The sequence below is a fragment of the Bufo gargarizans genome, chromosome 3 (genome assembly GCF_014858855.1).
Source record: "Bufo gargarizans isolate SCDJY-AF-19 chromosome 3, ASM1485885v1, whole genome shotgun sequence".
Taxonomy (NCBI): domain Eukaryota; kingdom Metazoa; phylum Chordata; class Amphibia; order Anura; family Bufonidae; genus Bufo; species Bufo gargarizans.
The window spans coordinates 609,912,395-610,056,573 of NC_058082.1; the positions used below are offsets into that span (position 1 = coordinate 609,912,395).

Below are 144,179 nucleotides of genomic sequence, written 5' to 3' on the forward strand. Positions count from 1 at the left end.
ACACAATGCAAGTACAGCAACCAATCGTTCCCGCCCCCTAGAGGACCAGAAGGGAGACTGCGACACAGAACAGATACAACACATCCCCACAATGCATCATGGTTTCCTCCTCTCTGTCCCAGAGACAACCGAAGGCAATCCAATTATCTCTCAGGACAAAGGGAGATCACCAATACACATGTGAAGACAACAGGACAGACATCACCATTTAAACACACAATGTCACACCCCCACAGCAAACACAGACATTTAACATATCCCCAGATAGCTCAAGTCTGAGTGCATATCATTAGATGAATGGCACTCAGAATACACGAATACAACAATATTAGCTATCTGGGTACCCTCACATAACATACAATTTAACCGAACGCATAATAACAATACAAAACAAAATACAATTCCACAGACAGATTTAAGCTGTGCAGCTGGTCTGTCTTCTCCTTTAAAGTTACTATGGGCCATAATCCTGAGGCAAGAGGCTTTTAAACAGCCCTCTCCAAAACCCAGTGGCGAGGTTGGTTTCGCCACACATCTCCCCCCCCCCCCCAGGGAAGACTAACCAGATACCTGACCTCACGCCGGTCGGTACCTGAGTTAGTCTGGCAGCCCACCCACAACCCAATACTGGACCTGTTGAATCTTAGGGCCTGGCTCTGTTCTGTATGTCCCCAGCTGTTGAGTGGGCATCTGCTACTCCTTGCTTTGTGGTTCTCCAGCTTGGAGCTGTAGGTACTTGGTGTCACAACCAGACAGCTGAGAAGCTCTGACAGAGGCCTTTCAGAACCTCCCCCTTGAGTTCTGTGTTGTGGTATTCAGCTCCTCCTCTCATTAGCGTCTCTCAGCTGTTATGTGTTGGACTAATTGTTTCCCTTTAAATTCTTCCCCAGAATGCTTTTCTGGGCGGCTTATATTTCTTCCTGGAGTATGTGTGCTTGCCCATCTGGTTCTCCTCTCCTCCACAAAGTTAAGTGTTACACTGTTATCTGTTATTTTCTGTTTGCTGGATCCCAGGTGACCCTGACTCCCTCCGTATCTTGTGTAGGGAGCCGGTGGTCGTGTCCCCTCACTATTGTAGGGTGCTCAGGGCTTTATAGTCAAGGTTCGTGGATATGCATACCTCCACCATTCAGATCTATGCATAGGCTGAGCAGCCAGGGAAAGTGCCAGGTCTTCTACAGGGGTCTCCCTTTCGTTCCTTAGCTTTTGGATCCAGCGAGACATTTATGCATGTTGTTTTGCCTTGTTACCTGTACACATTCCGTGACACTTGGTGGGCAGAGGCCGACTGCGCTCTGCCCAGATGCCAGCTCTTCCGCTGGGGATGCCTGTGGGAAGTCAGTCTCTGGACAAGAGGATAGGGGAGGGCAGAGGCCGACTGCGCTCTGCCCTGATGCCAGCTCTTCCGCTGGGAAGGGATCAGTGGGTATTGCAGGCTCATCCCCTGCCCCCAGAACTCGGTTGGGAAGTAGCTGGGAAGGGTAGGGCTCGCTTACCTCCTCCTCCTGGTATCCCTGCGGAGATGGCTGGAGATCTGGTTGTTGGAGGGGGAAACCGACTGTCTCCTCTTTGGCTAAACAGCCCTGTTGCTGGGGGACAGGACCGACTGTCCCTACCCCCTGTGCTGTGAGTGCAGAGACCACGGTCCCATCTGCACAGTTGTGGGGCTTACTGTCTCCCCCTGGTGCGTTAAGCTGCCGCTGGGGAATGGAGACTAGGCTCCCAGTTCCCAACAAATCCTGCTGCTGCTGGGGGACAGGACCGACTGTCTCTGCCCCCTGTAACTCCGCCTGCCGCTGGGGAATGGAGACTCGGCTCCCAATTCCCTGTACATCACACGGCCGCTGGGGAATGGAGACTAGGCTCCCAATTCCCAAAAAATCATGCTGCTGCTGGGGGGCAGGAACAACTACCTCTGCCCCCTGTAACTCAGCCTGCCGCTGGGGAGGGAGGCTGCTGCTCTCCCCTCCCTGCACTTCACACTGCCGCTGGGGAATGGAGACTGGGCTCCCTCTGTCCCACAACTGTAACTTCCGATGGAGGTCCACCCAACGTGGCAGCTGACCGTCACCTTCTGCCCGGTATAGTAGGGTCTTGAACACTAGACTCCTCACGAACTTCACGGATTTCTCAGCTGGATTGGGTCCGAAGAAGTTCAGCCGCCACCACATCATACGGTCAAATTCCTCAACAGAGTATCTGTACTCCACTGCTGGTTCCATCCTGGTGCTTTTAGGGTCGCTGTACTGAGACATGCGTTGCCCTTAAGTTGTAAAATCCAAAGAAATGGTGTCTCCTGTAGCTGACCTTCTGGCTGTAGGAACGATCCCACTGCTGCCACCAATGTAACGGACCGTTTCAGCAGACAAGGGGTTAAAATCTGTTTAGGCGATATGCCCCTTTCTGAGAGACAGGCACAGCTACTGCAGAACACCAACCTCCCGAACTGGATACAAAATAGCACTCCAAACTGGAATCTCGCGGATAGCTGCCAGCAGACGAACAGGAAAAGCATACAATCGGCTTACACTCCTGGCAATCAGTCTCTAACAGCATAAAGGGAATCCCCCCAATAACGAGACAAGGCTCCGTGTTGAGGGTCAAGCAGTGCTCTGACTGTACTTCAGGTACAGCCCCTTTTATTCATAAAAACAAACATAGTACTGCCCACAGGGTTTTGAAATCCCACCAATCAATATCTTACAACACACAATGCAAGTACAGCAACCAATCGTTCCCGCCCCCTAGAGGACCAGAAGGGAGACTGCGACACAGAACAGATACAACACATCCCCACAATGCATCATGGTTTCCTCCTCTCTGTGCCAGAGACAACCGAAGGCAATCCAATTATCTCTCAGGACAAAGGGAGATCACCAATACACATGTGGAGACAACAGGACAGACATCACCATTTAAACACACAATGTCACACCCCCACAGCAAACACAGACATTTAACATATCCCCAGATAGCTCAAGTCTGAGTGCATATCATTAGGTGAATGGCACTCAGAATACACGAATACAACAATATTAGCTATCTGGGTACCCTCACATAACATACAATTTAACCGAACGCATAATAACAATACAAAACAAAATACAATTCCACAGACAGATTTAAGCTGTGCGGCCGGTCTGTCTTCTCCTTTAAAGTTACTATGGGCCATAATCCTGAGGCAAGAGGCTTTTAAACAGCCCTCTCCAAAACCCAGTGGCGAGGTTGGTTTCGCCACATGGAATATTGGTAGGCCCTTGCACTTTTTATGTTTAAAAGGTCTTTCAGTTGTCGTCTCAGAGCTCTCAGCTCTTCCTGGGAATGGAGTAGAGTGGACTGCTTTTGTACAATATTCAATAGCTGATATTTGACCCAATAGGGAGTTGAGTTTCTTTTGGCGTTCTTTCTAAATTTTAGAACCTAATGCTATCAGTTCACCGCGGATGAAGGCCTTGTGTGCCTCCCACATGATGGTTTGTGAGCTGACAGCTTGTGAATTTTCTTGGAAGTAGAGGGCTAATTTCTGAGTGACGGATGATACATGTGTGTCTGAGTCCAGAATGGTCTTGTTTAGGCGCCATGTCCATTCTCTTTTAGGGAGATTAGCAAAGGTGAGTGAGGACAATACTGGGGCATGGTCTGAGATGGTTATGGGCCCAATTTCTGCACTATTTAACATGTCCACACAGTGTATTGGAATTAAGATATAATCTAGTCTTTGGAAGGAATTGTGTGGGATTGAGTAGAACGTGAAGTCCTTCTCTGTAGCGTGGGATGTTCTCCAGGTATCTAGTAGTCGGAAGTCCCTAAGGATCTTCTGCAGCCCTCCCAATGATGTGGTACCCTTAGAAGTGTCTAGGTTTGGATTCAGGGATACATTAAGGTCGCCCCCAATTATCCTGATCCCTTCTGCAAACTCATTGAATCTGGAGAGGGTTTTTTTCAGCCATAAATGTTGTCTGGAATATGGTGCATATAGACCTGCTAAAGATACTAATAACTCGCCCACTTTTCCCTTCACAAATATATATCTGCCTTCAGGGTCATATTGTGCAACCACCAGAACAAATGGGACTTTTTTTTACTAATTGCTACACTGACTCCTCCAGAAGCTGAACTATAGGTGCTATGGTACCACTGAGAGTAGCTTGAGTTAGAAAGGGTAGGAACTTTTCCGGACTTAAAGTGAGTTTCTTGTATAAAACATATATCACTTTTGGCTTTGGTGTAATAGTCTGTGATCGTTTTTGGGGGGTATTCAGTCCCCTGACATTGAAAGTAGTTATGTTTAACTCAGACATATATATCCTTCTCATGTACATATGCTTCTTAAAGGACATGCAAGAGAGCCAGGTAAACGTTATCGCAATAGCGACATGAACACAACATAAAGTAAGTACATAACAGATTAATGATAACATATTTTCAGTAGAAGTAAACCCCTGTGATGGGGTGCGTATGTATTTGGTGGGGGGGGGGGGGGGGGTGTAGGTGGCTGTAAGATTACAAACTAACCTAGGCCCCTACCCCCACACCACTTATATCTAAAGGCTAGCTTTTTATGCGAAATATAACACTATAACTGGATAAAATTGCATCTAGGTCAGTAAGACTGGTTGAGTATGGTTAGGATCCTTCCAAGACTGTTTCATATAAGGCAAGTACGACCCTTACGCTGGGTTCAGACCTGAGCGTACTTGAACGTACGCTCTGTATGCGCGATTGTACAGGAGTTTGCAATCGCGCATACAGAGACAAGCGAACGCCCATTGTCGCACGTTCCCGCTAAAGTCTATGTACGGGAACGCGCGACAAGACGCCCCAAAGAAGCTCATGTACTTCTTGGGGCGTCGGGCGTTTTACAGCGCGATCGTACGAGCTGTAAAACGATCGGGTAAGAACCATTCCCATAGGGAATCATTGGTTCTTGCCTGTTGAGCGTTTTACAAAGCGTAGGAACGCGCTGTAAAACGCTCAGGTCTGAACCCAGCGTTACCCCAGGCCCTGAGCCAGCATTAGCATGCCAGATAGCCCACAGGCAGGCGGTAATGTGCACTTATTGCCCTCTGTCCCTAGCATCCCGCCTCCCCCTCTAACTAACACAGGGTGCTGTGGACATTTAATATTGCTCTTATAAGAGATATTCCACTAGGGGGCGGTGAATCTCTAATGTTAATAGAGGCTATATAGTGAACCACACACTAGAAGCCTGGTTAATGGTATCAGGCCCCTCTTTCTATCAGGACAAGGAGTTATGGATAGTCTCCCATAATGGTTAAGCTCCATGTGATACTTATCAGTCCTGACTTCTGTTGATGGAGGATTTCTGTTTGGAGGCGGATTTCCATGGATCTTGGATTGGAAGTTGAGGAAGTCCCGAGATTGACAAGTCCACAGGGAGCCAGGAATCATTAGGAAGCTGTTGCACCTCCAGGATCTTCCATGCAGCAGCTAGGTCTTTCGGCGACCGGATCATGCAGCAACGACCATTTTAATTAAAAGAAAGTCCAAATGGATACAGCCATCTGTATAGAATCTTGCTGTTTCTTAGAATGTCGGTGAAAGGCTTTAGGATCCTTCTTTTTGCTAACGTAGAAGGGGCTATTTCCTGGAAAAGAGTCACTGGTGAGGTACTGTACGTGAGTTCCCTTTTCTTGCGGGCTGCTTGCAGGATGGCCTCTGTGTCTTTAAAACTAAGGAGACCGCATACAATGTCCCTGGGTGGTTCATCTTTCTTGGGGGCAGGGTGCAGAGAGCGATGAATCCTCTCTATGACCACTTTTGCAGCTCTATCATCCCCCAGAAGGTCACAGAACAGTCTCATAGCTGCTGGTTCCAGCTCCTCATAGGTAACAGACTTAGCCACCCCTTTAAACCTTATATTTTTCCGCCTGTTTCTGTTCTCTTGATCCTCTATCATGGGGAACGCATTGTTCAATGAGGATATTTGCGCGTCCAAGACATGTGACATGGCGGCGCTGTGTGCCACTACTTGACTGTGAGCGTTTTCTAGATGTTCTACCCTACTGCCCATGGCGCGCATTTCATGTTTGAATTCTCGTACCTCTTGTATCAGCGGGGCTAGTGTCCGAGATAGTGTTTCTTTGAAGAAGGTCTTGGCGAGGATTCCGCTGTCCGCAGAGGACGACCTCTCCTCCTGTGAGTGTATACTGTCACTGGCTTCTCCTTCCTCTCCATCTGACTCCCGCTCTGAGAGCCGGGACACCATCTTGGCTGGCCCGACTGGGGACAGACTTGCCTTCTTATTCAGGAATCTGTCCATGTCCACCTGGTTTTTCTTCTGTCTAGGGGTCTCAGAAGGGTACCCATCTCTTTCAATTTTACGAGTATTTGCTGGCAGAAGCTGAGAAGTGCGGGGTTTAAGGGAGAGAGCTCTCACTCAAGCTGCCGTCCTGTTCAGCGGTTAGGCTCCGCCCCCCTATGGGGGAGATTTATCATACTGGTGTACAGAAGAACTGACTTCGTTGCCCATAGCAACCAGATTCCACCTTTCATTGTTCGGAGCTCTTTTGGAAAATAAAAGGTGGAATCTGCCTTTTCCTTTACAATAGTTTTGATACATATGTACAGCAGCATGGAATGAATGGCTCTTTAATAATAAATAATAATAAATAATAATAAATCTCCCCCTATGTGTTTTCAGATTTAACCCACTGCCTTCTATGGGCTAAAAACAGGACCAATCTGGACCCGTTGCTTATTGTAAAAAACTGCATGTGCATAAAACACAGAAATGGGAACAGAACTATTTAAAAATGTACTGGCAATTTTTTTTTTCAATTTTAAAAGTTACATTATTACAGATCTGTATTACAAAAGTGTGAATGAGCCTAATAACGGAGGAGAACATGGTGCTGTACGGAGAAAACATATGGAGAAAAGACCTCAACACCCAACTTTTAAGATCCCGGCACATTTTAATCACCAGTATTACTGCACTGGTTTATAAGGAGAAGACAATATCCAAGAACAATGATAAACACATACAGGCATAAAACAATATAATGCCAGTGCCGGACATCCTGGGGTAAAGAAATTAGGATCTGGGAGCTCCCTGCTTTACCTGAAGACAACTCATTCCAACCAATACTAAAAACAAAAAAATAATCTAAAATATATAGAAAATAAACCATTTACAGTCAAACTGTCAGTACAACAACTTTGGATGCCAGCATGTGCATGCCAGTGGTAATTTGTGTCTAGGCACAGGCCGATCAGGGTGCTGCCACACTTGGGCTTTTATTACATAATGACACAATATTTGTGTGTAAGTGTAAAGGCCTCTTTCACATGAGCGAGTTTTACGTCCGGATGCGAAACGGCTAGCAAACACTCAGCATCCGGACAGAATTCTGACCCATTCATTACAATGGTTCGGTGCACATGAGCGTCATTTAATCACTGATCGCCTCTGCATTCAGGAATAAATCGCAGCATATTCTGTTGTGCATAGAAGCGCCATAGAAGTGATTGCACACTCTAGGAAAAAGCACCAGCCTATCCCACAGTCCTGGCCACCGCTTTTTCCTATATTGTGCAAGCACGACCAACATTAATGGATTGCAGGGTGGTCATAACCATGGAAACAAGCAGTGTATAATGTGATGGAAAAATGAATCCAGCCAGCAAAGGAAGCAATATGGACAATCACAATACATTAGTAAGTGCCTTGTATTAACTTTCTCTACATAATAAATGCTATTTGCTGAAGTGAGACAACCCCTTTAAATATTATGGGATCCAGTGGAGATCCGGTCAAAAATGCTGAGTTTCGGCCGGACACAAACTGCTGGATTGCTCAGGTGACTGGATCTCTGTGCGGCAAATCTGAAAATAACCTTACTTACATATTGAGTCAGTCTGGGCATTGAGCTGTGGGCCTCTCACCAGAATATTAAAGGAACAGATCACACAGCTCCAACAAGAAAGAATTAGGAAATAGACGCTGAAAAGTCACAACTGATAAAATAGACTGCAATGCTAAATAATATTAAAACGTGTATGCCGCTTATGAATAAAATGCCATACCTGTGGTGGATACATTCTCTTTCATCAAACCATTAAACTTTCTTAATGAATCAGCTTTGCTTTACTAGTATAGATATTTTTTGTCAAATTTGGCAGGAAACCCACTTAAAGTGGTATTCTCATCTGAGACAATGGGGGCATATTGCTCGGATATACCCCCACTGTCTGATATGTGGGACCTGCACCTAACGATATGTCCCCATTGTCTCAGATCAGAAAACCCCTTTAAAATGGTTTCACAGCGGCTGTGGGTTGGGGGACCCTGATTCTAGAGGTGGGACCTGCATCCATCTGACATTTATGGCATATTCTGTGGGATGGCAACAGGTCCACGAGCAGGAAAAAAGATAAAACCAAACTGCATCCTTCATGCCTACAAGAAAAAGCTGCAACTAAAATGTGATGTGTGAACCTTCCCCAAGACGGCAAACTATACGAGAATAACCAGCAATACTGTATAGAGCAGAGACAAGGATGTTCCATAGAACAATGGGAGGTAATTGTTTGACCGGTGTGGAGCCAACTGTTCGGACCCCCGCAGATCATGAGAACAAAGGTCCTGTGCCCTTTATATAATGATATAATGTTATACCATATTGTTTGGATATGCCATAATCATTTTGGCTGGCTCGACCTCTACATGGTCTGGGAATGAAGGAGCAGTGCAGGAAACAAACAGATAGCTCCATTCATGCAAACTGCACTGTGGTGGGTTTCAGCTCTGCTGTGCCATGAAAATCAGTGGGGCCACAACATTTAAAGGGGCTGGCCCATCTCGCTAGGACATGCCATCAATTTCTGATAGGTGCAGGGCCCAGAGGTGGGTCCAGAACCTCTCTCTAGAACGGAGCCTGCAAAGTGAAGGAGATCGGACCGCGCTGGCCACCTTTTAATCTCTATGGGAATGCCAAAAATAGCAGCCCGCTCTCCTTCACTTTGCAGGCTGTGTTCTAGAGATAGGTCCTAGAGGTAGGGTCTACACCTATCAGACATTGATGGCGTATCCTTGCGATATGCCACAAATGTATGAGATGGGCCAACTTCTTTAACTATTACTGGAGCCGCTTCATTCTGACGACCTGTGGAGGTCCTGGCTGTCATCAAGTGATGGCATATCCCAGTGCAGTATTCAGCAACCTCCGCTACTCCAGCTATTGTGAAACTACATCCCCCAGCATGTACTGCACTCTGCTGTGAAGTGAATGTAGCAATCTGGGAGTTGTAGTTTCACAACATCTTTTGTGCCCCTGGTATAGTGACATGCAATGCTTACTATTATGCTGTGGTCATATCTCCATCGAAGCCTCCGTCAGCAGACTTCTGGGAAAGAACAGCACTGCATGAGGCGCTACACTTCACGTCAAAATGGCACAGTGTACACAACTCGCACAGGTTTATGTTTGTGCATAATCTATACCAACCACACGTCTTAGGCTACTTTCACACTAGCGTTCGTCGGTCCGCTCGTGAGCTCCGTTTAAAGGAGCTCACGAGCGGACCCGAACGCCTCCGTCCAGCCCTGATGCAGTCTGAATGGATGCGGATCCGCTCAGACTGCATCAGTCTGGCGGCGTTCAGCCTCCGCTCCGCTCGCCTCCGCACGGACAGGCGGACAGCTGAACGCTGCTTGCAGCGTTCGGGTGTCCGCCTGGCCGTGCGGAGGCGTGCGGATCCGTTCAGACTTACAATGTAAGTCAATGGGAACGGATCCGCTTGAAGATGTTACCATATGGCTCAATCTTCAAGCGGATCCGTCCCCCATTGACTTTACATTGAAAGTCTGAACGGATCCGCGCAGGCTACTTGCGCACTTGCGAAATTTTTTAAAGTTATTAATGCAGACGGATCTGTACTGAACGGAGCCTCCGTCTGCATTAATATGATCGGATCCGTTCAGAACGGATCCGATCAAGCGCAAGTGTGAAAGTAGCCTTAACTGACCTGAAGGGGTTTCCCAATTCTACACACTTATGGCATATCTAGAGGATAAATGTCTGAAAGGTGCAGGTCCCATCTCTGGGACTATCTCCAGAACAGAGCTCATCTAATCGCCATCTCGCTGTGAACGGAGAGGTAGAGGCGCATTCACAGAGCCACACATATGCAGCCATCTCTCCATTCATTCAGTGGCTAAAAGGCGAGTGAGGACTTGCACCTATCAGACATGTATGAATTACCCTGTGGACAGGCCATAAACGTATAATATGATAAAACCTCTTTAATTACATTTTTTGGAACGCAACATTTTTGTACTTTCTAACAGCAAAGAATAAATCTGCAAAAAATAAGTTGTGCAAAAGGAAACCCACTGGTTACACAGCCAACCAGATGCTGCCCTCATGCATGTCCCTTATCAGCTATACTATCCGGCCACATTCAGGGGTTCAGCTGTAGTACATCTCCAGTTCTTTGCTGTGTAAGGTTATGGCAGGCAATCGTTGCGACTCTTCGCAGGTTAATGAGTTCTGTCCTAGGATTTTAAGGTCCACATTTTTAATCTTCCAGTTTTTACCAACTGGACAGCTGACTAATCCAAAAATCTGTTCAAATATTCCCAACCAGACGTTGTCTCTGTGGATGGTTCCGGCCACTGCCACCACCACAGGCCCATGAGGAGAAGACACACATTTTAAACCTCCGCTATCAATGTTGGGGTTAAATATGAGTCTCTCCTCTCGTGTAAGCGCAAGAAGACGCAGACTTGCCATCTGAGACCCGTAGTGCTCCTCTGCGGCCTGCTCGGCTGCTCTGTACGCCAGCTTCAGTACAGCATTCTCCCAGAAGTGCTGAGGGCCCCAGTCGCCCTTCTCTGGCCTAAGGGATGGATTCTGAGAATTCAGCAGAGGGTAAAACCAATTGCAAAACTGTTCACCGAGCAACTGACAATTTAGGGTCCCGGGTTCAGATTGTTCTTTCTCGACCTGAAAACATGAATAAAATCAATAAATCCATACATTTCAGGTTCAGCGGCCTGACCATAATCACAATTTACTTAAATTCTATTTACCTTAACAGTTAATGGGGATGTCCCATCACATACATACTTGGGGTGATTAGATAAAAGAATGATATGCTCTGCCTTCTCGGTGAGTGGTCCGATTACTGGATCAGAGCGACTGAAGCTCTAGTAAAGCGCAGCAACCCCTTATAGCTTCATTCTAAAAATGGTAACGCACGTCCTCACCTAAATGGAGCCGTGGTATGAGGCGAGGTGCAACGCCTGCTTGACTGTAGTTGCTCATGCTTCGGGGGGAATTTTTTTAATTTTTTTTTTAATCACTGCATTGTAATAATTTTTAGCTAATGAAAACATTTTTTTAAATTGGTCTTTATTTACATTTTTCAATATCTGCAGATGGTCTGTTTTACATTAAAGGGGTTCTCCAGTAATTAAGAAAATGAAAATACTTAAATATTACTTTATTATAAATATATTCTCAAAAAACTTTCATTATTTATAATGGCTCATTTTGTCTGGGGAGCAATCAGGGGAAACAAAATGGCCGCTGTCCCATTATTTCACACAAAACCTGTCCTGATCACACATGAGGACAAGTTACTTTACAACACTGAGGTAAAGAGCTGCCTCGTCCTCCTCCTCCGCTCTACTTGCCAGGGATTATGATCCTGAATACAGATAAGAACTTTAGCTGAATCTCAGGGGAATTTAGTTCATGAGGAGACATGAAGTACAAAGAGGACGGACAGGACAGACTGTGGTAAAGGTGACTGCATACAAGTGTTGTTGCTCATTGGCCACACCTCACTCTCCTCTCATGTCTCATCATCTCCACTCCCACAGAGATTCACCTGTATTAAGGATCATGATTGCTGACAAGCAGAGCAGAGAGGGGGATGAGGAAGCACTACGGCTCCTTGTGGTGAAGTAACTTGTCCTGCTGTGTGATTTGGACAGGTTTTGTGTGTACTCATAGGACGGCGGCCATTTTATTTCTCCTAATGATTGTTCCCTAGACAAAACAAAACATTCTAAGTAATGAAAGGTATTTGTGAATATATTTATTATAAAATAATATTTAAGTATTTTCATTTTTTTTAATTCCGGGAGAACCCCTTTAAGTCTGGTCAGACAGCAGCTTTGAAGGTTCGATGTATAGCCCTTATCTCTGATCTCCTGACAGATCATAATCACTTAATTAAGCCATATCCTAATTGATTAGCTAAAATGAGTGTTTATGAGCTGACAGGAGTTCAAAGATAAGGGCTACACAATGTGCCCTCAAAGCTCCTGCAGACAGCCTGCAGCTATGCTGAAATAAGGCTGTAGAAAAAAAAAATAACTTTTAATAAAGAGCAATTGAAAAAAAATTATGAATATTTTTTCACAGAATATGGATGTGAATGGGTCTCCCCTTTGCTTCATATGGACATTTACAGTGTTGTAGTATGGATTTTTATTAACGTGTTATTTGTCATTTTCTCTTACTGTTTCTTTTACCTTGATGAATAAACAGTATTGGGAAAACGTATTGGAGACCTCATGACATAATGCATCTGTAACGGTTCAGTTTTGGGTTCTCCACTGGGGACATTAGTGATGTTTTAGGGTCATCGTTGAGAGTTTTATGACTACACTTTCTTGTCTTGTTAGGTGTGTCCTTGATAACTGTTGTTGCGCACTTTAGGATATTTCAGTTTGTCCTCTCTAGTGCCTTTAACCATCATTGTGTGGTTTGATGGGGAATTTATTTTTACAGATGACGATGTACACAATAACCTTTAGTTTAGTACAGAGTTTATATTCTTTACCTCTACAAGCAACATGCCTGATCAATTTAAATATTGGTTTATTTTTCAACTGAAAAATTTGCATGTTGCAGATGTGCAGGTAATATGTATACATTGCTGCAGAGCTGTGGTGAGAATCGTGGAGGAGAACTTCTTCTGTGTCCTCACCATAATAGTACATGCGTGCCAGCACACACATTTCTCAATAATAGCCCTTTGTCAAAGGCTTAAAGGGGTGATCCATGAATGGATTATGATGACCTATACTCAGGATAGGTCATCATTATTAGATCAGGAGGGGTCGGAGTCCTGGACCTGCAGCCGACCAGCTGTTTCAGGGAGTCGCCACGCTCAAGGGAGCTCTGGTGAGCACAGCCAGCTCCTCTCCAAGCATAGAACATAGTACAGCGACTAGGTAACATGACATGGCCTAGAAAGAGGCCGCAGCACTCAGGGAGCTCCAGTCTTTTCTAAAACCTGAACGGCGGGGGTCCATTGGTGTCGGATCCAAGCCATTCTGATATGATGACCTAGGTCAGGGGTAGGCAACCTCCGGCTCCCAGCTGTTGTGAAACTACAATTCCCAGCATGCTCCATTCATTTCTATGAGAGTTCTTAGAAGAGCAGAGCAAGTATGCATACTGGGAGTTGTAGTTTCACAACAACTGGGAGCCGGAGGTTGCCTACCCCTGACCTAGGTCATCAATTTTAATTGCCGGATAACCTCTTTAAGAAACGGGATGTTTGAGAATCAGCTGAGGTTTTTTTTTTTTTTTTTTACCCTTGTCCAGGTGACAACAAATCATTTGAAAGGCTTTTCCAGGATTTAAAAAAATAAATAAAACAAAGACACACACACTGCTGCTGTGCTCCCATCTGTATAAATGGAACGTCACCACTGATGCCAGCGATTGGTTGCAGTGGTCACATGAACATGTGAAATAATAGCATAAAATTAATTAGGGGAATACAGGTTTGTTTGTTTTTTATTCATTTTATACAGTCCTCTGCTCTGGACTAAAGTCGAAAGATCTTGAAAAACCACTGTAACGTACACCAACCATTAAAGACAAAGTAAGACTGAAACTGAATATTAATTAGTGGTTTATTTTTTAACCCCCCACTCTCCCATACTTCTCTCCCAGCAGATCCGTGTATTTAGCTGCCCTGTGCTCTCCGGTAGAGTTGTTGCGATACCATTTTTTTGATTCGGTTTCGATACCATGAAAAAGTATTGCGATACTCGATACCATTCGATACCACGCGAAAAAAATAAACAAAAAAAGCCACGTGCATTCCTCATTTTTAAAAATGGCGAATCGCGCAGTTTTTTTTTTATTTTTTCTGTTCCGGCATTCACCACCTAGATTTTTTTAATATATTTTAATAGTTTGGACTTTTCTGACGTGGCGATGTAATATGTTTATTATTTATATATTTTATATGTGAAATTGGGAAAAGGGGGTGATTTATACTTCATATTTTAGTGTTTTTTGTTTGTTTTTTTTACACTTTTTATTTAATAACTATTTCCCCCTTCGGGGCTAGAACCTGGGATCTTTCATCCCTTTTCCTATTCAGCCTGATAGATCTCTATCAGGGTGAATAGGACTTCACACTGTCCCTGCTGCTCTGTGCCTTGTGCACACAGCATCAGGGATGTTACCATGGCAACCAGGGCTTCTGTAGCGTCCTGGCTGCCATGGTAACCGATCGGAGCCCCAGGCTTACACAGCTGGGGCTCCGATCAGAAGCTGCCACTGCACCACTGCACCACCAATGGCTAAAAACCACAAACATGGCTGAGGATCTGGTGGATATGCTGTGGACCCCCTTTTACTGAAGCGCTGCGGATTTTCCATTTTGATTTGCATACAAAAATATGCAGCTGATTATAGTAGGAGAAAGTAAGATTTATGCAAAGCCATCTGCATACATTTTTCAATCCACAGCCTGTCCATTTCTGACAGGATTGTTGCAGATTTTTCTCCATTAGAAGGGGTGGCACGTCACTAGGATATACAACCAATGTCCTCTGGAACGGGACCCCCAAAGAGAACTAGAGCGCACTGCGCGGCGTGCTCTCCGCTCTCTTCTGTGGGAGATCCAAGAACAGCAGAGTGCTCCAAGCATGCCCATCTCCTCCGTTCACCTCTATAGGACTGCCGGAAATATTTTCGGAACTTCCACAGAAGTGAATCGAGGGTGGCTGCACCTGTCCGCTTCGCTTTCGTTCATTTTGTGAGCCCCGTTTTAGAAGTAGGTGGCATATCCTCAGCAATCCTAAAATGTTTCACATTTTGCTGAATTACCCATGCAGCCACAGCAAAAGTCCTAAATAAATAAAAATAGCTATACTGCCCTCCCTTCATCCCATGCCAGTCTCTGTACAACCTGATTTCCTGAGAGGACATTGCAGACAGCCTGGTTATACAAAGACTGGCACAGGACCTGGTACAGTATGTCAGGTAGTGACAGAGGAGGGGTATACTGCTTCATGTTCACCAGGAGCTGGAGCCGAAACCCAAAAGCAAATCTGCTCAATTTCCGCTGCTTTGGGCGCACTCAAGGGTAAGTCTGCTGTGAATCTTACTGCATTTCTGCAGCGAAACCCATGGAAACCGGCAGCAAAACCCACCGCTGATTTTACCATTTGCGCTGCAAAGTGTGAAATTCACAGCAGGGGGAGAGGGGCGGAGGAGGGGCGGCAATGAGAAGAGAGGGGCGGCAATGAGAAGAGAGGGGCGGCAATGAGAAGAGAGGGGCGGAGGAGGGGCGGGCGCACTGCGCCACCAATGATAGGATTATTTCCACACAGAGCGGTGCCCAGCGATGCCCCAGCACTCACCATTAGTCCTGGGCGCCGCTCCGTTCGCCTGCAGTGCTCCATTACTGTCTCCTCTCCTGCTCCACATGCTGCTGATTACTATCGGAGCGATGGGAGGAGACATCAGCTTCACTAGTCGGCGTTCCTTCTCCCTGGCTGTAGCGCTGTCCAATCGCAGCGCAGGGAGAAGGAACTCCCACTAGTGAAGCTGATGTCTCCTCCCATCGCTCAGATAGTAATCAGCAGCATGTGGAGCAGGAGAGGAGACAGTAATGGGGCACTGCAGGCGAACAGAGCGGCGCCCAGGAATAATGGTGAGTGCTGGGGCATCGCTGGGCGCCGCTTTGTGTGGAAATAATCCTATCATTTCGATACCCGCAACAACCCTACTCTCCGGACTGGCAAGATCTTCTGTCCATTACCACTGCTCACCTTTACATCTGGAGAAGCTGGATGTCGGACACTGGGACCTCTCCAGTGATCTAGTGCACATTGGATGAGCTGATTCTTCTCATTTGACGGCAGCACGTTGACATTCTCTGCAGCAAGATACTTAAAAATGGCGCTGCGGTGAACCTTTCTCCTTTTCAGTAGCTCTTCTGCACTTTTACTATATGTAACAATCGCATCGAAGGCTTCTAGAAAGAAGAGAGATGCAGACACTTATTCTCCTTTACTTATCATGGTCCTTCAGTCTGTTTTCTGGCATCAAAAGTCACAATTGTTTCCCCAGGTCTCGTTTGCACATAAACTTTTTGGTTTTTAGGCCTCTCACTGAACTTTTTTTTTTTTTTTTTAATAAGAAGAGTGGGCGGACTTAAAGGGAGGCAATGTGGCAGCCCCAGAGATTTACTAGAATTTACATCAGAAATGTATGTAAATTATAGTGCAAAGCTACGCAAAGATTTGCTTTCCTGATGTAAGGACTACCAGAAAATGAGCTGAACAGGCCTGCACCTTTTAAAATGGTTGTATGCCCCCCTCCCCCTCAAAAAAAATCAAATAAAATTATTGACTCCAGGAATTTGCTTAAGTTTCAAAAAAATATATATAAAAAAAAAATACTTTCACCTTTCAAAATCTACTCTATTTTAGTGCAAGGGGTCCTGTTCACCTGTTTTTGGTATTCACTGGACCCAGTGGTGACATCCCATCCCTGGGGCCGGTGTGGTGCTGTTTTTTTGAAAGATGCAGCCATCTATTCTAGTCCTGGACATTTAAAGTGTAACTGCCATTTCACTACCAAAAATTTAATCCCTAAGGCTACTTTCACACTAGCGTTCGATCGGATCCGTTCTGAACGGATCCGATCATAATAATGCAGACGGAGGCTCCGTTCAGTACGGATCCGTCTGCATTATTTTAGCATAAAAACAGCTAAGTGTGAAAATAGCCTCGTACGGATCCGTCCAGACTTTCAATGTAAAGTCAATGGGGGACGGATCCGCCTGAAGATTGAGCCATATTGTGGCATCTTCAAACGGATCCGTCCCCATTGACTTACATTGTAAGTCTGGACGGATCCGCACGGCCAGGCGGACACCCGAACGCTGCAAGCAGCGTTCAGCTGTCCGCCTGGCCGTGCGGAGGCGAGCGGAGCGGAGGCTGAACGCCGCCAGACTGATGCAGTCTGAGCGGATCCTCTCCATTCAGACTGCATCAGGGCTGGACGGCTGCGTTCGGGTCCGCTCGTGAGCCCCTTCAAACGGAGCTCACGAGCGGACAGCCGAACGCTAGTGTGAAAGTAGCCTTACATACGTGATGCTGAAGGGAAGATATCCATGAAGCTTTATTTTTCTGTTAATTTTAACTTGTCTGATGTCTGTAGTCAACCCTTAGCAGCCCTATTTTTCTGTGCCTCTATTTCAGCATCTTCCTAAGATGGCCTCTGCTGCACTTCCTGTGGTGATCTTTGCCATGTCCTTGAGGCCATCCTGTATTTCCCTCACTTCCCCCACTACCCCAGAGCAGTGTGTATCCTCTCACATACAGCTAACTAGAGACAGACAAGACCAATCAGAATGCAGATAACCTCCCCCACTACCCCAGAGCAGTGTGTATCCTCTCACATACAGCTAACCAAAGACAAGCCCTGCATTACATGAAATCAGTAAGCATTTGTTTTAGCCTCTTAACGCAAAATGCCGTGCATGTACGGCGGGGGATGCATTGCCAGAATGGGAATGTAAAGTAATAACAATTGTAGGAGGTATCACTATCTGTTTTAATAGCAGAGAAATAGAAATTTGGAAAGTTGCACATTTTTCAAACTTTTTGGTAAATTTTATCTTAGAATGGCTTGGATAAGTAAAAGCGTTTTAAAGTTATCACCACATAAAGTGACATGTCAGATTTGCAAAAATCGGACTGGTCCTTAAGGTGAAAAATGGCCTGGTCCATAAGGGGTTAATAGTCATCTGTAAGCTCTGCAGCTGCTCCCTCATTCTCCTCCACACTGGCAGGGAGGGGGCTGCTTTAGCTGCTCATATCTCTGGTTTGGTACCAGCTACAGATATTATTGCTTTGTACTGTCTGAAAGCCAACATTCCAAGCTTTCAGACAATACCAGAACAACGGCAATATACTCAGTACAGGGGAAGATATCACTGATAGAAGTTAGGATGCTGTGAATGCAGCTGAAAGTGAAAGTAAAAGCAGATTTTACCCGCGAATATTTCCAACAATTTCTAACAGTGATTTCTCACTCTGTTGCTTGGACTTTAGCTGTCATTCTGGTCTTGTCCGACAGCCTGGACAACAGTTGCATGTTTCTAGCTGCTACTAATCAGGTGATAGCAGCATCTAAAGCAGCACCCCTCCCCCCTGCACTTTCTGCCCGAGACCATGCACTCAGGGCTGAGCTCTTCCGCCCCGTGCTCTCCTCAGCACCCGGGGCTGAGCTCCTCCTCCCCGCTTTCCCCCTAGCACCCGGGGCTGAGCTCCTCCTCCCCGCTTTCCCCCTAGCACCCGGGGCTGAGCTCCTCCTCCCCGCTTTCCCCCTAGCACCCGGGGCTGAGCTCCTCCTCCCCGCTTTCCCCCTAGCACCCGGGGCTGAGCTCCTCCTCCCCGCTTTCCCCCTAGCACCCGGGGCTGAGCTCCTCCTCCCCGCTTTCCCCCTAGCACCCGGGGCTGAGCTCCTCCTCCCCGCTTTCCCCCTAGCACCCGGGGCTGAGCTCCTCCTCCCCGCTTTCCCCCTAGCACCCGGGGCTGAGCTCCTCCTCCCCGCTTTCCCCCTAGCACCCGGGGCTGAGCTCCTCCTCCCCGTGCTCTCCCCAGCACCCGGGGCTGAGCTCCTCCTCCCCGTGCTCTCCCCAGCACCCGGGGCTGAGCTCCTCCTCCCCGTGCTCTCCCCAGCACCCGGGGCTGAGCTCCTCCTCCCCGTGCTCTCCCCAGCACCCGGGGCTGAGCTCCTCCTCCCCGTGCTCTCCCCAGCACCCGGGGCTGAGCTCCTCCTCCCCGTGCTCTCCCCAGCACCCGGGGCTGAGCTCCTCCTCCCCGTGCTCTCCCCAGCACTCGGGGCTGAGCTCCTCCTCCCTGTGCTCTCCCCAGCACTCAGGGCTGAGCTCCTTCTCCCCGTACTCTCCCCAGCACTCAGGGCTGAGCTCCTCCTCCCCGTGCTCTCCCCAGCACTCACGGCTGAGCTCCTCCCGTCTCTTGTTTATAATACAGAGAAGACAGCTGCACATGACAATGTTGTGAGAAGAGGCTGCAGAATAGGAAAGTAGCATGCATTTCTGGGAGTTATCAGGTAAAACTGAAAATGCTAAATCTTTAAGAACATGATAAAGTTTTAAGCACAAAAGCACTTATACAGCAAGGTGTACTATACCATTAGGGTATAAAAAATTAAAACGGCAGTTACACTTTAACAAATACCTCAGAAAACCAGATAAAAAGGGGGGCTGAGCGCGAAACCAAGAACGGACGCTATACAATGTACGGTGCTGTGCTTGGTGAGATGCGAGAAGGCTGCGGAGCTCACAGGAGCGCCCAGAAGTTGTACCTCCATCGATCAGATAAAAAAAAATAAAAAAATCTCAGTAAACTCTTTAAATGTTAAGGGCTGAGCTCAGGCAGAGACAATTCACCTGGTTTGCTGAAAATTTCACAGCCATCATATTGTGTGTTGTACCTACAAGTGGCATCAACGCAGGGATCGGCTACCTCCGGGACTCCAGCTGTTGTAAAACAATTGCTCAGTTGTGTTAAGAAATCCCATAGAAATGAGTGGTGCATGCTGGGAGTTGTAGTTTCACAGTCGCTAGAGTGTGGAGGTTGCTGATCCTTGCATTAGTGGGTTGAGCTGCACTAAGTATGCTGGGCAGGCATGGGTTGATATGGCAGTGTCTTACTACATGTGTGCAGTGTGACAACGCTGCTATATCAAGGTCCAGTAAGGCCAGGCTGGGATATGCCGTGGCGATCAGAGGGCCACACTGCGTCCAGTGTCAGCTGGCTGCAGGCATAGGGCCTGAATATAATGGACTAAGGGGGAGACTGATCATCTCCCTGGCTCCTGAAAATGATAATTACACTTACCGGTAATTTGATTTTCAAGGGTCTGCCTCCCAGAACAGGAAACCCACAGGTATAAAAAAGGAGGAGCCTCTCCCTTCCTTGGTTTTCAGAGATGAGAAGCCTTCAGTAATGCAATCAAAAGGCGTAAAGTGAAAAAATGGTGGTTCTTTTTATTAAAAAGATCCACCATTTTTTCACTTTACGCCTGGAGTGCTGCCTCATCCTTTTGAATCTATATCTACAACTAGTCGTTGGAGCCTACGGCTGTGAGGATCTTTGCATTTGCACCCTTATCTTTGGTCTTGTGCTGCTGTGTATATTTTTTGTTTGCTATACATTTTATTTTAATTTTTTTGCACACCTCGTGACCATACGCAAGAACGGTCAACAAAACCTAAGTAAAAAAGGGTGGGAAATTTAGCGGTGCTGTCATGGACTTTTGAAAATCTAATTACCGGTAAGTGTAATTATAATTTTTTTTTCCTATCGTCCATAACAGCATCATGAGAGATGCCAGAGAAAAACTAGGGTGAGAAAACGGCCTGGAGAACCTTACAACCAAAGGACAAGTCAGAAGAAGAAGAAAGGTCCAATCTATAGTGGTTATAGAAGGTCAATGGAGATGACCAAGTTGCAGCTTTGAAGATGTCCTGGACTGAAGCTTCTGCTCTCTCTGCCCAAGTCGCCGCCACTCTGAGCCGACCATCCTCGGGGAACCGGCTTCTGCATGGAAACATAATCTAAACAGATAGCCTGCCTTATCCACCTGGCTAAGGAACTTTTGCTAGCCGATTTCCCTTTATTAGGCCCTGCAAACTGTATAAACAAAGAGGATGCCCTCCTCCACTCCTTGGTAGCCTCTAAATAAGCCAGCACACGTTTCCTAACATCTAAATGATAGAGCTCAGCTTCCTTAGGGTGATCAGAAAAGGAAGGGAGAAACACTTCCTGGCCCCTTGTGAAAATCTGAGACTACCTTGGGGAGAAATGCTGGATTGGGGCAAAGACAAATACTATCCTCCTGAATGGACATATAAGGAGGGTTTAGCTTGCATTTCACCTTCTCTCCTGGATGATGTGATGGCCACTAAAAATACACATTTTAATGTTAGGATCTTGATGAAGACTTCAGAGAGGGGTTCAAAATGAGCTTTAACCAAACCATGAAGAACCAGGCCCAGGTCCCAAGGAGGGACTCTTACTATCCTGGCCAGGGTATTTCTAGCAACAGCCTCACAAAATCTAACAAATCAGAGAATGCGCAGCTAGACTAGAATCAAACAAGACACTCAGGGCCGAAATCAGAATCTTTAAAGTACTTAAAGGGTTGTCCAAGTTATATTTATTGATTACCTATCCTCCAGGATAGGTCATCAATATCAAATTGGCTGGGGTCCCACACCCGGCACCCCCGCCGATCAGCTGTTTGAAGAAAAGGTGTGCGCCGTGCAGGAGTAATTACACCCAAGCCGTCCCATTCATTTCAATGGTACGGATCGCTCCTATACAAGTGTATGGGAACGATCCGTCCCATTGAAATGAATGGGATGGTTAGGTGTAATTACACCTGCTCAGCGCTGCAGATGCAACGGCGAGAAGGTAAACAGTGAAGAGGAGGCGGCGCTGGCACAGCGCGCGCCTTCTCTTCAGACAGCTGATTGGCCAGGATGTCAATCTGATATTGATGACCTATCCTAAGGATAGGTCATCAATAAATATAACTTGGACAACCCCTTTAAGGCCAACCCTTTATCTAAACCCCTCTGGAGAAACTCTAAAATCCTAGGGACGCTAAGCTGACAGAAAGGAGAAGGAGGAATCCCTAAAAACTTTAAGAAAACCGACCATATTCTAGTATATATGCCTGTACCAAAGAATAAATATTTATTTGATTACATAGACACATGATAAAAAATACATAAATACGATGCCATGGACAGGATAAATGGGAGAAGGGTGTTTTTATTATGTTGGCGTTCTGTCTCCTCCCCTTTTGTGATGCGTGCGCGCGTCATCCGGCACCACACGCCATTACCGCCCGATCAGGTGACTTGGTCACGTGAGGTGGGCGTGCCGGCGGGAGGCCGATGTGTTTGTGCCGGCTGTTTCGCGCGCCAACCAGCATGCACACCTGGGGACGAGTAAGTACTGACCTTTCATTGGCTCAGAGAGGCCTTAAATATTAGATTCACAGTGATGGCGTTACCCCCTGATGAAGGCACGCCGAAACACGCGTTGGGGTAGCGCCATCCTGGTTTGTTCCACACACGGTCTGTTTTAGGTGAGCTGTAGTCGCAGTCTTTACCCCCACGGTTTCTGGACTTTGGTGTTTCACTACACCTGGTCTTTATTTATTTACTTGGTTTGTTGTTTACCTTTTATTATTATTTTTTAGCTTTTTTGCTCAACATACCATGTTTCATTGCCGTGTTGGTCTTTAGCTGACCTTTCACTCATTTATATACTTTTGGATGTACTTTGTTCATAGGTTGGTTATTGTACCCAACATTCTCCTATGACCTCCATATACCCATATACATTTTTGACCTGTGTGCTCTCCCAGGGTGGCGCCTTCCTTTCCTTCCCCTTCTCCCATTTATCCTGTCTATGGCATCATATTTATGTATTTTGTATCATGTGTCTATGTAATCAAATAAATATTTATTCTTTGGTACGCTGAGCTCCATTTCTCTTGTGTTTTCGCTATTGTTCTCGGGAGCTTGTACCGAGTTACCCTCCACGGGTGCCCCCTGTGGCCATATTGGGTGGGCACTGTCCCTCTCGTTTCCTCAGGACACCCGGGGTCATTTTTGTTTTCTATATATGCCTGTAGTCACTTCCTTCCTACTTTTTAATAAGGTAAAGACTACCGACCCCGATGGCCCCTTCCGGATCAACAGCGACCTCTCAAAAACCAAGCCGTCAAGTGAAGGCTCCTGACTGGGGGATGTATTACTGGGCCCTGATACAAGAGAGCCGCAATCTCCGGAAGGACCCATGGCTCCTTGACCAACAGTAGTCTTAACCAGATGAACCACGCTCAACGGGGCATCAAGATCACCAAAGCTCTGTCTTCCCTTACTTTGTTCAACACTTTGGGATTTAATTGTAACGGAGGGTATGTGAACAGAAGACCCCTGCCCCAGGGCTGAAGGAAGGCATCTACTGCTGTGGGCAAAACCCCAGGACAAAGAGAAAAGAACCTTTCCACCTTCCTGTTGCTTCCTGTAGCAAGGAGGTCTATGTCTGGAAACCCCCACAGGCTTACTATCGTGGCAAATATGTCCTGATTCAAGGACCATTCCCTCTCATCTAGTCTGTTCCGACTCAGGTAGTGTGCTTTCCAGTTGTCTACACCTCTGATATGCAGGGCTGATAGTGACTCTCCCTTTCAACAAGGGAAATATTTGACTGGTAATTCCCATCAACTCTTTGGATCAGGTTCTCCCCTGATAATTTAAGTAGGCCACCATGGAACCATTGTGGGACAAAACCTTTAAATGTCGGTTCTGAAGCCAAGGCAGAATCTCCTGCAGAGTCCTCAGAGCTGCTGTCCATTCCTTTGCATTGGAAGAAATCTCCCAATCTGCACTGTCCCAGGATCTCTGAAAAATCCTGTTCGATGGACTAGCGTCTGTAGTGACTACTAAAGGGTCTATCACCTTCCACAGGACCCCCTGATCTAAATTCTCCTGCACCAGCCACCATTCCAGCGATCAACGGTCTTCTTGGAGATGAGATTTTTTGCAAATCTGACCAGTGTCACTTTAAGTGCTGATAACTTTAAAACGCTTTGACTTAACCAGGCCATTCTGAGAATGTTTTTTCGTCACATATTGTACTTCATGACACTGGTAAAATGAAGTAAAAAAAATAAATAAATATTTTGCATAAAAAAAAATACCTAATTTACCAAGAATATGGAAAAATTTGCAAATTTCAAAGTTTCAGTTTCTCTACTTCTGTAATACATAGTAATACCCCCAAAAATTGTGATGACTTTACATTCCCTATATGTCTACTTCATGTTTGAATTTTTTTGGGAATGATATATTGAATTTTTTGGGGATGTTACAAGGCTTAGAAGTTTAGAAGCAAATCCTGAAATTTTTCAGAAATTTACAAAAAAAAACAATTTTTAGGGACCACTACAGGTCTGAAGTCTATTTGCGAGGCTTACATAATAGAAACCACCCAAAAATGACCCCATTCTATAAACCACATGCCTCAAGGTATTCAAAACTGATTTTACAAACTTCGTTAACCCTTTAGGTGTTGCACAAGAGGAGTTATTGGCAAATGGGGATGAAATTTGAGCATTTAATTTTTTTGTCTAATTTTTTATTTTAACCAATTTTTTCCACTAACAAAGCAAGGGTTAACAGCCAAACAAGACTGTATCTTTATTACCCTGACTCTGCCGTTTACAGAAACACCCCATATGTGGCCGTAAACTACTGTACGGCCACACAGCGGGGCGTAGAGTGAAAAGTGCGCTGTTTGGTTTTTGGAAGGCAGATTTTCCTGGACTGGTTTTTTGACACCATGTCCCATTTGAAGCCCCCCTGATGCACCCCTAGAGTAGAAACTCCATAAAAGTGACCCCATCTAAGAAACTACACCCCTCAAGGTATTCAAAACTGATTTTACAAACTTTGTTAACCCTTTAGGTGTTGCACAAGATTTAATGGAAAATAGAGATACAATTTCAAAATTTCACATTTTTGGCAGATTTTCCATTTTAATATTTTTTTTCCAGTTACAAAGCAAGGGTTAACAGCCAAACAAAACTCATTATTTATGGCCCTGATTCTGTAGTTTACAGAAACACCCCATATGTGGTCGTAAACTGCTGTATGGGCACACAGCAGGGCGCAGAAGGAAAGGAATGCCATACGGTTTTTGGAAGGCAGATTTTGCTGGACTGTTTTTTTTTTACACCATGTCCCATTTGAAGCCCCCCTGATGCACCCCTAGAGTAGAAACTCCCAAAAAGTTACCCCATTTTAGAAACTATGGGATAGGGTGGCAGTTTTGTCGGTACTAGTTTAGGGTACATATGATTTTTGGTTGCTCTATATTACACTTTTTTTTTGTTATTTACTACATTCATCTGACAGGTTAGATCATGTGGTAATTTTATAGAGCAGGTTGTCACGGACACGGCGATACCCAATATGTATACAATTTTTTTTTATTTATGTAAGTTTTACACAATGATTTCATTTTTAAAACAAAAAAAATGTTTTAGTGTCTCCATAGTCTAAGAGCCATAGTTTTTTTCAGTTTTTGGGCGATTATCTTTAGTAGGGGCTCATTTTTTGCGGGATGAGATGGCCGTTTGATGGTCACTATTTTTTGGGTGCATATGACTTTTTGATCGCTTGCTATTTCACTTTTTGTGATGTAAGATGACAAAAAATGGCTTTTTTTACACCGTTTTTATTTTTTTACGATGGTCACCTGAGGGGTTAGGTCATGTGATATTTTTATAGAGCCAGTCGATACGGACGCGGCGATACCTAATATGTATACTTTTTTTTTTATGTAAGTTTTAAACAATGATTTCTCAGTTTTTTCAGTTTTTGGGCGATTATCTTGGGTAGGGTATGATTTTTGCGGGATGAGATGACGGTTTGATTGTTACAATTTTGGCGTACATGCGACTTTTTTGATCACTTTTATTACCTTTTTTGGGAAGTAAGGTGGGCAAAATGTCAATTTCATCATAGTTTTTTATTTTTTATTTTTATGGCGTTCACCGTTCGGGTAAAGTAACATAACAGTTTTATAGATCAGGTCGTTACGGACGCGGCGATACCAAACATGTGTAGGGAATTTATTTTATTTTTAATCAGTGATAAATGTGTTTTTTGATTTTTACCTTTTTTTTTTACCCAGACCCACTTGGTTCTTGAAGATCCAGTGGGTCTGATGTCTGTATAATACAGTCACTATATAGTGTTTTGTACTGTATTTTACTTACACTTTGTCTGAACAGATATATGCCTTTAGCACAGATCTGTTCAGCACCATGGACAGCAGAATGCCTGAGAAGGCGTCCTGTTGCCATGGAAACCTTCCCGTCTGCTCAGTTGTGGCCACAACTGCGCAGACGGGGAAGGGTGAGGAGGGGGGCTCCCTCCCTCTGTCACCCCATCCTGACCAGGGGCTGCAAAGGCACAGCAGCCCCCCGATGGGAGAGTGAGGGAGCTCCCGACTGTTAACCTCTGCTCTTCCATACCGCGGTCCGTAGTATGGAAAGGGTTAAACGGCTGACATCGCATCACAGATGTCAGCCATTTATACCAGGGTGTCAGCAATGTGCCGACACCCTGGTATACCCACTGGCCACCAACGATTATTCAAGGGGAGGCGGGCGGGGATCGCGATCCCGCCTGCCGCACCGCCTCCAACCCCCCCCCCCTGCACCTCCCGCCGCCATAAAATCATTGAGGGGTGCAGGGGGGTGAAACATATATATTTTAGGCATATTAAAGTTTCTGATCCCCGCGATCAGAAACTGCAGAAAGCGCATGAAACCGCAGGTCTGAATTGACCTGCGGTTTGTTGCGATCGTTGACATGGGGGGGTCCCCCGCAAATTTAGCAGAGGGTCATGTGTCCTTAAGGGGTTAAAAACAATTCATAAATCAATCATTGTAAAGAAGAACTATTACAGATCTGACTGTTTCCATCTTGAACTTTCTGTATTTCAGAAATTTGTTCAAACCCTTTAAACTTATAATCGTCCTGTAATCCCCGTTTGGCTTCTTCACAAGAAAGAGATTGGAATAATAGCCCAACCCTTCTTCTCCAGGAGGGCAAGCAATAAGAGCACCCTTTCTTAACAACGCATCCATCTATCTTTCTAGTGCCCCTTGTGTATTCTGAGCCATCTCTGAAATAAGAGAAATTTCTGGCGGGAGAGAGCTGAACTCCAACTTGAACCCCTCTTTCAGAGAGGTTAAAGGGATTCTGTCACCAGTTTTTTGCCCCTCCATTTAAAAATATGGTTATGTTCAGGGAGCTTTAGTGATTCCTAATGTGGTCTTATAACTGAAGTCTGTAGGCTCATTTTGTCTAAAAAACTTTATAACTAACCTGTCATTCATCCAACTAAGGTGCCCAAGGGGATGTGCATGTCTTCCAGATGCCGCCCGCACCCGCCGCCGTTCGTGCCCTGCTCCTCCTTTTCTGACATCAGCGCCGCCTCAGAATCCTTTGTTACGCCTCCGGCTCTCCCTCACTCCCCCCTCCTTCTTCTCTAACATCTCGCGCGTGCGCACAGGCTGGCGCCAGTGTTCAGGTCATCGGGAGGTTGAGCGAAGTGCCGGCGCATTCGCACTTCGCTCCATGAAGCCGAACGGAGAAGTCCGCACAGGCGCATCAGGCACAGGCCTGTGCGCACGCGCGAGATGTTAGAGAAGAAGGAGGGGGGAGTGAGGGCATCTAACTTCCTTAGATGCCCATGGATAAACTACTCCCCTGTTAGGCCCCTTTCACACGAGCGAGTTTTCCGCGCGGGTGCAATGCGTGATGTGAACGCATTGCACCCGCACTGAATCCGGACCCATTTATTTCTATGGGGCTGTGCACATGAGCGGTGAATTTCACGCATCACTTGTGCGTTGCGTGAAAATCGCAGCATGTTCTATATTCTGTGTTGTTCACGCAACGCAGGCCCCATAGAAATGAATGGGGCTGCGTGAAAATCGCAAGCCTCCGCAAGCAAGTGCCGATGCGGTGCGATTTTCACGCACGGTTGCTAGGAGACGATCGGGATGGGGACCCGATCATTATTATTTTCCCTTATAACATGGTTAGAAGGGAAAATAATAGCATTCTTAATACAGAATGCATAGTACAATAGGGCTGGAGGGGTTAAAAAATATATATAATATAACTCACCTTAATACACTTTATCGCGCAGCCGGCATCTCTTCTGTCTTCTTTGCTTTGCACAGGAAAAGGAACTTTGATGACGTCACTCCGGTCATCACATGGTCCGTCATCACATGGTCCGTCACCATGGTAAAAGATCATGTGATGGACCATGTGATGAGCGCAGTGGCGTCATCAAAGGTCCTATTCCTCAAAGAAGAAGACAGAAGAGATGCCGGCTGCACGAACAAGTGGATTAAGGTGAGTTACATTATTTTTTATTTTTAACCCCTCCAGCCCTATTGTACTATGCATTCTGTATTCAGAATGCTATTATTTTCCCTTATAACCATGTTATAAGGGGAAATAATACAATCTACACAACCTTGAACACAAACCTGAACTTCTGTAAAGAAGTTCGGGTCTGGGTACCACATTCAGTTTTTTATCACGCGCGTGCAAAACACATTGCACCCGTGCGATAAAAACTGAACAACGGAACGCAATCACAGTCAAAACTGACTGCAATTGCGTACCTACTCGCGGGTTTGCCGCAATGCACCGGGACACATCCGGACACGCTCGTCTGCAAGGGGCCTTAGGGCCATACCTGTAGGATCCACTTCCTAGGACAGGAAACCACTGAGGAAGGGAGAGGCACCTACTATTTTTTTTTTATACCTGTGGGTTTCCTGTGCTGGGAGGTGGACCCTCTCTCATGGTGCTGTCATGGACGATAGGGAAAAAGTGGCATTAACAAGGTTGCAAACTATGCGACTTTTTAACTGCAACTTTGTAAAAAAAAAAAAAACAGTCACATCTCTCGGATTTTATGCTGCCCTCACCACTTTCCCTAAAGAGGACAGGAAGGGGGCCTGACAAGCAGCCATAGTATATGGGGGGGGGGGGGGGGGGGGAGGCCGCACTGGCCACCAATGAATGTAATACAGGGGAGGGAGGGAGGCCGCACTGGCCACCAATGAATTGAAAACTAGGGGGGGGGGGGTCTGCCCCCACCTGCCTGGCAGCACCTGATCTCTTACAGGGGGCTATGATACGCACAATTAACCCCTCAGGTGCAGCACCTGAGGGGTTAATTGTGCGGATCACAGCGCTGCCAGGCAGCAGGGGGCAGTCACGTACACAGTTCTTAGTATATTCTAACTTGAAGCGTTCCCATCACCATGGGAACGCCTCTGTGTTAGAATATACTGTCGGATCTGAGTTTTCACGAAGTGAAAACTCAGCTCTGAAAAAGCTTTTATCTGCGATCCGTCTGTGTGAAAGTAGCCTACGGACGCGGATCACTGACAAGGATGACAATCTTGTGTGTATCAGTGTTTTTTTCACGGACACATTGACTTGTATGGGTCCGCGAACCGTTGTCCGTCGAAAAAATAGGACAGGTCCTATTTTTTTGACGGACAGGAAACACGGATCACGGACGCGGATGAACAACGGTGCATTTTCAGAGTTTTCAACGGACCCATTGAATGTCAATGGGTCCACAGAAAACGGAACGGACAAGGATGCACACAACGGTCGTGTGCATGAGGCCTAAGGCGCACCTCTAGCAGCAGGTACAGGTCTCATGCACATGATTGTGCTCTGAAAACAAGGATGCGGTCGAGGTGCCGTCTGCTTTTTACTGAGGACCCACTGACTTGAAAGAGTTCATGGCCTGCATTTTACAGACACATTTCATCTTTCTGCAGACGGACACAGATGCAGGAAGCAGACGGGGGTCCATGTGCTTTCCCCATCCATACGTCCTTTCGGCACGGGGCGGTGGCTCAGTGGTTAGCACTAGTTACTCGCAGCGCTGGGGTCCTGGGTTTGAATCCAATAAAGGACAACATCTGCATGGAGTCTGTATTTTCTCCCTGTGTTTGCATTAATTTCCTCCCACACTCCAAAGACATACTGACAGAGAACTTAGAATATGACCCCCATTGGGGGCAGCAAGTGATGTCTGTAAAGTGCTGCAGAATACATAAGTGCGAAAAATAAATAAATGTCCTATAGGCCCCATGCACAGGTATGCCCCTCAGATGCAACACAGCATTATTTTAATTCTGGGGGGCACTAATGGAGGGCATTATTAATTCTGGGGGGAATTAATATTATTTTAAGTCGCTGTCATACAGTGGCTCCAAGGGAACCTGTCATTATGTTCTGACATAAAAAAACAAAATGTACCTTAAAGGGGTTGTCCGGGTTCAGAGCTGAACCCGGACATATCCCCATTTTCACCCCGGCAGCCCCCCTGACAGGAGCATCTAATGCTCTGATGTGCTCCCTTGCCTTGCGCAGGGCACAGGCTCTTCTGTTTGCAATAACACACTGCCAGGCAGAGGCTTCCGCCCGGCAGTGTGTTCGGTGACGTCACCGGCTCTGATGGGCGTGCTTTAGCGCTGCCCTAGCCGATTTACTAAAGCTCGCCCATCAGAGCCGGTGACGTCACCAGGCTTCCTGGCAGCTCCATGGAGAGCCCAGTACGTAACCGGATCTCCAAAAAATGCCTCTGCAAAGGAGAGCATCAGAACATGAACTTCTCCGATGCTCAAATCAGGGGGGCTGCCGGGGTGAAAATGGAGGTATGTCCGGGTTCAGCTCTGAACCTGGACAACCCCATTAATACTTGTTTACCCTGATAGTTCCCAGCGATCGATCCATAATCTTAGCAGGACTAACCTGTCCTATTTTATCGCCATTTAACGCTTTCCTGCCTTTTATGCTAATTAACAGAAGAGTCATATCTTATAGGGTTGTTGCGGGTATCGAAATTTCGATACCCAATCGATACTTTTGTCCCGGTATCGATACGATACCGGGATTTCAGTTTTTTCGATACTGGGCTGCACTTCTGCGCAGTCTAGTATCTCTGAACATGAGCGCGCTGCTATCGGCGCGCTCATGTTCTCTCAGCAGCACAGGGAGAAGGAAGCTGTCCTCCTCCTCCTCCTCCTCCTCCCTCCCCCCTGTGCTGCTGCCACCAATGAGAAGAGAGGGGCGGAGGAGGGGCGGGCGCACTGCGCCACCAATGATAGGACTATTCCCACACAGAGCGGCGCCCAGCGATGTCCCAGCACTCACCATTATTCCTGGGCGCCGCTCCGTTCGCCCGCAGTGCCCCATTACTGTCTCCTCTCCTGCTCCACATGCTGCCGATTACTATCTAATATCTTACATGCTTGACCAGAGAGGAGCCATATTTTCTCAGAGTCAAGCTCCTCAGCTCCGCCTAAGAAACGACCCTATAGATAAAATCTCACGCATGCGCAGTATTCATTTTGGGCAGAACTATGTTGCGTAAGGATACACTAAGCAAGTGCGCATTTGTGCATGATTGGGGACAAGATTACAAGCAGTGAGGGCAGACATTGTCTGTCAAAGTCTAGGGGGAGGGGAATAGGCTATGATGGTGAGGAATTATTTATGCTAATGAGCATACCGCCGGGAAATCGTTATATGGCGATAAAATAGGACAGGTTAGTCCTGAGATTATGGATCAATCACTGGGAACTATCAGGGTAAACAAGCATAAGGCTACTTTCACACTAGCGCTTGATCGGATCCGATCATATTAATGCAGACGGAGGCTCCGTTCAGTACGGATCCGTCTGCATTAATAACTTAGAAAATTTTCTAAGTGCGCAAGATGCCTGAGCGGATCCGTTCAGACTTTCAATGTAAAGTCAATGGGGGACGGATCCGCTTGAAGATTGAGCCATATGGTGACCTCTTCAAGCGGATCCGTTCCCATTGACTTACATTGTAAGTCTGGACGGATCCGCACGGCCAGGCGGACAGCTGTCCGTGCGGAGGCGAGCGGAGGCTGAACGCCGCCAGACTGATGCAGTCTGAGCGGATCCGCTCCATTCAGACTGCATCAGGGCTGGACGGAGGCGTTCGGGTCCGCTCGTGAGCTCCTTCAAACGGAGCTCACGAGCGGACCGACGAACGCTAGTGTGAAACTAGCCTTAAAGAGGACCTCTCACCTCTCCTGACACGTCAGTTTAATAGCTTCATGCGTTTCCCATGTAATAACAATTCTGGAGCATCTATTCTTATGGCTTTATGGTGTACAATTCCTTTATTATTTCTACTAGAAGTTATGAATGAACTGCTATTAGCCTTCAGTAAGGGAACAGAGGGGGGTAACCAGTTGGGGGGGTGTACTTGCACAGACTCATTTTATCCAATCAGTGCTACCATTTTCAGACTGTGCAGGTACACCCCCCAACTGGTTACCCCCCTCTGTTCCCTTACTGAAGGCTAATAGCAATTCATTCAGAACTTCTAATAGAAATAATAAAGGAATGGCACAACATAGAGACATAAGAATAGATGCTCCAGAATGGTTATTACATGGGGATACATGAAGCTATTAAACAGACATGTCAAGAGCGGTGACAGGTCCATTTGGTTCTATATTTTAAAGGGGTTCTGCAGTTTTTTTTAACTGATGATTAGAGATGAGCGAACTTCTGTTTTAAGTTCGGCGTCTAAAGTTCGGGTTAGGAATAGCGGAGAATCCCGATCTGGAACCGGATATGGATTCCGACTTCCGTTGTGGTCCGTGGTAGCGGAATCAATAATGGCCGATTATTGATTCCGCTACCACGGACCACAACGGAAGTCGGAATCCATATCCGGTTCCAGATCGGGATTCTCCGCTATTCCTAACCCGAACTTTAGACGCCGAACTTAAAACAGAAGTTCGCTCATCTCTACTGATGATCTATCCTCTGGCTGCTGCCTTCTCAAACAGCTGATCGGCGGGTGTCCCGGGTGTCGGACCCCAGCCGATCAGATGCTGATGATCTATCCAGAGGATAGATCATCAGTTTAAACAAACTGCAGAACCCCTTTAACGCCACATGTTTAGCCACGCCCCACAACCACACCCCCTTTGGGGGGGGGGGGGTAACCCTAGGGTACACAGGGATTGCTAGTGATGCACTTGCCTGCCACCTACATGTGAAGATCACACATCACTAGTGCCATCACAGGCTTCTACACGGGCGCTATTAGGTCATGCTGGGACCAGTAGTCCGGCATGAGGCGCTCACCTTCTCTGCTGAACACATGGATCAGGCGGTTGGTGACAGTCTCGGCTACAGAGAACAGGTCGTCGGTGTCCAGCTGAGCCAGCAGCCGCCTGCAGCCCTCCCTCTCCGGGGCGCTCAGACCCGCCATGGCCGCGGCTCTGTTCCACCCGGTAACACTTTTGAAAGGACCTAAAACTTCCGTTCTGGGGACTGACAGCTGAGAACGAAACTAACCAGGACAAGGGCGCCACTTCCGGCTGCGTCACTGTCACGTGATCGGACGTCACCTGTGCGGCGGGACGTTCAGGGGCGGAGCTGGATGCTTGTAGACGCCAATACCTTCTAAACAGCTGAAGTGGCTCCTTACTGTCCCCTACAGTAATCATGGCGCAGGGGAGGGGGTCACGTGAGGGGGAGATGCCACGCACAATAGTGTATCCTAAGTCAGGACTGGGCGAAAGCATTTTGGTGCTGTAGGCCGATAAGGGACACTGCACCCTCCTCCCAAGCCTTAAAATGTGATTGGGTCAACTCATAGTAGAGAAGAGGCCATTGGGAACACTGCAGGCTGTCTATGGAAGTGAATGGGTTAACAGGCACATTTCTGAGTCACAGGGGTGGACTGGGAACTTTAAGTGGCCCCATGTTGTAGGCAGGCCAGCAATAAGGAAGTGCAGCACAAAATACCGCCCCAGCAGAACCAAACACAGTGCAGCACAAAATACCGCCCAGCAGAACCAAACACACAGTGCAGCACAAAATACCGCCCCAGCAGAACCAAACACTGCAGCACAAAATACTGCCCCAGCAGAACCAAACACACAGTGCAGCACAAAATACCGCCCCAGCAGAACCAAACACTGCAGCACAAAATACTGCCCCAGCAGAACCAAACACACAGTGCAGCACAAAATACCGCCCCAGCAGAACCAAACACACAGTGCGGCACAAAATACCGCCCCAGCAGAACCAAACACACAGTGCGGCACAAAATACCGCCCCAGCAGAACCAAACAGTGCAGCACAAAATACCGCCCCAGCAGAACCAAACACAGTGCAGCACAAAATGCTGCCCCAGCAGAACCAAACACAGTGCAGCACAAAATACCGCCCAGCAGAACCAAACACACAGTGCAGCACAAAATACTGCCCCAGCAGAACCAAACACAGTGCAGCACAAAATACCGCCCAGCAGAACCAAACACAGTGCAGCACAAAATACCGCCCAGCAGAACCAAACACAGTGCAGCACAAAATACTGCCCCAGCAGAACCAAACACAGTGCAGCACAAAATACCGCCCAGCAGAACCAAACACACAGTGCAGCACAAAATACCGCCCCAGCAGAACCAAACACACAGTGCGGCACAAAATACTGCCCCAGCAGAACCAAACACACAGTGCGGCACAAAATACTGCCCCAGCAGAACCAAACACACAGTGCGGCACAAAATACCGCCCAGCAGAACCAAACACACAGTGCGGCACAAAATACCGCCCCAGCAGAACCAAAAACACACAGTGCAGCACAAAATACCCCCTAGCAGAACCAAACACAGTGCAGCACAAAATACCGCCCCAGCAGAACCAAACACACAGTGCAGCACAAAATACCGCCCAGCAGAACCAAACACACAGTGCAGCACAAAATACCCCCAGCAGAACCAAACACACAGTGCAGCACAAAATACCGCCCCAGCAGAACCAAACACACAGTGCAGCCCCTACAGTCAACTCTCCTGGGAACAGCGATGCAGGGGAAGGCAGGAGGGCACTGGCATACTTGATAACTGTCCCAAATTGTCCCTGATTTTCCGAGAGTCCCGGCAAATTTGTGCTGCTCTAGACCAAAATAGGCAGGGCTAAGGCTACTTTCACACTTGCTGTAGCAGGGTCCGGCAGGCTGGTCTGGCGGGGGAACAGCCTCCTGGATCCATGCTAACACTAGCCCACCGTGCCAACCGAAGTCCGCTCAGGCCCCATTCACTATAATGGTGGCGGGTCTGACAAAAACTACAGCATGCTGCGGTTTTTGTCCGGCCACCTCTTGGCTTCTTTGCGTGCTGCGGATGGACCTCTGGCCCGTCCACATTATAGTGAATGGGGCTGGAGCGGACTTCCGGCGGCACGGTTAGCACAGATCCGCAAGTGTGAAAGTAGCTTTACAAAACCTGTCTGTTTCCAGATGGATTTAGGGCATTACTAGGGGTGGATTATGTGTCCTGAATTTACCAATTGAAATGTTGGTAAGTATGCACTGGACAGGTACATAAGTACCAGAGCTCCTAGCATTAATTACTACAGATCACTATGTGCTGACCGGTGGCCATGAGGAGGGCTTGGGCGGCCCCCCAGGAGATTTCCCGGTAGGGTAGGTGGCCAGTCCGCCCTTGCTGAGCCACGTACCCAGTGTCCAGGAGCTGCCTCCTCAGGCCCCTCCGCTGTGTGTGCCCCAATCACTTGTATGTGAGGTTGCCACCTTTTCTAACATAAGATAGCAGCTAAGTTTACATGGCTAAAAAGTGGGTGGCAAAAATGATGGCATATCGCTATTGGTCACCTAGGGACCCACTGCTCTCTAGAGAACGGGGCCCCCTAAGTGAAGGAGACCACAGCACACATGTGCGGCATGCTCTTCATTTATGTCTCTGGGAGTTCTGAAGTCAGCTGAGGAAGCGTGCGCTGTTATTTCTGAAACCCTCATAGTGGTGATGGGGCTGTGCATGCTGCTCTCTATTCACTGTAGGTGGTACATTCTGTAGATAGAAGCAAATCCCAGATATTTGACTTATACTAGCGATAAACTTCAATCTCTGAGGTGAGAATACCCCTTCAATACTGGGTGTTATATGACACCAATCATTTGATCATATTTTGAGTTTTGAGCCTTTTTTTTCAATTGTTTTTTAAATAAAATACAGTTGAAAATGATGCACCAGCCTCCAGTGATGGCCCGCGAACACATGCGAGCTGCCATCTTAACTCCCAAGTCCGGCGATGCACAGGTAAGCCCTTACCTGTGCTTTTGCCGCGAGCCGGTCTGAAATCAAATGCAGTCACCGGGGGGGGGGGCTTTGAGAGCCATTACAGCTATGCCCCTAGTGCTCATTACTCTCCCCCTTCCCCTTTGATTGACAGGGGTAATAGCTGTTGACTTCAGTCCACCCCAGAAGTGAAGGTGCTGACGGCTTCACACACAGCGGTGGAGCACGGCTGGTAGCAGGTTGGAAAGGTAAGTGTTTTCTTCTTCCTGCACAGCGCTCGCTCCACCCTGCAGAGGATCCATTGCCACCAATGATTGCATGTATACACAGGCGAGTCACATTATTATGACCAGAGTAACCTCCGTGTGCAGCACTGACAACAGCTAGACAGGCTGGGAGTGACTCAAGGTGACAGGTTGTCACGGGTATCTGAGGCCATGCTGACTGCAGTGCCTCACACAGCTGCTGGAGGGGGCATGGGGGGAGGATCCAGAGTGAACATGACGATCAAGGTGGTCCCACAGATGCTCAATTGGGTTCAGGTCTGGGGAATTAAGGGGCCAGGGTAGTAATTGGACGTCTTGGTCGTGCTTTTCCAACCCATATCAGACATTTCTGGCAGTGTGACGTGTCGCATTGTCTTGCTAGAACATTCCAACTGCTTAAGGGAAGACAAGCCTGTATGGGTGTACGTGATCTGCAAGGATGGATTGCCACCAAAACGAAAGCCATTTCTGCCGATGCAACTTTGTTAGCAGGGATGCAGTGACCATCCGTTTGCTTTAGAGCCCCATACACAGTAGGATTCACTGATCGGTTGCCTTAGACACATGTCCGGTAGCCCCCTGGTTCATTTTTGCAGTGAGCTGCTCCACTGTACTGTGTCGGTGCTTTCTGAGCCACCTTTTTAATTTTTCAATTAGTCGACGACTACTAGTTGCCCTCTTTTAACATATGTTAATTATACATAAAACCTAACTTTTATAATTGGTCACTAAAAGTATCTTCTTGGACCATTGTTAGTGGTATTCAAACTCTCAGTTGTGTTCCCTCTGTGTCAGGCCTCATGCACACAACAGTGTTTTTTCACTGTCAGTGATTTGGCGTCAGTGGTCCGTGTCCGATTTTGCTTCAGTTGTGTTTCCTTGTGTCTTCCTTTTTTTTTGTCTGACAGGGGGAAAAAAAAGGAAGAATTACTACAAAATATTTCCCCCCCTCCCCCCCGTCTGTTTCTCCATCCTCTCAGCCCTAATCTTGACCATCAATATGCTTCTGTCGCTATATATCTTCGCTGGCGCCCTACCCTATACTGGATTGATTTTTCAACTCCATCATGTTGAATACACCACCTCTGTATTATTTTAACTTAATTAGACTTGCCTGGTTACTTACAGGGCTCATATAGCGGTGGGTACCACTATGTATGCGCTCCTTATACCGGTTACCCTGTCTGGTTTTAACCCGGAAGTGGCTCTTCCGGCATGCGTTCCACGCTGGCACGCACGCTTAACGCCGGCCACATAGCATCTGCGGCTCACATACCGGATATCCGCCCGGCAGCGTCCTGACTATGTTCCTCTGGCGTGCGTCCCAGTGTGGAACGCACTTACAATGGCGATTATTCAGTAGCAGCTGTAGATGGAGGCGGTTCACCTAGGCGGTGGGTTGGGTATTTAAAGGGCGGGGCGGTTTTCATTACTGTTGCTCCAGACCCTCTTCCCATTAGTGTCGGCACCATGTGAGTACCCACTTCACTGATTTCTTGCTTTCTGAACAGTCCGTTTACGGGTTTATCACTACAGCCTCATTGTATTCCCAGGTACTTTTTGGGTTGGTAGCTCTGCACCATAGGAGCTTTACCCTGCAAGATCTCTTCATACTGGGAGTGAATGTCAGGTATTGTAGTATATCTGTACTTCTATTCCCTAGCATTGAGGGGCTAACTTAATATTATGATAATGGTGATTATTCTGTCTCTTACAGTTATACCCATCATGGTTTGGGGTCATTATCTTTGATGCCCTTTTATGAGCACCTTCACAATTCATCTTTTTGTGATAGTGGCACTCTCTGTGTCTCCAGGTATTCATTTATTTATTTAGAACTGGATGTGCACTTTCATGGCCTCTTTCCCAGATTTATTATTATTATTTTTGTTTTCATCTATGTCCTTATTCCCTGTAGAGACGTGTATCTTGCATTCACGCATCTTATTCCATCGCCTACCTCATTACCCAGTGACTGTATGTACTCCACCATCTGGCTCCGATGTATCGATCCCTGTCTATCATTTTTTTCTGGGTCTGGTGTCTTTCCGTAATTTTCCAAACGCAAGTATAAATTACGCATTATTATTAGACGGGGCCTACTGTATCCATTAGTTGGGCTTCTTATATGTCGTATATCTACCTCGTATTACCCCCTGATGATCCCACTCTGTGGGTGAAACGCGTCGGGGTCGATTTTGCATCTTCTGTACATCATTTAATTATCTCATCTATGTCTTTCTGTGCGTGTGTTCTGTCTGCGTATTTTTAATCACTAGGTGGACCCTGTACCTCCTGGCAACCGGTCACGAGGGCTGTATACTGTGGACACCTCTTTGATTCTATTTTTGTGTTTGTGTTTTTGTGCTAGTCATCCGTCGGGGGGGCCACTTCGACACTAGTATCTTTCCACCTGTCACCTTATCAGGGTCAGACAGGAGATTGAGGCTAGGTACGAGGACAGGGAGTCCCCACCACTAGGAGACGTCCCTGGGCATAGGACCAGATCAGGGTAATAGTGGCAGGGACATCCTCCCCACCACTCACCCAGTATGTCCTATTTCTCCGTGGCCCACCCGATTGACTATGTAGAGGTTTAGTTTTCTCATTAAATTTAGTTATTTTATCCTTTAATAGGGTACTATTGCTGGACTTTTTGTTTTCTCTATTATTACCCTTATTCTTCATAATATCGATATCATTTTTGCTGGACTTTTGTAGAAAAAAAAAGGAAGGTTAATGAAAAGTGTAATTTTATTGCATCAAGGTCTTGTAGAAAAAAAACGGACGCGGACACGGGTGAGATTCCAGTTGTGCATCCGTTTGAAGGACCCATTGACTTGAATGGGTCCGTCCTCCGTTTTCCACTGACAAGAATAGGACAGGTTATATTTTATTGACGGACTGGAATTACGGATCACGGACGCGGAGAAAAAACTGAGTACTATAATTTTTTTTTCAGAGCTCCATAGAAATGAATGTGACCTCCGCTAAACTGTGAAAAATGACGGAACGGACGCGGATGCACACAACGGTCATGTGCATGAGGCTTTACAGTGTATCTGTGCAGCACTGTTGTTAAAGCTGGTCTTAAAGGGAACCTGTCACCTATTTTGACCATATAAAACTGTTAACATAGCAATGTGCAATAAAGTACCTTCATTCCAGCATGTGTCTTCTTTCTTTTATTCAACTTTTCATTCAGATGAAAAAGTGATTTTTCTGATATGCAAATGAAGTCTCAAGGTGCCCAGAGGGGCATTATTCCTCTCCTCTAGTGCCCAGTAACGGCCCCCTGCAGTGCCCAGCCCGCCTTTGTTCCAAGCCCAGCACGCCTCCTAAGAAATAAATGTCCTCCCACGAGCCGAACGGCGCCGCCCCCTCCACTACGTCATGTAATTTATTCACTGCACCGTCCTTGCTTCCTCCTCTCTTGGCCTCCGAAATCCTGCGCAGGCACAGTATCGCTGACTGCCTGCGCCTGTACGATACTCCTGCTCCTGAGGGCAACAGCGCTCTGATTACGTCACTGGGCTCTGCGCATGCCCAGTGACACTATTGAGGCTGTTGCCCTCTGGAGCAGGAGTATCATACAGGCGCAGGCAGTCAGCGATACTGTGCCTGCGCAGGATTTCGGAGGCCAAGAGAGGAGGAAGCAAGGACGGTGCAGTGAATAAATTACATGACGTAGTGGAGGGGGCGGCGCCGTTCGGCTCCAATGTGGGAGGACATTTATTTCTTAGGAGGCGTGCTGGGCTTAGGAGAAAGGCGGGCTGGAGGAGAGGAATAACGCCCCTCTGGGCACCTTGAGACTTCATTTGCATATGAGAAAAATCGCTTTTTCATCTAAATGAAAAGTTTAATAAAAGAAAGAAGACACATGCTGGAATGAAGGTACTTTATTGCACATTGCTATGTTAACAGTTTTATATGGTCAAAATAGGTGACAAATTCCCTTTAACCACCTCCCGACCGCTGTACGCAGATATGCGTCCGGGAGGTGGTTGCTTTACTCCTCCTGGACGCATATACGCGTCATCTCGCGAGACGCGAGATTTCCTGTGAACGCGCGCACACAGGCGCGCGCGCTCACAGGAACGGAAGGTAAGCGAGTGGATCTCCAGCCTGCCAGGTATATATACCCCTAACAGGTATATTAGACGCTGTTTTCATAACAGCGTCTAATATACCTCCTACCTGGTCCTCTGGTGGTCCCTTTTGTTAGGATCGACCACCAGAGGACACAAGTAGGTCAGTAAAGTCGCACCAAACACTACACTACACTACACCCCCCCCCCGTCACTTATTAACCCTTTATGAACCCCTGATCACCAATAATCACCCCATATAAACTCCCTGATCACCCCCCTGTCATTGATCACCCCCCTGTCATTGATCACCCCCCTGTCAGGCTCCGTTCAGACGTCCGTATGATTTTTACGGATACATGGATCGGATCCGCAAAACACATGCGGACGTCTGAATGGAGCCTTACAGGGGGGTGATCAATGACAGGCGGGTGATCACCCATATACACTCCGTGATCACCCCCCTGTCATTGATCACCCCCCTGTCATTGATCACCCCCCTGTAAGGCTCCATTCAGACGTCCGCATGTGTTTTGTGGATCCGATCCATGTATCCATGGATCCGTAAAAATCATGCGGACGTCTGAATGGAGCCTTACAGGGGGGGTGATCAGTGATAGGGGGGTGATCACCCTGATCACCCCCTGTCATTGATCACCCCCCTGTAAGGCTCCATTCAGACGTCCGCATGTGTTTTGTGGATCCGATCCATGTATCCATGGATCCGTAAAAATCATGCGGACGTCTGAATGGAGCCTTACAGGGGGGGTGATCAGTGACAGGGGGGTGATCAGGGAGTCTATATGGGTGATCACCCCCCTGTCATTGATCACCCCCCTGTCATTGATCACCCCCCTGTAAGGCTCCATTCAGACGTCCGCATGTGTTTTGCGGATCCGATCCATGGATCCGTAAAAATTATACGGACGTCTGAATGAAGCCTTACCAGGGGGGTGATCAATGACAGGGGGGTGATCAGGGAGTCTATATGGGTGATAACCCCCCTGTCATTGATCACCCCCCTGTCATTGATCACCCCCCCTGTAAGGCTCCATTCAGACATTTTTTTGGCCCAAGTTAGCGGAAATTTTTTGTTTGTTTTTGTTTTTTCTTACAAAGTCTCATATTCCACTAACTTGTGTCAAAAAATAAAATCTCACATGAACTCACCATACCCCTCACGGAATCCAAATGCGTAACATTTTTAGACATTTATATTCCAGACTTCTCACGCTTTAGGGCCCCTAAAAAGCCAGGGCAGTATAAATACCCCACATGTGACCCCATTTCGGAAAGAAGACACCCCAAGGTATTCGCTGAGGGGCATATTGAGTCCATGAAAGATTGAAATTTTTGTCCTAAGTTAGCGGAAAGTGAGACTTTGTGAGAAAAAAACAAAAAAAATCAATATCCGCTAACTTATGCAAAAAAAAAAAAAATTCTAGGAACTCGCCAGACCCCTCATTGAATACCTTGGGGTGTCTTCTTTCCAAAGTGGGGTCACATGTGGGGTATTTATACTGCCCAGGCTTTTTAGGGGCCCGAAAGTGTGAGAAGAAGTCTGGGATCCAAATGTCTAAAAATGCCCTCCTAAAAGGAATTTGGGCCCCTTTGCGCATCTAGGCTGCAAAAAAGTGTCACACATCTGGTATCGCCGTACTCAGGAGAAGTTGGGGAATGTGTTTTGGGGTGTCATTTTACATATACCCATGCTGGGTGAGAGAAATATCTTGGCAAAAGACAACTTTTCCAATTTTTTTATACAAAGTTGGCATTTGACCAAGATATTTTTCTCACCCAGCATGGGTATATGTAAAATGACACCCCAAAACACATTCCCCAACTTCTCCTGAGTACGGCGATACCAGATGTGTGACACTTTTTTGCAGCCAAGGTGGGCAAAGGGGCACATATTCCAAAGTGCACCTTTCGGATTTCACCGGTCATTTTTTACACATTTCGATTGCAAAGTTCTTCTCACACATTTGGGCCCCTAAATTGCCAGGGCAGTATAACTACCCCACAAGTGACCCCATTTTGGAAAGAAGACACCCCAAGGTATTCCGTGAGGGGCATGGCGAGTTCCTACAATTTTTTATTTTTTGTCGCAAGTTAGTGGAATATGAGACTTTGTAAGAAAAAAATAAAAATAAAAAATCATCATCATTTTCCGCTAACTTGTGACAAAAAATAAAAAGTTCTATGAACTCACTATGCCCCTCAGCGAATACCTTAGGGTGTCTACTTTCCGAAATGGGGTCATTTGTGGGGTGTTTCTACTGTCTGGGCATTGTAGAACCTCAGGAAACATGACAGGTGCTCAGAAAGTCAGAGCTGCTTCAAAAAGCGGAAATTCACATTTTTGTACCATAGTTTGTAAACGCTATAACTTTTACCCAAACCATTTTTTTTTTGCCCAAACATTTTTTTTTTATCAAAGACATGTAGAACTATAAAGTTAGCGAAAAATTTATATATGGATGTCGGTTTTTTTTGCAAAATTTTACAGCTGAAAGTGAAAAATGTCATTTTTTTGCAAAAAAATCGTTACATTTCGATTAATAACAAAAAAAGTAAAAATGTCAGCAGCAATAAAATACCACCCAATGAAAGCTCTATTAGTGAGAAGAAAAGGAGGTAAAATTCATTTGGGTGGTAAGTTGCATGACCGAGCGATAAACGGTGAAAGGAGTGTAGTGCCGAAGTGTAAAAAGTGCTCTGGTCATGAAGGGGGTTTCAGCTAGCGGGGCTGAAGTGGTTAAGGGGAACCTGTCACCTGTACTGTGCTACCCTCACTGAGTGTTTCTAAATATTCATTGTGTTACCCTAAACATATAAATTACACTTTTAATTTAATTTGCAGACGAATTCAATAAGTATTATGCATTTTTGTACTTCCTGCCTTTTATGCAAATTAACATTAAAAGAGTCATATCTTACTTGTGTAACCAGGGAAGAGTCATATTTTCAAGCTCCGACTCATCTCAGGTTAATTTGCATATGTATCAAATCGTTTTTTTTTACACAATAAAAGCACACAGAGCTATGGGGACTGGGTATTGCGGATGTGCTAGCGGTGATCTAGCAGCCCATGTCCTCAGCTCTATACATCAAATCCAGGTGACAGGTTCCCTTTCAGCAGACCTCCAAGTTCTCTCCTGGTGCTCCAAATCAAGGTACCCCAAGGGGTTAATATCCACGCATGGCTGAGAGACTAGAAGCTGACACATAGCTGGTCAAGGTAATCTCTACATTTATTACAATAAGTAAAACAGTTATTCACCTTCAGGGAGACGGGTCTTCCTGAGGCACATGCCATAATTTCATTGGCTTAAAGGGTTTCTGTCACCAGGATTAAACCTATTAAACTGCCTGACATTAGCGATGTGCACCCTAACTAGCCTATTCTTATGCTTATGACTGCGCCCCTTACCGTCCCGTTCAGTATTCGGCGCAGTAAGTGAAGGATGCTCGCTGGCCGCTGGCTTCCTCACTGCGCCTGCGCTTAATACAGCCGGCATTGCAGAGAAAAGGGAGGAGAGAGCTGTGACATCGCTGGATCCTTCTATGTGGTAAGTATTTGCCTAATTGGCCAGTGCTTTATTCCCACTGATACCACCAATGATCAAGGGGCATTAGAGGAATAAATATTTTATACAAAAAACGTTCTACCAAAAATAATTTAGGACCACTATATCACCAACGAATCAAATTCATTTGGCCACCAGATTATATACAGTACAGACCAAAAGTTTGGGCACACCTTCTCATTCAAAGAGTTTTCTTTATTTTCATGACTATGAAAATTGTAGATTCACACTGAAGGCATCAAAACTATGAATTAACACATGTGGAATTATATACATAACAAAAAAGTGTGATAAACAACTGAAAATATGTCATATTCTAGGGTCTTCAAAGTAGCCACCTTTTGCTTTGATTACTGCTTTGCACACTCTTGGCATTCTCTTGATGAGCTTCAAGAGGTAGTCACCTGAAATGGTCTTCCAACAGTCTTGAAGGAGTTCCCAGAGATGCTTAGCACTTGTTGGCCCTTTTGCCTTCACTCTGCGGTCCAGCTCACCCCAAACCATTTCGATTGGGTTCAGGTCTGGTGACTGTGAAGGCCAGGTCATCTAACGCAGCACCCCATTACTCTCCTTCATGGTCAAATAGCCCTTACACAGCCTGGAGGTGTGTTGGCGTCATTGTCCTGTTGAAAAATAAATGATGGTCCAACTAAACGCAAACCGGATGGAATAGCATGCCGCTGCAAGATGCTGTGGTAGCCATGCTGGTTCAGTATGCCTTCAATTTTGAATAAATCCCCAACAGTGTCACCAGCAAAGCACCCCCACATCATCACACCTCCTCCTCCATGCTTCACGGTGGGAACCAGGCATGTAGAGTCCATCCATTCACCTTTTCTGCGTCGCACAAAGACACAGTGGTTGGAACCAAAGATCTCAAATTTGGACTTTTCAGACCAAAGCACAGATTTCCACTGGTCTAATGTCCATTCCTTGTGTTCTTTAGCCCAAACAAGTCTCTTCTGCTTGTTGCCTGTCCTTAGCAGTGGTTTCCTAGCGGATATTCTACCATGAAGGCCTGATTCACACAGTCTCCTCTTAACAGTTGTTCTAGAGATGTGTCTGCTGCTAGAACTCTGTGTGGCATTGACCTGGTCTCTAATCTGAGCTGCTGTTAACCTGCGATTTCTGAGGCTGGTGACTCGGGTTGAACTTATCCTCCGCAGCAGAGATGACTCTTGGTCTTCCTTTCCTGGGGCGGTCCGCATGTGAGCCAGTTTCTTTGTAGCGCTTGATGGTTTTTGTGACTGCACTTGGGGACACTTTCAAAGTTTTCGCAATTTTTCGGACTGACTGACCTTCATTTCTTAAAGTAATGATGGCCACTTGTTTTTCTTTACTTAGCTGCTTTTTTCTTGCCATAATACAAATTCTAACCGTCTATTCAGTAGGACTATCAGCTGTGTATCCACCTGACTTCTCCACAACGCAACTGATGGTCCCAACCCCATTTATAAGGCAAGAAATACTACTTATTAAACCTGACAGGGCACACCTGTGAAGTGAAAACCATTTCAGGTGACTACTTCTTGAAGTTCATCAAGAGAATGCCAAGAGTGTGCAAAGCAATAATCAAAGCAAAAGGTGGCTACGTTGAAGAACCTAGAATATGACATATTTTCAGTTGTTTCACACTTTTTTGTTATGTATATAATTCCACATGTGTTAATTCATAAGTTTTGATGCCTTCAGTGTGAATCTACAATTTTCATAGCTATGAAAATAAAGAAAACTCTTTGAATGAGAAGGAGTGTCCAAACATTTGGTCTGTACTGTGTGTATATATATCAAAAGTAGGGCAGCACTCCTTTGCCAACTGTAAAGTGGGTGCCAGCGGTAACCCCTAGATTCTGGGTGGTAGACAAGTCGTAAAAATCCACGGCACTCCTTAAGGCCTCATGCACACGACCGTTGTGTGCATCCTCGTCCGTTGTTCCGTTTTTTCCATGATTTTCTGCGGACCCATTGTGTCACGGCGGGCGTGCACTCAGACTCACAGATAACCCACCAACCAGGCTCTGGGTGAGAGACAGGGGAAGGGTCACCTCCCAGCTAATCCCTGACGTCTTTCCCTGCACTGCTCAGCCTACATGCAGACCTTTATGGTAGGTATGATGTGTCCCCGTGCCTGGGCTGAAAACACCCTAAATTCCCTGAGATGGTGAAGAGGGGAAATAGGAGCAGCCTGCTCGCACAGAACCTGCATGGGAGAGATAACACAAAACAACCAAACTTGAAATCACACTTATCTTTTTGAGCTGAAACAGACAACCTTCCTTCCTAGCTTCCAAGACCACAATGATTCCTTTAATCCGCTCAGAGCACTGGGATGGTTTGCTATTTAAACTAATGACCCCATCCAGTGCACCTGATGAGAGGCGGATCCAGCATGGCTCCAAAACAAACACTAAACTCGTGCTGCTATCCTAGCTGACCTCCGCACATCGTCAGAGTGCGGCATGACACATTGACTTTCAATGGGTCCGTTGAAAACTCGGAAAATGCACCGTTGTTCATCCGCGTCCGTGATCCGCGTTTCCTGTCTGGTAAAAAAATAAGACCTGTCCTATTTTTTTTGGGCGGACAACGGTTCACAGACCCATTCAAGTCAATGGGTCCGTGAAAAAACACGGATGCACACAAGATTGTCATCCGCGTCAGTGATCCGTGTCCGTAGGCTACTTTCATACAGACGGATCCGAAGATCCGTCTGCATAAAAGGTTTTTCAGAGCTGAGTTTTCAGTTTGTGAAAACTCAGATCCGACAGTATATTCTAACACAGAGGCGTTCCCATAGTGATGGGGACGCTTCAAGTTAGAATATACTACGAACTGTGTACATGACTGCCCCCTGCTGCCTGGCAGCACCCGATCTCCTACAGGGGGCTGTGATCCGCACAATTAACCCCTCAGGTGCGGCACCTGAGGGGTTAATTGAGCGTTTCATAGCCCCCTGTAAGAGATCAGGGGCTGCCAGGCAGCAGGGGGCAGACCCCACTCCCTCCCCAGTTTTAAATTCATTGGTGGCCAGTGCGGCCCTCCCTCCCTCCCGCTACTGTATTAATTTCATTGGTGGCCAGTGCGGCCCCCCCCGGACCCCCTTTCTCCCTCTACTGTATTAATTTCATTGGTGGCCAGTGCGGCGATACAAATGTCTGTGCTGCAGCAGGGGAGGGAGAGGTGTGTCCCCTCCCTGTTCCTCTGATAGGCTGCCAGCACTAGGCCGGCAGTCTATCAGAGACCGGTGCAGGCGGCGCAATGAAGTCATTGCGTCGCCTGAGCCAGCGAAGACACAATACTGGCACATAAGGGCGGCTACTGGCACAGACATAAGGGGGACTACTGGCACATGATAGGGGGGCTACTGGCACATAAGGGGGACTACTGGCACATAAGAGGGGCTACTGACACATAAGGGGGACTACTGGCACATAAGAGGGGCTACTGGCACATGATAGGAGGCTACTGGCACATAAGGGGGGGCTACTGGCACATAAGGGGGGGCTACTGGCACATAAGGGGGGCTACTGGCACATAGGGGGGGCTACTGGCACATAAGGGGGGCTACTGGCACTTGATAGGGGGGGCACTCTGGCTACTGGCACATGATGGTGGGGGCTCTTATTAGTGGCACATGATAGGGGGCATCTATGGGGGCTCTTATTACTGGCACATGATTGGGGGTATCTATGGGGGCACATCTTACTGGCACATGATTGGGGGGCACTTATTACTGGCACATTATTGGGTGGCACTATAGGGGCATCTACTGAGGCTACAAAGAAGGGGTATTTTATATGGGGGGCTCTGTATTGGGGCATTTTATACTGGGACACATTATTGTATGTACTAGGGGGAGAGGAGTACTATGGGGTCATCTACGGGGGCACTGAGAAGGGGTATTTTATATTGGCACATTATGGGAACATTAACATTAGCTCAACTGTGGGGGCATTACAAGGGGGTATGTTTTGCACATTATAAGGATAATTATTTCTACTGGGGGGGGGGGTCATTATGGTGGGCTTTATTACTCCCCCATGGTATGACCCCCTAGTAGCAGCACCAACCTCTCCCTGCTCTGCTATCCCTCTGCCCCTTCTCCAAATCCTTATTATGAAATCTTTCTCATTAGGATAAAGCACAACATCAGCATGTTGAAGTGGCGTCCGAGATCCCCAAGGACCAAGCCAAGTAACTGTAAGTTTTCATGTGAAATATGTTCATGTTATACACATATAGCATGCACTGTGCCCCACAATATACAGTATACCTCTACACTGTGCCACACAATATACAGTATACCTCTACACTGTGCCACACAATGTACAGTATACCGCTACACTGTGCCACACAATATACAGTATACCGCTACACTGTGCCATACAATATACAGTATACCGCTACACTGTGCCATACAATATACAGTATACCGCTACACTGTGCCATACAATATACAGTATACCTCTACACTGTGCCACACAATATACAGTATACCTCTACATTGTGCCCCACAATATACAGTATACCTCTACACTGTGCCACACAATATACAGTATACCGCTACACTGTGCCACACAATATACAGTATACCTCTACACTGTGCCACACAATATACAGTATACCGCTACACTGTGCCACACAATATACAGTATACCGCTACACTGTGCCACACAATATACAGTATACCTCTACACTGTGCCACACAATATACAGTATACCTCTACACTGTGCCACACAATGTACAGTATACCGCTACACTGTGCCACACAATGTACAGTATACCGCTACACTGTGCCACACAATGTACAGTATACCGCTACACTGCCACACAATATACAGTATACCTCTACACTGTGCCCCACAATATACAGTATACCTCTACACTGTGCCCCACAATATACAGTATACCTCTACACTGTGCCCCACAATATACAGTATACCGCTACACTGTGCCCCACAATATACAGTATACCGCTACACTGTGCCCCACAATATACAGTATACCGCTACACTGTGCCCCACAATGTACAGTATACCGCTACACTGTGCCCCACAATGTACAGTATACCGCTACACTGTGCCCCACAATGTACAGTATACCGCTACACTGTGCCACACAATGTACAGTATACCGCTACACTGTGCCACACAATGTACAGTATACCGCTACACTGTGCCACACAATGTACAGTATACCGCTACACTGTGCCACACAATGTACAGTATACCGCTACACTGTGCCACACAATGTACAGTATACCGCTACACTGTGCCACACAATGTACAGTATACCGCTACACTGTGCCACACAATGTACAGTATACCGCTACACTGTGCCACACAATGTACAGTATACCGCTACACTGTGCCACACAATGTACAGTATACCGCTACACTGTGCCACACAATGTACAGTATACCGCTACACTGTGCCACACAATGTACAGTATACCGCTACACTGTGTAGGGTTATACTGTTTATTGTACCATCATGGCACAGGGGTTATATTGTCCGGCATGGTGTAACCTCCATACATTTATGTACAGTATACAGTAATCCGCCTTGCCATCTATGCGATGAATCTGGTTTTATATGTTACTTAGTTTTTGTACATTTACTTGCGTGTGCTAGTTGAGACCTGCTGTGATTGGGTTTTAGTTAGTTATTAAATGCTAACATGACAGTTTTTTGGTTTTGCGCATTATTGATGATTGTATTTCATGACTACTCTTCTAAGGGTATTGCCTTCCTTTATACTGCAGTTCTCCTGTACCACTCTGCCTGTGACTTTTAGCAGTTTAAGCAGTGATTTAGGATTTTCTTTTGCTCTCAATAAATATTGTGTTGAGCATAAAAAAAAAAAAAAATATCGTGAGACGCAGGGGCGTAGCTAAAGGTTCACGGGCCCTGGTGCAAGAGTTCAGCTTGGGCCCCCCTTTCCTCAGTGTTTTGTGGCCAGGGAAGCACATAGGCTTCGTGCTTCCTGAGGCAAAAAATTGAAATGCCCCCCCCATGCCAAATTTATGGCCTAACCCCTTCCCTCCAGCCAGAGGTGTAACTTGACCAGCATGCACTTTCTATAATACTGGCGTCTTCTTTTTGGGCCCCCTCAGGCTCCTGGGCCCGGTAGCGACTGCTACCTCTGCACCCCCTATACCTACGCCCCTGGTGAGACGGTTGCAAGTACTATTCTGATATGATTTCATCGAGCAGTTTTGATAGGGGAGGGGGGGGGTTGACACTCGCCCCGAGAGAAATTTTACCTAGAAACTGCACTGAGCGCAGCAATACGTGAGGGCTTCCAACTGGCCTTTTTCAGCAGGTTAATGCTCACCCGCACAGCAAGGGTTTCCCAGGAATGTTTCTGCTACATTATAACACTTCCTTAGCCTGTCCGGTCGCCAGATTTATTGCCAATAGAGCATTTATGGCACCAGCTAGGATGACAGCTTCATCAACCTGCAAGTGTGCAGGTTCTACTGACCCAGCAGCAACATCTGGGGCAAAAGTGCTGCAGGATACTACAGAACCTGTATGCCTCCATGTCCAACCGTATCTCATCTTGTATCCAAGCTACAGGTGTCCAGCAGGTACTAGAGGCTCCTTTCTGTTGTATAGTTTTCCACAATAAACTTATTTTTTGCTCTAATAATGTAATCACTTATATCTTCCATCATTACGTTTACACATAGAAAGTTTCATTCAGTTCCAACAACGTCTTGGTGTGTAATTTTTTTGTCCATGAGTGTATATTAGATATCCTCTCAGCAATAATCCTTACTGTTATTACTATAGTGTCTGCAAATAGGTTTCTCCCAGGGAACCATCTCCATAGCGCCACCTTCTGGAAGTGTCAAAGTCAGACTATAAAACTATATGATGAACTGTCTCGTCCCTTTCCCAATATCAGGGTTATTGAAGGCCTTCCGCACATTTCTAGATGATGAGCTATTCCCTCCTGACAAGGTAAAAGTGACTATTAATGATTATCCCATGGAAAGTGCTAGTGAAAATGTCTTAAAAACATTGGTGAAAGCCAGAAAGTCTATATTGTGCAATACCAGTAAAGATTTAAAAGGATTGTGTCACCTCAGCAAGTGGCATTCATCATGTGTAGAGAAATGTAATACAAGGCACTTACTAATGTATTGTGATTGTCCATATTGCCTCCTTTGCTGGCGGGATTGATTTTTCCATCACATTATACACGGTTCGTATCCAGGAGTTATTTCCACCGCTGCTACCACCCGAGTTCAGTTCCAAGTTTGAAAGTGGTTTTCCACTTTAAAAATATACTACCGAAGTTATTGAACGAAGTCTCGTGCGACTTCGCGAATAACTAACTAGGGCTTATCGGAGCCCATACATTTTAATACTGTATGGAGACAGATCCGAAGTATTGAACGAAGAGACTTCAGATGTAGCATCCGAAATTCGCTTCGCTCAACACTAGTCCCGGCTACCAGAGAGTCTGGCACTTTTTCCTCTAGTGTGGAAGTATGGTCACCGCTGCTGGTGCAGAGTGGTCATAACAATATTTTTGTGTCTTGTATTAACTTTCTCTAATTATAAATGCATTTTTCTGAAGTGAGACAACCGCTTTAATCATGGCCATAAGAGAGATTGCCTTAATTATCTTAAAAGGTCTAAAATAAGGTAAAAAAATATACTAAATAAGTGGCGTAATGCTATAAGGAAGCTGTGTGCTAAAGGTATAGCCATAAAGAAAAAGAAGCGCATAGTGAATCAGTCTGGCAGCCTTAGGCCCCTTTCACACGAGCGAGTTTTCCGCGCGGGTGCAATGTGTGATGTGAACGCATAGCACCAGCACTGAATCTTTACCCATTCATTTCAATGGGTCTGTGTACATGAGCGTTTTTTTCATGCATCAGTTCTGCGTTGCGTAAAAAAGCAGTATGTTCTATATTATGTAACTGTTATGAGACGCACAGGAGTGAGTGGGGCCACAGAAGGAGGTGCTTACAGTAAAAAAGGATTCGCCCCTCCTTTACAAGAAAAACAATATAAAACAGTATACTGGGCACTCGCACTATAGGTAGAACCATAAAATAGAATAGAAACAATATTAATAATTAATATTGTTTCTATTCTATTTTATGGTTCTACCTATAGTGCGAGTGCCCAGTATACTGTTTTATAATGTTCTATATTATGCATTTTTCACGCAGCCCTGGCCCCAGAGAAGTGAATGGGGCTTCAGTGAAACACACATTGCATCTGGAAGCAAGTGCAGATGCAATGCGTTTTTCACTGATGGTTGCCAAGAGATGTTTGTAAAATGTCAGTTTTTTATCACGCGCGTAAAAAAACGCATCAAAACGCATTGCACCCGCGTGGAAAAAACTGAACAACTGAACACAATTGCAGACAAAACTGACTTAACTTGTTTGCAAAATGGTGCGAGTTTCACTGAACGCACCCTGAACGCATCCAGAGCTAATCTGTCACGCTTATAGGCCCGCTCTTGAGCTTTGCAATTCTATTAATAACAAGACTTAGGCCCCTTGCACACGAACGTGTCCGGATGCGTCCCGGTGCATTGCGGCAAACCCGCGCGAGTAGGAACGCAATTGCAGTCAGTTTTGACTGCGATTGCGTTCCGATGTTCTTTTTTTTTTTTGCTTAAATCTTTTTTATTTCGATTTCGTACAATAAATACATCCATAGCAAAACATTATCCCAACAGTACATAAGAAAAATTATTAACAAATAGTAATTACTATTCATCTTTCATTTCTATTTTATTTATTTTTTTCTTTCCTTCACCCCATTCCCGACCACCTCCCAACGCCCACCCTCCCATTTCCCCCCACGTGGAGAGAGAGAGAGAGAGAGAAAAAAATAAAAAAAAAATAAAATAAAGTACCCAATTTTTCCAGACCTGGTCGAGATTTGGGAATTTTTTAGTATAATTCTTCGTCCCACTTTCTTCTTTAATTAACTTGTCTATTGTTTCCCTCCACTGTTCCACCGTCGGTGGGTCTACCTTTATCCATTTCCTAAGTATCAGGATTCTGGCCTGAAATAATACTTTATTCAAAACCAATCGTATATTTTTATTCAATTTCAAATGTTCGGTTGCCCCTAAAATACAAATTACTGGGTCATTTGGTACTCGGACCTTCAGTAACAAAAACACAGTTTCCATAATTTCTGTCCAGTATCTATGAAGCTTGGGACACCTCCAGAAACAGTGTATCAAATCAGCTCTCTCCTCCCAACATTTTAAACATTTATCTGTTGGTCTCACTCCCATTCTTTTTAACATCCATGGAGAACGATGTAGTCTATGTATTATAAAAAATTGTGAGATCTTGTGCGAACCCCTATCCGAAATTGTCGCGTAATTTCTAAGGGCATCACTCCATTTTTCCTCCGTGAAGGAATCTAAGTCTTTCTGCCATTTCTTCACGGCAAGCATTGTAATTATTTTTCTTTTTTCCTCCATCAAGATCTTATATCTCTTTGCAGTTATTCCACCTCCTTCCCCTGCTGCAATAAACTTGTCCAACATATCTGATGTTTCCCTTCGGTACCTATCCCCCTGTACCACTATCCGCAATGCATTCCTAAGCTGGAAGTATTTAAACAAGTCCCTATGGGGGATCCCAAATTCCGACACCATTATATTGAAGTCCTTCAGCTTATCTCCCTCGAAAATCTGTTCTAGGTATTTCACTCCTTTTTTTTTTCTCCCAATCTATATAATCTCTTATTGTTTCCAATTCCTTTAAATTAAGATTTTTCCATATCGGTGTATATTTCAAAAACCCTTTAATCTCCATGTTCAGTGTTCCGATGTTCAGTTTTTATCACGCGGGTGCAATGTGTTTTGCACGCGTCTGATAAAAAACCGACTGTGGTACCCAGACCCGAACTTCTTGACAGAAGTTCAGGTTTGGGTTAGTTGTAGTGTAGATTGTATTATTTCCCCTTATAACATGGTTATAAGGGAAAATAATAGCATTCTGAATGCAGAATGCATAGTACAATAGCGCTGGAGGGGTTAAAAAAAATTAAATAAAAATGTAACTCACCTCAATCCACTTGTTCACGCAGCTGGCATCTCTTCTGTCTTCATCTGTGAGCAATAGGACCTTTGATGACGTCACTGTGTTCATCACATGGTCCATCACATGTTCCATCACCATGGTGATGGATCATGTGATAAGCGTAGTGACGTCATCAAAGTGGATTAAGGTGAGTTAAATTATTTTTTTATATTTTTTTAACCCCTCCAGCGCTATTGTACTATGCATTCTGTATTCAGAATGCTATTATTTTCCCTTATAGCCATGTTATAAGGGGAAATAATAATGATCGGGTCCCCATCCCGATCGTCACCTAGCAACCGTGCGTAAAAATCGCACCACATCTGCACTTGCTTGCGGATGCTTGCGATTTTCACTCAACCCTATTCATTTATATGGGGCCTGCGTTACGTGAAAAACGCACAAAGAGGAACATGCTGCGATTTTCACGCAACGCACAAGTGATGCGTGAAAATCACCGCTCGTGTGCACAGCTCCATAGAAATGAATGGGTCAGGATTCAGCGCGGGTGCAATGCGTTCAACTCACGCATCTCATCCGCGTGGAATACTCACCCCTGTGAAAGGGGCCTTAGGCCTCTTTCACACGAGCGTGATGGATTTGCTCCAGATGCGTTCAGGGTGCGTTCAGTGAAACTCGCACTATTTTGCAAGCAAGTTCAGTCAGTTTTGTCTGTGATTGCGTTCAGTTGTTCAGTTTTTTCCGCGCGGGTGCAATGCGTTTTGATGCAAAAGAACTGGCGACATTAAACCTTGTTATGCCTCCTATACCTGACCATCAACAATTGTCAAGTACTGTACCTGATATAGCTGACGCGATCTGTGAGGCTATCAACCCACGATTTAAAAAAATGCTGAAGGCTAATGTCATTCCCGGGTCTAACATGCTAGACTTGATACAAAATACAACACAAAGTCACGGCGCAGTCAAGAAGTATACTGAACGGATGGGACAGTCCACTACTAGAGATTCTGGACGGCTTAAAGGCTATGTACACGTTTGGGGCAGTTTTTTTAAAAATTATTACATTGTACTCATTTTGAGCTAAAAAGCTTTTTTTGAATAGTTTTTTTATTAAAAATATGGCATCCTTTTTTCTGTACATAGCTGAGATGCTCTACTAGCAACCTCTGGATTTTCTGTCTTTTCCGTCAGACCAGGATCAGATGGACTCCTTATCTTTGGTCTCTGACAGTATAAACACTTATTATAGCTCAGTTCTTATCTTACTGATAAGAATGTGTGTTTATGACCTCTTAGTAGTTTAGAGATAAGGTTTATTAGAAAGTGAAAGCACCAGTCACATAGCTAGAAAAACTGTTAACCCTTTGTGACAGAACAGATCTATATTTTTAATAAAGGCCAGTTGAAAAAATGATTTTTAGCCAAAAATGAGTAACATGCAATCATAAAAAAAAGCCTCTGAAGTTGTACATAGCCTTCAAAAATGGATTTGAATCAACCTTTTGCTACAGCCTCCCCGCAGCACAGAATTCATGCTTTTCCCAACCACAGCTCCCACATAATCAAGCGTACTGCCTAAAAAACGTCTTTACCGCTATTACAAACTGCCCGGTTCCTTTCTTTCAGTATAATACTGTTATATACATATATGAAGGGGCATACATAGAAATCAAAGGGGCCCCATAGCAATAAAAAAAAGTGGGCCCCCCCCCCCACCTACTGTAAGTATAAAATATTGAGTGTCAGCAGTTTCTTCTCCCGTTGTGCACGTGGCCACAGAATAGCAGCCTGGTTAAACATCCAAGAAAAGAAGACCACAGTATTGCAGGTTTAAGTCAAATATATTAAACAGCTTTATTCAAAAAGGTACATCCATCACATGATGCAACGTTTCAGCATAAAAACACCTTTGTCAAGCAGTCAAAGGTATTTTTTGCTGTCGAAACGTTGCTTCATGTGATGGATATAACTTTTTAAATAAAGCTTTTAATATTTTTTACTTAACTCTGTAATACAGTGGTCTTATTTTCTTGTATGTGTATATACACTGCCTGTCCCCCAAAAAGTCGCCACCAAAAAAAAAAGATTCTCAATGGGGTTAAGGTCTGGACTCTGGGGTGGCCGATCCATGTGAGAAAATGATGTCTCATGCTCCCTGAACCACTCTTTCACAATTTGAGCCAGATGAATCCTGGCATTGTCATCTTGGAATATGTCTGTGCCATCAGGAAAGAACAAATCCATTGATGGAATAACCTGGTCATTCAGTATGTTCAGGTAGTCAGCTGAGCACATACTTGGAGCACATACTGTTGCTGAACCTAGACCTGACCAACTGCAGCAAGCCCAGATCATAGCACTGCCCCCACAGGCTTGTACAGTAGGCACTAGGCATGATGGGTGCATCACTTCATCTGCCTCTCTTCTTACCCTGATGCGCCCATCACTCTGGAACAGGGTAAATCTAGACTCATCAGACCACATGACCTTCTTCCATTGCTCCAGAGTCCAATCTTTATGCTCCCTAGCAAATTGAAGCTTTTTTTCTGGTTTGCCTCACTGATTAGTGGTTTTCTTCCGGCTACACAGCTGTTCAGTCCCAATCCTTTGAGTTCCCTTTGCATTGTGCGTGTGGAAATGCTCTTACTTTCACTATTAAACATAGCCCTGAGTTCTACTGTTGTTTTTCTTCGATTTGATTTCACCAAATGTTTACAGATGAAACTCGAAAAATTAGGATATCGTGCAAAGTTAATTTATTTCAGTAATCCAACTTAAAAGGTGAAACGAGATAGACTCATTACATGCAAGGTGAGATATTTCAAGCCTTTATTTGTTATAATTTGGATGCTTACAGCTTAAGAAACCCAAAAGTCACAATTTTGAGGTCCCCTTTGCTCAGGGGATATGGATTAATTAGCTGACTAAAGTCTGACACTTTGAGCCTAGAATATTGAACCTTTTCACAAAATTCTAATTTTAAGCTGCATTAATGCAATTCCTTTAAATTTGCATTACTGAAATAAATGGACTTTTGCACGATATTCAAATTTTTCGAGTTTCACCTGTAAGTGATCGCCGATCACGATCATTCAGGATTTTTTTCCCGCCACATTTCTTCCTCGAATACGCTGGGTCGCCACTATCCTTCCAATTTTTAATAATGTGTTGGACAGTTCTTAACCCAATTTTAGTAGATTCTGCAATCTCCTTAGATGTTTTCTCTGCTTAATGCAGCAAATGATTTGACCCTTCTCAAACAGACTAACATCTTTTCCACGACCACGAGATGTGTCTTTCGACATGGTTGTTTAAGAAGGAACTCATTGCACCAGTTGGGGTTAAATAACTTGTTGCCAGCTGTAAGATAATCGCCCATGCAGTAATTATCCAATAGGAGGCTCATAACTATTTGCTGAGTTAAAGGGAGTCTGTCAGCAGATTTACCCCTTTTTAACAGTTGCCATTATGCTGTAGCCGCAAAACAGACGATTAACACAGTACCTTGATACGCTTTGGTGGACTTTTAAATCTGCCAAAAACGAACTTTGATGAGGGCTCGCAAGTGCCCAGGGCGGAGTCCACCGTGTTGGAGCCCAGGCAGCTCTGCCTCTTCGGCTCTTATCCCCGCCCAGCCTCCTCCTCTGCTCGCCTATCTGTTGTCTCTCCCCCTCAGCGAGATCCCGCGCCGATGCGATAACTTCCTTGGCCGGGGCATGCGCACTGCAATGCCCATTGCTGACACGGCATCGCAGTAGCTTATGCGCATGCCCCGACCAAGGAAGTCATCGCGTCGGCGCGGGATCTCGCTGAGGGGGAGAGACAACAGATAGGCGAGCAGAGGAGGAGGCTGGGCGGGGATAAGAGCCGAAGAGGCAGAGCTGCCTGGGCTCCAACACGGTGGACTCCGCCCTGGGCACTTGCGAGCCCTCATCAAAGTTCGTTTTTGGCAGATTTAAAAGTCCACCAAAGCGTATCAAGGTACTGTGTTAATCGTCTGTTTTGCGGCTACAGCATAATGGCAACTGTTAAAAAGGGGTAAATCTGCTGACAGACTCCCTTTAAATCCAGGTGGCGACTTTTTTTTGGGACAGGCAGTGTATGTACTGCTATTTATAATATCCTAACAAAAGTTTGTAGAAAGATTATTGTGTGTTGTTTTAGCCGCATTTATCACTTGTGTTTGTTGGTATTCGCTAAATAATTTTACAATTAAAATGATTCAATAAAGCCCTTTGAATATATAAATATCGTTTGATCGGTGTCTTTGTACGTATTTGGTAATTAACCTCACAGGGACTGTGGTTACACCAGGGGCGGACTGGGAACTTAAAGTGGCCCTGGAAAAAAATAAAATAAAAGTGGCCTATGTAATGGCGTCCAAATTGACAGAAGGTGGGTAACACAAGTAGGAGCGGTCAGCAATGTCATAGCACAAAATACCGTCCCATCAGAACTACATAACACACTGACGTAATATATTGCCCTAAAAGCTGTCCATCTATGAGCAGGGGGCATAGGGAGTGAGATGAATTCAGGAGGGCATGTGTGGTCTCTAGCCGGGTACATGAGCACCAACAGCAGAGGAGTGCTTGGGCAGCCCCCAGGGCATCGGCCCACCAGGAAATTTCCCTGTAAGGTCTATGGCCAATCCACCCCTGGGTTACACTACCAGGCTGTTTGATGGGACAGCTATACAGCAGTCATGATACGGCATGTCTAAGTAGCTGACACATGACACCATTCTACTTCTTGGCACGCTGCCCCCTTGCCTGAGGGCATAGTACACTCCCACAGATGTGCTAATCTGATTCTCTAAGCTCCATTCAGTCTGTCAGTTCAAGTGAAAGCACCCCATGATATAGCCTGCACTCTGTGCTTAATGGTGTATAAAAATTATATTAGTAAAAGTGTATTAGTGCGGTATATAAATCACCTATTATGTGTATAGGGTTGGGGGGATAGGGAGGCCTCCTTGTTAGGCCCCTTTCACACAAGCGAGTATTCTGCATGATGCGAACGCATTGCACCCGCACGGAATCCGGACCCATTCATTTCAATGAGTCTGTGCACATGAGCGTCGGTTTTCATGCTTCACTTGTGAGTTGCGTGAAAATCGCAGCATGTTCTATATTTAGCGATTTTTCACGCAACGTTGGCCCCATAGAAGTGAATAGGGGCTGTGTGAAAATCACATCGCTTCTGCAAGCAAGTGCGGATGCGATGCGTTTGTCACTAATGGTTGCTAAGAGATGTTTGTAAACAGTTTTTTATCACGCACGTGCAAAACGCATTAAATCGCATTTAAAATCGCAGACAAAACTGAATGAACTTGGTTGTGAAATCACACATTTTTCACTGAACGCATCCGCAACGCGTCCGGACCTAATCCACGCATGCTCTTCTGCAAGGGGCCTTAGCTGTACGGCTAGGGCTAGAGACCAAGGTGGGGGGGGGGGAGGCTCCTGTCAATTTCAATTAGGACACGATTCTCTAATCGACTAATCTGACGCTGTGATCCGGATGCTGTTAAATGTCTGGGTCAGGTCATTAATAAAACAGCAATTCAGCGCAGAGGGGTGATAAGATGGTCGAGTTTCATGTACTCACTCCCGGGGGGGAAAAAAGCCCCCATATGTGGCAGAGGGCAAGTATGCTCTGACTGATGGGGGAAGATTACACGCACAAAAGTCCATGTTAGGTTTCAGCCACATCTGTATCAGAAGATCCGTCAGCTTTCTTGTCCACTAATATGTTGGGTTCCTCGCAGCCATTTTAAATCAATCATCAGTCTGACTGGTCCTTATGATGCTGTTAGTTTGGGTTCTCAGACCCCCTGTAGGATGAGATTCGTAGCCAGAAGTGTGCCTGTAAGGCCTCATGCATTTGACCATTGATGTTTTGCAGTCCACAAATTGCATATCCGCAAAACAGATACTGCCCTTGTGCGTTCCGCATTTTGCGGAACGGAAGGCCCATAATTGAACAGTCCTATTCTTGTCCGTAATGTGGATGATAAAGCAGACACAGAACGAACGGGGATTGATTTCCATTTTTTTGCGGCCCCAATACGTTTGTCATGAGCTCTATCTCATGATATTGACTTAAAGCAGTGCTATATGATGAGGCAGCCATTTCCTCCAGTGGCCAGGTCTGCCATGCTCCCAAACTGTGACAGATACTATTTAAAAAAAGTCTAAAACCGAAATTTTAATTATTTGGATGTCCTATACCAGGGATCAGCAACCTCCGGCATTCCAGCTGTTCTGAAACTCCAAATTCCAGCATGCTCTATTCACTTCTATGGGAGAAACAAGAACAGCCAAGCAAGTGTGCATGCTGGGAGTTGTAGTTTCACAGCAGCTGGAGTGCCGAAGGTTGCTGACCCGTTCTATACTTAAAGGGTTTCTGTCACCTGAACAATGGGTATTAACCTGGCTGACATTAGTGATGTGCTAATGTCAGCTGAACATAACTATATTAGTCTCATGTCACTATATGCCACCGTTATTATGAAAAACAAAACTTTTATAATATGCAAATGAGCCTCTAGGTGCACCTGCTGCTAGAAGCTCCGTTCACTTACCTCTTTTCACGCCCTTCTACACTTGATTGACAGGGCCAGGCAGCGTTGGTCTCCTGTCTGCCGGGGAATTCTTGCGCCTGCGCCCTCCTGTTCAGTGCAGGCGCAGTGAGGGAAGGACGTTCACCGACAGCCTCACTGCGCTTAATACGTCGCAGTGAGGAAACTGGCTGCTGGCGAAAGTCCTTCCCTCACTGCGAGATTTCCCCCAGGACTTGGACCCCGCTGATCTGATATTGATGACCTATCCTGGGCATCAAAATCTAACAAATTCTATAGAAATCCTAATGATATACGTATTTGGTTCTAAAAAAAACATGAACTAATTTGCATAATTTTTCACATGGAGCCTGAATATTAGTCTCCACTCACCCGCTGGGTCACCCCCTGAGCTGCCTCCAAAATGAGCATTCGCTGGATACATGATCCATTGTCACTCATGTCTGGATGAATGAGTCTTACATAGGCCGTTGAGATAAATATAAAATATTTTATTCGATTCAATCTTCAAGGCGGTACACACCAAAATTACATGGCACATTATTTATTTTTTTGTTGCTAAAATGTAAAAGTGAACATTTTTTCTGGACTTGAATTATACACATTTAACACTCCACAAGAAATCTTAGTAAAAACGTGAAAGCTGGTAAAGTCCTATTGTTTAAGGCCAAATTTAGTCCCGGGTGGCAGGGAGGAGATGGTTGTGTCTTCTTGTGCAAGTTTTCACCAGGCACCTATGGAACAAAGAGGGAACATATTAATTATTAATGAGCATCACAGTTGATAGGTCTTGTATATATTTGATTTTAAGTTGGATTTAAAACAACTTTCGGGAACTCTAATAAATTTAAACCAGTATATTTGTTAACCAGGCTGGAGAGGATTTCAGTTCTGGCGCACGGACAGAAGATGCTACAAAATGTATTAAACAGGTTGTCCAACGAAAAATATTCTAGTTTTCAAACCAGCTCCTGGATCTGAATACTTTTGTAATTTCATGTACCTTATCTTTCGCCCCATAAGACGCAGTTCCCCCCCCCCCCCAAAGTGGGGGAAAAATGCCGCCGTGTCTTATGGGGCGAATACTAACAAAACGCTTCATTAGTACCGGAAGACCGGGAAGCGGTGAAGGATCTGTACTCACTGCTTCCTGGTCCTCCACTCGGCTGTCTGCTGTGCACCATGTGACCTCACTGTGCGCAGCCTTCACAGCTGACAGCCGAGAACCAGGAAGAAGAGAGAGAGCGCTGGTGGTGAGGAGCGGAGGCGTCCAGGAGCAGGGGAGGTAAGTTATTTTTTTTGCGCTGATGGCTGACATGGGGGCATAATGGCTGACAAGGGGGGGCTGATCTGATTAACATTGGGGGTCTGTTTAGGGCTGTGAGCTGAGGTGTAATGGAAAATATTTCCTTATTCTACTCCTCTAAAACCTAGGTGTGTCTTATGGGGCGCTGCGTCTTATAAGGCGAAATTTTGCACAGCCACCAAGTTATTCAAGAAAATGTATCTGTATAGCGCCACCTGCTGTTTGTTCTTTTTCTTATTTCTTTGGCCGCACATGCTCAGTTTCATTCTTCAACTGCCTCCTGAGCTGTGATAGGGAGAGCTGAGGCACGCCCCCTGAGATGTGATAGGGAGAGCTGAGACACACCCCCTGAGATGTGATAGGGAGAGCTGAGACACACCCCCTGAGATGTGATAGGGAGAGCTGAGACACGCCCCCTGAGCTGCAGCAGAAAATACACTCCTCTTGAGCTTCCAGCTTGATATAAATACATGTGGAGATCTCTGGATCGATGTGAGGAACAGGGCTGGTTCTAGCTTTGTTAGAAAGAGGTTGTCATAGACTATATAATGTCCGATTTTTATTTTTTACATTAGTCATGGGATAACCCCTATAAAAAGGACCCATATTCCTCCGGCAAGGTTTTTACTGGCATCTGGTACTGCAGCCCAGCCCATGGACAAGAGTATTCCAGTTAAGTGGATAGAGGATAATGACTAGTGGAACACCAATTCTGAGAACAGGGTTCCCTTTCCCCATGAGAAATGGAGCATGCACCCTGCCGCTCCATTCCTTTTCTATGTTGGAGATAGCCTGGGCTATCTACGGCAGTCGCACAGAGAACCTGCCATCAAATTTTATGCTGAACTCACAGGGGACAACATAAAGCAGTGACAGATGCGCTGGTTTCAGCAGTGTATCATGAGTAGGGGTGAGCGAATCGAGCTATGGATCCAAGATCCGAAGTCGATTCGTTACCTAACTTTGTTTTAATGCTGTACAGAGCCAACTTTGCATTTTTGTATTAAAATATTTGTTAAAGCCGTAGAATCGAAGGCTGAAGTTATTCACCGAAGTCTCACGCGACTTCGAACTTAACGAATTTTGTCTCCATGATGTACATACATGCACAGACAGGTCTCCGTACAGCATTAAAACGAAGTTTGGGAACTAATGGACCGGATCTTGGATCCAAAGCTCGATTCGCTCACCCCTACTCATAAGCTAAAAGTAAATGGTTGCCGAGAACCTGCATCAATCATTGCAGCCCAGGTCTGGAAAAGGAGTCAGATCTACTTGAGAAGAGTCAATAATTCATAAGCTCCTGCTCTTCGTCCATCTGCTGATGATTAACAGTCTTCTAAGGGTCCATTCACACATCCGTGTGTGTTTTGCGGATCTGCAAAACACGGAAACCGGCAATGTTTGTACCGCATTTTGCGGACCGCACATTGCCGGCACTAATAGAATATGCAGACAAGAATAGGACGTTCTATTTTTTTCGGGAAACTGAATTGCTGACCTGGAAGTGAAATGAATGGGTCCGCAATTCGGAACAAAATTGCAGACGTGTGAATGGAGCCTTACTTTTCTCCCCGCTGATCACCTGTTTGAAGAGAAGGCAGCATTCATACGACCGCTGCCCTCTCTTCTCTGTATACCTGCTCGTCGCAGTAATTGCAGTGGTGACCAGTGTAACTACAAGCATGGGTCCCTATTCCTATATAAAAGGGACAGCTCCGTCTGTTCGAGTAAATACCACAAAGCCATCCTATAGAAGTGAATGGGGCCGCCATACTAATTACACCTGCTTACCAGTGCGGCGAGCAGGTAATCAGGGCAGAGAAGGCAGCACCCGTATGAGTGCTACCGTCTCTTCCAATAGCTGATCGGCTGGGTTGCCGGGAGTTGGACTCCTTACGATCTGATATTGATGACCTATCAAGAGGACAACCCCTTTTAAAGGGAACCTGTCATCCCCTTTTAACATCCTAACTGTTTTTGCCCCAGTCCAGCTCTAGAAGTGGGAAAAGTACCTAACCGGAGGGCTGCTATCTTCTGAATGGTAGCAGCTAGAAACATGCAACTGGTCTAGTTTGAAAGCTGACATTCCAGGCATACCAGAATGACAGTAATACGTTCAATACAAGGGAAGATATTAATGATAGAAATTGGGATGCTGTGAATGCAGCTGAAATTGAAAGTAAAAGCAGATTTTACCCGAGATGATTCCCGACTATTTCTAACAGTGATTTCTCATTCTGTTGCTTGGACTTTCACTGTCATTGTATGAAAGCCTGGATTGTCAGCTTCCAAACAAGACCAGTTGCATGTTTCTAGCTGCTACCATTCAGGAGATAGCAGCATCTAAAGAAGTCCTCCCCCCTCCAGTTAGCTACTTTTCCCATTGCCCGAGCTGGACACGGGCAAAACAGTTAGGAGGTTAAAGGAGCGGCAGCAGTGTTTGCTCACCTGATACTCCATTTGGGAAGGGGAATTGGTCCCCCACTTTCAGGATTGGCAGGGATTCCAGTGGTACTACCCCAACCGATTTGTTATCCTTTATCCAGTATACAGGAAATAACTTGTAACTGGAACATCTTTTTAAGGCTATAATGACTTACTGTGTTTGGGTTACCTCAGAGGTATATTTCATAAGCATCCACCGACAGCTCCAACTGTATAAAAATATTAAGCTACACAGTATACGATTTTCTATATTTTTTACTTTGCCCCTTCTTTTGGACATATAGAATGCATTACCCTCCTCAACACCAAGGTTTCTGAGGTAAGCCTTTAGTTAGATATCCCCGGCAAAACGTCTAGATCCAGCATTCCCGGATGCTACCCGATACCTGCCGGCCCCGTTAACTATGATGGGGACTGGGGGAGATCCTGCCACGACCCAGCAAACAAGCCAAGAATCTGAAGAATTTCAGCATTTTGCGACCGGATCTTTACTGGTCTCCATTATAGTTAATGGGGATGGACGGAATTCTGTCCGTGCTCGGTAGCGACCGTCAAACTAAGATGTGAAACAGGCCTAAGAATGTGAAGTGGGGGCTCCTTGGGAATGAATACATATTTCATGTTCATTTACACAGCTAGATGGAGCAGGCGATTATCGGGAAGAAGCCGTTCCATCTCAATTTCCTGCTCGTCAGTGTTGGTGAATAGCTGCATTTACACACAGCGATCACCTCCACTTTATGGGGACGAGTTATGGTTGCTTGATCTCAGATTCATTGTTTCTGGGCAGAAGCTCACCATTTACACAGCACGATCTGCTGCCCAGAATCAGTGATTGAGGTATCCGCAAGAAAGATTGTTAAACTGAAGGTTTTCCACGCACATTCAATCAGTTTTATCTGCAAGTGTGTTCAGTGTATATGTTTTTTTCCGTCCACATTGTATTCAGATTGCATGAGTTTTTCACGTGAGTGAAGAAATGCTGAAAAACAATCTACAGCTCTCAGCAAATATCAGTGAAAACCGCATTGCATCCGGATACTTTGTTTTTAATGCAAGCCCCATTCAGTTCTATAGAGTCAGGGCTGTGAGAAAAACGCACAATATAGAACTTGCTGAGATTACTCCATGTGTGAAAAATGGGCCAAGCTGCTCTGGCAGGCTGTTCTGGTAGAAAAACAGGCTGCCGGAGTTCATTGCATTCAGCATAGCTGGAAATTGCCGGAGCACCTACAGGCGCCATTTACTATTTTGCGTAACGCACACGGCCAGCCCTATGATAGAAATGACTATAATCGTGGACAAGAATAGGACATATTTTATATTTTTTTTTTAGGGCCGTGGAATGGAACTAAGTGTGTGGACAGCACACGGTGGCCCCATTGAAATTAATGGGTCCGCAACCATTCCACAAAATAACGGAGCGGATGCAAACCCAGAAATACGCTTGTGTGAATGGACCCTAACGGTTACTTGGATTTTCAGAGTATAAGGACAACCTCTCCCATGGTTCTTGGTGACCATCTTAAGGCAGCCATCACAATAAAGACATTTATGGCATACCGCCAACTCGGCCATTTACTATAATAGACAGACATAATGGGGCAGATTTACTATTGAAAAGGTGTCCATGTTCTGGGGTATTTTGCACTATAACACTGGCGTGGCATGCTTTGCATCACATTTACTAACTGTTTTACACTCTTTTCTAAGCAGTTTACACCTTGTTTCACAAGGGGAAAGGGGTGTGGAGTTGCGAGAAAAGGGGGCATGGCCTAAATAAAGCTCTGCGCACCAAAAATTTGGCACCTTTTTGTAGTAAAACTAAGTTATAGATGGTGAAAACTTACACTAGACATTTCTTAGCGCACAGATAATTTTTTTTGGGTACCTAGACAAAATTCTGGTGCATGATTAAATTTTTGTCACACAAATAGAACTTGTATCGTAAATTTGGCACAGGATTTACGATACTATAAATTTTGTTAGGAAAATTAACTATTCTGACTGCGCAAATTTCTGATGTTTATGATTGTTATAACAATTTTTTAATTTTCATGTAGAACATGAGATTGAAGAGGCAAAAGGAAGTTTCACGTCTGGGGAGTTACGGGCAGTCATGAAGTTTTTGTTTCTCCAGGGAAAGGAGATTCAGACCGAGGACACTTCTCCCCTAGTGTTTGTGACATCTTAGTGTGAATGTCCTTTGCAGACTTTCCCTGGAGAAACAAAAACTTAATGACGGCCCGTAACTCCACAGACGTGAAACTTCCTTTTGCCTCTTCCATCTCAGGTTCTGCCTGAAATTAAAGAAAGTTAAAACAATCATGTACCAAATTCATTTTTCAATTCCACTCGGAAGGGGGAAAAGCCATGAACGTCTCAGCATCCCTATAATATATATTTATATATTGTGACACAGTGAGAGGTTTGGTCTGGGAAAACTGGTATTTTCCTCCCAGCATGTGCTGCTGGGCTGATTTACATCCAGGTGAGGTCAAATGCCGGTCCGGGTTTTAGCAGCACCTGGCTGTCCTTAAATAGGAAGCTGGGCTCAGCCAGGTCTCTGTGGGATCTGGAAGCCTCGTGTCTGGATGATGTTTGGCATGAAAACAGGTTGGTGCTGCTGTCAGCAAGGACTCTGAGGCAGAATTGCCACATTGTGTGAATTACCACCAACACTGCAAAGTGACTTTTTGTTTGAATATGACTTTGTTTTGTCACTTGCCAAAAGTGTGAATAAAACACTGAACTGTTTTGATCCAAAGAACTTGTTGTCTCTATACTGCGTCCGCTAATCCTGTCTACCAGAGCGAAACTCCACAATTAGTGGAGGATGCAGGCAGGTGCAGTGAGGCTGGCGTGAAGGTCGAAATATTTTTGTTTTTCCGGGCACAGTTGTATGTCTTACATCAAACCAGCGACATTACAACCAGTGTCTCTCGACAAAATGGATGTTGTCGTGAAAGCCCTCGTGGAGGCTAACCTGCAACAGTGGGAGGCTAATAAGCAACAGCAGGAAACAAACCAGCTGCTGTAACATGTGAAGCTTTACAAGCAGCAGGAGCATCCCAGAGCGTCCACAATGCCCGGAAAAGTGGTCCATACGGCGATCCCTAAGATGACCCCCCCTTCGGACGACGTTGAGACCTATCTGGCGGTGTTCGAGTTGCTGGCTGTGAGGGAGATACTACCCGAGATCAGTGGGCTGAGGTTGTCACTTCCTGGCATCCAGGCCTCAGCAGGTATTTTTAAACTTACCAGATGATCAAGCGGCTGATTACACGACAGTAAAGGGTGAAATTCTGGCAAGACTGGGGTGAATGTGTTGGTCCGGGCCCAACCGATGCATCAGTGGGAGTTTAAGGCCTCTTTCACACGGGCGTCCTGGATTTGCTGCGTGTGCATTGCGGGAAAACTGTGCGAGTAAGCATGCAATTTCAGTCAGTTTTGACTGCGATTGCGGTCCAATGTTTAGTTTGTTTTGCACGCGCGTGAGAAAAAAAACTGAATGTGGTACCCAGACACGAACTCAGACTTCTTCACTCAAGTTCGGGTTTGGGTTAAGTGTTCTATTCATTTTATTATTTTTCCCAATAACATGGTTATAAGGGAAAATAATAGCATTCTTAATACAGAATGCTTAGTAAAATGTGCCTTGAGGGGTTAAAAAAAAATTTACTCACCTTATCCAATTGATTGCGCATCTGGCATCATCTTCTTGCTTCTTCGATCAGGACCTGCAAAATGACGTAATCGCGCTCAACACGTGGTGAGCACTGTGACGTCAGCGCAGGTCCTGCTGAATGAAGATAGAAGATTTCTATGTGGTGAGCGCGATGTCATCAAAAGGTCCTTTTGCAGGTCCTGAAAGAAGCAAGAAGACTATGCCAGTCGCGCGAAGAGGATAAGGTGAGTAATTTATTTTTATTTTTTTAAACCCCTCAAGGCACATTTTAGTAAGTATTCTGTATTAAGAATGCTATTATTTTCCCTTATAGCCATGTTATAAGGGAAAATAATACAGTGAATACACTTTAATGGGGTCCGGGGTTGCTTTCATCCCTATAATCTCCTAGCAACCATGCGTGAAAATCGCACCACATCTGCACTTGCTTGCGATTTTCACGCAGATTCATTCATTTCTATGGGGCCTGCGTTGCGTGAAAAACTATAGAACATGCTGCAATTTTCACACAACGCACAAGTGATGCACCCGCATGGAATTCTCACCCATGTTAAAGGGGCCTTACCCGGCTGAACCAACGAGACCTCAGTATTATGATAAGTTACACAGGTTGCAAAAATGGCTGCAGCCTGACGTGCTGAGTTCCACTGCTATGCTAAACCGTCTTTTGGCTGATGTATTCTGGAGGGCTTTGCCATACCCTCTCCAGCACTGGATCAGCCAGGTGTCTCCTAGTAATGCCCTTAAGATGGTCGACCTGGTGAAGCGCTATGAGGCTACCAGGACTCTACAGGGGGTTCTTTTGGGAAGGAGCAGTCAAACCCCGGAAATCTCCACCCCAGACCCAGCGACTGGTGCCAGCAAAACCCACTGGGATATACCCCCTACAGACCTAGCTCCGATAGTGTGCTGGCAGTGTCAGGAGCCTGGCCACATAAGGGCCAACTGTCCCCATCGGGGCGAACCAATGGATACTAACTATGGCTACCGCCACTCCTCGTTTGCCAGGAAGCTGTGTGCAACAGATACCCCAGAAAATATAGATAATAGCCACCTGTGCCAGGTGGAAGTGGGAAACACTCTGGCGGTAGCTCTGCTGGACTCAGGGAGTCTGGTGTCCCTGTTAAGAGCTTCCCTGGTGCAGCCCACAGAGTATACTGGCCAAAAAGTCAGGTTCGTGTGCATCCATGGAGACGTAAAGGACTATCCCACCACCCTGGTGACTCATGAGGTGGCCATCGCTACCAATTTACATTATAAACTCATAATAGCGACCTCAATGGCTTCGGGGATAATTTTGGTACCGCCCAATGTTAGGACCCAACCCTATCCCGCGCTTGGGAAAATGTGTTAATAGTAGATGGTGAACCAACTACGGGGTGAACCTATTGAACAGTTGGTGGTCCCCAAGGCTTATCGCAAGCTTGTGTTAGATCTAGCCCACCAACACGTTCTCAGGGGTCACCTGGGGCTGCAGAAAACTCAGGATCGTATTCTACAGCGGTTTTACTGGCCCAGCATATTCAAAGACGTGGAAGAGTTTTGCAAGTCTTGCCCGACCTGCCAGATAACTAGCCCCCAGCCACATTTCCATAGTCCCTTAGTATCTGTCCCGGTTATTGAAGTATTGTTTGACCAAATAGCTATGGACCTCATAGGCACAGTACCGAAGTCCGCCAGTGGGCATCAACACATCTTAGTCATTCTAGACTACGCCACTCGGTACCCAGAGGCGGTGCCATTGCGACATACCTTGGCCGAACTCATAGGGTTCTGACCGACCAAGGGATCCCGTTTTATGTCCAAGGTGATGAGGGAACTCCAAGTTGCTGCACATAAAACAACTACGGACGTCTGTTTACCATCCACAAATGGATGGTCTGGTAGAACGGTTTAACCAAACATTTAAAAAAAAAAATTATATATATATATATATATATATATTTATTATAATAGACGAAAAAACGAGGCAGCACTTCCAGCTTCTGGTGTACGGGTGAAGACCCCAAACTTTAATCCAAGCGACGTTTCGGCCTACTCAATGAGGCCTTTATCAAGCTTGATAAAGGCCTCATTGAGTAGGCCGAAACGTCGCTTGGATTAAAGTTTGGGGTCTTCACCCGTACACCAGAAGCTGGAAGTGCTGCCTCGTTTTTTCGTCTATTGTATACCGTGGAGGAGCGGCCTGCCTCCGTGGGGATTTGCACCCAGTCCATTGACTCTGACTGTGCTGCTGCACTATTTGTGTTTTGTATATATATTATATATATATATATATATATGAAAAAGGTAGTGTCTAAAGATGGGAAGGATTGGGACCTTCTTCTGCCCTATCATGTTTGCAGTGCGAGAGGTGCCCCAGGCCTCTACTGGGTTCTCGCCCTTCAAACTGCTATATGGCAGACACCCTCGCGGTCACTTGGATGTGGCCAAAGAGGCATGGGAAGAACAACAACCCACTCCACATAAAAAGTGTCATTAAGTACTTTACCCAGATGCAAGATTGATAGAGACCGTGTTGCCTCTCGTTAGGAAGCATATGGAGGCAGCTCAGGGAGCCCAGAATCGGGTCTATAATCGGCAGGCTCGGGTCCAGATCTTTAACCCTGGTGATCGGGTTTTGGTTCTGGTGCCGAGCGTGGACAGTAAGGTCCTGGCTAGGTGGCAGGGGCCCTACAAGGTACTCGAGAAAATTGAAGATGTAAACTACAAAGGTACACCAGCCAGGGCGGTGAAAGCCAAAGCAGGTTTACCATGTGAATTTACTCAAACCGTGGAGATAGGGAAACCTGTACAGAAGACAGCCGGCAGCCGGGTTTTCTAGGAGAAGAGGTACCAGCCTCTGTCTGATGCAAGAGACTCAGGAGGCAATGGATTTCGTTAGTCAGAACACCAATGTGTTCTCAGACCTCCCTGGACGCACTTCCATAATGCAGGATGACACTGTCACCGCCTCAGGCAAAAGTCTGATTAAAACCATACCGGCTGCCCGAGGCTTGGCGACAAGCCATATCGGAGGAGGTGCAGCTAATGTTGCAGCTAGACATCATTGAGGAGTCAAAAAGTGAGTGGGCTAGTCCTAAAGTATTGATACCCAAGCCGGATGGGATGTTGCGGTTTTGCAACGATTTTCGAAAATTAAACGAGGTTTCCAAATTCGATGCGTATCCCATGCCCCGGGTGGATGAGCTCATCGAGAGGTTAGGACAAGCCCGGTGTTCTGCCCATTTTGTGCATAATAAATGTAGTAATGTGCTGTAAAGATTATAGTGCAATGTTATGTTTGACATTGCTGCCATCTAGTGGTCAAAGTTAGTTTCTACTTTACAGGAAATGTATTTTTTTTTCCTCAGAGTCAGAAACCTTTAACCTGGAACTGTATTTCCTCCATTTCATGGCTGTTCCTGGATCTAGCAGACTGCATGCAGAGGAGCTCTTGATCTATTCCTGGACTTATGATGGAATTGTCTGTGAGTACTCTCACTGATGGCGTGAGGCTGCTGTATTATGTTTTATGTACTGACACATATGTTTTGTTTATGCTTATGTTGTAGTTTTACAAAGTTATTCAGAAAAAAGAATACATACAGATCTGATGTCTCACGTTTCTTGACTTCTGCATTATTGTTAAGCTGTCTGACTAGTGTTATACAACAGTTCAATAACGCAAAGCAGAACAGTAAAAAGACAACCCACGTGGCGGTCTAGAATAAACTGAGACGCCATTACTGCAGCATGAGTCTAAGATCAGGGAAAAAGTACCAGGCTGATGATATGCTACCGCCAACACAGCAAGGCAGGGAGAACATTCCCAGTGCCCAGCAAGAAGATGCAAAGTCGCATGTGTCCAGAACTTCACGGGCTAGCAAGATGTCCTCAGCACGTTCCTCAGCAGTTAGAGCTCGAGCTCGTCCAGCTACAGCGCGCAGAAAAAGAAGCCATGATGATGCAGGAGATAGCAGCCAAGAAATTTGCCCTAGCACAAGAGAGAGCAGCTAGGGAAGCTGCCATAGCACAAGAGAGAGCAGCTAGGGAAGCTGCCATAGCACAAGAAGAAGCGGAATTAGAATCAAAATTGCTCACCCTGCAGTGACAGACTGCAGCTGTAGTTGCAGAAGCAAAGGCCGCTGCCTACATGGGAACAAGCCTGTCAGGAAGTGAAAACTCATATAAACTACCCTCAAATCTGAAAGACAAGTGGATGTGTGTGGGAGGTAAATTCAAAGAAGATTATGGAGTCGCTTCTCCCCCTTTCTCCGTTTTCTAGGTTTGTCCGACAGCAAGCGAAAATACGAAGTGATCCCAGTTTCACCTTCACCACCAGCGGCGGCAATCACACAGACCCAAGAGACCTCACGGTAGGACCTCTGTATCCATACTCAAAACAGCTGTACCTTCAGAAGTCACAGACTACCAAAGCACCCACAAGGTACACACGATAGAAAACCCTGATGGGCATTGCCCAATACACAGAAAACCACATCCACTAAAGAAATGCAAAGGCTTTAGAAGAAAACCCATTGCAGAGCGGATGTCCTTCCTTAAGCAAAACAGCATCTGTTTCAAGTGCTGCAGATCTACTTATCACATTGCCAAAGACTGCAAAATACCAGTAGAATGTACAGAATGTGGCAGTGAGAGACACATTGCAGCTTTACACCCTGTCCCTGCTCCTGCCCCACTAGAGATTGTAGAACCCAGGAGAGATCAGGGCAGGGAGCAACAAGAGACCCCACTCTCCTCTGTATTGTCTAATTGCACTGAAGTATGTGGACAAGGCAAGAGTGCCCGATCATGCTCTAAAATCTGTCTAGTGACTGTGTATCCCACTGGCAAGAGAGAAAGGGCAGTGAAAATGAATGCAGTGCTAGATGAACAGAGCAACAGATCCCTTGCAAAGTCAGATTTCTTTGATATCTTTAACATTAAGGCAAGTGCAGTTCCATACACTCCAAGGACATGTGCGGGGACAATTGAAACCACAGGGAGAAGAGCTACTGACTTTACCATTGAATCCTTCAATAAGAAAGTGCAGTTCCCACTTACTACCCTAATAGAGTGTGGCATGATACCTGACGACAAAACTGAGAGATTCCCTCTCCAGAAGTAGCTCATCACCACCCTCACCTCTGCTCAATTGCTCACCTTATCCCAGCTGTTGAGCCAGATGTTTCTATCCTTCTACTTCTTCGGAGAGACATCCTTCAGGTACACAAGGTACGCCAGAAAATCAATGGACCTTATAATGTCCCCTATGCAGAGAGACTGGACCTGGGGTTGGTCATTGTAGGAGAAGTTTGCTTGGGGACAATGCTCCAGCCTGACAACATCAACACTTTGAAGACGTCTGTGTTAACAAATGGATGCACATCCCTTCTCAGTCCCTGTCACAACAGCTTCGTTGTCAAGGAAAGCTTTGGCAGGTCAACACAACACTGACTCTTCTACACTATATGGTAAATAAGAAGTCAATTCCAACATTGAGACAGACAATCTAGGGATTACAGTGTTCCAGAAAACTAAAGCTGATGATAAACAGGCCCTCTCTATCAGATCTTCTTGCGGATTATGGATAGAGAGCCTTACCAAGATGACAATCACAGTTGGGTGGCCCCTCTCCCCTTTCACACACCCAGACGTGTTTTGCCTAGTAAACAGGGAGCAAGCCATGAAATGTTTGCATTAACTCAGCAAAACACTGCAGAGAAAGCCAGAAGTGAAAAGAGATTTCACTGAATTCATTAAAGGGATGCTAGACAATGATCACGCTGAAGTTGCAGGACCACTTGAGACAGACAGGGAACACTGGTATCTACCAATGTTTGGTGTTTACCATCCACACAAACCTAACCAAATCAGAATAGTTTTTGATTCCAGCGCAGAGTATGAAGGCATCTCTTTAAATGAAGTATTGTTGAGTGGCCCTGACCTAAACAATACTTTGCTAGGGGTCCTCATGCGCTTCAGAAAACAACCCGTTGCTTTCACAGCAGATGTGCAACAAATGTTTTATTGCTTTCTTGTCAGAGAAGATCACAGAGACTTTCTACATTTTCTCTGGTACAAAGACAATGACATAGACAAAGAAATTGTCGAGTACAGAATGAAAGCGCACGTATTTGGCAATAGCCCCTCTCCTGCTGTCGCTATATACTGCATGCAAAAGGCTGCCCAGAAAAATGCAGAGTGCTATGGACAAGAAGCCAAACACTTTGTATCGAGACATTTCTATGTAGATGATGGACTCACTTCTACTAGCACACCTGAAGACGCAATTTCAATCCTCAGTAAAGCAAAGAAAATGCTGGCGGAATCCAATCTGCATCTTCATAAAATCGCCTCCAACAGCCAAAAATTAATGGAAGCCTTCCCTGTAGCAGACAGAGCTAAGGACCTTAAAGATCTTTGTCTAGGTACAGACACCCTTCCCCTGCAGAAAAGCCTAGGCCTGAGTTGGGATCTAGAAACAGTTTTGTTTTCCGAGTTTCCTCAGAGGAAAAGCCTTTTACATGTAGAGGCATTCTATCCACCGTAAATAGCCTCCATGATCCCCTAGGGTTTGTATCACCTGTGACAATAAGAGGTAAGGTCTAAGTCTGGGAACGGTCATCTGGGAAAAGTGAATGGGATGCATTGCTTCCACAAGAGAGACTGAGTGAGTGGGTTCAATGGACAGAATCCTTGCAAGCGTTAGAGCACCTAAAGATAGACAGATGCTATGTGCCCATATCTCTATCATCAGCTTGCAGGAAAGAACTATGCATCTTCTCTGGAGCATCCACCACAGCTATAGGCGCAGTAGCTTACTTGAAAGGAATTGATGCAGAATTAGAGTTGTGTGCTGCTGTACTTGCAGTCGAAATGTCTGAGCTAATCACAGATGAACTAGACACTGACTTTGATGCTGTGAAATTCTTCACCGATAGCAAGACTGTCCTAGGGCACATTTGCAACACCACTAGGAGGTTCTATCTGTATGTCTCCAACAGAGTGAATAGAATCAGGCAATCTACACACCCAGATCAGTGGTTCTACGTATCTACAGATCAAAACCCTGCAGATTATGCCACTAGGCCTACTCAAGCAGCATGCCTTCAGAACTGTATATGGTTCTCAGGCCCATCCTTTCTGTACCAACCACACTGTGAGCAGATAGACACTGCTAACGTTTATCCACTCAGAGCCTGAAGCTGACCCAGATACACCTATGGTCCTTACCCCAGCAATGTTGTTGACTCAAAAGGTGAACTCTTTGTCTGCTCCATCTGGAACCATAAGTACAACACAAGTTCATGTGGAAGCAAGTACAATGCTTGGCAGACACCTTTTGGAAAAGATGGAACAGGGAGTATCTGTCAAATCTACAACGCCGTAGGAAATGGACTGAGGATCGCCCAAATGTAAAAGTGGGTGATGTTGTTCTAGTAATGTGCTGTAAAGACTATAGTGCAATGTTATGTTTGACGTTGCTGCCATCTAGTAGTCAAAGTTAGTTTCTACTTTGCCAGAACTTTACAGGAAATGTATTTTCTTAGTCAGAGGCAGTAACCTTTAACCTGGAACTGTATTTCCTCCATTTCATGGCTGCTCCTGGATCTAGCAGACTGCATTCAGAGGAGCTATTCATCTATTCCTGGACTTATGATGGAATTGTCTGTGGGTACTCTCACTGATGGAGTGAGGCTGCTGTATTAGGTTTTATGTCCTGACACACATGTTTTGTTTATTATTATATTGTAGTTTTACAAAGTTATTCAGAAAAATACATACAGATCTGATGTCTCACGTTTCTTGACTTCTAATTATTGTTAAGCTGTCTGACTAGTGTTCTACAACAGTTCAATAACGCAAAGTAGAACACCCGGTATTTTTCTGTTTTGGACCTCACGAAAGGGTACTGGCAGGTGCCCTTAACGGAGGCTGCCAAAGAAAAAACTGCCTTCATCACACCTGGGGGGCTGTATCAATATAAGGTCTTACCCTTTTGTCTACATGGCGCCCCTGCCACTTTTCAGCAGCTAATAGACATCGTGCTTCGTCCACATCGTCGGTACGCTTAGGCTTACCTGGACGATATTGTCATCCACAGTACCGACTAGGAAAGCCACCTACCCAAAGTGCAGGCTGTAGTGGACTCCCTTCGGAAAGCTGGCCTAACTGTTAACCCATAAAAATGTGCAATAGGGTTAGAAGAGACCAAGTACCTGGGGTATGTCATTGGGCGCAGAGTCAAACCCAAAGTGAACAAAATAAAGGCGATGCAGAATTGGCCCCGATCGGTCACCACTAGGCAAATAAAGTAATTCCTGGGAATAATGGGCTATTACATGAGGTTTGTTCCCCACTTTGCTACTCTAGCCGCGCCCTTGACTGGACTCCTGAAGGGACACAAGTCAGTGATGGTTTGCTGGGATGATCAGACGGAGGAAGCTTTTTCCAATTTGAAGTCGGCCCTGTGTGGGTCACCGATTTTGGTAACGCCCGACTTCAATAGGGAGTTTGTAGTACAGACCGATGCTTCCGAAGTAGGCCTCGGTGCTGTACTCTCTCAGGAAGTCAACAGGGAGGAGCATCCCGTTGTCTTCCTCAGCCGTAAGCTCACCCAAGCCATGACCCTGTATAGTATAGAGGAGAGAGAGTGCCTGGGCACTAGAATGCCTCCGCTATTATTTATTGGGGAGAAAATTCCACCTGGTGACTGAACACTCCCCTCTCAAGTGGATAAGCCAGGACAAGGACAGAAATGCCCGAGTCACCAGATGGTTTCTCTCCCTACAAAACTAAGTTTTCGGTGGAACACAGGGCAGGCCGGTTACAGGGAAACACAGATGCCCTGTCCCAGGTACACTGTCTGGCGTTTGTTCACCCCCTCAGGGTTGAACAAAGAGGGGGGGGGGATGTGACACAGTAAGAGGTTTGGTATTGGAAAACAGGTATTTAGCGGTCCTAAAATAGGCAGCTGGGCTTAGAAGCCAGGATTTGGATGAAGCCTTGCTACCTGTTTGGCGTAAAAAAAAAGGTTGGTGCTGCTGTCAGCAAGGACTCTGAGGCAGAATTGCCACATGATGTGAATTACCACCAACACCACAAGGTGACTTTGTTTGAATATGACTGTTTTGTCACTTGCCTAAAGTGTGAATAAAACACTGAACTGTTTTGATCCAAAGAACTTGTGACATCTATACTGCATCCTGTCTACCATAGCAAGTCCCTACAAAATACATAAAACATTTTTTTTTTAGATATATACACATACACACACACAGTACAGACCAAAAGTTTGGACACACCTTCTCATTCAAAGAGTTTTTTTTATTTTCATGACTATGGAAATTGTAGATTCACATTGAAGGCATCAAAACTATGAATTAACACATGTGGAATTATATACATAACAAAAAAGTGTGAAACAACTGAAAATATCTCATTCTAGGGTCTTCAAAGTAGCCACCTTTTGCTTTGATTACTGCTTTGCACACTCTTGCCATTCTCTTGATGAGCTTCAAGAGGAAGTCACCTGAAATGGTCTTCCAACAGTCTTGAATGAGTTCCCAGAGATGCTTAGCACTTATTGGCCCTTTTGCCTTCACTCTGTGGTCCAGCTCACCCCAAACCATCTCGATTGGGTTCAGGTCCGGTGACTGTGGAGTCCAGGTCATCTGGCGCAAAACCCCATCACTCTCCTTCATGGTCAAATAGCCCTTACACAGCCTGGAGGTGTGTTTGGGGTCATTGTCCTGTTGAAAAATAAATGGTCCAACTAAACGCAAACTGGATGGAATAGCATGCCGCTGCAAGATGCTGTGGTAGCCATGCTGGTTCAGTATGCCTTAAATTTTGAATAAATCCCCAACACTGTCACGAGCAAAGCACCCCCACACCATCACACCTCCTCCTCCATGCTTCACGGTGGGAACCAGGCATGTAGAGTCCATCCGTTCACCTTTTCTGCGTCGCACAAAGACACGGTGGTTGGAACCAAAGATCTCAAATTTGGACTCATCAGACCAAAGCACAGATTTCTACTGGTCTAATGTCCATTCCTTGTGTTCTTTAGCCCAAACAAGTCTCTTCTGCTTGTTGCCTGTCCTTAGCAGTGGTTTCCTAGCAGATATTCTACCATGAAGGCCTGATTCACAGTCTCCTCTTAACAGTTGTTCTAGAGATGTGTCTGCTGCTAGAACTTTGTGTGGCATTGACCTGGTCTCTAATCTGAGCTGCTGTTAACCTGCGATTTCTGAGGCTGGTGACTCGGATGAACTTATCCTCCGCAGCAGAGGTGACTCTTGGTCTTCCTTTCCTGGGGCGGTCTGCATGTGAGCCAGTTTCTTTGTAGCGCTTGATGGTTTTTGTGACTGCACTTGGGGATACTTTCAAAGTTTTCCCAATTTTTCGGACTGACTGACCTTCATTTCCTAAAGTAATGATGGCCACTCGTTTTTCTTTACTTAGAATTTGTATTATGGCAAGAAAAAAGCAGCTAACAGTCTATTCAGTAGGACTATCAGCTGTGTATCCACCTGACTTCTCCACAACGCAACTGATGGTCCCAACCCCATTTATAAGGCAAGAAATCCCACTTATTAAACCTGACAGGGCACACCTGTGAAGTGAAAACCATTTCAGGTGACTACCTCTTGAAGCTCATCAAAAGAATGCCAAGAGTGTGCAAAGCAGTAATCAAAGCAAAAGGTGGCTACTTTGAAGAACCTAGAATATGACATATTCTCAGTTGTTTCACACTTGTTTGTTATGTATATAATTCCATATGTGTTAATTCATAGTTTTGATGCCTTCATAGTCATGAAAATAAAGAAAACTCTTTGAACGAGAAGGTGTGTCCAAACTTTTGGTCTGTACTGTATATATATATATATATATATATATTATACACACACATTTACTGTACATCCAACTTACTTTCATCATCTGAGTCAAAACCAAAGTACAGCTGACACTTCTTTTGTGCTAGATGCTGCTCAAGCGCTTCAGAGCTACAGTAATTAGTTAGGCACTTCCCACATCTCCATTTCTCTACTGGGGGTTCAGATACCGTATGGTTTTCGGAAGTAAGTTCCAGTTCATTTTTCCTGCGTTTTGGCATACTAATGTACTGTTCGTCTAGGTAACTAGGTGGCAATGGTCTACTAAATGGCCGCACTCCCACTGTGCCATACGCATTGGAGAAAGCGACCGGACTTTGTTTAGCCCGTGCTGTTGGTGCAGTCTCTTGTGCGGCATCTGGGTCCGAGTCTGGTGGATTACTTTCCATCTCCCTCTCTACAGTTGCCGTTTCTACTACAGCGCTCGGCTCCTGAGCCATGTGTCCATTGAGGCCATGTTCCTCAGGAGCAGCACCCTGGTTATCTTCAGGAATTGGATCCTGCCCAACATCACAGCTAGTTTGGAGGACCTCCTTGGCCAAGTGTACTTCACCATTAAGTTTTTTCTCTGCTTGTTTATAGGTCTTTGGTTCTGCTACATCCTTTCTCGATTTCCAGATGGGAATGTGCAGGTCGGGAGCTTCCTCTTGCCGAGGGGGTTCTTCTGTTTTGCTAGAAGGTGAAGACACGTCAGGTTGAGGTTCTAAGCTTCCACTGTCCTCTTGGGGAACATGAACCGTTTCTAGAGGCTCTGTGTTGGGTACAGAAGTAGTATTATCTAATGGGATTTGTTTATAGTGCAGAGCTTCGTGCTCATAAAGGGAAGAAAGCTTATCAAAAATTTCTGGACAGTTCGTATAACCGCACTGAACTTCAAGAGTCTCGTGGCTTTGCTGATGTTCAATGAGTTGACCTGAATACTTGTATCTCTGATTGCAATTCAACTGCATGCAGAAATAGACATTGGGGTAAACGTGCCTATTTAGGTGGTCAACGAAATGTCTGCAGTTTACAAACTTCCTCTGGCAGAATCGGCATTTGCTTTTGTTCCATGTCATAATGTGCTGCTGCACCTTCACATCAGAAGGGTGCGCTTTCCGTGCATGCTTATTCAAGGCTCTTACCTTCTGGAAAACCCGATGACAGCCCTGAGCTGGGCACGGAACCTGATGATTGACAACCGGGTCGAATTTACAAAATAAAGAGCCATTTATTTTAACACATTGACCCGTATCTCTGCCCGCATCGTCTTCTACACCTTGCATTTCACTTAATGCAGTTGTCTCGTCTGAATTGCTTACGTCGGTGGAGCACGAAGTCTGTGTAGCTGTGGAATCATTTACGTTTCCTCTGTTATGGTCCATGGTGTGGTTTCGACCAGGAATGATATGCTCACTGTCCATTAAGTCCTGGTTGGAATTTCCAGTCTCTGAAGATGACGTTTCTAAAGAATTCGCCTTTTTTGTAGAAGATGACGTTTCTAAAGAATTCGCCTCGTTTGTAGAAGATGACGTTTCTAAAGAATTCGCCTCGTTTGTAGAAGATGACGTTTCTAAAGAATTCGCCTCGTTTGTAGAAGAGGACGTTTCTAAAGAATTCGCCTCGTTTGTAGAAGAGGACGTTTCTAAAGAATTCACCTCGTTTGTAGAAGATGACGTTTCTAAAGAATTCGCCTTGTTTGTATCCGAGTACCCAGGGGATGGGTCTGAGGAAGCTTTAAGAGAATTTCCTGCTTGATGCCTTTGCATTTTCTTTAGGTGATGTTTTAGGTGCCTAAGCATGGACACTTTATTCCTGATCTTCCGGGCACATATAACACATGAAAACCAGCCTTTTTTATGGTGGGTCTGTGCATGTCTGAGTATGTGACCACCCAAGAACTCTCTATTACACAAAGTACAATGATGCCTGGGTGTATTTGTATCCATCTTATGTGGGGTGAGGACAGTATGGTTCTTCTTAGGCTCTGATGAGACTTTATGCCTGTTGCCGCGGCTTTCTTTATGCTTCCGTTCACCATTATGTAATGGTGTCACGGCACCATCCAAAGGCAAACTCTGCTGTTCAACAACAATATCCACAGCATCGGACTTCGGTAAAACCAGTGCAGCATTGTCTCCCAGCAGAGCGGCACAGTTTGTTTGGATCATTGAGAAATTCCAAAATTCGGGATCGAATACTAAACCCCTTTTTAATATTGGAAGCAGTTCAAAGCGCACTCGATTCTCCACATAGCTGGCAAACTCATTGTAATCTTCGTCACAGTATCTATACAACCCTTCGACCACCTCATACGATTCTACGGTTCGTTCCAGGAAGAAAACAGACAGAGCACAGATTCTGCAAATCTCCAGGTCCGTGGGTAAAAGATAAGCAATGGTTTTATAAATTAAAGATTTTGTCTCAGGGTCGCCTTGAAGATCCAGCTGTAACGCGCAGCCACAAAGTTCAACCGACAGCTGCACAGAGCCTTCGCCAATCTGTAAGCAGAAATAGGAGATTAATATACAGTCCTTAGAATAATTAATAAAAACTTACAGGCAAGGGTAGGGGAGAGCCTTTAGGCAGAAAGGTTAGAAAATATGTTAAAGTGAATGTATCGCCTATATTTTAATACTAACAAACCAAATCGGATAGCGATACTTGCTCTTTAGCAGATTTTTATTTATTATGTTTTCTATATACGATTATGGGATGAGCTGCTGAACTCCTGCCTGAGCTCCTGTTAGCAGCATTCATAGATTTGCCTTACAGCAGCCACATGAGCAAAAAGGAACTGGTAACCAGGAATAACCCATTAAAAGGGGCACTCCTTATACCAGTTATTGCCAAGTAATAATGGAATGGGTGGACTACAGTACCAAGATTATCAAAATTAGGGTTATTCAGTTTAGAGAAAAAGACGACTGAGGGGAGATCTAATTACTATGTATAAATATATCAGGGGTCAGTACAGAGATCTCTCCCATCATCTATTTATCCCCAGGACTGTGACTGTGACGAGGGGACATCCTTTGCGTCTGGAGGAAAGAAGGTTTGTACACAAACATAGAAGAGGATTCTTTACGGTAAGAGCAGTGAGACTATGGAACTCTCTGCCTGAGGAGGCGGTGATGGTGAGTACAATAAAGGCGTTCAAGAGGGGCCTGGATGTATTTCTGGAGCGTAATAATATTACAGGCTATAGCTAGTAGAGATGTGTCGTTGATTTACCCTGGGTTCACACCTGAGCGTTTTACAGCGCGTTCAAACGCGCTGTAAAACGCTTAAGACATGAATACCAATGCTTCCCTATGGGAAGGGTTCACACCTAGGCGTTTTACAGCGCGTACGAACGCGCTGTAAAACGCCCGACGCTCAAACAAGTACTTGAGCTTCTTTGGGGCGTTTTGACGCGCGTTTGTGGCCATAGGACACTGCAGTCAATGACACAAACGCGCGTCAAACGCGCGTTTACTATTACAAAAAACGCGCATAAAAACGCGCGACAAAAACGCGCGTAAAACGCGCGTTTGAGGAACGCTCAGGTGTGAACCCAGGGTTAGGGAGTTATTCTGATTGCCTGATTGGAGTCGGGAAGGCCTCTATTGGCTTCTACCTCACTGTTTTTTTCCTCTGGATCAACTTACAGAATAACAGGCTGAACTGAACTTACAAACTGTTATCATATCAACAAGGTATGTTATAATAAATGTCTGGTAGATGCAGGGCTCTGCCATCAACCCTCTCCCGCCCCCTTCCCATTTGGATGCGGCCGTCAGGAGGAGTTGGCTGGCAGAGCTATGCCGTTTTAGTAGCTCCTACACATCTGAATGGGACTTACGTACCAGCAAGGAGCAGGTTTCCATTCTGAGCTAGGAATACCACTTTAGCTCCTCTTGCTCTGTGTAGTGGGCATGCATTAGGTGCCTCCAGCTTTAAAATAGATGTGCTCTCATTGTTGTGTTCATGTGACTATTTTCGGTACACCCAAAGTAGTGACTGGAGAGAGGGTCACCTCTCCATTTACAGAAGCTGCGAAATGAGGGGCCTCAGTCCTTGAGATAAATGCTGGGACATGCACCTCTCAGATATTTATGGTAAGCCCTGTGAAATTCTACAGTTTACTGCAGTTCTGCATTGCCTCTTCATAGAAGAGGGTCAATGTCCACAGTACATATGGGATGTGAAAGTCTGTCAAAAAAAACTTAACAAAAACAAGCTTTTCCTAAGATTGTCTTTTCTAACGCACTGTCTGAAAAAAACATAAGTACTCAAGTATATGTTTTGTGGTACAGTAATGGCGTGCCTCTCTGCCATCCTTGCCCTATGTTAATATACTCTAAGGCAGGCATGCTCAACCTGTGGCCCTCCAGCTGTTGTAAAACTACAACTCCCACAATGCCCTGCTGTAGGCTAATAGCTGTAGGCTGTTTGGGCATGCTGGGAGTTGTAGTTTTGCAACAGCTGGAGGGCCGCAGGTTGAGCATGCCTGCTCTAAGGCCTCATGCACACAACTGTTTTTTCGGTCAGCATCTGATCGGTATCTTTTGCGAAACGGGTGAGGACCGATTCATTTCAATGGGGCAGCAAAAGATGCTGACAGGACACTGAGTGCTGTCTGCATCTGCATTTTATTTCCCTGACCCCACAAAGAAAAAATAAAATAAAATATATATATATTTTTTAAATAAAAATAGAACATGTCCCATTCTTGTCCAATTTGAGGACCAATATGTACTTGTAACAGTGCAGGACATGTGGAAGGGTAACATGCAGGATGCATAAGGCCGTTATCTGTGTTTGGTGGACCCCAAAACTGATACGGTCGTGTGCAAGAGGCCTAAAGGGAGTATTTGTATCAGCACATCTGCAAACCAGACATTTATCCCCTACATGCACTCACCTCCTCTCTGATGGTTTTCATGAAGGGAAATATGGCCTTCACATTTGCAGCAATCCTCAGCATGTTGTAGCATTGCTCAACAAACGCCTCCTTGGAGGGGTTTACTTTCAATTGAAGTTTACTCCAAATGAAAATTAATTCCCTGCAAAAAAAAACAAAAACAAAAAACAGATCAATGCCATTTCTGAATCCATAATGGAACAGATCTCATCAGGTTAATCTTCCTAATATAACATTATAACATAGTTAATAAGCTTGGAAAAAAAACAAAAAAAAAACAATTCCATCAAGTTCAACCAAGGGATAGGTGGAGACGTGAATCCCAGAAGGAAGAAAGTGCCTTCATTCTGATCCACCGGATAGGGAATAACTATTAGAGCGGTAGAGGTCCAACCACTGGGACCCCTACAGATAAGTGGGCCCCCTGAAACGAATGGAGCAGCAGGTCAGGCGTTTGGGCAACAACTGGTTTCCATTCCTGTGGATAAGGAGTAACTGGAACACCCCTTTAAGGAATAATTAGCATATTAACGAAGATTTCTTCTGCATGTCACGATGAATTAGGAAGTAAAAAGGTGGGCTTCTAATCATCTGGGTCAGTCCTTCCAGACGATCCTGGTGATGTGTGCCCTTTTAACAGCACTTATCCTAGGTTTTTAATTTTTACAGCCATCTTAGATCCTGCATCTAGAAGGCAAACCCCATTCCCTCTCTGTTATCACTAGATACAGTTTATGCAAATCTAAATGGTCTATTTATCCCAAGAGTAATGTCCCAGATTTCACTACTGCATAAACTGGCCATTTACAAGGAAGTAAAATGATCTTGTTTATAGGAATCCGGAACCTGGAAGTCAAGACCTGGTACGGATGACAGATGCAAACCTGAGCTAGAAAGGACTAACTTAATGTCATAACATTTTACACAGCTTAGGCTACTTTCACACTCGCGTTTTGGGCGGATCTGTCATGTATTATCTGTAACACAACCAAGACGGATCCGTCTGTTTTCTATTGTGCCAGATTGTGTCAGAAAACGGATCCATCCCCATTGACTTACATTGTGTGCCAGGACGGATCCGTTTGGCTCAGTTTCGTCAAGCGGACAGCAAAACGCTGCAAGCAGCATACAGATGGCCTATCCGCAGAACACAGTAAGAAGCTCTGCCTACTTCACAATAGATGAAGCTGTGTACCTCCGGTGCAGGACTACCGTAGAACAGCTGATAGCCAGGGGTGTGAAGTGTTAGACTTACGACCAGTCTGAATACAAATACTGGGGTTATGTTCACTTGTGACCATTCTGTTGCATGCATGCATTTTTACAAACCCCTTTCAGATGTATGAAAGAGCTGCAGAAATTCATTTAACAACCTGCCACATGTGAACCCTAAAGTGACCAAAAAAGAAAAAACGAGGGCAGCACTAAGACAACAAATTCTGTATACACCTGCCGTGTCGGGAAATGTTCAATGGGAGAGAAGGGAAGAGATTATTAAAATTACCAGCTTCTCCTGGACACTTACCAAATGCAATACATTTTTCCAGTTTGCAACTGTGTGATGAGAAAAGCCTCGCTCAGCTGCAGTGCCAGCGCCGTTTTACCTTCCTTTTCAATATTGCAGATAATTCTAACTCCGTCACTGCAGTCTAGTCTCAGGACGTGCTGTAAAAGTGAAGAAACTGATTAGAAATATAGAACAGACTTTTAGCTTTCATTTGAGGGTATGCACATTAAAATTGGATGAAGGGTTTAGGGGTTTCAGCTCCTTTACATGTGGCACCCTGTTTTTAAAGGAACCAAAAGTAATTGGTCAATTACTTAATTTAACTCTCAATTAAGCACATAAATAGCCTGGCGTTTATTTGAGGTGTAGTGCTTGCATGTTGAAGAGTTTGCTGAGAAGTAAACATGTGGTCAAAGGAGCTCTCCATGCAGGTGGAACAAGCCATCCCTCATCTGCGAAAACAGAAAAAAAAAAAGAAACTGCTACTCTATTAGGAGTGGCAAAGTCTATAGTTTGGTAGATCCTGAGAAAGAAAGAAAGCGCTGGTGACCTCAATGCAAAAAGACCTGGACGCCCACGGAAGACAACAGTGGTGGATGATCGCAGAATAATTACCATGGTGAAGAGAAACCCCTTCACAACAGCCAAGCAAGTGAACAACACTCTCCAGAAATCTACCATAAAGAGAAGACTGCATGCAAGTAAATACAGAGGGTTCACTGCACGATGCAAGCCACTCATAAGCCTCAAGAATAAGAAGGCTAGATTGGACTTTGTTTAAAAAAAACAAAAAACAAACACACAGCACACTTCTAGAAGAACATTCTTTGGACAGATGAAACCAAGATCAACCTCTACCAGAATGATGGAAAGAAAAAAGTATGGCGAAGGCATGGTACAGCTCATGGTCCAAAGACAGCGCTCCAGATGGTGACAAGACTTTTTAGCCTTGTCGCCAATATAGATGAATATTGCGGCAGAGCATGGGAGACAATAATTCCTTGCCCCACGCCGCCGATCACCTACACTACATGCCTGAAGTCTATTTGGTAATGAAATCCCAGCGCAGGCGGGCGTGATGACATAATCACGTCTGCCGGTACCGGGACGCACAGCAGTGAGGTTTGCACGTCTGCGTCGCACCATCCCGGGCCGTACCAGCAGCTAGTGAGCGCCAGCGAAAGGACACAGGCGAGTTTAAGAATTTTTTAAGTGCCAACATTACTGGCCGTAAGGGGGACACTAGAGGACAGTATGGGGGGGGGAAATTACTACTGTGAAGCATATTTCTACTGTGGGGGCAGTAGTTACCATGTGTGGGGAAATTACTATATGGGGCAGTGTGGGAGACAATTACTATGTGAGGGCAGTGAGGAGGGAAGTAACTGCTGTGTAGGGGGAATTAATATAAGGTTTTATTATTATTACTGGGGACACTCTAGGTGGCATTTATAATTGCTGTAGACACTATAGGGACATTATTTCTAGTGGGGTCACTATGTTTTCAGCAGTATAGTACTACCTGGGACATTGGGGAGCACCACAGGCACAGTACTGGGGATGACATTGTTGGGACACCAAGATTGGGGGGTGTTGATGGAAAAATTAAAAAATCCAACATGTCTGTAACAAACTCTGTAGAGAGACGAGATGCGGCTGAAAGCATTTGTCATGGAGGTCTGGGTCAAATGGAAGAGAAGAGGAAAGAAGGTCTACATGACAGTAGATGTTACTGGATGTAATAGGAATGTGGTGCTGTATTCTCCTATATGTAGTGCTGGCTCATTACTGTGACCTGCGTCTCATCTTCTCCAAGCCTTTTTTATTTTTATATATATATATATATATATATATATATATATATATATATATATATATATATATATATATATATATATATATATATATTTTAAATTTGGCCCCTAAAGTTTTCAGTTTAGGAGCCAACGGCTCCTGTTTATAATTTTTTTTTAGTCCGGAGCACTGAAAGCATACCACATCTGTAAAACACGGTGGAGGCAGTGTGATGCTTGGGCATGCATGGCTGCCAGGGGCACTGGGTCCCTAGTGTTTATTGATGATGCGAAACAGGACAGAAGCAGCCGGATGAATTCCGGGGTTGTCAGAGACATACTGTGTGCTCAAATCCAGCCAAATGCAGCAAACTGATTGATCAGAGTTTTATAATACAGATGGACAATGACCCAAAACATAAAGCCAAAGCAACCCAGAAGTTTATTAAAGCAAAGAAGTGGAATATTCTTGAATGGCCAAGTCAGTCACCGGATCTGAACCCAATAGAGCATTTCACTTGTTAAAGACTAAAAACTTCAGACACAAAGGCCACAAACCAACAGCAACTGAAAACCGCTGCAGTAAAGGCCTGGCCGAGCATTAAGAAGGAGAAAACACAGCGTCTGGTGAGGTCCATGAGTTCAAGCCTTCAGGCAGTCATTGCCAACAAAGGGTTTTCAACCAAGTATTAGAAATTAACATTTTATTTAATTTGTCCAATTACTTTTGAGCCCCTGAAATGAAGGGATTGTGTGTAAAAATGCTTTAGTTCCTCACATTTTCATGCAATCATTTTGTTCAACCCACTGAATTAAAGCTGAAAGTCTGAACGTCAGCTGCATCTGAACTGTTTTGTTCAAAATCCATTGTGGTAATGTGCAGAACAAAATATAGAAAAATGCTGTCTGTCCAAATATATATGGACCTAACTGTATCTTATATATTCCGGCACATTATTCCTTACAAAGTACAAAAATGAAGTGGATATAGAAATACATTTCTAACACACAATTCAACAGATCTAATGAACTAGATCCCATAAAAGTCTTGAAGGATCACTCACATCTGCATACATACACAAGTCAAATATATTAGTTTTTTTTAGAAGATTGTCTTTTACTATTCAGATTTTTTTCCCCCATCATTGAACGTCTTTGCTGTATTTTTGCTCAGGATTTCCATGTTTCTTCAACATACAGTCAGTTCCTATGTGATCTCGGGTCTTGTTCTGCGCTCACATGAGGAGATGAATACAACACACCCAGATCAGGAAAGAACTGACTATAATAATCAATCACTACGATGCAGTAAGTTCAGGTCAGGGGAGACGCAGTAGGTCCTGGAAATGCAGCCGACACACAGGCAATGTTTCCCGGATGGAGCACGGTCGTGTGAATCAGGCCTTATACTGATACAACTCTGTAATACAGGACTTTTAACAAAATGTCAGGGACAAACCTCAGGAAGAAGCCGCTCTGTTAATCGGGTCATATGCAGACACATAAAGTAGGCCTGATGATAATACAGGTTTTTACTGACTTCAGGGTGACTCAAGCAGGTTGTTATCAGAGCCACCGCTTCTGAAATACGTTCACAGGCAATGAGGTACCTCACCCGAAATTCAAAAAACAGCTGGTTCTCCGACCTCAAGTATCTGTCCACTAGGAAAGAAAAAAAGACAAAAACATCAGATTACTGCCTGCAGACTATGGACACGTGCTGCCATCTAGGCTCTGCTCACAAAACCTCAGAACGAGCACCTACCACAGTGTCTTGTTCTATGAGAGCAGGTCGCTACCTACCCCTTGCTGAGAGAAGCCAGTGACACTTACCAATGTCTTGAGGTTCAGATTTTCCCTTAAGCACAGCTTGTAATACTGGATCTTCCCAAGGACCTCCATCCTTAATAACACATGTAACTTCTCTCAAGTCCGGATTATCATATCGGATGAGGAGGTCATGGCATTCCTGGGGTAAAAAAAAATAATAATTTGAATCCTACAATAACCAAAGCAATAAAGTAATGTTTTGTACAGTTTTTATGTCTGTAGCACTGATCTAAAATCTGAATGTATAATTTTCTTACTGTAAGATTGGCACATTTGGTGACATTTCATGGCCTCTACAGGATATTTTACAATATGGATGTCGGGCGGGGTTCCTCTTCTGAATCGAAGGAAGCCAGCTTTCACTGTAGCAGACCCACTCTGTGTGTGCATTGCATTAAAGGGTGGCCTTGTGATACCACATTAGCCCCTGCTGAGCGAGCATATAGTCACCGAGGGTTAACTAAGGTAAACCTGCAGTGATCTTCTGATGGTCGGACGGTTTTGTGGGACAACCACTTTTAAAATATATGCATGAAAAAAAAAAAGAGTAAGAATGTGGGAATGGGAGTATTAAAGGGATTATTCAGGAAATGATAATGACTTGTCCTCAGGATAGGTCATTATTCAAATCGGCAGGGGTCCAAGTCCCAACACCAATCATCTGTTCTAGGGAGCTGCCGCGCTCACCAAAGCTCTGGGCTCCCGGCAGCTTTCCAGGCACAGCACCGCACATTGTATAACGGCAGTGCCTGGTATTGCAGCTCAGCCCCATTCACTTCAGTGGGGCTCACCTGCAACTAGGCCATGTGATCGGTGGCAACAAGCTAATAATCTGTATCTTATCCTTCCTAAAAATAAAAATAAACCTAAAAATAAAAATAGCCTTAACACTGAACTCATGACAGCTCGCTCATTTAAGTGATATTCTTATCAAACTGATGAATATAGCTTAAAGAGAATCGGTCATCAGAAAATGCAAGAGCTTTTACTCTAGCAACATGGCGGCTCAGTGGTTAGCACTGGTGGCAGATTGTGCCCTAGGTTCAAACCTGCCCATGGAAACATCTGCATGGAGTTTGTATGTTCTCCCTGTGTTTCCTCCGGGTAATCCGGTTTCCTCCCACACTCCAAAGACATACTGATGGGGAATGTAGATTGTGAGCCCCACTGGGGACAGGGAGTGATAATGTCTGTAAAGCGCTGCGGAATATGCCAGAGCTATATGAAAAAGTTAAATAAATAAGGAACTGAACAGAATGACATACAGATTATGGGAAAAGCTTCAGTAAAACGTCTAATTTATACATTTAGGTTTCTGCTTTTTCTGACCTTAGTTGTACACAGGGGCCATCTTATCAATGACTGATAGCATTGTGTAAGTGTGTATACATAAATAGCTGTCACCGATAACTGTGCACGGGGTGGTCTCAAGTTTAGACAGAGAAGAGGTTTAAATGTATAAATTACAAGTTTTGCTGTAACCGTTCCCACGATATATAAATCCGCTCAGCTCCTCTTGCTCTATAACATGCTGATTGCATCACACTTTGCAGTGACAGGTCCTCTTATAATGAGCGTTTATGACATGTCAGGAGTTCAAAATTATGGGCTACAGACTGAGCCGTCAGAGCAGCTCCCTGGCGGATTCAGTGAGGCCGAAAGCAATAGTCTGTACATGTAGTACAATTGGAAAAAAAATGTTTTAGCCTAAAATTTAGTAGTGCTGCATTGATAAATTGCCCCCTAATGGCCTGGTAGGATTTGTCTCTGTCTCATTAGCAAGACTTCCTCACCTGTGAGGGGCAGTCCTCACAGTTGAAGAAGCGCCCACCTGCCTGTTGATCAGCATAGCCTGTTGTGGAATGTTGGCAGATTCACTGCGGATTCTCCACTGCAGAAAACGCACGGTGTACCCCCCACGTGAGGCCTTACCCTTCGGGGTCACACTGGATTGGCGAGTGCTACAACTTCTCTATTCTTATTTGGACTTACCTGGACTGAACCAAGGATGTCTTTCAAAGGAGCCTCATAAAATTCATCTTTCCCAAAAAACAGCAGCAACTCAAAGAGACTCCTGAAATAAAATAGCAATGCACTGAGATTTGTATAAAGAGTACAATAAATCAGTCCACATGTCACAGACAAATAGGCCTGTGTGAGAAAGAAACCAATCACCGGGCAAAAGACCAAGGGCTGTTTCACACAAGCAGATGCCGTGCGTGGAATCCGCTGCGTGAAAGAGAGCCAAGCCCCATTCCGGACAGCAGAGACACGGAGCATTAACACAATTGATAATGCTCCGTGCCTCTCTGATCTTTTTACTACGGAATCACAGTGAGAAAGTTGTCACCGTGATTTTATACCAAAAAAGTCAGAGAGGCACGGAGCATTATCAATCATGTTAATGCTCAGTGTCTCTGCTGTCCGGAGCCGGGTTTGGCTCTTTTTCACGCAGCGGATTCCACGAACAGCATCCGTTCGTGTGAAAGACCCCAACACAATGAGCAAAGCAATCATAGATAAAAGCAGATGACACTGGGGTTTTAGCACAGAAGCATGCCCTATTTGTGTCCGTGTTTACGGATCCATCATGTTCATTACAGTTTATGGGTCCGTAGAAAACATGGACGCTGTCCATGTCTCACAGACCATTTACAGGAGAGGCTCTGAAAATACATTTTCAGCTGTGCCGTGACTGTGGAAGATGGATGACACATGGAAAGGAATAAACGGACACGGATTCTTCATGAAAATCTTCATGATTAAATCAATGACCATCTTATCAGATTTTATCACATACATGGACTGACTTTAATATAGAGAATGATCCTTCCTTACTAGACCCGAGGTGTGCATCTGCGTTCACCTAGTTTTGCACTATATCTTTTATTCAGTTTGACTACATAATGAAGATGTGATTTGATATCATGACTAAAATAAGCAAAAGGCTTCAGGGAAAACAAAAACAAATAGACTAATTACATGGTACACAGGTACCAAATCAGGTTTGATCAGGTTACTAATTTAATGTCATTGTGTTATTTGGTCCTATCCAAATGAGATTAAAGGGGTTGTCCCATGACTAATGTAAAAAATGAAAATCAGACATCATATAGTCTATGACCTCTTTCTAACAAATCTAGAACCAGCCCTGCACCTCACATGGATCCAGAGATCTCCCCATTCATTGCTCTGCTAGATTTATATCAAGCTGACAGCTCAGGGGGCGCGTCCCCGCTCTCCCCATCACACCCCAGGGGGCGCGTCCCCGCTCTCCCCATCACACCCCAGGGGGCGCGTCCCCGCTCTCCCCATCACACCCCAGGGGGCGCGTCCCCGCTCTCCCCATCACACCCCAGGGGGCGCGTCCCCGCTCTCCCCATCACACCCCAGGGGGCGCGTCCCCGCTCTCCCCATCACACCCCAGGGGGCGCGTCCCCGCTCTCCCCATCACACCCCAGGGGGCGCGTCCCCGCTCTCCCCATCACACCCCAGGGGGCGCGTCCCCGCTCTCCCCATCACACCCCAGGGGGGCGCGTCCCCGCTCTCCCCATCACAGCTCAGGGGGGCGCGTCCCCGCTCTCCCCATCACACCCCAGGGGGGCGCGTCCCCGCTCCCCCATCACAGCTCAGGGGGGCGCGTCCCCGCTCTCCCCATCACAGCTCAGGGGGCGCGTCCCCGCTCTCCCCATCACAGCCCAGGGGGCGCGTCCCCGCTCTCCCCATCACAGCTCAGGGGGCGCGTCCCCGCTCTCCCCATCACAGCTCAGGGGGCGCGTCCCCGCTCTCCCCATCACAGCTCAGGGGGCATTTGAAGGATGAAACTGAGCATGTGCGGCCTTCTCAGTGAGCAGGTCAAATAAATAAGAAAAAGAACAAACAGCAGGTGGCGCTATACAGATACATTTTATTGAAAAACTCAGTGGCTATGCTAAGTTTTTAACTGAATACAATTACAAAAGATATTCAGATCCAGGTGTTGGTTTAAAAAAAAAAAAATATTTTTGTGGGACTACCTCTTTAACCCCTTAGGGACACAGCCTTTTTACACCTTAGGACCAGGCCATTTTTTGCAAATCTGACCAGTGTCACTTTAAGTGCTGATAACTTTAAAACGCTTTGACTTATCCAGGCCGTTCTGAGATTGTTTTTTCGTCACATATTGTACTTCATGACACTGGTAAAATGAAGTCAAAAAAATTATTTTTTTTGCACAAAATAATACCTAATTTACCAAAAAATCTCAAAAATTTGCAAATTTCAAAGTTTCAGTTTCTCTACTTCTGTAATACATAGTAATACCCCCAAAAATTGTGATGATTTTACATTCCCCATATGTCTACTTCATGTTTGTAGCATTTTGGGAATGATATTTTATTTTTTGGGGATGTTACAAGGCTTAGAAGTTTAGAAGCAAATTTTGAAAATTTTCAGAAATCGTCAAAATCCCACTTTTTATGGACCAGTTCAGGTTTGAAGTCATATTGTGAGGCTTAGATAATAGAAAACTCCCAAAAATGACCCCATCTAAGAAACTACACCCCTCAAGGTATTCAAAACTGATTTTACATACGTCGTTAACCCTTTAGGTGTTGCACAAGAGTTATTGGCAAATGGGGATGAAATTTGAGAATTTCATTTTTTTGTCTATTTTTCCATTTTCACCCATTTTTTCCACTAACAAAGCAAGGGTTAACAGCCAAACAAGACTGTATCTTTATTGCCCTGACTCTGCCGTTTACAGAAACACCCAATATGTGGCCGTAAACTACTGTACGGCCACACAGCGGGGCGTACAGTGAAAGGTGCGCCGTTTGGTTTTTGAAAGGCTGATTTTTATGGACTGGTTTATTTACACCATGTCCCATTTGAAGCCCCCTGATGCACCCCTAGAGTAGAAACTCCATAAAAGTGACCCTATCTAAGAAACTACACCCCTCAAGGTATTAAAAACTGATTTTACATACGTCGTTAACCCTTTAGGTGTTGCACAAGAGTTATTGGCAAATGGGGATGAAATTTGAAAATTTCATTTTTTTGCCTTATTTTCCATTTTAACCCATTTTTTCCACTAACAAAGCAAGGGTTAACAGCCAAACAAGACTGTATCTTTATTGCCCTGACTCTGCCATTTACAGAAACACCCCATATGTGGCCGTACACTACTGTACGGCCACACAGCGGGGCGTAGAGGGAAAGGTGCGCCGTTTGGTTTTTTGAAGTCAGATTTTGCTGGACTGGTTTTTTGACACCATGTCCCATTTGAAGCCCCCTGATGCACCCCTAGAGTAGAAACTCCATAAAAGTGACCCCATCTAAGAAACTACACCCCTCAAGGTATTCAAAACTGATTTTACATACATTTTTAACCCTTTAGGTGTTGCACAAGATTTAATGGAAAATAGAGATACAATTTCCAAATTTCACTTTTTTGGCAGATTTTCCATTTTAATATTTTTTTTCCAGTTACAAAGAAAGGGTTAACAGCCAAACAAAACTCATTATTCATGGCCCTAATTCTGTAGTTTACAGAAACACCCCATATGTGGTCGCAAACTGCTGTACGGGCACACGACAGGGCGCAGAAGGAAAGGAATGCCATACGGTTTTTGGAAGGCAGATTTTGCTGGACTGGTTTTTTGACACCATGTCCCATTTGAAGCCCCCCTGATGCACCCCTAGAGTAGAAACTCAAAAAAAGTGACCCCATTTTAGAAACTACGGGATAGGGTGGCAGTTTTGTTGGTACTAGTTTAGGGTACATATGATTTTTGGTTGCTCTATATTACACTTTTTGTGCGGCAAGGTAACAAGAAATACCTTTTTGGCACAGTTTTTTTTTTTTGTTATTTACAACATTTATCTGACAGGGTAGATCATGTGGTAATTTTATAGAGCAGGTTGTCACGGACGCGGCGATACATAATATGTATACAATTTTTTTTATTTATGTAAGTTTTACACAATGATTTCATTTTTAAAACAAAAAAAGTTTTAGTGTCTACATAGTCTAAGAGCCATAGTTGTTTCAGTTTTTGGGCGATTATCTTGAGTAGGGTCTCATTTTTTGCGGGATGAGATGACGGTTTGATTGGCACTATTTTGGGGGTGCATATGATTTTTTGATCGCTTGCTATTGCACTTTTTGTGATGTAAGATGACAAAAAATTGCTTTTTTTACACCGTTTTTATTTTTATTTTTTTACGGTGGTCACCTGAGGGGTTAGGTCATGTGATATTTTTATAGAGCCGGTCCATACGGACGCGGCAATACCCAATATGTATACTTTTTTTTATTTATGTAAGTTTTACACAATGATTTCATTTTTGAAACAAAAAAAATGATGTTTTAGTGTTTTCATAGTCTAAGAGCCATAGTTTTTTCAGTTTTTGGGCGATTATCTTAAGTAGGGTCTCATTTTTTGCGGGATGAGATGACGGTTTGATTGTTACAATTTTGGCGTACATGCGACTTTTTTGATCACTTTTATTACCTTTTTTTGGGAAGTAAGGTGGGCAAAATTTCTATTTTATCATAGTTTTTAATTTTTTATTTTTATGGCGTTCACCGTTCGGGTAAAGTAACATTACCGTTTTATAGATAAGGTCGTTACGGACGCGGCGATACCAAACATGTGTAGGGAATTTAATTTTTTTCATTTTTAATCAGTGATAAATGTGTTTTTTGATTTTTACTTTTTTTTCACTTTTTTTAACTTTTTTTTTTACCCAGACCCACTTGGTTCTTGAAGATCCAGTGGGTCTGATGTCTATATAATACAGTACTGTACTCTATATAGGGTACTGCACTGTATTTTACTTACACTGAACAGATCTATGCTTTCAGCACAGATCTGTTCAGCACCATGGACAGCAGGACGCCTGAGCAGGCGTCCTGTTGCCATGGGAACCTTCCCCGTCTGCCACAACTTCGCAGACGGGGAAGGGTAAGGACTGGGGTGTCGGGGGGCTGTCTGGGGGCTCTCTCCCTCTCCCATCGGGGGGCTGCAAAGGCACAGCAGCCCCCCGATCGGAGAGGGAGGGAGCTCCCTGTGCTGTTAACCTTTTCCATACAGCGGTCCGTACGGACCGCTGTATGGAAAGGGTTAAACGGCTGACATCGCATCAACGATGTCAGCCGTTTATACCAGGGTGCCAGCAATGTGCTGGCACCCTGGTATACCCACTAGAAACCAACGATTACGCAATGGGAGGCGGGCGGGGGATCGCGATCCCGCCTGCCGCACCGCCCGCCTCCCGCACCGCCCGCACCGCCCGCAACCCTCCCCCTGCACCACCCGCCCACATAATATCATTCAGGGGTGCAGGGGGAGGAATAACATATATATTCTGGGCATTGTAAAGTTTCTGATCCCCGCGGTCAGGGACCGCGGGGATCAGAAACGGCAAAAAGCGCATCAAACCGCAGGTCTGAATTGACCTGCGGTTTGTTGCGATCGCCGACATGGGGGGGTCACGGGACCCCCCCGCGCATTTAGCCTAGGTGCCTGCTCAATGATTTGTGCAGGCACCTTGTTCCGATCACTGCCAGCCGGGCGGCAGTGATCGAAACAACACATGACGTACCGGTACGTCATGTGTCCTTAAGTACCAGGGCATCATGACGTACCGGTACGTCATGTGTCCTGAAGAGGTTAAAAAGAAAACTGTTAGATTAATATGGCTGTGTACACATCCGCTGGTTCTGTCAGGCGTGTGGCATACTGTGCCGATCTATGCAGTGGTGAAAGAAAACAAACATCCTTTATAAGCTGAGCCACCACGGCTCCACTTCCATGAGCACTCCCCACTGCAGATGTTTGTGCTCTCCCTCATTTTAGAGGAAGACGTTTTACAAAATAAAACCAGGTAGTGACACTTTTTTTTCTTTTGCACATGATTAAGGGGGCGGCCATATTGCCTGAGCTGCTGTTAACAGTATTCAGAGATACGGATGTAGCAGCGTTAATCAAACTTGGCGAGTTATCACATGCAGTTTATGCGTTATTACTGTGACTTAACTCTGCTACATCTGTATGCTTTACGGCAGCCACATGCCAATAGGAACCCATATTGGATCCTATGTTATCTGTGCCAGCTCTATAAGGGTGGATTCACACGTTCGATGCAAAATTTTGGAATAAAAAAAATTCATAATTCAGTGCTAGGTTAGTGAATGGGATTATTACAAATAGAGAGGAGAGTGAATTTCGTATTTTGAAATTCGTTCACACTTCGTTTGGTGGTGAAAGGTGAGTTGTAATATGGATTCCGTTACCACGGACCATAACGCAGTTCTATGACGGGATGCATAACGGAATGCCTTTAGAGGCATGGAGTCGTCTCCTGCATAACTGAAACCGGAAGTATCCGTTATGCCGCCCATAGACTTCTATTATGACGGAATAAATAACGAAATGCCCCTAAAGGCATTCCGTTATGCATTCCGTCACAGAATTGCGTTATGGTCCGTGGAAACGCAATTCACTTTTTACCACCAAACGAAGTGTGAACGAGTTTCATAAGCGGAAATTCGCTTACCCTGTTCCCGCATACACAGCATGCCCCGTCTGCTGCGGAAATGCACCACATACTTTACTTACTGTAACAAGTAAAATCCACAGCTAAATTCTATTCCAAAAACAACAAGGAAAACTGCAAGGAACATCTCTGCGAATTGTGGGATAGATTTGTCAGAATCATCTTTAGACGACATTCACACGAGAAAACGGCTATGCTTTCAGAGATTTTTTTAATTTTAACAGCTACTGAATAACGTTCGTAAAAAGAAATAAAAAAATAGTCCGTCCTATTTTTGGCCCTTTTTCACAGCCAGATGGACGCCAATACAATCAATGGGCTTGTTCTTAATGGTCATTTAGACAGGAGTGCACCCATCTAATGACTTAAGAAAAGGGTACGATGTATAAAAAATAAATAAATAAAAAACCTTCAGGGGTGGATGCACACACTGATGCAAAATGGCCATAAAAAACTGTCGGTGTCTATTTTTTTTCACCTTAGGCCTCTTTCACAAGAAAGATACGGATTATGTTGGGGTCAGGGAAAAAGTAATGTTTTTTTCTGCGACTGCCTTTTTTTCTGTGCGGATTACATGCATTTTTCACGCATGTGAAGACAAATTTAAAAATCACAATCTACATCTCCCTGCGACCATCAGTGAAAAACACATTACATCCGGATGCCTTCCATTTTTTCACGCAAGCCCCTTTCACTTCTATGGAGCCAAAGCTGCATGAAAAAACGCACAACATAGAACATGCTGCGAAGATGATGCGTGAAAAACGTGTGCGGTACTCATTGAAATGAAGGGGTCAGGATTCAGTCCAGGAGCTTTAAGCTTTATACACGCATCGCATCCGGATGGAAAACGCGCTGATGTGAAGAGGCCTCACTCTGCGTGTGCACGTAACCTAGTAATGACGTTACCTTTCACTGTAACTATATTGTATGGCTGATTATAAAGCCTAGTATTCAACTACAGTCCCCGTTCCTTGCAGGGAGGAAACATCACAGACAGCGCCCCCTACAGTAACATGACCCTGGGCTCACGTGTGATCTGACCTACAGCTAACTGTAGCCTGTGACCAAAATCCAAGCCATTAACCTTTTTAAATACGACGTGTACTTACAAAGCGAGCCTGCTCAGTACATGCTGTACGCGCTCACACTCAGCCGGAAAGGACACGCTGGCGGATGTGAAGCAGCAGAGAGCGGTCTGCAGTACTTGTAGCTGCGGCAGAGGGACCTGCCACCGCGCTGTGTATTCCTCAACAACCTGGGGAGACAAAATGAAGACACTGCGCATTAGAGGGACCGTCTGACCCAATTAAGGCTACTTTCAAACTTGCACTGTTGTTTTCTGGAAGAGGATCTCAATACCAGAATAATAAAAAAACGTTTCCGTTTAGTCCTCATGAATTCTGAATGGAAAGAGATCTGTTCAGGATGTCTTCTGTTTTGGTGTTTTAACTAAAATCCTTACTGATCCGGGGGTGTGCACCTCAGCGCAAGCGTACTACCACAGCACGGGTAAGGTAAAGTGCACCGTCAGGGGTAAGTAGATCTGACGGTCTTTTCTCCTTACCCTCACACTGCGCACGCGTGGATTGTGAAATCACCTTACCCTCACAAGGGTTAGGGTTATGCCCCCCAATATGCTGCACCCACCACCCATCCCCCATGCGCAGTGTGAGGGTAAGGAGAAAAGACAGTCAGATCTCCTTACCCCTGACGGAGCACGCGCAGTGTTCGTGAGTCAGCACTCCCTGTAGTTTTACCTTACCCGTGCCGTGGTAGTGCGCTTGCACTGAGGCACACACCCCCGGAAGTTGAGGCGCACACCCCTGGAAGTCACGAGGGGGTAAGGTATTTTCACGAAGTAAGGATTTTTGTTAGAACACCGGCAGCATTCTGTTTTGCGACCGCTGCAAGCTGCGATTTTGTGTCAAGTCATAAAAACTGAAAAAAATGGATCCAGCACTGAAAACAATGGAACTCAATGTGACGGATCTGTCACCCATTGACTTTCAATGTATTTAGTGACAGATCCGTTTTTTTTTCCCGGTTTGATTTCACACAACTGCATCCTGATGTACAAAATCAGATCCGTTTAATTCCAGTATAGAGATCCTCTGGTGGATCTCAATACCGGAATTAATAACACAAGTGTAAAAGTAGCCTAAAAAAAACAAGCAAAAAAAAACTAAAAAAAAAAAGTAATGACAGGCAGGAGAGAGTCAAAAACATAAAAGTCACTCAGTTTTCAAAGTGCACTACATTTCAGCACCTGATGGTCGCCCCCAGACCAGAGGTGACTGGAGTGTGTTCTTGGTCATACGACTGCTGTCGTTAATGGCCTCAGTGGTTGCAAGTGCAAGAGCGGCACAAGCGACACGCTGTTCCCGGACATGCGACTTCTGAGCGCCTGCAGCCGTCTCACGACCAAGAACAGGTTCACATTACTTCTAGTCTGGTGCGGATGGCGGCGCTGAAACCCGGGGTGTTTTGAAAGGTGAGTGAGGGTTTTCTTCCATTCATGTTTTCATCCGTGCAGGGGGAGAAGCTGCTGCAGCCAAGTGAGGAACAGAATCGGTGTGAGGGGCCGGGAGTATGGGGGGCGGGGCTATTTCCAGCCGAGGATAACCCCTTTAAAGGGACGCAGAAAACAGTATTTTTGTAACTCATTGTGCATACAAACCACATTTTGGGGGATTTTTTGGGCTGTTTTGCCCTTTTTAATTTTGGTAGTACTGTGCCATTGGAAAGTATTGTTCTGTAGGACGGAGCATAAATGAGATGACCTCCGAAATAAAGAGGAAATTCCCTGTCAGGCTACTGCTGGTGTCAGGGAAAGTTTATCTGGGTGATGCTCATGATAGCAGGTGTAGGATTGGGATAACAGTGTGACAGCCCTGTTCTTCTCTGAATTGGGGGGGACCTGCCCCCTCCCCTGAAGTGTCCTTTTTAGTAACTACTTGCATTCCTCTATTCTTAGGACTGTTGTGCCATTCCTTTATTATTCCTGTTAGAAGTTGTGGATGAATTACTAGCAGCCTGAGATGAAGGCCCAGAAGGGGAGGTGTGTCCCTGCACAGTCTGCCAGCACTGATCGGATAGTGTCAGTGATAAAAGATGCGTCACAATTGCTATTACAAAAGAAGGATACGTGTCCGGAGCGGGGCGTGTCCTCCGACAATACTGTGCGGCACTGTTAATTCTGATTTCAGATTGTCATTTTTAGGCTCGGGCTACACGGAGACTTCATGGTCTAAGAATCTTACAGTGCAGCGCTGCCGGCATCGCAACTAATGGACGTAAATGGCGCTGTGATGGGTAGGTCATCAGCATTCGTGATGTGACGGGCGGGTAAGTACTGACCAAACTACCTTCCCTACACAGGACAGAAGGTGCCGGCAGGATTTTATGAAAAGCCCAAGGAAAACCTTTAAATAAGAAAGTCATAGAACTATTAGACTGTAGAGGGCAAGAGAATTCTGGCTTTGTGGAGTCACATGACCCCTCGGCGCTCAAAAGGGTCATGTGACAACTTCTCAGAAACAGTAGTAACAAATGAGTGTTTCCAGAGCTGCTGACTGGCTGACGGGGGTCATGTGATGCCAGACAGAACCAGGAAGGGATTTATTTTCAGCCCCAGAAGGTGGGGGTGGCCGTTAGAGGGTAAAACTGCCCCCAGTAGGGTCACAGTCTCCGTAATGGCAGAATTTCTACCAGTTATTTCATACTTAGAAGGAACAGTGAGGTAGTGAGTGCTGTTATTCCATACAGGGTGCAGGGCACCGAGGTAAGGGGCTGTCATTCCATACAGGGTGCAGGGCACCGAGGTAAGGGGCTGTCATTCCATACAGGGTGCAGGGCACCGAGGTAAGGGGCTGTCATTCCATACAGGGTGCAGGGCACTGAGGTAAGGGGCTGTTATTCCATACAGGGTACAGGGCACTGAGGTAAGGGGCTGTTATTCCATACAGGGTGCAGGGCACCGAGGTAAGGGGCTGTTATTCCATACAGGGTGCAGGGCACTGAGGTAAGGGGCTGTTATTCCATACAGGGTACAGGGCACTGAGGTAAGGGGCTGTTATTCCATACAGGGCACTGAGGTAAGGGGCTGTTATTCCATACAGGGTACAGGGCACTGAGGTAAGGGGCTGTTATTCCATACAGAGTACAGGGCACTGAGGTAAGGGGCTGTCATTACATACAGAGTACAGGGCACTGAGGTAAGGGGCTGTCATTACATGCAGGGTACGGGGCAGTCGGGTAGTACATCAGATCAGTACATTTGGGTGCACATACTGCCTCCTGAGCTCAGGTATGAGGAGGCAGGGGAGACCTAAGGCCACACACTACACAGGAGCCGAGTCTTCCTCTTTCTCTCAGCCCGGGCGCCCCTCACCTCACAGAAGCGGCGGCAGTACTCCAGGCTCCTCACGTCCCCCGCTCCCGGCCCCCTCAGTTCCTCCTCGGCTATGGCTTCCAGCTCTTCCACAAGCCTCTCCGACTCCTGATCACTCTCGTCTTCCGCCATGCTGCTGTCTCCGACCTGCGCGTACTGCTACCGCCGGGCAACCGCCCCCTCCTCTTCCTGCACCGCCTACGCCGCCTCTCTGTTGGTCGAAGGGAACGTCAGTCAACTGCAATAGGCGGGGCCGTAAACCCATGCGGGATGCTGATTGGATAGCCTCAATATCCGTCAACAGTCTGTCTCCGGAATAGATGACGTTGCGCTCGGCCGCTGCTGATTGGCTGAGCTCGCTGGTTGTCAGTAATAGGTTTTAGATTGGCCTGTCATAAGTGCCAGTGGGCGGGGCGCGTGGCCGTGCTTATTAATGGGGAGTGATTGTTTACAGCGCCTGCTGCTCAGTGTCTCCCCAGCCTGCGCGCTAATTACACAGCTCCCTGTCCCGCAAGTGCCAGCGCCAGACTGCGGCCCCGCAGGGTGAGGTCACTCCGTACAAGCTGAATATAGCTACGTGACGATGTGTGGCAGCCTCAGACGGCTCTGCTGTTGTGCTCAGCTTTAACCCATTAGGACACAGTACACTTTGGAGACAAAGGGGAAGATTTATCAAAAAACCGTCTTAAAGTTGCCCATAGCAACCAATCAGATAAATCTCCACCAAAGTTTTCTGATCACCCCTTTCACACGAGCGTGACGGGTGCGTTCAGTGAAACTCGCACTATTTTGCAAGCAAGTTCAGTCAGTTTTGTCTGCGATTGCGTTCAGTTTTTTCCGTGCGAGTGCAATGCATTTTGATGCGTTTTTCACGCGCGTGATAAAAAACTAAAGATTTACAAACAACATCTCTCAGCAACCATCAGTGGCATCCGCACTTGCTTCCGGATGCAATGTGTTTTTCACTGAAGCCCCATTCACTTCTATGGGGCCAGGGCGGCGTGAAAAACGCTGAATATAGAACATGCTGCGTTTTTCACACAAGGCAGAACTGATGCATGAAAAAAGACGCTCATGTGCACAGACCCATTGAAATGAATGGGTCTGGATTCAGTGCGGGTGCTATGCGTTTGTGTCACGGAAAACTCGTGTGAAAGGGGCCTTTAGATGGGTCATCAATGTCCGACTCTCGGCCTCCCACCAGTCAGCTGTTTGGAGAGGCTGCTGCTCTCTTGCAAGTGCTGCATGCTCCTCACTGCTTACTTTCACACTTGCAGTAGAGGATTCCGGAAGGCAGTTCTGTTGTGGAACTGCCCGCCGGATCCGGCAATCCGGACGCAAACTGATGGCATTTGTCAGACAAAATGCATTGAAATACCGGATCCGTCTCTCCGGTGTCATCTGGAAAAACTGATCCGGTATAAATGTTTTTTGCATTTTCAAAGGTCTGCGCATGTGCAGACTGGAAAACCGGATCAGTTTTGCCAGAACACTTATCCGGCACTAATATACTTCAATGTAAATTAATGGCGGATCCGGCATGTGTTCCGTATTTTTGGCCGGAGAGAAAACTGCAGCATGTATTTTCTCCATCCGAAAAAACGTAAGAGGAACTGAACTGATGCATCATGAACGGAATGCTCTCCATTCAGAATGCATTAGGATAAAACTGATCAGTTTTTTTTCCGGTATTGAGCTCCTGTGACGGAACTCAATACCGGAAAACAAAAACGCTAGTGTGAAAGTACCCTTACCTGCACGCCGTCTGCATTGTACCAGTGGTGCAGTGTAAGTACAGTCCCCTCCCCTATTCAAGTGAATGGGGCAAACAGCTGTGATTACACTGCACCACTGCTACAGTGTTGAGGGCCTGCTGGTGAACAGTGATGGCCAGTTCGCGTTGTTCGCCCGCGAACTCATGCGAGCTGCCATCTTTTTTCACAAGTCCGGCGATGCACAGGCTCGATTCAGACCGGCTCGCGCACAGGTAAAGGCTTACCTGTGCCTCGCCGAACTTGTGAAAAAAGATGGCAGCCCGCATATATTCGCGGGCGAACAATGCGAACTGGCGATCTCTGCTGGTGAACAGATGAGTCATCCCTTTGAGCACTGCTGCCCCTTCAAACAGCTGATCAGCGTGGGTGCCGGAAGTCAAACCCCGACTGATCTGATATTGATGACCTGCCTGTTGTGTGGATAGTTTATCAATATCGTGAAACTGGGCGACATCTTTAAATTCAACTATTGTCAAATTAGCAACCTGGAAGAGTCCATGCGACCAACCGTGGTGCAACAGCACTTATATAGATTGGAATAAACATGTTGGCAGTGGTTATTTTTCCGGGGGTACACCTACCTTTCAAAACCAGCCTAACGCATGAAATAAAAAGATTTTGTGCAGGAACGTGTAACATACCATTAAAGGGAACCTGTCATGATGAACATGGCGCCTGAGCTGTAGACAGCCCGTTTTAGAGCAGGAAGAGCTGAGGAGACTGATACCGTATTTTCTACTTTATAAGAAAAGTTGGAGGCGGTGCATCTTATAAAGCGAATACTAGTGAGCGTTTCCATTATCGAAGCGCTCACTAGCATGCAGGAGTCACGGTGAGTAATGCGCCTCAAGCGCTGCTGGTACTCACCTCTCCCTGGCCCTCTCCAGCCACCGCGCTGCACGTTCCTGACTGTGCACAGCGCCAGGACGTAGTGTGTGCACTGTGACCTGATGCTGCACGTACTCCGCTCACAGTGCAGCACGGGCCCAGAGAAGATCAGGGACTGCGAATGCCGAAACTGGTGAGTAGCGGTGGAGCAGGAGAGGTAAGTGAATTTGTCTGTTCTGAGGTCTGATGAAAAATATATTTTTCTTATTTTCCTCCTCTAAAACATAGGTGCGTCTTATGTGGTGAAAAATACGGTATATAGTTTTATGGGGAAAAATAAAACTCATTAATTTAAATTGCTGCTCATTCTGAGTTCTGAAGTCAAAGAGGTGGTCCTATCAGTGATTGACAGCTGTCTCTGTATGTAGAGTCAGAGGGAAGGCTGTCAATCACTCATAAGACCGCCTCCTGGACTTTAAAGCCCAGAATATGCAGGCATTTAAATTAAAGGGGTCGTCTCACTTCAGCAAATGGCATTTATCATGTAGAGAAAGTTAATACAAGGCACTTACTAATGTATTGTGATTGTCCATATTACCTCCTTTGCTGGCTGGATTCATTTTTCCATCACATTATACACTGCTCCTTTCCATGGTTATGACTAGTGATGTGTGAATCGCGCTTCGGATCCAAGATCCACTGTGCCGGCTGAGGAGAACATGGTGCGCGCTGAGTACGGTGTGCACCACGTTCTCTAAAGTATCGATCCGGGTTAAAAAGTATCGATTGGGTATCAAAAGTTTGATACACGGTGCAACCCTAGTTGAAAGTGAGACATTTTACCATTTTGGAAATAAAATTATCTCATTTAGAACTTGATGGCAGCATTGCATCTCAAAAATGTTGAGACAGGGTCAACAAAAGGCTGGAAAAGTAAGTTGTACTAATAAAAACAGCTGGAGGAGCAATTTGGGTTTAACCTTCTCCCGACCGCCTAACGCAGGGATGCGTCCTGCGGGCGGCCGGGTTATTTCTCCTTGACGCGATTGCGGACAAGAATAGGACACGTTCTATGGGCTCTACAAAAAAGTCAGTGTTCGCCTGATCTTGTGCGCACACTTGCGTTCAGTCCGCCCCACCGCAGTGACAGAATTTTTTTTTTCTGATCACTGCAAAAACACCGTAAAATCGCTGTGGCCCTATAAAGATCACTTTTGAGGGGCATGGCGAGTTCATAGAAGATTTTTTTTTTTTGGGCACAAGTTTAACGGATATCGATTTTTTTTAAAAAAAAATTTTCTTACAAAGTCTCATATTCCACTAACTTGTGACAAAAAATAAAATCTTACATGAACTCACCATACCCCTCACGGAATCCAAATGCGTAAAAATGCCCTGTGAAATCCTAAAGATACTCATTGGAATTTGGGCCCCTTTGCGCATCTTGGCTGAAAAAAAGTGTCACACGTGGTATTGCCGTATTCAGGAGAAGTTGGGCAATGTGTTTTGGGGTGTATTTTTACATATACCCATGCTGGGTGAGAGAAATATATCTCAGTAAATTGACAACTTTGTATAATTTTTTTTTTTAAGTTGTCATTTACAGAGATATTTCTCACACCCAGCATGGGTATATGTATAAATACACCCCAAAACACATTGCCCTACTTCTCCTGAGTACGGCGATACCACATGTGTGACACTTTTTTGCACCATAGGTTCTATGAACTCGCCATGTCCCTCACATTTTTTTATCAAAGACATGTAGAACAATAAATTTAGAGAAAAATGTATATAGAAATGGAGTTTTATTTGAAAAATTTTACAACTGAAAGTGAAAAATGTCATTTTTTTGCAAAAATTTTGGTAAATTTCGATTAATAACAAAAAAAGTTAAAATGTCAGCAGCAATGAAATACCACCAAATGAAAGCTCTATTAGTGAGAAGAAAAGGAGGTAAAATTCATTTGGGTGGTAAGTTGCATCATTAAGGGGGTTTAAGCTAGGGGGGCTGAAGTGGTTAAAAAGATCATGTTAAAGAGGCAGGGTCTCTTAGAAGTGGGGGAGAGGTTCACCAATCTGTAAACAATTGTGGAACAATTTCAGAAAAATGTTCCTCGTAAAATTGTGAAGATTTCGAATATGTCACCATCTACAGTACTGTACATAATATCATCAAAAGATTCTGAGAATCTAGATTAGGGGTTGCCAGCTGTCCGGACCCTTGCAGTGGCGTGCTAAGTGGGGGGTGGTCTGCCCCGGGTGCTCTCAGGGACTGCCAGAGTCGAGAAGCAATGAGCACTTCCATCAATACAGATTGTCCTATCACTCATCGCTCAGCTCCCCACGCCCCTGCTGTCCTTCAGGCTGGCGGCGCACAGAATGGTGAAGCAGGAAGACTTCTCCTCGCTCAAACATTCAGCCTGCAGGCACAGATCGCTCTGCCGGAATGTGTGGGTGGAGCCTGCAGCCTGGAAATCTACATAAGCTCCGTCCATACAGTGCGATCTGTGTCTGTAGGGAAGAGATGTATGTGAGCTTCAGGAACGGGACAAGGTGAGTATGTACTGTGTTTTTTTTTTTTTTAACAGAGGGGGCACAATGGGCATTTATACTATTGAGGGGGTACAATGGGCATTGCAAATGTGAAGGGGGCACAATGGACATTTCTACTCTGGAGGGGGCACAATGGGTATTTCTACCATGGAGGGGGCACAATGGGCATTTCTACTATGGGGTGGCACAGTGCACAGAGGGCATTACTTCTATGAAGGTGGCCTAGAGGGCATTTCTACAATGGAGGGGGCACTTCCAGATATCATTGTCTGTGAACACAGTTCGTTGGGCAATCCACAAATGCCAGTTAAAGCTGTATCATGTAAAGAAGGAGCCATATGTCAACACAATCGAGAAATGATGCCGTCTTTTCTGGGCAAATGGAAACTGTTTTTTGATCAGTGGAATCAAACTTTAAAATTCCTTTTGGCAACCATGGACGCCGAGTTCTGACGACTCAAGGTGAGAGGGATCATCCAGCTTGTTATCAGCACTCAAAAGTATGTCACGTACTTACCTGTCTGAGCTATTGCAGTGAGTACGGCTGCCATATGGTCTGGCAGACAGTGACAGTGGGAGCCAGGCTGCCAGACCATTCAGACTCACATGCCTCCTGAGGCGGGCTATTAAAACAGGCAGCCGCTGGCCACAGGTGCCTGTGACTGGTTTTCTAATCCTCACTAGCTAGCTGTGTGTTTGCTATTCTGAATTTCTGACCTTTGCCTATTTCTTTGACATTGTCTCATTACAAAATTTTCCTCTGATGTGATCTTCTGGTATTTGACTCGTTAGGACCGCGCCTATGCCTCTGGCTTTATCTCCTGGTTTCACTTTGCTGAGTACTTGGATCTGATTTTGGATCTTGATCCGGTCCTGGCTTTTTCTGTCTGGTTTTCACCTCTTTCTTTCTTACTACTCTTTTCACATCTTGGTTAAGGCCTATGCACTTAGCTAAGAAGGGACTGTCGTCCAGTTGTGGGCCATCACTTAGGATGGATTGTGCAAGTAGGTAGGGACAGTGATGCGGGTGGAGCACAGGGCTGGACTGTTCCCTACCCTTTCATGACAGTCTGCATCTCTTGGTATGGGGGTTGCATTAGTGAATTAAATATTTATAATTAATATTATTAATCTAATATCTACATATGCTCCCTTTCATTAAACATTCTAAAATATTAAGGGGTAGATTTTTCAGAACTGGTGTAAAGGAAAACAGTCTTAGTTTCCCATAGCAACCAGTCAGATTCCACCTTTCATTTTTCAGAGCTCCTTTGGAAAATAAGTGGTGGAATCTGATTAGTTGCTATGGGAAACTAAGACAGTTCTACTTTACACCAGTTTTGATAAATCTACCCCTAAGTACCAATCCAAATAATCAACTGTGAAGTAACATATTATCCTCTAAAAGCATTTCTCCTTGTTTTAAGGCTATGTGATACTACTATGTTTAATTGTACTATCAATTTCACAGTGATATCACATATATTTATACATTTCCAAGTTTTCTCTTTACTACAGATAAGCAGAAGTTAAGTTGCATTCCTACCCAATGAAACAGTTGGGGGTAATCTTAGGTAAGGGTACTTTCACATTAGCGGCAGGGGAGTCCGGCAGGCTGTGGATCCGTCCTGCCGCTAGTTCACGTGTGCCCCGGGACAGCCGCTCCGTCCCCATTGACTATAATAGGGGCGGGGGCAGAGTTCCGGCGGCAGCACGGCGAGAGGCAGCCGGACTAAAAGTACTGCATGCAGTACTTTTAGTCCGGCTGTCTCTCGCCGTGCGCTGCCGCCGGAACTCCGCCCCGCCCCCATTATAGTCAATGGGAACAGAGCAGCAGTTCGGGGGCACACGTTAGCTAGCGGCAGGACGGATCCAACAGGCTGTTCACTCGCCAGAACAGCCTGCCGGACTCCCCTGCCGCTAATGTGAAACGAGCGTAACAAAAGATATTTTTGATGACAACTATAAAATCAAAAGCAGCACCAAAGCGTACAAGAATTATACAAACCTTTGCTGCTTAGACAGAGAAATAAAAGAGGTGAGATAATCCATTCGTCTCATCATCAATACTTCAGCAGCAACTGCACAAGCGCGGCTCTGAAGCTGAAGCAGAGCGTCTGTCCTTGCCCTGCTAATGGGAGCCATGGTGCAGGCAGGAAATTGTCAGAGCTGGGCTAATTGTCCGGCCCTGTCAATCCAGTGGCAGGTGGGTGCTTGTTCATCTGCGGAGATAGGCCCCCACAGTCGAAGAACTCCTGATGAGATGAATCGATTTGTTAGAGTTCATTCATCTCTAAATTGAACCAAAGCATGGGGGCGGGGAATTTATAATTCCCATATGCAACAAAATTGGGGTTAAAAAGTTGTAAATGGTGTTTTACCACTGCACTCGACACTTTCCAAAAAACGGTGGTGGTCAGCAGATCTGTTATTATTTGCGGCGGCTACAAGATGGCGTAGATTTCATTCTAGGCGCACGAACTGCCAGAGGGGGCGCTTAAGTTATGACAAGGAAAGCGCTGGTCTTGATAAATCTTCCCCCAAATGCTCTGTCATATTTCCCTGCTCTTGTGCAGTCTCTTGTGTATGCCATCTCTTGTCTGACTGTCTTAGGGCTTTTAAGCAGATCCGGCAGGCTGTCCTAGCCAAGAACAGTCTGCCAGATCCGTCACTAGATTTCCCACATGCAAAGAAGGCTGTAGGACCAGGTAAGTTACTTTGGAGGTTAGTCTAATATCTTCATTCAGTTCTGATACTATACAGGATGAGGTTCATTTGATGATATAAGTTTATTTAAAGTTATTAGCATTTTAATTGCAGGATACAGATTATGTCTGTCTAAGATTTTGGGCTTCACAGCACATTTGTCTGGGAGTTGGAAAGCTTCAGGTAACCTAGGCATACTTCAGAATGCAGACTGCAGTTCTGCTACAGGAACTACATCCCACAGCTGGGCATTGTAGTGCAGCATTTTGAGGAGAAGAAAAAGATACATTTGAAAATGAGAGATATTGCACCCCTGTGACTGGAACAGGGAGAAAAAGTTAACTCAGAGAACTTAACTCCAAATTTGCAGCCTCTGGAACTGTCAAGACTGAAACCCGTTTGAGATCTTCCAGTCTATGCATTACCAGACTGGAGACCCCAAACCAGGGTGTGCCCAGAGTGGAAGAAAGTGTGCCCCTCCAGTCATTATACACTGGCCCGGGAACAGCTGAAGGAGGATCACCATCGTGAATACTACAACCACCTTCTTCTCACCAGTCTGCCACTCCTATACTCTCTGCCTCAAGCATCTCCTACAGACCACTGTACTTGTAATCTGTAGTAACTGAGCTGTAGTAATAAGCGCTCTTCACTGATGGTGCTGTGCAGTTCTGGCACTGACTTCTGGCACCAGAGCTACACTCAACAGCTGTTCTCTGGTGATGCAGGGTGCTGGATTTCCACCAGCTCAGGGTGGCCTGTCCTGTGGATAAACCATCACTTAATAACAGCTGATATGAAATGTTCCTTTTACAGAACACCAGAAAACAAATTCCAGAATCACCCATCACTAGTTGTGCTAGTTCAGAAAAAAATCCAATTTGTGAGTATTGTGGGGACTCGCTCTGGTAGACAGGATTAGCAGACGCAGTATAGAGGCAACAAGTTCTTTGGATCGAACAGTTCAGTGTTTTATTCACACTTTAGGCAAGTGATAAAATAAGCAGTCATATTCAAACAAAAAGTCACCTTGCGGTGTTGGTGGTAATTTACACCATGCAGCAAGTCTGCCTCAAAGAGTCCTTTCTGATAACAGCACCAACCTGTTTTCACGCCAAACAGGTAGCAAGCCTTCCTCCAGACACAAGGCTCCCAGATCCCAACACAGAGACATGGCTTCTGAGCCCAGCTGCATATTTAAGGACAGCCAGGTGATGCCAAAACCCGGACCGGCATTTCAAATCCGGTCCGGTATTTGACCTCACCTGGCTGTAAATCAGCCCAGCAGCACATGCTGGGAGGAAAATACCTGTTTTCCCAGACCAAACCTCTCACTGTGTCACATAGCCTCCCCCTTTGTTCAACCCTGAGGGGGTGAACACGCCAGACAGTGTACTCGGGACAGGGCATCTGCGTTTCCCTGTAACCGGACCGCCCTGTGTTCCACCGAAAACTTAAAGTTTTGTAGGGAGAGAAACCATCTGGTGACCCAGGCATTTCTGTCCTTGGCCTGGCTCATCCACTTGAGAGGGGAGTGGTCAGTCACCAGGCAGAATTTTCTCCCCAATAAATAATAGCGGAGAAATTCTAGTGCCCACTTGATAGCCAGGCACTCTCTTTTTTCACTATACTGTACCGGGTCTCAGCTGAGGTGAGCTTACGGCTGAGGAAGATAACAGGATGCTCCTCCCTGTTGAATTCCTGAGACAGTACAGCACTGAGGCCTACTTCGGAGGCATCGTTCTGTACTATAAACTCCCTTTTGAAGTCGGGTGTCACCAAAAACGGGGACCCGCACAGGGCCGACTTTAAAGTGGAGAAAGCCTCTTCTGCCCGATCATCCCAGCGAACCATCATTGACTTGTGTCCCTTCAAGAGTCCTGTCAAGGGCGCGGCTAGAGTAGCAAAGTGGGGAACAAACCTCATGTAATAGCCCATTATTCCCAGGAATTACTTTATTTGCCTAGTGGTGACAGGTCGGGGCCAATTCCGTATCGCCTCTATTTTGTTCACTTGGGGTTTGATGACTCCGCGGACATACCCCAGGTACTTAGTCTCTTCTTACCCTATCGCACATTTTTTTGGGTGAGCGGTTAGGCCAGCTTTCCGAAGGGAGTCCACTACAGCCTGCACTTTGGGTAGGTGACTTTCTTAGTCCGTACTGTGGATGACAATATCTTCCAGGTAAGCCGAAGCATACCGACGATGTGGACGAAGCACAATGTCCATTAGTCTCTGAAAAGTGGCAGGGGCGCCATGCAGACCAAAGGGTAAGAACTTATATTGATATAGTCCCTCGGGCGTGATGAAGGCAGTTTTCTCTTTGGCAGCCTCCGTTAAGGGCACCTGCCAGTACCCTTTCGTGAAGTCCAAAACAGAAAAATACCAGGCTTGTCCTAACCTCTCGATGAGTCATCCACCCAGGGCATGGGATACACGTCGAATTTGGAAACCTTGTTAAGTTTTCTAAAGTTGTTACAAAACTGCAACGTCCCATCCGGCTTTGTTATCAATACTATAGGACTGGCCCACTCACTTTTTGACTCCTCAATGATGTCTAGCTGCAACATTAGCTGCACCTCCTCCGATATGGCTTGTCACCGAGCCTCGGGCACCCGGTATGGTTTTAATCGGACTTTTGCCTGAGGCTCAGTGACAATATCATGCTTAATTATAGAAGTGCCTCCAGGGAGGTCCAAGAACACATCCGTGTTCTGACTAACGAACGCCATGGCCTCCTGAGTTTGTTTAGAGGAGAGACTGTCAGCAATTTTACTGTGGCAGCCACCTCTCTTGCATCAGACAGAGGGGCCGGTACCTCTTCTCCTAGAAAACCCGGCCGCGGGCTGGCTTCTGTACAGGTTTCCTTATCTTTCCACGGTTTGAGTAAATTCACATAATAAATCTGCTCCGGCTTTCGCTGCCTTGGCTGTTGTACCTTGTAGTTTACATCTCCAATTTTCTCGAGTACCTTGTAGGGCTCCTGCCACCTAGCCAGGAACTTACTGTCCACGTTCGGCACCAGAACCGAAACCCGATCGCCAGGGTTAAAGATCTGGACCCGAGCCTGATGATTATAGACCCGACTCTGGGCTCGCTGAGCTGCCTCCATATGCTCCTTAACAAGATGCAACACTGTCTCTATCCGATCTTGCATCTGAGTAACGTACTTAATGACACTTATGTGGAGTGGGTTGTTGTTCCCACGCCTTTTTGGCCACGTCCAAGAGACCGCGAGGGCAAGAACCCAGTAGAGGCCTGGGGTACCTCTCGCAATGCAAACATGAGGTAGGCCATAAGGAGGTCCCATTCCTTCCCATCTTTAGACACTACCTTTTTCAACATATTTTTTCATGTTAGGTTAAACCGTTCTAGCAAACCGTCCGTTTGCAGATGATAAACAGATGTCCGTAGTTGCTTTATGTGCAGCAACTTACAGAGTTCCTTCATCACCTTGGACTTAAAAAGGGTCCCTTGGTCGGTCAGATCCTCTTTAGGTAGTCCTACCCGGGAAAACATTTCCATTAACTCCTTAGCTATGAGATTGGCCGAGGTATGTTGCAGCGGCACCGTCTCCGGGTACAGAGTGGCATAGTCTGGACTAAGATGTGTTGTCCGCCAGAGGGCATCTTCGGTACTGGGCCTATGAGGTCCATAGCTATTCGGTCAAACGGTACTTCGATAAATCGGGAAAGGTACTAGGGGACTACGGAAATATGACTGGGGGCTAGTTATCTGGCAGGTCGGGCAAGACTTACAAAACCCTTCCGCTTCTTTAAAAAGGCTGGGCCAGTAAAACCGCTGTAGAATACGATCCTGAGTTTTCTGCAGCCCCAGGTGACCCCCGAGAACGTGTTGGTGGGCTAGATCTAATACAAGCTTGCGATAAGCCTTGGGGACCACCAACTGTTCAATATGCTTTCCCCGTAGTTGGTTACCCGATGCAACCTATCTTGAATCACAAAACAGGGAAACACTGACTCTGCCCCAGGTTGTTGTGGTTCACCATCTACTATTAACACATTTTCCCAGGCACGGGATAGGGTTAGGTCCCGACATTGGGCGGTACCAAAATTATCCCCGGAGACATTGAGGTCTGCCACCGTCTCCCACCATCACACTTAGCGGGGTTGTCTCCCCCTCTTCCACCGAAGTGGCGTTCACCCCTATCGCTGGCCCTTCAGTCTCAGGTTCTGGTCTCCCCCTGAGCTGAGCCACTCTGCTAGGATTGCCCCTGTCTCATGGGCATCAGTCACTCTCATAGCAGGCCACAGTGCCGGGAAGTCTCTCCCTATTATGACTTTATAATGTAGATTTGTGGCAAAAGGCACCTCGTGGGTCCATCTACAGGCCACCGTGGTTAGAGACACCAACGCGGTGGGGTAGTCTTTTAAATCTCCGTGAATGCACATCTCTCCAACATTCCGGCCAGTATACTCAGTGGACCGCACCAGGGTATCCCTTACTAGGGTCACCAGACTCCCTGAGTCCAGCAGAGCCTCCGCCGGAGTGTCTCCCACCTGCCACAAGTGATCTAGAGACTCTGGGGTACCTGTTGCACACAGCCTCCTGGCATATAGCAACTAACGGTAGCCATAGTTGGTGTCCATGGGCTCAACCTGATGGGGACAATCAGCCCTTACATGGGAAGGCTCCTGACACAGCCAGCAGACTATCGGAGCCAGGTCCGCCGTGGGTACATCCTGGGCGGGTTTTATTGGCTCAAATCTCCGGGCCTGGGGTGGAGATTTCTGGGGTTTGCCGATCCCCATCCTGACAGAACCCTCCTTAAGATTCCTGGTAGCTTTATATCATTCCACCATCTCAAGGGCATTGCCAGGAGAAACCTGACCGATCCAGTGCTGGAGAGGGTATGGCAAAGCCCTCCAGAACATATCGGCTAATAGTCTATCCTGCATGTCCGGGGGACTCAGCACATCAGACTTTAGCCACTTTTGCAAGAGGTGGAGTAAGTCATAATACTGGGTCCTCGCAGGCTCAGCTGGCTTAAACCCCCACTGATGTACCCGCTGAGCCCGGACCAACACATTCACCCCCAATCTTGCCAAAATCTCACCCTTTACTTTTTGGTCTGGCAAGTCGAAATACACCTGCCAATCAAATGAATCGGTTTCTAATGTCCGCTTTTAACGGACATTAAAAACAGACACACGGCTAGAAAATGGATGCACACACTGATGCAAAATGGCCATGAAAAACTGACTGTCTGTCGTGTGCATGTAGCCTTACAATGACAATTATATTAAAAGTCTATAGCATTCCCTTAGTTCTGTCTATAGAAGTACAGGATGGTGGATGCGGCCCGCTGATAACCCAGCATACAAAACCAATCTCGTCATGAGTGCACTATGTACATTTCTTGAGGCTAAATTAATAGAAGGCCGGTTTGTTGCAGAAATTTCTACAACAGAAAATCCATGCCAGGCACATGAATGCATGCTGCATGGCCAAATCTGCTCCATCTTCTCTTCACTACCACAACATGTCTACAAGTGCAGCTTGTTAACAGAATTAATATCTAATACACAATGGAGAAAACAACCTCTCCAACCTACCTGAGGGTAAGATAGATTACTTATCAGTCTTCACTGCACCTCCGCTTAGTTCTTGTAGTGGATTTTAAGTCGAGACGTAGAATGAGGGAGAAGGAGGGAGATAAATATACAGTTGTGGCCAAAAGTTTTCACACTGACACAAATTTTGACTTTCACAAAGTTTGCAGCTTCAATGTTCTTCGATCATGGAATACTGATGTACAGTTATTAGCATTTTCATACGTTTTAGAACTATTATTGACACATTTATCAAGTTTATGCAAAACTCCTTAGTTTATGTGGAGGATATATTCATCGTCCGGTCAGGTGATGATATTGCGTTTCACGAATTTGTGCGCTACCTTAATTATTCTAACAACACGAATATGAGCCACAAAGTAAAAACCAGCACCGTTCTTAAAGCTGTGACCATCCTTTATTCTTTATACAGCAAGCATATACAAATAATCACGGAACCCCGACTGAACGCGTTTCGGACAAGGTCTTTCATCATTACAGTGAGATAGTACTGCTGATCTTTATAACTTGTGGAGCCAGGTACTTGTGGCAACACATAAAACACGGATTGCGGACCGGCAGCACAAAGCAGTATAATACTTGATCAATTGCGCACACAATTCGGTTGCATTGCCCGTATCAACATTAATTCTAAATATGATATTGCAGACAACTAAGTCCGCAGAGTCATTGGGGCTGTAGTAATTTGGCAGGCCCATCTCATTTATCATTTTCTCCGCCTGGTTTAGGAATAGAAAATGGTCTAAATGTCAGACAGCAAGGAAGCGATGGATCCACCGAAGTTATGTAGACACTGGCGCCTCTTCAGAACTTTGGCGGATCCGGGGCTTTATTAAGACTGGCATCTAAAACTCTGGTCTTAATAAATGTGCCCCTACGTCTGGTAATTCCACACTACTGTATGTTCCCTAGGTGTGGTAAATCTTTCATCTATGACTCAAGGGGGACAGCTCAGCTGACACCATACCGATCTCTGAATCTTGTAGTGAATTTTCCTGTGTGTCAGTGACTTGTCCCGTACCGATATGAAAGGTGAAGCTATTAATGTTGTAACAAACGTAAAAATTTCCAATCCCTCCTTTTATCCCATTAAATCACGGACTAACAGTATTGATTTGTTCCAAACGGAGAAGGACTTATTGGAGATTTCCAACAATCTACCAAATAATCAAAAAGGAATCTCCAATTTGTCCACCACAAACGCACTGTGTGAACTGGAACAAATGAATGATAGTTATAAAAATGTCAGATAAGGGGGCTCAATTGTGATACTTGACGAGTCCTGTTATTACCTACATTTTTAGGAATTATCAGATAGCGCCACCTATAGGGAACTAGGTAGTAACCTAACTCAAATATTCAAACAACTCTGCTCTTTGTTGGCAGATGGACTTAGTCTGGGTGCCCTAACACAGAAGCAGTTTGATTGCTGTATTTGACTCCCCTGTGACACCAATGATGCATGCATAAGACATAATACTGCCACCTACGCGTCCAATAGTGTCCGGTATTGGCTCTCTTACCCAAAGGTTGGGGGAGTGGCTTGATTCGCTCCTCCAGCCTCTGGTAAAGTGAGTACAGGAACCAAAAAAGACCAACCAATAACCCCAAAGAAAGTTAGGAAAACACTCAAAATATATGCAGTTTTATTAATACATTAAATATACACAAAAATGACTAAAGGCACACGGTCATGGGAATACGGGGAACCCCATGTAGCGGGGAAAATCCCCACCCTCGCACGTACCATACTAACAAGGAGATGGACCAGAGAATCAGAAAATAGTCAGCCACACACTAATGGGTCCAATATAAATTACCCAAGAATGACATATAACTAGATACATATCCAAATAATAGATGTTCATAGTATCATATGCTACCATGCCGTGTCACAGTAACCCATAAAAAAATACAGTGGACAGCCTACAATTGATAAAAAGCAAGAGGTCTGGATGCAACTGTATGAATATAAACAGAGCGAAGGCACGGCAATAGTAGGTATACTAAGGAAATGACTGATACATGATCACACTTAGGCCTCATGCACACGACAGTATTTTTTCACGGTCCGCAAAACGGGGTTCCGTTGGTCCGTGATCCGTGACCGTTTTTTCGTCCGTGGGTCTTCCTTGATTTTTGGAGCCAAACGGATCCGTCCTGAATCACAATGCAAGTCAATGGGGACAGATCCGTTTGACGTTGACACAATATGGTGCAATTGCAAACGGATCCGTCCCCATTGACTTTCAATGTAAAGTCAGGAGTCCCTTTTATACCATCGGATCAGGGTTTTCTCCAATCCGATGGTATATTTTAACTTGAAGCGTCCCCATCACCATGGGAACGCCTCTATGTTAGAATACACTGTCGGATATGAGTTACATTGTGAAAACTCCGACAGTATATTCTAACACAGAGGCGTTCCCATGGTGATGGGGACGCTTCAGGTTAGAATATACTACAAACTGTGTACATGACTGCCCCCTGCTGCCTGGCAGCCCCTGATCTCTTACAGGGGTTAATTGTGCGTATCATAGCCCCCTGTAAGAGATCAGGGCTGCCAGGCAGCAGGGGGCAGACCCCCCTCCCTCCCCAGTTTGAATATCATTGGTGGCCAGTGTGCGGCCTCCCCCGGACCCCCTCCCTCCCTCTATTGTAATAATAAAATTGGTGGCCAGTGTGCGGCCTCCCCCGGCCCCCCCTCCCTCCCTCTATTGTAATAATAACATTGGTGGCACAGTGTGCGGCCTCCCCCGGCCCCCCCTCCCTCCCTCTATTGTAATAATAACATTGGTGGCACAGTGTGCGGCCTCCCCCGGCCCCCCCTCCCTCCCTCTATTGTAATAATATCATTGGTGGCCAGTGTGCGCCCCCCCCGGCCCCCCCTCCCTCCCTCTATTGTAATAATAACATTGGTGGCAGTGTGCGGCCTCCCCCCCCCCGATCATTGGTGGCAGCGGAGTTCCGATCGGAGTCCCAGTTTAATCGCTGGGGCTCCGATCGGTAACCATGGCAACCAGGACGCTACTGCAGTCCTGGTTGCCATGGTTACTTAACAATAGTAGAAGCATCATACTTACCTGCTGGCTGCTGCGCTGTCTGTGACTGGCCGGGAGCTCCTCCTACTGGTAAGTGACAGGTCTGTGCGGCGCATTGCTTAATGATCTGTCACTTACCAGTAGGAGGAGCTCCCGGACGGTCACAGACAGCGCAGCAGCCAGCAGGTAAGTATGATGCTTCTACTATTGCTAAGTAACCATGGCAACCAGGACTGCAATAGCGTCCTGGTTGCCATGGTTACTGATCGGAGCCCCAGCGATTAAACTGGGACTCCGATCGGAACTCCGCTGCCACCAATGATCGGGGGGGGGGGGGGGGGGGGAGAGGGGAGGCCGCACACTGGCCACCAATGTTATTAATACAATACAGGGAGGGAGGGGGTGGCCGCACTGGCAACCAATGATATTAATACGATGGAGGGAGGGAGGGGGGGCGGCCGCACTGGCCACCAATGAAATTAAAACTGGGGAGGGAGGGGGGTCTGCCCCCTGCTGCCTGGCAGCCCCTGATCTCTTACAGGGGGCTATGATATGCACAATTAACCCCTCAGGTGCAGCACCTGAGGGGTTAATTGTGCCGATCACGGCCCCCTGTAAGAGATCGGTTGCTGCCAGGCAGCAGGGGGCAGTCATGTACACAGTTCGTAGTATATTCTAACTAGAAGCGTCCCCATCACTATGGGAACGCCTCTGTGTTAGAATATACTGTCGGATCTGAGTTTTCACGAAGTGAAAACTCAGCTCAGAAAAAGCTTTTATGCAGACGGATCTTCGGATCCGTCTGTATGAAAGTAACCTACGGCCACGGATCACGGACACGGATGCCAATCTTGTGTGCATCCGTGTTCTTTCACGGACCCATTGACTTGAATGGGTCCGTGAACCGTTGTCCGTCAAAAAAATAGGACAGGATACACGGATCACGGAGGCGGATGACAAACGGTGCATTTTCCGAGTTTTCAACGGACCCATTGAAAGTCAATGGGTCCGCAGAAAATCACGGAAAACGGAACAACGGCCACGGGTGCACACAATGGTCGTGTGCATGAGGCCTAAGAACAAACATAGGTGTGAAGATATGCGTATTGTGTGGCCTGTAATTGTACTATGTAACTTGTGTATTGGGTAATTTTCGTGGGTTTATTGTCTGGAGATAGTTAAGTTATACAGTGTCTGGACTAATTATCTCCAGGCAAACAAAGGGAGAGACCAAACTGTAAAGCATGTACTATTGGTTGTTTCTTGTCTCCCCCTCAGAAGGCCCCCCCTTGCAGGGGGTACAGTATAAATACAAGTTCTGTTCAATAAAGAGAGAGTCTTTTTTTACAACCTTCATCACGTTTCGGCTGATGTTTGGGTACCTGTGATGTGTGTGGGAGTGATACCGCTGAGATTGCTGGCGGTTATACCTTGGAAATCTACCGGACAAGCAACCGAACGGAGGGCTATACTCACTGCGTGTATTTCCGTTCGGGTAAACCAGACGCTACTACTACGGGGTTCGTTACAATAGGCATGCGTCAATTACTACTCATGATATGTGGAAGCACGGGATGTCTGGACAGGGCTGTACCTCGACGCGCGTTTCGCCAGGACAAAGCCTTTTCCAGGGTTATTGGTTAGTCTTTTTTGGTTCTAGTATTGCACACTAGACCCCAGTGCATTATATGTATGGTACTGGAGTTCTCTAACTGGTTGTTCTAACTATAAGTGCGTTCAGGACACTGGGGAGGTGTTGAGATCTTAGTTTTTTACATAAGGAGGGCTATATCTGGCTAACCAGCAGTGTAACATCACTATACACCTCGATTCCCCACCAGGTGGCGCTGGCCGCATTGAGACGCCACTTTCATGCATACAGTGATTAGTTCATGGAATGAATTGCTTTCATATTAGAAGTTACAGAATTTCTATTATTACATAATTATTTCTTGCTCAATGACAAATATTACTTGCAGACAAGTGGTGTCTCAATGAGGGCACGATTCTCACCCTCCCTACATAACCGTGTAATACTGGGAGGAATATTATGTTTTCTCACTGGATAATCCCTTTGCAGAGTTGATTAACTGGTATGGCGGGTACATCGATCACCTGCTGTTTATTTGGTAGGGAGATGTATCTGCCATACTGGTTTTCCTAGACTACCTCAATAGTAAACCTTTCAACATAAAATTCACCTTTCCTTTCATACGGTCTCCATTACATTCCTGGATCTTATATTAACTGGTGTACCCCAACATCCAATTTATACAGAAACTTACCGAAAGGAGACAGCAGGGACCACAATTCTCCATTCTGCCGCTTGTCATCACCCCATGCATACCATCCAGACGATACCAGTTGGGGAGATGATTGGTACAAGGAGGAATTGGAACACCCAGGAGACTTTCCTCCGGGAAGGCGAAGCAATCGGGGCGCCTACGCCACAGGGGCCACCCTGATCGGATGCTACGGCGAGTAACAAAAACAGAGGAATTGCTATTTCACAAAAACTTGGATAAGGGAGAGAAAGAGTGTGATACCAAATGCTCATAGTCATAATAAAAAGTTCCGCTCCCTGGTTCTCAATTTTCAAGTATTAAGCATATCATTTTGAAATATTTGCCCATACTATACGGGGACGAAGTATTGGCATCCATTTTAAACAATGGCTGTAGAGTAGTTTCACCGAGATCTGGTACCATAGGTAACCTATTGTCTCCGTCCCTTTTCTCCCATGGTTGCTGAAGGGTGGATTTTACAGGTGCGGATCGCACCCCTTGTAAGACCTGCAATTATGTAACACCAGGGGCGTAGCTATAGGCTCATTGGCCCTGGTGCAAGAATTCACCTACCCTCAATACCATTTCCTAACACCACCAGACCCCTGCACGCCCACCGTGCCCATGCCCATATTGATGAGGATATAGCTGCCGCTTGTGCTGGAATCAGTCTATGGCCGAATGCACACGGCCCGGTATCCCGGCCTGGATTCCTGCTGACAGTGCACTTCATGCCGCCACTGTACTACAGTAATACACTCGTATAGATCATATGAGTGTATTACTGTAGTACAGTGGCGGCATGAAGCACACGGCGTCATAGCAACCAATGTCAGCAGGAATCCAGGCCAGGATACCACGGACCGTTCACGGCATTCGGCCTATATGTGTCATTCTGCAGCATGGGGGGTACATAGTTTTTAATTTTCCTTCACTTATCCTTTCAGTTTGCTTCATCATATGCCAGCAGGGCTATTAACATCGCTGCCAAGCCCGCCATTATTGCTCACACAGGGCTGGTCAGCACTGGAAATATGGGATTGCAACTACAACCCCTATGGGTGCCACCATATTGCTGTGAGTGACTGATGATTATAGCTGCCGCTTGTGCTGGAATCAGTCACTCACGGCAATATGGTGACAGTCACTGCACCCATAGGGGTTCTAGTTGCAATCCCATATTTCCAGTGCTGCACAGCCCTGTGTGAGCAATAATGGCGGGCTTGGCGGCGATGTTAATAACCCTGCTGGCATATGATGAAGCATTGATTATGATGATATAGCTGCCGCTTGTGCTATGAATGTGATGGTCTATGGGCCATGATTCATAGGACTCTGCTGTGACATCTACCAGTACTTGTAGGATAGCAGTAGTGGGTCCTCTTACTTACAGAGCTCATTTGCAGCTGCACATGTGGCTAGAACGATGCTAGTAAGAGGACCCACTACTGCTATCCTATGTGATGGTAGTGTACTCTAGCTACAAGCATGCACCCAACTGCCAGAGCAGAGACTAGCAGAGACTCTGAGACAGTCACGTCGCCACGGCCGCCCTCACCTCTCACTCGGGCGGCACGCAGCTTCTCCTCCGCCGCTCCACTTCCGGACAGTACTGCCAGACCAAACCACTCCCTCCCCTGGCTGAGCCTGCGCCTGCACGCACGGCTCTGCCTCCGCCCCCCTGTGAAGTTAGCCGCGGGCAAATACTGTACTCTGTAAATCAGGGGCCAGGACTTCACTCCGTCTCTCCTGGGGGGCCCCGTGGGCCCCCCTGACTTAGGGGCCCGGTCGCAATTGCGACCCCTATAGCTACACCACTGGCTTTCTTTCAGGGGGATCATCCTCACAGATACGGCTTCAGGACACCAAGTTTGACCCCTTCCCGACCTTTGACGTATTGTTCCCGGAATTTCATGTAATAGTACGTCATAGCGATCAAGCGGGCACCGGAGCGGTGCGTGCGCGATCACTGCAGGGGCCCGGCAGTCAGAGGTAGCCGGGCCCCTGCTGTATCCACCGGGCATCGCTGTAAAATCCGATGCCGGCGGATTAACCCCTTCTATGCCGCGACATAGAAGAGGTTTGTGTCAGGTGAACGATCGCATCGAGTCCCCGCACTGCTGTGGCGGTGACCCGATGCGACACAAGGCAGCCCGATGCCGTGCAGAGGCTGCCCAATGCCTTGTACGGCATCGGGAACTACCTTCTACGGGAGCCGAGGAGATTCAGCCTCAGGCTGGGTCTCCTAGGCAACCTGTTAGAGTAGAACTCAGATGTATTGTAATGCATTGCAGAGGGGATCAGACCCCCAAAAGTGAATGTCATAAATAAAGTAAAAAAAAAAAAAGAAAAAAGTGTTTTTAATAAAATTAATAAAGTAATAAAATGAATAAAGTGAAAAAAAAAACGCCCCTTTCCCTTTATTTTTTTATGAAAAACTGAAGAAAAAACAAAAAAAAAAAAAAAAAAACAAAAAAAAAAAACACATATTAGGTATCGCCGCGTCCATAATGACCGGGCTCTATAAATATGTCACATGATCCACCCTGTCCGATAAACACCATAATTTTTTTTTAAATAGAAACAGTGTAAAAAAAGCAATTTTTGTCACCTTACATCACAAAAAGTGCAACACCAAGCGATCAAAAAGGCGTATGTCCCCCAAAATGGTATCAATAAAACCGTCACCTCATCGCGCAAAAAATTAGCCCCTACCTAAGACAATCACCGAAAAAAAATAAATAAAAAAAAACCCATAGCTCTCAGAACATGGAGACACTAAACATAATTTTTTTGTTTCAAAACTGCTATTATTGTGCTAAAGTGAAATACATAAAAAAATATATACATATTAGGTATCGCCACGTCCATAACAACTAGCTCTATAAAAATATCACATGACCTAACCACTCAGGTGAACACCGTAAAAAAAAAAAAAAAAGCCATTTTTGTCACATTACATCACAAAAATTGCAACAGCAAGTGATTAAAAAGGCGTTTGCCCCCCAAACTAGTACCAGACTCATCTCATACTGCAAAAAATTAGACCCTACCTGAGAGAATCGGTCTAAAAATAAAAAAGCTATGGCTCTCAGACTATGAGACACTAAAATATCATTATTTCAGTTTCAAAAATGCTATTATTGTGTAAAACTTAAATAAACAAGAAAAAGTAGACATATTAGGTATTGCCACGTGCGTAACGATCTTCTCTATAAAAAAAGTCACATGACCTAATCCCTCAGGTGAACGCTGTAAAAATAAAAACGGTGCCAAAACATAATTTTTTTTACCTTGCCTCACAAAAAACTTAATATAGAGCAATAAAAAATCATATGTACCCAGAAATAGTACCAATAAAACTGGCAGCTTATCCCGTAGTTTCAAAAATGTGATAACTTTTTTGAGTTTCTACTCTAGGAGTGCATCAGGGGGGCTTCAAATGGGACATGGTGTCAAAAAACCAGTCCAGCAAAATCTGCCTTCCAAAAACCGTATGGCATTACTTTCCTTCTGCGCCCAGCCGTGTGCTCATACAGCGGTTTACGACCACATATGGGGCGTTTCTGTAAACTACAGAATCAGAGCCATAAATATAAAGTTTTGTTTGGCTGTTAACCCTTGCTTTGTAACTGGAAAAAAAAAATATTAAAATGAAAAATCTGCCAAAAAAGTAAAATTTGGAAATTGTATATCTATTTTCCATTAATTCTTGTGGAACACCTAAAGGGTTAACAAAGTTTGTAAAATCAGTTTTAAATACCTTGAGGGGTGTAGTTTCTAGTATGGGGTCATTTTTGGGTGGTTTCTATTATGTAAGCCTCACAAAGTGACTTCAGACCTGAACTGATCCTTGAAAAGTGAGTTTTTGAAAATATCAAGATTTGCTTCTAAACTTCTAAGCCTTGTAACATCCCCCAAAAATAAAATGTCATTCCCAAAATGATCCAAACATGAAGTAGACATATGGGGAATGTAAAGTAATAACTATTTTTGTATTACTATGTATTATAGAAGTAGAGAAATTGAAACTTAGAAATTTGCACATTTTTCAAAATTTTTGGGAAATTTGGTATTTTTTTTTTATAAATAAAATAATTTTTTTTTACTTCATTTTACCAGTGTCATGAAGTACAATATGTGACGAAAAAAAACAATCTCAGAATGGCCTAGATAAGTCATGCGTTTTAAAGTTATCACCACATAAAGTGACACTGGTCAGATTTGCAAAAAATGGCCTGGGCAGGAAGGTGAAAACAGGCCCAGGGTTGAAGGCGTTAAGGTCTAAACAGTGCATTTATTGTGGCACAACAGCTAAAGCAAAACAATAAACACTCACCCGTCCAGGCTCTAACTAAACACAGTATTCCTGAGTCACCGTTAACACCCTGTGATCACATGTGGATTTCTCAGCCAGTCGTCCAGCTCACTTTCAGGCTGTAACAAAGTCAGTCCAGGCTATCTCCCAGCCTCGTGGTCCCTCAGCCTTACCCGGCTGAGAACCACACAGAGCCTCACCAAGCCTCTGTTCACAGGTAACACACTCCCTCCCCCCTCACTGACACCCTGGGAGGTGCTTTATGCCAGCCTGAGTACCTCCAGCTGGTCTCACCTGTGGTGAAATAGGGGTGTGGACCGCACTATCCACCCCTTCCTTGCCTCTAACCTGTGTGAGAGCTGTTACTGTCTCACGATATATACACATCCAAGAAAATAAGACCACAGTATTGCAGGGGTAAGTCAAAAATATTAAAAGCTTTATTCAAAAAGGTACATGCATCACATAAAGCAACGTTTTGACAGCAAAAAATACCTTTGACTGCTTGACAAAGGTGTTTTTATACTGAAACGTTACATCATGTGATGGATGTACCTTTTTGAATAAAGCTGTTTCATATTTTTGACTTACCCCTGCAATACTGTGGTCTTCTTTTCTTGGATGTATAACCAAGCTGTTGTTCTGGTGGCCACGTGCACAGCGGGAGAAGAAACTGACTGCTGACACTCAATATTTTATACTTACAGTAGGTGGGGGAGGCACTTTTTTTTTGCTATGGGGCCCCTTGATTTCTATGTACGCCCCTGGCTATGGCTTTACTTCAATAGCGATTATCCTGGTGACAGATTACCTTTAAAGGGGCAGGGTGCTGTGGATGACACACTGTTAAGGGAGCGGAGTGCTGTGGAGGTCACAGTTCAGGGGGCAGGTTGGGTGGCCATTCAGGCCACCCTCAAAAGGCAGAATTAAAAACCCCGCCCTGAGGTCCCGCTAAGCCATGCCCCCTCCCACTCTGAAACCGAGTGAAGGTAAAAATCACTACTGTCAGCTGCAGGGGTGGGAGGGAGGGTGACTTTCTCCCTCCAGCTCAAGCTCAGACAGCACAGTGCTGCTGTCTGAGAGTGAGATGTTCAAAAGAACATCCCTGTGTCTGCCTAGGCCCTGTGTTGGACCGAGGACAGGGAGTTTGAAAGCCGGACTGTTCTGCCTAAAACCGGACCTCTGGCCACCCTAGGGGCAGGCTGCTGTGGAGGTCACAATTAAGGGGGTGGTCCGCTATGGAGGTCAGTGTTAAGGGGCAGATTTCTGTACAGACTACTGTGGAGGTCACTAATGAAGGGGCGGCTGCTGTGGAGGTCACTGTTAAGGGGACAGGATGCTGTGGAGGTCACTGTTAAAGGGGCGGCTGCTGTGGAGATCTGTTAAGGGGGCAGGGAACTGTGGAGGTCACAGTTAAGGGAACGGTCCGCTATGGAGGTCAGTGTTAAGGGGTGGGGTGCTGTAGAGGTCACATTTTAAGGCAACGGAGCTCTGTGGCAGTCACTGTTAAGGGGGCGGTTTATTGTGTAAATCATTGTTAAGGAGAGGGGGTACTGTGGAGGTCACTAATAAAGGGGTGACTTCTGTGGAGGTCACTGTTAAAGGGGAGGGCGCTGTGGATGTTACTGTTAAGGGGGCAGGCCGCTGTGGAGGTCAATGTTAAAGGGGCGGGCACTGTGGAGGTCACTGTTAAGGGAGGAGGGGACTGTGGAGGCCACTATTAAAGGGGTAGTGAGGTACTGTGAGGTCACTGTTAAGGCAGCGTGGTACTGTGAGGTCACTGTTAAGGCAGCGTGGTACTGTGGCAGTCACTGTTAAGGCAGCGTGGTACTGTGGCAGTCACTGTTAAAGGGGCAGTCGCTGTGGAAGTCTCTGTTAATAGGGCCGGGAATGGTGGAGGTCACAGTTAAAGGGACTGTAACCTATGGTCAGTGTTAAGGGGCAGGTTCTGTAGAGGTCACTGTAAAAGGGGGCGGGCCCCTGTGGAGGTCACTGTCAAGGGGGTGGGGTGTTGTGGAACTCACTGTTAAAGAGGCCCATTTTAAGGAGGTGGGGCACTGTGGGGAGAAGGGTCAGTGTTAAAGGGTGGGGGGCTGTAGAGGTCATGTTAAGGGGGGATACTGTCAATATCTTTTAACGACACACACAAACATTAAATGAAATAGATGAAAAATACCGGTGCAAAGCCGGGTCCTTCTGCTAGTCTCTTTTATATATAAAAACGAGTTTCTGTCTGTCTGTCTGTTCTTTATGTGCGACCAAACGACTGGACCGATCTTCACCAAATTTGGCACACAGGTACATCAGGTGTCCGGTAAAGTTTTAGACCGGGTCTCAGCTCTCTAAGAGATATTCCCCAAAAATGACCTGCATTAGCCAATACAAGCCTGCAAGTCTTTCTCTTCAAATCTCAACTGCCATACACAGAGTTTTACTCCATGTTTCCATAATAACCCAGCCATTTTTCTTCACTGCTGTAGGTCAGCTTTAGGCTAGGGCTACAGGACGACAATAAGTCACATGACACATAAGGCACAACTACGCTGCTACGCTCGTGTTGCAGTCGCAGCATGTCGCAGTGTAACACCATAGCCTATCATTAGAAAAATAGTTGAGACAAAATGTCGCGCGACACATGTCGTCGTGTAGCCCTAGCATTAAAAGGGCAGGGTGCTGTGGAGGTCATTGTTAAATGGGCGAGCACTGTGGAGGTCACTGTTAAATAGGCGGGCACTGTGGAGGTCACTGTTAAAGGAGCGAACACTCTGGAGTTCACTGTTAAAGGGGCGGGCATTGCGAAGGTCACTGTTAAAGGGGCGGGTGCTGTGAAGGTCACTGTTAAAGGTGCGGGCGCTGTGGAGGTTACTTTTAAAGGGACGGGCACTGTGGAGGTCACTGTTAAAGGGGTGGGCACTGTGGATTTCACTGTTAAAGGGACAGGCACTGTGGGGGTCACTGTTTAAAGGGGCAGGCACTGTGGATGTCACTGTTAAAAGGGAGGGCACTCTGGAGGTCACTGTTAAAGGGGTGGGCACTGTGGAGGTCACTATTAAAAGGGCGGGTGCTGTGGAGGCCACTGTTTAAGGGGCGGGCGCTATTGAGGTCATTGTTAAAGAGGCAGGCGCTATTGAGGTCATTGTTAAAGAGGCAAGCACTGTGGAGGTCACTGTTAAAGGGGAGGGCATTGTGGAGGTCACTGTTAAAGGGGCGGGCGCTGTGGAGGTCACTGTTAAAGGGGCGGACATTGTGGAGGTCACTGGTAAGGGGGTGGGCCACTGAAGTGGTCACTGTTAAGGGAGTAGGGTGCTATGAAACTCAGTGTTAAAGGGGCGGGCTGCTGTGAAGGTCAAAGTTAAGGGGATGGGCTATTTTAAAGTGGCGGGGCACTGTAGGTGGGTCAGTTTTAAGGGGAAGGGTTCTGTAGAGTTCACTGTTATGGGGGATACTGTCGATATCTTTTAAAGACACAAAGAAACATTTAATGAAATAGATTAAATATACCCGTGCGAAGCCGGGTCCTTCTGCTAGTATATATATAAAAATTAGTTTCTGTCTGTCTATTCTTTATGCGCGACCAAACGCCTGGACCGATCTTCACCAAATTTGGCACACAGGTACATCAGGTGTCCAGTAAGGTTTTAAACTCAGCTCTCTAGGACGTACCATTCCTGAGATAGTCCCCCAATGACCTGCATTAGCCAATAGAAGCCTGCAAGTCTTTCTCTTCATATCCCAACTGCCATACACATGGTCACATGCCCCTTATCAGCCAATAGAAGCTCACAGGCCCTTAGTCTCCATATACACACAGTTTTACTCCAGGTTTTCATAACAACCCAGCCATTTTTCTTCATTGCTGTAGGTCAGTTTTAGGCTAGGGCTACACGACGACATGTGTCACGTGACAATAAGTCTCACGACACATAGGGCACAACTACTGCACCAATGTCGCGCAACAATTTTTATAATAGTCTATGGTGTTGCACTGCGACATGCAACGTGCTGCAACGCGACAGTCACAAAAAAATCCATCTTGGATGGATTTTTTGCGACTATCGTGTCGCAGTAGCAGGACGTCGCATGTCGCAGTGTGACAACATAGCCTATCATAAAAATTGTGGCGCAACATTGGTGCGGGGCAGGGCGCTGTGGAGGTCACTGTTAAAGGGGTGGGCACTGTGGAGGTCACTGTTAAAGGGGCGTTCACTGTAGATGTTACTGTTAAGGGGACATGGCGCTGTGGAGGTCACTGTTAAGGGGGCAGCTGCTGTGGAGGTCACTGTTAAGGGAGCGGCGTACTGTGGAGGTCACTGTTAAGGGAACAGGGTACTGTGGCAGTCACTGTTAAAGGGACCGGTGCTGTGGAGGCCTCTGTTAAGTGGGCAGGGAACAGTGGAGATCACAGGTAAGGGGACGGTCCCCTATGGAGGTCAATGTTAAGGGGCAGGGTGCTGTAGAAGTCACTGTTAAGGGGGCGGGCCCCTAAATTGGTCACTGTCAAGGGAGTGGGGTGCTGTGAAACTCACTGTTAATGGGGTGGGCTGCTGTGAAAATCAAAGTTAAGGGGATTGGCTGCTGTGGAGATCCTATTTTAAGTAGGTGGGGCACTGTGGGGGGGTCAGTGTTAAGGGGTGGTGGGCTGCGGTAGGGGTCATTGTTATGGGGGATACTGTCGATATCTTACAACGACACACACAAACATTAAATGAAATATACCCGTGCGAAGAGGGGTCCTTCTGCTAGTATTAATATAAAAAAACTGGGTAGATTATTTAACAAACTACCCAGTTTATCAAGAAAGTTATCCAAAAATGTATTCCAATCTTGTATGAAGATAAAATTCTGAGAGAAGTCCTACAAAATGGATGCCGCGTAGTCTCAAAGAGACCCGGAACTTTAGGCAAAATGTTGTCACCTTCCATGTATAGTCCAATGCAGGCCAAGGATCCACCTACGTGGTTAAAATATACGGGCTTTTCCAAATGTGGAAGTAATAGATGCATAACATGCAAATTTGCTATTAATACCAAGGAATTTTCTAACTCATCTCACCTAGAAAGCTTCCCCATTAAGAGCTATATAAACTGTGGTACAACTGGGGTTGTCTACATTATCACATGCACATTATGTGATCTAATATATATTGGCTGCACAAGCAGAAAATTTAAAGATAGACTACGAGAGCACCTGAATTATATTTGTAATCCATCAGCAACAGGTATATCAAATGCGGCCAAACACTTTATAAGTGTGCATGGACGTAATGTAGACAATCTCAGTACTTTTGCCTTTGAACGAGTTACACTACCAAAAAGGGGTGGAAACCTGAAACAAAAAATTCTTCTCAGAGAGGCATTTTGGATCTGGAGATTGAGCACAAGATATCCTTTGGGGCTCAATCTCAAAAGGGAACTAATGTATCTATACTGAAAGCGACTTGCAGCATATGTTTGGTTTTGTTAATGTTTTTAGCCCAACATATATATTTATATGTTCATTTTAACTTTAAAGGTGTATTATTTTCTCCTCTTGTGATTGTCTTTTTTCTCCTCACTAAAATATCATCATAAAAACAATACAAAAATTAGTAGGCTTTAGTATTGGAACCAAAACCGCACGTGCGTCTGACGGTGTTCACATTGATCAACCCCATAATGGGTGTAACAGAGGGATGAAAATGCCTTTTCTTCTTTCTGCACACCCTTGCATATCAGATGAACAAGAAACAATTAAGCATTACGGGCTGAACTGGAATACCAGTACGGACGCATTGTATCTGTTGTTGTGTATATATAAAATAAAAAAAAAGTCTTGGGTATAAACAGCTCATGTCCCAGAAATGAACTGATGATATGAACAATATATAGGACTTTGTATAACAACTCACTATGTCTCCGAAAAATATGGATAACTATATATCAGTCTACATAGCCTAATAACCTGTCCGCGGTTTGCATGTATAAAATGGATAAATATATGGAATTATATTTCTTTTGGAATAGTATATGCTGGTCAATGGTGATTGCAAATTTATCTTATTGTTATACTAATCACATCGCTATACTAGATAGACCAAAGGAATTGAGAATATAAAGGCCAAATTTTTGGAAACAAAAACTCAATTGCATTAAAAATATAGATAAAAATAAAAAATAAAAATGAGATGGTATTGGTAGTAACCTCTGACCACCATATATATGTATATTTTAATTTTTGATTTTTATATATATAAATGTCTGTCTTACACCTATCAAACAATTTATTCCATGATACATGATACACCGCGGATTTGTTTTATGGATTAACCATTGAATATATTCTGTCCGATAAAAGCGGTCCCCCCCTTTTTTTCGTCCAAAGATTGACCCCGGTTCATACAATGCGTCTTCTGAGTATAATGAAGAAAATCAAATACTCCAACAAAATGGATGAATGAAGAAATTAAAAGATCTATGTATGGAACCAAAGCAATATGTGATACAAATGGGACAATACAATATGATAAGATCTTACTTTTGTGCGCTGACTGAGACTCGGAGATTTTGTGTTTATTCTTATTTTTGTTTTTTGAATATTATATCTATTCATTCATAATTCATATGGAATTAGAATACCATGTTAAATATGTTTGGAGAAACGGCCTACAGAGGATTTTATACCAGTTAGTTATATAGAGAGAGATGTTTTATCTATGCATATATTTTTCCATGTAATATTATTGGGATTGGGATTGTGCAACATGTGATTGGGTTTACACAGGTGTCTCCCATGGGCCCAGCCGATTCTGCTGCCGGCCCTGTTCCATCATGCTCCTCCCTTACTAGGAGGGGATAATGGCGGGTGGATAGTATTTTAGGCTTGGAGCATGGGAGACACCCAGGATCATGACTAAGAACTCAATAGTTCGAAACGCGTAGATCCGGGGTACCGGGGACCACCAGTGTTTGTCTTCGATTGCTGTATTCACCTGGATGTTTTATGGTGTTAATAAAGACCGGGATTTTCATATTATCCACCGCGGTGCTGGAGCATTTTTTCCTATCTTCTTCCGCTTACAAGGGACTGGCTTGAGTCCGCCCCGTGCACCGCTGTGCAGGACGATGAGGTGAGCTGGCTACAATCCTTCTCTATATTACCCAGTTTATTATTATAGACACATCAGGAGGCTAAGGTGACCTTTAGATACAGAGGCAGACAAGACAGTACTTTCCCCTGGGACCCACCTTTTGAAGTTGTTGCAGAGACTTTGCATGCCGCTGTACAGTGGGCCCTCAGAATGAATTTTACTGGTGAGCCCTAGGCCCCCCAGTCCGATATTGCATGCATTGTTAGATAAGGCACTCAATCGAGTATCACATATACAAAGAGGTTCTTTATTCCACTCCCAGAAAAATCCCCCCACCCCCCAGAAAAAGAGTTATATTCTCGTTTAAACACAGCCCCATGGTATCAGCAATACGTTCTGCTGTACATAATAATTGGCACTTGTTAGAAGCAGGGTTAGGTGAATTGTTAGAAAGACAATGATCATCTCTTTCAGGAGAAGTAAAACCATTAAAGATGTACCAGTTAGCAGCAGATATACCAGACCACTTACTACTTGGTTGGATAGAATGGTTCCTAGAGGTAGCTTCAAATGTGAGCATTGTTCATACTGTCACTTTAATTGCAGATAACTATAGGGGGTGTTGATTGGGTAGCAAATGACTTCATAAACTGCAAGGTGAAGTTTTTGGTATATGCTATTTTTTGCCCATGCAATTTTTTTTGTTATTGCAAAGACGATTCACGGTATGTACGAAAGATTTAGAGAACATCTGAGATCAATCTCTATGGTCCAAGGTGCACCTTGCCTTATTGAGAATAAGACACATAATAGAGATGCACATAGTAACATAGCATGTGAGGCTGAAAAAAGACATCACTCGATCCAGTTCAGTCTGTTTTCCTGCAAGTTGATCCAGAGGAGGGCAAAAAACAAACAAACTGTGAGGTAGAAGCCAATTTTCCTCACTTTAGGGGAAAAGAAAAATTCCTTCCCGACTCCAATCAGGCAATCAGAATAACTCCCTGGATCAACGACCCCTCTCTAGTAGCTATAGCCTGTAATATTATTACGCTCCAGAAATACGTCCAGGCCCCTCTTGAATTCCTTTATTGTACTCACCATCACCACCTCCTCAGGCAGAGAGTTCCATAGTCTCACTGCTCTTACCGTAAAGAATCCTCTTCTATGTTTGTGTACAAACCTTCTTTCCTCCAGACGCAGAGGATGTCCCCTCGTCACAGTCACAGTCCTGGGGATAAATAGATGATGGGAGAGATCTCTGTACTGACCCCTGATATATTTATACATAGTTATTAGATCTCCTCTCAGTCTTCTTTTTTCTAAAGTGAATAACCCTAATTTTGATAATCTTTCAGGGTACTGTAGTTGCCCTATTCCAGTTATTACTTTAGTTGCCCTCCTCTGGACCCTCTCCAGCTCTGCTATGTCTGCCTTGTTCATCACAGAAGCCCAGAACTGTACACAGTACTCCATGTGTGGTCTGACTAGTGATTTGTAAAGTGGTAGGACTATGTTCTCATCACGTGCATCTATGCCCCTTTTGATGCAACCCATTATCTTATTGGCCTTGGCAGCAGCTGCCTGACACTGTTTCTATAGCTTAGTTTGCTGTCCACTAAAATTCCTAGGTCCTTTTCCATGTCAGTGATACCCAGTGTTTTACCATTTAGTATGTGCGGGTGACTTGCATTATTTCTTACCATGTGCATAACATGTACTGTGGTTTGCAGGTTGCAGATCATGCACACAAAGAATTGCTTAGCAAGGTAGCAATGTTAATTATGAAAATGAATGTGATGGGCCCTTTAGGGCTTAATGATATAAATGATGTCATTATTTCTGTAAATGACTCTCCTTTGAATGAATTGCATTGCTGTTGTTAGTGTGTTGGTAATGAAATGGTTAACAGCATGATGTGGGCATACCCAGGTATAAATCACCTGATGTTATCCACCCCCAGCATGCAAGACTCAGAGGAATTGCTATTGCGCAAAATGGCCATTGCCTTACTATGTACCCTGCGACCTGTTTTTTTAATCATTTTGAAATAGAGCAGATTTTAGAGCTGAGTGCCGCAATCTGTTTTTCTATATTTACTATCATACCTCAAGTTTATGCAAAGTCTCAATATTTCCAGTATGGACCCTTCTTTTTCAAGACTTCTGTAGTTCACCCAGGCATTCTGGATATCAACTTTCGGGCCAAATCCTGACTGATGGCAACCCGTTCTTAACTGATCAGTAGTCAGAGTTTATCAGAATTTTTGTGTTTTTATTTGTCCTCCCACTTTTTTTGAGGATTTACTACAGGTTACCAGTGGGATTGAGATCTGGGGAATTCACTTGGCAAGGACACAAAATTTCAATGTTGTGTTCACTGAGCCACTTAATTAGCACTTTTGCTCATCATGCTGAAAATAAATAATAATAATTAATAATCTTTATATAGCGCCAACATTTTCCACAGCGCTTTACAGTTCAGGGGTTAATGCACAAACAGTGAAAAAATAACATAGTGGCAGACAAGTCAATATTTACAACAAGAGGAGTGAGGACCCTGCTCACAAGAGCTTACAATTTATGAGGAGATAGAGGTGACACAAAAGGTAAAAGTGCTTGTTTTGTACAATGGTACAGCCATCTTGGGAGAATAGTCGAGCAGATATAAAGCTGCATGAGCCGGTCAGCAGCCAATATATGAAGTGCTTCTGGGTGCGGTGGAGTTTGGTGGAGGATAAGGTTCAAATGATAAATGGACCATGTGGAGATGAGCTAGATCAGGGAATGTGATAGGCCACCCTAAAAAGATGTGTTTTTAGGGAGCGCCCAAAACGGTGTATTTTATGATTTAACCTGTTTCTTGGGGTAGGGTATTCCAGAGAACTAGTGCAGCTTGGGAGAAGTCTTGGAGCCAGGAGTGAGATGTTCGGATTATGGTGGAAGTAAGTCGTAAATTGTTTGCAGAGTGTAGAGCATCGGTAGGGTGGTAGACAGAGATGATGGAGGAGATGTAGGTGGGTGGAGCACGGTGGAGAGCTTTGTGGGTGAGAACAAACAGTTTAAAGCTACTTTCACACTAGCGTTAATACTTTCCGGTATTGAGATCGATTATAGGGTCTCAATACCGGGGAAAAAAGCGTTTCCATTTTGTCCACATTCATTGTCAATGGGGACAAAACGTAACTGAACAGAACGGACTGCTCCAAAATGCATTCCATTCTGTTCTCATACCAGAGAGCAAACCGTCCTGGGATGTGGAGCAAAACGGATCCGTTTTCTCTGACACAATGGAAAACTGATCCGTCCCCTATTGACTTTCAATGGAGTTCATGAGGGATCCATCTTGGGTATGTTAAAGATAATGCACCCGGATCCAGTCATAACGGATACAGATGGTTGTATTATCAGTAATGGAAGCCTTTTTACTGAACCCTGCCGGATCCAGCAAAAACGCTAGTGTAAAAGTAGCCTAAATTGGATTATATACTGTATGGACAACCAGTGCAATGACACAGGGTGGAGGCATTGGAATAGCGGTTGGACAGAGAGGTGACCCTGTCTGCTTCATTAAGGATAGATTGGAGAGGGGAGAGTCTGGTGAGGGGGAGGCCAATTAATATTCAGTTACAGTAATCAAAGCGGGAATGGATCATGGTGACAATGAGAGTTTTTGATGTTTCCATAATGAAAAACGGACGAATTCTAGAGATATTTTTGAGGTGCAGGTGACATAAGCAGGCGAGAGATTGAATATAGGGGTGAAAGAAAGATCAGTGTCAAACATTACTCATCACCAAATATCTCCTGTATGTTTGGGAGAAGATGGTTGGGAGGATGTTCCGATACCATTCTTTAATCATGGCAGAGTTCCCTGGCAAAATTGTGAGTGAGCCTACTCCCTTGGTTAAGAAGCTACCCCACACAAAAATGGTCTTTCGATATGTTACTGTTGGCATGACACATGACTCATGGTAGTGGTTACCTTTTCTTCTCCGAACAATCATTTCTCCAAATGTCCCAAATAATTTGAAGAGAAAAAATTACTTTATCCCAGTCCTCTGCAGTCTAAACCGCGCACTTCCTGCAGAATGTCAGTCTGTGTGGCTTCTTTGCTGCCTTCTTGACATCAGGCCATCCTCCAAAAGCCTTCACCTCTATGTGCATGCACATGCACCTACACCTGCCTGCTGCTATTCCTGAGCAAGCTCTGCACTAGTAGTGACCAATCTCATAGCTGAATACTCTTTAGTATGAGTATGAGACGGCCCTGGCACTTGATGGACTTTGTTGAGTGAACTGAAGCCTCCTTCATGGCAATTTAAAGGCTATGTACACCTTTGGAGGCAATTTTTGTTTATGATTGCATTTTACTCATTTTTGGCTATATATTATTTTTTTCAATTTGCGTTTTAAAAAAATATTGAGCTGGTCTGTCATAAAGGGTTAACTGTTTTTCTAGCTTTAAGACGTCCGTTTGCACCTCCTCTGTCGGAAAAGACAGAAAATCCAAAGGGTGCTACTAGTGCATGTCAACTCTGTACAGAAAAAGAATGCCAAATTTTTAATAAAGACCAATTTAAAACATTATTTTAAGCTCAAAATGAGTACAATGCAATAATAGCCTCTCTCCTTGAAGTTCTTAATGATCCGATAAATGTTTTTTTTTAGGGTCACAGTTCTTCCAATACTTGCTATTTTGTAATAATCTTGTATTGTTTTCCTGCATAAGGCCTACAGGCAGGGGCGTAGCTAAAGGCTCATGGGCCCTGGTGCAAGAGTTAGACTTGGGCAACTTGGTGAGAATGTAACAACTGTTGGCGCAATTATTAGAAAATAGAAGAAACACAAGATGACTGTAAATCTTCCTCGGTCCAGTGCTCCTAGCAAGATCTCGCCTCGTGGGGTAAGGATGATTCTGAGAAAGGTCAGGAATCAGCCCAGAACTATACGGGAGGACCTGGTCAATGACCTGATGAGTTCTGGAACTACAGTCTCAAAGATTACTGTTAGTAACATATTATGCAATCATGGATTAAAATATTGCAGGGTACACAAAGTCCCCCTGCTCACGCCAGCACATGTCCAGGCCCGTTTGAAGTTCACCAATGATCATCTGGATGATCCAGAGGAGGCATGGGAGAAGGTCATGTGGTCAGATGAGACTAAAATAGAACTTTTTTTGGTATCAACTCCACTCGCTGTGTTTGGAGGAAGAAGAAGGATGAGTATAACCCCAACAACACCGTCCCAACTGTGAAGCATGGGGTGGAAACATCATACTTTGGGGGTGCTTTCTGCAAAGGGGACAGGACGACTGCACCGCATTGAAGGGAGGATGGATGGGGCCATGTATCACAAGATATTGACCAACAACCTCCTTCACTCAGTAAGAGCATTGGAGATAGGTCGTGGCTGGGTCTTCCAATATGACAATGACCGAAACACACAGCCAGGGCAACTAAGGCGTGGCTCCGTAAAAAGAATTTCAAGGTCCTGGAGTGGCCTAGCAAGTCTCCAAACCTGAACCCAATCGAACTTGCAAAATCACCAGTGTATCAAATATTTATTTTCCCCACTGTATATACCATCTTACATAGTATAATCATGTACATAATTCTAAAGTCACATATGCAGAGATCACATAAAAGAATTTTATTTTCTAACATAACACACATACCTCAGCCCTATAGGAAACCAACAACACCATAAATGTATAATATTACCTTGTACCTATTATATGGAAAAATAACATACTTGGTGGATACAATTGTATCCAGTGTAGACATTGCTCTGTCAGCTAAATACCTCAACAACAGCATTACTAATCTGGCTGATAGCTTAATACAATGCATCAGTCTGGAGTGAATGTTTTGTTCAGGCTCCATACAGCTGAGCGCAGGACTGGGTCTGTATGGGTTTATAGCCTGTGAATGTGAACCACAATGTTAGGCAGCAAAGAAAAATCAGGAAAAAAATCAGACATTGAAACACGATGAATATCAGAAAGTTGCCGGAACTTTCATTTATACAGCGCTGCAAGAAAATTTAGACTAGCATATCCAAAGTCAGCTGCCTCCTTTAGATTTAAGGGGTTGTCTCATCTCAGACAATGGGGGGACCCGCTGGGACCCGCACCTATATCGGGAATGAAGCCCTACTGAGTCGTGACTGGAGGACTCCGTTCTGGCCACCAACAAGCGCTCTCCCCATAGAAGTAAATGAGAACGCACTGCGCATGACTAGCCACTGCTTCTATTCACTTCTTTGGGCCTGACGGAAATAGCTGAGCCAGTGCGGTGGCTCCATACAAAACGAATGGAGGGTGGCTGTGCATGCGCAGTGCGCCCTACACCACTTTCAGTGATTTATTCTTGATATAGGTGGAACCCACACCTATCAGACAATGAGGGCATACTCTAGCGATACAGTTACATAGTTAATACGGTTGAAAAAAGACATAAGTCTATCAAGTTCAATCAAGGGATAGGTGGGGATGCGAATCCTATCAGGAGGTGAGACTCAGATTTTTACACATTTGCCCCCATTATCTGAGATGAGATAACCCCTTTAAGCACTCCCCACCCATCTGCCCAGGGCTTTTAAGCAAAGTATAAATACTGGTTCCTACACCTCCTTGAACATTGTAGGCTTAGGTTAGGCCCAGGAGCGGCAGTTCTGTTAGTGTTAGGTACCTGTCTGCAGAAGCCACCTTGATGTTGGTAGATGGGCCTGAAACACGTCTGATCAAAAATGTGCTCGAAGAGCTTCCATGTTTCATGCATAGTAGGTATAGTACCACTGTAATTCAAAATAATCCCTAATCCCTAGTTCTATTGTTTGCATGTATAACAATGTGCTGCCATATGTATTTTGTTTTCATTTATACATTGATTTGGAAATGTGCCTCTTAGGATTGTGCTTGAGTATTCACACAATGAGAGAATTCTTCTTTTTCCATTTGGGACCAAATCCAATGGTGGGTGATCAAATTGAACATTTATCATTTATATACTCCTGACCATGATATAACATCTCACATGTGACATGATAAATATGGCATTTTCTTCTTGTTTGCCTGCTGGATCTTATTTCTAGACATCTGCAGGACAAATCAGTGGGGACTTGTGGAACAGGCTTTTCTGATCTAAAAGGATGGATTCTGATCCTGTCTAAATATACATTTTAGGCACTTAGCATGAAACCTAATATCATGGTCAACTGGGTAATTATCAGTTACTTGTAAATTAATTATCAATTAATTAAATAATTTCTCTGTGTTGGGTAAATTGATAATACTTATAATACAGTAACAGAGATAGGATTCATAGGGGTAACTTTTATATTAACAATTTTTTTAATTAATATTATTTCAATTAAAGGAGCTTTCTGCGACTAGAATATTGATAACCTATCCTGATCTGATCATAATAATATGCATAACCAATTCACGAGTAGCTGCAGTGGTAAGGATATATATAAATAAAAATAAAAAAAATAAAAAAAAATTGGCAAGAAAATAAAAGACTAGAAATTATTATTATTATTTACAAAAAAAAAGTCACAGAAATTCACACTTATTCATCTTCATCACTTGTTGAATTCCTCCCAGGAATCTAGGACGTGATGATGTATCGGAGAATGGCAGATCCCAGCAGTGTGGCTTTCTGAAGTAAGTTGACAGATGGTGATTTTTGTCAACAATCAGTTGTTCCAAGTGCCTCCCAAAGTCTAGGGATCACCACTGGCACCATAGCTGCTGGTTTGTTTGTCTGTGTGAGTCTTTGCACTTTAGTTTTCGAATCTTCATATTTAGCAATTTTCTTCTTGTTGTGGTCACTGGGTAATGTGCTATCGATGATCCACGTCCGTTTCTTTTTTCAGGTGGGTTTTGGGCCACTATTTTGTCAGTTTGAACCACCTACTCAGGCTTTTGGACCCACCAGTTCTTTGCCGCTGGTAACTGGTAGTTTTGGGAAAAGGTTCCAGTGGATCATTTTTGCCATTAAGTTACACTATTGTTTGTCAGTCTGTGCAATCTTCTTGCAGTGGCGGACGACATGATCAATTTATGAATATTAATATTATTATTATTATTTCGAAATTACAGGATATTTTTTTCAAATATTTATTGTAATTAACGAATGAGAACAATTGACATATGGCTTAAATATAAACGGGGTTCTGTAAAGAATGTGATTTACTGTATTTTGCAAGAATCCTGCATTCTTTTAGTATTGCACTAGAGGGCAGTATTGTTTTACTCTTCAAATAGTCTAGTCACGCTAAATTTTATTGAAACTTTCATGTAAGCTTATACAGGAAAAAAAATGAATGCAAATTAAAGTGACTAAAGAAGAACTTGCACTTTTTGGCCTATTAAGTGGAATATTCTAAAACTTAGTAACCTTCACTTATAAAATCATCACATCACACGGAAATGGGAAATACCTACCTGAAGAGTAGTTTACATTTAATTACCTAGCAGAAGTAAATTCACACTGCTCTGATCTCCGTGAAGCTTTATGATATGTTTCTTTCCAGTGCAGAACAATTCTGTAATACGGCACAATACAAAGCATCATATGGCTCTTCTTTTAGTTGCATCCAACTCTGCTCCACCATCAGCTGCTATTTTAGGCCAGTGGAGTACAGGCCCCAAAAATGAAGCATTCACCTGACAGAAAAGAACAAGTGATTGATTATGTGCCTGGAGGTATATTAGACGGTCACTGGATAACTATTTTACTGAGGCCAGTACAGGCCCCAAAAATTAGGCATTCACCTGACAGACTGACAGAAAAGAACAAGTGATTATGTGGCTGGAGGTATATTAGACGGTCACTGGATAACTATTTTACTGTAGGCCAGTACAGGCCCCAAAATTTAGGCATTCACCTGACGGAAAAGAACTAGTGATTATGTGTCTGGAGGTACATTAGGCGGTCACTGGATAAAAATTTCACTGTAGGCCACTGGAGTAGATGCTCCAAAAATTAGGCATTCACCTGACAGAAAAGGGCTTTTATTCCGCTTTATATACATAAGACAAGGACCATTCTTTGTTCTGGGTGGTGGTGGATATGCGTGAGCTGGCATGAGGAAATTCAATTACAGGTGGTCGTCACAGGTGTTGAATTCCTTTGAGATCCATGCCTCATTCATTTTTAGAAATGTGAGGTAGTCCACACTATCATGACCTAGGCGAGTGCGCTTATCAGTCATGATCCTCCCTGCTGCACTGACATCCTTTCGGACAGGACACTCGACGAGGGGCAAGCCAAGAGTTCCATGGCAAATTGTGCCAGCTCTGGCCACAGTTCAAGCCGGCACACCCAGTAGTCCTGGGGTTCCTCGCTTCTCAGAGCGTCCACATCGGTCGTTAACCCGGCGGCACTCAGAGCCCTCTATGTGGGCACCCGCACCCAGGAAAAACTCTATGGCGTACTAATATGCTTTAGACTTTTCCTGCCATTCATCAGCACAGGACGCACTATGAATAGCACAGGCAGCGCACTGAATGTAGGCTATTAAGCTATTATAGCTATATGATAAAGTACATGAAAGATATACTATATTGGTATCGGTTAAATTGCCGTGTTGGCACTTTGCGATAAATAAGTGGGTATTTGGTTGCAGTTTGGGCACTTGGTTTCTAAAAGGTTCACCATCACTGGTCTAGGCGTTTCCTGAGGCTGGATCCGGAAGGTGGCTCCGAATGGGTTGGCTGCAAGAATAATCTCACGGACAACACCAGAGATCCCCAAGAAGTTTAAAGTCCCCCTCAAAACCTGCTCTTCTTGCTCCTCCTCCTTCCCCCAGCCACCATCCTCCCCTGACTCCTCTTCAGACTCCTGCTGACTTTTCTCAGAAGGAGTAGCTCCCCTGGGAATTGATTCCGCATTGCGACTTCCTCATCTTCCGGCCCCTGCTCCTCGACGGCTTGATCAATGACACGACGCAATGCACGCTCCAGAAAGAAGGCGTAAGGTACGCTGTCACTGATGGTACCCTGGCTGCAACTGACCAGGTGATCTCATCAAATGGCCGCAGAAATCTGTATGCATCACACATGAGTAGCCACTGGCGTGGTGAAAAGAAACCAAGCTCCCCAAAACCTGTCCTTCTGCAGAGTTTGTATAGGTAGTCGTTAACGGCACATTGCTACTGGAGCAGCCTATCAAGCATATACAAAGTGGAGTTCCAGTGCGTCGGGCTGTCACAAATCAGACGTCTGACGGGCAAATGGTGTCGCTAGATGAACATCAGCAAGGCGAACCATGGCCGTGTAAGATCTTCTAAAATGGTCAGAGAGGCCTGCCGCAAGACATCCTGGACCCCGGGATATTTGGCAACGAATCGCTGCACGACTAAGTTCAGGACGTGTGCCATGCACGGCACCTGTGTGATTTTGCCCTGTTTCAGTGCGCTCAGCATATTTGCACCATTGTCGCACACCACTTTACCAACTGTCAAATTGAGTGGGGTTAGCCACTGATCGGCCTGTAACCACAGAGCTGAAAGCAGTGCAGGACAGGTGTGGCTCTTGGCTTCCAGGCACAACAGCTGCTGCCCAGCATGGCAATATCTCACCTGGCATGTCGAATAGGTTCTGGGGAGCTTGGGGGGTGCAGCGGAAGAGGTGGTAGAAGTGGAAAAGGAGGAGTCAGCTGAGGAGGAGACGGAGGATGGAGGAGGAGGAGGAGAAGAAGAGGCAGGCCTGCATGCAATCCGTGGCGGTAACACAATTCCACACGGGTGCCACGGGTTACATGCTTGACGGCAGAAGGGTAACCCAGTGGGCAGTAAAAGTTATGTACCTTCCCTGCCCGTGTTTTCTAGACCATGTTTCTGTGGTCAGATGTATCTTGGCACTGACACTGTGTGCCAGAGATATATTCACTTGCCGCTAAACATGGCCATACAGCTATGGGATGCCCTTCTGTGAGAAAAATTTCCTTCCGGGGACCTTCCATTGCTGTGTGCCAACGGCCACAAATTCTCTAAAGGCCTCCGAGTCCACCAGTTTATATGGCAGTAGTTGGCAGGCTAGCAGTTTCGACAAGCCAGCGGTCAGCTGTTGGGCAAGAGGGTTATCCGGCGTCATCATCTTTTTACGCTCGAACATTTGGGCCACGGAAGCCTGCCAGATGAACGTGACGACAGCATGGTGGAGAGAGGAGAAGAGGCAGGATGGGGAGCGCCAGGAGTGTGGCTTTGTGGGTTCTCATGGCGTTGCTCCCACTGGGCTAGTTGAAGGGAGCCCAGGTGCCTTCTTAATGAGGTCGTCCCTAGGTGAGCATTGGGCTTACCGCGTCTTATTCGTTGACAGCACAGGCTGCAGATGGCAACAATATTGTCAGCAGCTGACACATTTAAAAAAGCCCACACCGCGGAGCCATGTGCCGGCGTCCTGGGAACGCAAGATGTAACCGTGCATGGTGGATGGCTCGCTCCAGATACATTTGCAGTCTGCTTTTTGGCTCCTGTGCACTGTGAGTTCTGCCTGCTTCTCCTCCTTCTCCTCCCTATCTGCTGCTCCATCTCTCCCTCTGAACTCCCCTCCTCTTCCTCTCTTGTGGGCACCCACGTGACATCCATCGACACGTCATCATCGTCACCTTCACCAACACTGACATTAGAGATCTCGGAGTAGGCAGCAACAGCGGGGACTACCCTCCTTGGGCTGATCTGGATACTGTCGTCAGACCGCTGGGTGGCGGCCGTTGCTACCTCCTCTTCCTCATCCTCATCCTGCGCATTGGTAAGGTCTGGGAATGGATGGGAAAATGATTCCTCTGACTCGAGTGGAGGGCTATGGTGGTAGTGGTGTCTTTGGGGGGGGGGGCACACAGCAGAGAGTGAGGAGGGTGCAGATACAGATGATGAGGAGGGTGCAGAAGCGGAAGGCTGAGTGAGCCACTCAACCAACTCTGGTGCATCCTTTGATGTAATCGCACTCACCTTCTCCAACTTCCCACTTAGTCTCTGGCCTGGTGCACCTGCCTGACCCCTACCCCCCTGCGGAATGGCCTGCCTCTTCCTCTGCCTCAATTGGTATTTGGTGGAAGCCGGTATATAGCACTTCTCAATCAAAATTTTGTG

The 144,179-nt window shown here is 45.4% G+C and overlaps 2 protein-coding genes across 3 annotated transcripts; both read right to left on the reverse strand.

Moving 5' to 3' along the window:
* Positions 1 to 9,983: 9,983 nt before the first annotated feature.
* LOC122930857 (uncharacterized protein C3orf38 homolog) lies at positions 9,984 to 33,336 on the reverse strand. Of its 2 annotated transcripts, none has more exons than XM_044284520.1 (3): positions 33,102 to 33,336; positions 16,058 to 16,260; positions 9,984 to 10,970 (listed from the first exon to the last, which is right to left on the reverse strand). In XM_044284520.1, exons 1-3 carry the CDS (start codon positions 33,226 to 33,228, stop codon positions 10,434 to 10,436), a joined length of 867 nt encoding a protein of 288 aa, XP_044140455.1. In that variant the 5' UTR covers positions 33,229 to 33,336; the 3' UTR covers positions 9,984 to 10,433. The 2 variants fall into 2 exon arrangements, with proteins under 2 accessions (XP_044140455.1, XP_044140454.1); XM_044284519.1 differs by having other exon boundaries at positions 16,058 to 16,263.
* A 27,785-nt stretch (positions 33,337 to 61,121) lies between these two features.
* Positions 61,122 to 102,054, reverse strand: ZNF654 (zinc finger protein 654). The gene is made up of 9 exons (XM_044284521.1): positions 101,907 to 102,054; positions 98,626 to 98,771; positions 90,965 to 91,046; positions 88,976 to 89,111; positions 88,602 to 88,804; positions 85,368 to 85,507; positions 83,843 to 83,984; positions 78,995 to 81,437; positions 61,122 to 61,366 (listed from the first exon to the last, which is right to left on the reverse strand). Exons 1-9 carry the CDS (start codon positions 102,036 to 102,038, stop codon positions 61,356 to 61,358), a joined length of 3,435 nt encoding a protein of 1,144 aa, XP_044140456.1. The 5' UTR covers positions 102,039 to 102,054; the 3' UTR covers positions 61,122 to 61,355.
* Between the last annotated feature and the right edge of the window lie 42,125 nt (positions 102,055 to 144,179).

What these genes read in the sequence shown, in the direction of transcription:
- ZNF654 (XM_044284521.1), bottom strand. Translation starts at nt 102,038, where the DNA reads ATGGCGGAAGACGAGAGTGATCAGGAGTCGGAGAGGCTTGTGGAAGAG. An exon ending in ACTGCCGCCGCTTCTGTGAG is followed by an intron (nt 98,772 to 101,906) that starts GTGAGGGGCGCC and finishes TTGTCTCCCCAG; the next exon opens with GTTGTTGAGGAATACACAGC. An exon ending in CAGAGCGGCTTCTTCCTGAG is followed by an intron (nt 85,508 to 88,601) that starts GTTTGTCCCTGA and finishes TCACTTTTACAG; the next exon opens with CACGTCCTGAGACTAGACTG.
- LOC122930857 (XM_044284519.1), bottom strand. Translation starts at nt 33,228, where the DNA reads ATGGCGGGTCTGAGCGCCCCGGAGAGGGAGGGCTGCAGGCGGCTGCTG. An exon ending in CCATGTGTTCAGCAGAGAAG is followed by an intron (nt 16,264 to 33,101) that starts GTGAGCGCCTCA and finishes TCTTCTTTCTAG; the next exon opens with AAGCCTTCGATGCGATTGTT. An exon ending in CAGCTTCTCCAGATGTAAAG is followed by an intron (nt 10,971 to 16,057) that starts GTGAGCAGTGGT and finishes TCATGTTTTCAG; the next exon opens with GTCGAGAAAGAACAATCTGA.